At 47.0% G+C, this 133,512-nt stretch overlaps 1 protein-coding gene across 1 annotated transcript; it reads left to right on the top strand.

The window, feature by feature from the left end:
- Positions 1-30,158: 30,158 nt before the first annotated feature.
- Positions 30,159-81,797, top strand: LOC125945764 (uncharacterized). The gene is given in 5 exon segments (XM_049668052.1): positions 30,159-30,255; positions 30,258-30,964; positions 75,986-76,096; positions 77,532-77,814; positions 81,409-81,797. Coding segments are annotated over 5 exon segments (1,587 nt in total).
- Positions 81,798-133,512: the final 51,715 nt, after the last annotated feature.

Below are 133,512 nucleotides of genomic sequence, written 5' to 3'. Positions count from 1 at the left end.
TTCGTGTGTTATTGTGCGCGCGTGACAACGTGCAGGTTAATTTAGTTAGTAAGCGAATGTTTATAGCAGTTTATGCAGCTGATAAAACGACTAACCTTAGTTTGCACAGCTGTCTAATAAATTTCTGTCACAATCAGTGATTCGCCTGTCGGGCGAAATTGACCTTATTGTTAATATTATTGTAGTTAATATTATTATTACTTATTACGTTCAAGCCAGGCGCAATACACATACAAGTTTCAAATACAGGCGCAGTTCTGTCTCATTGCGACTGAGTGCCGATAATTTTTTTTTGAGCAAATGGGGCACAGCGTGTCGTTTACAAAAAGCAGCTTGGTGTCGGTCACTGTGGATACGGTGGCATAGACATGTTGTAAATCCGGTTTTCTACTGGATGGCGCAGATCAGCACGCGGAAAGAGAATTTCGGGTGGTGGGTCGATTCCTTGTTCGAAAATGGATATATTCTCTGGCGCAAGCCGTTGCTTTAAAAGTGAATCCAAAGTACAAGTGCCCAAAAATGGTGGTATTAGGCAGTTTGCACTGCTTCCCGTCTCTTGTTGTTTTCTTCCTGTTTGTTTTGGGCAGCGTCTCAATACATTACCATAAGGTCACTGTCTCGTTCGACGGAAACACCTAAACATTTTTGCAGTAGGTAGAGTCATCTGCGTTTGGCGTTCTTGGAAGTAGTCCCCATCCGAGGTGATCAAAAAGCACAGTGCTACTTCATCTTTCTTTTTCTTTTATTAAACGTGCGACATTTATTGGTAGTACGCGAAGGCAAGTATTACTAGCTTTTGCGCTGTAGTCGTTTTTGTTGAAAGTTGCACACGTGGCTCCACTCTCGTGCGACCGAGACATGGACTGTCAGGGTATGGTCATTTATCGGACAATGCCAGGGCTACTACTTTGTTTTCTCGCCAAAAAACCGTCCCACCCCCCAACGGTCAAATAACAGTCACAACCTTACCACAAACAAGACAAATTGGCTTTGTGCTCTTGAAAGCGGATAGTGACAGTATATCAACTCTCTGTCTTTGGATCTTAGCACTTGCTTTCTTTCTAGCGCATGCTGCGCTAGGAAAAAGTCGGCAGAAAATTTTTTTTCTGGTTAGAATAAGCATTGTCAATGTGAAGTTAACATTTTCGACAGTATTCGTCTTCTCCCGCAATGCGACGTGTGTGGCGGCGTTGAGTAGAGCTTCGGGAAAAAAAAACGGTCAAATACGATATTCAGCAGCTGATTGATGCACTCTCGTTAAATGCTAAAAGCTTTTTCAGTGGCATGACACCATTTTACACACCCTTACGTTGTCATTTTCTTGGCACATGAAAAATTTGTGCTCTCCAAATCAATGTTCAATGGTGTAAGTGCTGCATTGATTTGCTTCTTTTATTTAATGTACTAAGCTTGAAAATGCCGCTAGTCAGATATTATAGAGCACAGAGAAAAGGCACAACTGCACGCGGCATGGTCTTATCCTTACAATAAATTCGCTAACGAGACAGATCATGAATCCAACTACAAAATGATTTCTCGCACCAAAGGAATGAGGGAAAAACCACTAGGACACACTAAGTTCGACAATCTTATTGTTAACAGGTGATTCAAGGGTGACGCAAGGCGACAACTGTTGCACATGACGGCGTGCATATGACTAGTCAATCAATAGAATAACATGACTTTAGTGAACCAAGAACCAATATGCAGGCCATGCTGTAAAACTTCATTATAGGAACACATTTTCAGCATTGTTCGTACAACTCAACGCTTGAAGCCTGTATATATTAGTGGCGGTACGTATATGTTTTATTGCTGCTTGGCCCACTTTGGTTATTAGCCTGCGTAACGCTGTGACTAAATTTCGCCTCATCGCACGCACATTTAAGCCTTCTTGAAAACAGAACCAGGACGATTCAGTCACTGGAACAGCCTTTCATTTATTTATCATACAGTCCCATATTTGCTCGAGGAGGATTATAGCGGGGAGGATGTATACACGCATTAAAACTTTTTTCAAGGTAACATTATAAGAAGTGATACCCAAACCAAAACCAGATCTAAAACAGAGAAACAAAGCACCAGGGGCCGAATTCACAAAGCTTTTGATCGTAAGTGCTGCACCACGATTGGCTGACACCTGCTTCTGCGAACAGTTTTAGCGTGAGAACGTTTTTGTGAATCCGGCCCCAGTATGTAGCATACAGTAGTTACAATGAGCCTAAAAGAAACAGATTTTGAAATTAAAGGCGTGTAAAATTGTTTTTTGGCCAATAAAAAGCAATTTGCGATGAACCTATTCCATCGACTGACGTATTCCTGGGGATTTATCAACTTCAATGAATCAGCTTTCAGCTAGTTGAAGCAGCAGCTCTTGAAATGGCAAAGAAGTCGTTCCAAAATCGCAGTTTTCATAACAAGGTCACGGAATTTATTGTGGTACATACATAAACCTAGTTTTCGCCAACAGCAGCGCTTCGAAACGGTAGCCGAGCGTATTGAGCGACCACAGATCAAGATCACTGATACCACGATCGTGAGTTCGCAGGTTCGATGCCAGCTGCGCCACGCTTCTTATCACTTTTTCGCTGCTTAGTTTGGCGGTTTTTCGCCAGAATGGCATATTCCGAAACGCAGGTCATTTGCTTACGGTTCTTGTTAGGTTACTTTCTACTGCACCAACGTCTTCCTAAAAAAATAGCTGGCTGGATTCGAGAACATTGCGAACGTGCTTCCAACCACCTTTTGCACTTTAGGTATGTTGTATTTTGGAGAATAAACCCAGGTAACGGTGTTTTGAAAGTTCATTTCTTTCTTAAGGTGAATATTTATGAAGGCATTACTAAGAAATGTTTTGCCTTTTCAGCTATGTCTTGGGAAAGGCGTGTTTGTGCGACTCTTGTGCGGCTTGAAACGTACCACACAAATAACTAGCGTCCAGTTTGTGCAATTAAAAGACACAGAAGTAGAAAAGTTGGCTGCAGCCCCAGACGTAGTATTTTTACAAAGGAATACAGTTGAAGCTATTTGACTGAGTATATTTGCATTATATCAAAGCAGAATTTTTGTGTATACCTGATCTTCGGTACAAATGAAGGCTGTCCGAATTATTGCACAAGCTTGTTTGCTTAGTACAAACCGATACCTCGAAACATAAACATTCTACCCTCAATATGCAGCGCACGTGTCTTATCATTTGAACCATTCCCATATACCTTCACAAAATTCCAGAAATACTAAAGTTCTTCATATCCTTTTACCCTTTTACCACAACTTGCGCAGAGGAGTACTGGAAATTATGCGAAAAGACTCTGGGGACGTGTTAATGTAGCCTGTCGTGTAAAAATAGAGAACGACTCCAATCACCCTTTTTGAGTTATGCCCACAAAGTCGTGCAAGAAGTCACTGCAATTACCGAAGTTGCCATATAGCATTCTGCTGTTCTGTTCTTGACTAACTCTATTGCTGAATCAGGTCACAGCACCATGATATAATTACTGGTGCAATTCTTTAGTAATTCTGCGAGAATATTCTTCTACCCTAAATTTAACATGTTTGAACAATTGAAGAAACATGAGAAAGGACCGTGAGGGTTTGCAGAAATGTTCCTTTATTAGAATCGTTTATGACCCATATCGGTACGGTCGTTTTGTCATGATCACGCCAGCGTGCACTGAGCATCATTTATCATTTTGTCTGTTGCCTATACATAAAATGCCAAAGTGTCGTTCCTCGTGTGTGAGTAGCACAATGGCAGCTGAACCTTTCATATGTCCCACTAAGCCAAACCTTCCCTTTTCTGCCATGGTGCCACAGGACATGTCAATTTCACACTTGATTTTCGCCCGTTCAGTTTCCTAGAAAGCATAGGGTGGTAGGTACACAAGACGAACAGGCGAAGTTTTGAAGTAGTCCTGAGATTTGAGTAAAATTTCATAGGCAATGTTATTATCCTTATTTGTTTACAAATTTATTACACCTCATTGGTGATAATAATGACGTACTACACAGTAGTTGAGTTCTTATACTTAATACATCATGTCTGAGATGGCTGTCCTGAAAATTAACCAGGTGTAAGCATTGCATGACGTTGGCTGGAAGGCCATTCATTAAAAAATGTGTGCAGAATAAAGAAAATACAGGTGTTCAATGGCACAGTCACCGTCAAAAGTTTACGCGGCCGAGATTCCGCGAATAAGTTCATTTTCAACACAGCTACGCCCGCAGCCAGTAAAAGTATGCAAAACCTTTGTTTACTCTAGACCAGCATACGCTGTAAATCCGAATACCACGATGCGTGCCTCAGGCGTAGAAATATAATATTTTTTCAGCTTCAGGCGTGCGAAAGCTTTGGACGCTGACTATACGGTCTGAAGGCCAGGCTGCTTTTTAGCTTATACGTGATGACAAGCACCGAGCTCTTGATGATGGAATATTAGAGAGTAGAATTGTAGAACTTCTGCAAGGTCAGGTGACTTCACGACGCAAACCTAGCGATAGAAGCTCAGCATGCTTTTTGTTTATTAACACTGATGATAAATGAATAGTCAGAGTAAATTAATGTTACTGTCCATATCTGGACAGACTCGAGTGTAATACATACGTTCTATATCACTAAAGGTTCCATGCTAATTCCATACAGGGCATTTATATTCGAATTTTGGCCTGTCTTACGCCTACCAAATCTTTAGCAATGAGAAGAGGTAGGCAATTACTTCTTCGGATGTAGCCGAGGCCATGGTAGATATGATTAGTAATGCGGTATATGTGAGTAGGCTGACTGGGATTATTGCATGAAGTACGCCAACGTACCTAGGTTAAGTCACGGTGGAAACTACAGAGCCCTTTATTGTATATATGTTGAAGCCATGTGAGAGTGTATCTGCTAAAAAGTTATAAGTTTAATAATATAACGACTGAATAGCCTTCTGTTAAGCTGTTGGTAAAAATACTGTGTACGAAGTTCTATTGTGCTTTAAACTGCAACGTTATTCCAAAAGAAAGTGACTACAAGTCCATCTTTCTCGGGCGTTCATTTCACCTAGGTACCACCGCCTGACTCGTGACCTTTATATTTTTAAATCTGCCCCGATGACGTAAGTTACGTTGCGGAAAAAAAATACCCTTTCTAAAGAATGAACCATCACAGCTTCCCGACAAAGCGCGGTACGTTGGCGCAATCGTCATCTGTGATCACGATAAGAACGACAGCGCGTCGTTAAAAATGACTTGTCACTCCCCGGTTTTTCTTTTTTTGTCGAGGACGCGACTAACCCGTGGAAGGGTAATCCCGACCTTGGCGTGATGCTTGCGACTTTTCTGGTTCCGGACGAGCGCGTTCTTTGTGTATAATTCAGGCGCCTGGCATCGAAGGGCTTACACCTTTACACAGCGAAAGGCTTTCACAGTCACTTCGGCAGCTCCACGGAAAGCGCGGACAATCAGTCCACTTTCAGCCCAAGCTCTCTAAACCAAGACACATATTTGCGAGAAAGGAGCTCCTATATTACCCATACCGAGAAATGTATCCACAAATTACACCTCATTATACCGATGTGTTTATGCGCCGCACTCTGGTGCCTGTATTCCGTATTATGACAAAAAAATATATTTTGTGCAGTGTCAGTAGCCTAAACGTAATACAGGAAATTGAAGTCATCACAAAGACTGTCATATATCATAAATTGCAAGAAAAAAACTGAAACTGTCCTTCATAATACTCGCAGTGCAAACTTTGATGCATGTGATTCATTTCAATTTTCTATCTGCTCCGACCCGCCGTGGTTTCTGAGTGGCTATGGTGTTGGGTTGCTGAGCACGAGGTCGCGGGATCGAATACCGGCCAGGGCGGCCGCATTTCGATGGTGGCGAAATGTGAAAACACCCGTTTACTTAGATTTAGGTGCACGGTAAAGAACCCCAGGCAGTCCAAATTATTCCGGAGTCCCTAACTACGGCGTGCCTCATAATCAGATCGTGGTTTTGGCACGTAAAAGCCTATAATTTAATTAAACGTTTAAAACCTAGATGTTGCTAATCTTAGTGGTTAAGGGGAAATAAACATGCACTCTTAGCGTGCGCAGAAACTACGCCGGTTTGTAGCGAGGGGAGCTTCACGCCGTGACGCAGCAGACCCCTTCAAGCAATGACAGTGCAGCACGCTGCCGGCCGAAGTATACGGGCGGTGGGGTGCATGCAACTCGGATGTGGCGGGGGCTGCCGTTGCAACGCGAGGATAATTGGATGGGACGGTCGTTCGCGCCGAAGATTAAAAAGATTGTTGATATTAAACCGATAGCTGTGCACTATGACGCAGCCAAACATGGCGGGTTTTAATGGTGGATCATTAACGCTATCACAGCGAAGGTTTATTGCAAAGAGGTATATGGCGGGTAGAGGCGCGGTGGGGTTTAAAGCGATAGCCCTGTGGTGGCCCATGCGCAAAAAAATTGTACCTTACGTGATTTGAATGCGAAATCATTATGACTTGTCTTAGTCATTACCAATAAAGACTTCTTAATTATTACAACCTTTTTGCAATCCTTCCTTCGCTTTCTTTTCTCTGCGTTCATTAATCAACAGACCACAACCATTCAGAACTCATCGCCGAGTAGCTACGAATTAATATGGTGATCCACTTTAATCCACCTTAACCAAATTTAATTCATTGTAATTTAATTTACTTCCCATTAATTCAATTGACTCCACCTTAAGTCACCCAAATATAACTTGTTGTAACTTTAATTAACTTCACTGTAATTCACATTACTTCACAATAACTACCCATAATTACTACTAATTAACGTTGTCATACCATTTACTATCTTCTCTATTACTACTGATTTCATTGAAGACACTGACGACGTCACATTGACTTTTGATACCACTGGTTGTGGACGACGCCGGCTTTTATACCTCAAGGCTCATGTAATGCTTTCGCATTAATGACTACTGTAGACGACAACGGTCCGTCTGCACGGCACAGAGTAAACAGCTTTCCCATTTTCATTGCGATTTGCGCAGCCCCGATGCGCGGCATCCCGTCATGCTCAGAGTTGCTGCAGATAGTTGTTGCGCGGCGACGAGGGCAAGCGTGTATACTGGGCCGGTATTTTGTAGCGATGCCTTTCCGGTAATAATGCCTTTTCGCGCTTATCGCGCTTTGTCAGTGGTCGGAGCGACGGTCCGGTCGCGTTATCACCGGGATCAGCCGGCCTTGAGCGGTGGATGATAAGACTAGAGTAGAATAAGTCATAATGCCTCGCTACAAAATCGCGGCCCTACTCGAGTGCACGCGATAGGAGTGAGACCGCTGCTCCGGCCTAAGCGGCCAGATGTGCTTCCTGACGCCGTGGTGGGAACGCGCCTTTGCCGATACGGATGGCACAAGAGCTGAAGCAAGTGGTATACCGGCGTTGTTTTCGCCATGTTCTCTGCTCTGTGCCGAGTAGAACGACTTATATCACTTGTCACGGCGTGACGACGCTCGGCCAACGGCGGTGCCGATGGCGCGAGGAAAAGAGAGGCCCTTCGTGTACAGCGGATCAGCCGGCCTTACCCCCGTATCAACTATCCCTCACCAGTACACGGGAGCCCAAGCCCAGAGTCCACTAAAGTTTGCTTAAGAGATTTGGTACTGGAGATGTGGTTTATCGTAAATGAAAAAAAAAAATAATCACGATAAGTAAGCCAGAGTATGTTGATTCCACTGTCAATCTGCATCAAATCGACAGATTTAACGCATGAAAACTTTTCTATAATCGCAATGGAACATTCGCATCACTTATGCTAAAACACTGCGTTGGATCTCATGTAAAGCTTTCATTATAGTTGTACTTCCTCTATAATAATTATTTAATAATAATGTATTATAGTAGTAGCAGTAGGGGTAGTAGTAGCAGTAGTAGCACTGATGGGGCTTCAGACCCTCCCTCCCCCCTCGAAATTTTTTCGTGCCGGCATGCACCGCCGACCAAAACTGCCACCGACGCCGGGAATCATTCTGGATTCTGTCTACAATGTCTTGTTCACGCTCGAAAAGACAATTCGGCACGAACATTGCGAACTCGGGCTGGATTTCGCGACAACGCCCTTGCACCTGGAGTCACGTAACGCAAGGAGCCCCATCCGAGCACAAACTTTCAAGGGCTTTTGGATAGCGAGCGGGCGCGTTGCGGCATCTCGCAGCGGCGGCGGAATCTACGGAGCGCATGGAATTCAATTCCGAAACTTTATGGGTATAAACTTATCATAAACTTATGACGCGAAAGGTGCACTGACATTTCCAAAGGCGTGCTTTAGATTTTCAATTCTGGAACTTTATGGGTTTAATATTCTTATAAACTTGAGCTAACATGCGCGCACTGGAGCCCTCGTGTCCAAGCAGTTTCAGAAATGGAAGCCCGCGCTCGCAATCTTCCACACACACGAAAATACTGAATATGACCGTGACTGCCAGCTGGCAGCTGATAATTTTCTCCAAACATTTCCAGGAAGGGCGCCCGATGTGATCAATCAGCTGGACCAGGGCAGGCAAAGTAAAATAAGCGAAAACAGAAGAAAGTTAACGGCCTATTATTGAGGCGGTTCTTTTTTGCGGACGACAAGGTCTGGCTCTCCGTGACCATAGGGACAGTGGTCCTATGGATTTAAGCAAATACCCTCTGAAAATATTGGTATTTTCAGAGCGCTTCTTCATTTGCGAGCTGATTGTGGAGATACATATCTGAAGAACCATTTGTATGTTGCCCCAGTAATACCTCGCATTTAAGCCCAGATGTAAAAAACCCAATTATAGAAATTTATGGTGAAATTATCAAAGAAATCCTAGATGCAAAAGTAAATGGTGCTGGCTGCTTCTCCATATTTGCTGACGAAACGACGGATATTGCCGGTATCCAACAGTTTACTGTTTGTGCAAGGTACCTAAACAAGGATGCCAACGACATCGAAGGAGTACTTTTAGGTTTTAGCGCCGGAATAGATGCCCTCTCTCACTGCGACTGCAGGTTCTATGTAAATGTGTAGAAACGGCTTCAGATTCTAGTCACCCTTCCAGTAACCACTTCCAGCGCAGATAGTATAATTTAGGGGCGAAGCTCCTTAGGGTGGGGGTCTGTCCCTCCTCTGTAGTATGTAGTAGTAGTAGTAGCAGTAGTCGTCGTAGTAGTAGGTAGCCACGTCTACTTTTATGAAAAAAAAATTCCGAAACTTGTTTCCGCAGCGCGGAATCGAACCAGGGACCCCTCGCTTCCGAACGCGCGGCGCTAACCACTACGCCACGAAGCGCACATGGACACACGCACCACGATGACAATAAATACCCAACATTAACGAAAGACTGCGCGTTTCTAACGCATTGGTGCTAGCGCGTTACGGCCCGTGTAAGAAGCTGGTGTAAGACGCTGTGGCCTCTCCGCCTTACCCCCGTATTCATAAACGCTCCTCGACTTGAACTTGACTTGCCACCGCCTTGGGCAGCGCGTTCGAAACGCGTTGAAGGCGGTGGCAAGTCAAGTTCAAATCGAGGAGCGTTAATGAATACGGGGGTTATACTCTCTCAGCAGTCATGTGATGGCGTCGGCAAACGCGGTGCACGTTCCGGCATGTGTAAACGGCTGCGTAAGACGCTGTGGCCTCTCCCCCTTACTAGAGAGTACTGCACGTTTCTAACGCGTTTGTGCTAGCGTCCCCTTAAGCGGGAGATGGTGCAATTATAATGAAGGGCGCTGTTATAAAATAGGAATGACGTCACATATGGCGCGTGTCATTGGTGGAAGTCAATCGTTCGATTTAGTGTGGCGAGACTGGGCGAATTACACGGAAGATTCACGGTTTACCGATGGTTCCCTCCGGAGCTTCGCCCACTCATCATTCACCCCGTGGATATGCGGTGTTTTTTTTACATGAGATTACTAAAAAACTACTTGCGCTCTACAATGTCAGAGGAACACATTGTTAGGCAGGTGCTTATATACGTCCACAGAGACGTCGGCATCAACGTGTCCGAAGTCATTGACCGCTTCACTAAACTTCCCCGCCGAGTGAAGTTTGTCTTTTAGATAGCGAAGCGGCAAAAATCAATGCAAGTAAATGTTCTGTTCCTTCAGGTCCATAAACTCGTAATTATGAAAACGTATGACTGTTCATAAGTTTCTAAAACCGCAGAAATTTTCGCCGTTTATTCAAACAGTTAGCATCATGATCAAAATTATTGTGTGAAAACGAAAATTGCCAGGACATCAATAACCAATTTTTACCGATCTTGTTTATTGAAAGCCCGGCCCTCGCGGCGTTTCCCAACAAACACACTCGGATATTGGGTAGTTTAACTTGCCGCATCATCTGTGGCTTTCGTTTGGTCTTTTCTTTCCTTTTTAGCTAGCCGCTTTTACTTCTTTTTTGAGCGGAAGCAATACCCTTCCTTAATTTTGGGTGCAGAAAATTTGTCGCCGCTCTGCAGGCAGTTAAATTATACATTTTCGTACTGATTTCTGCATTATTCCTCTATTATCTACCCATATGGTGCTGTCGCAACGGCCGCATGGCCCAAGTACATATCACGAGTTACTTTCAGACATAGCGCAAAAAAGTACGCTCAACACACACGAAGACACGACAGATGCGGACGAGCGCTACTACCAACCGTTTATTTCAGTCAACAAACCCTCCGATTTATAAGGTGAACCACGTACACCAGTGTCACGTCCCTTTCCCATGCGAGGTGATAAAAAGAAATCTAAAAAAGTTAACAGTACTTTCTGCCTCGGGCAACAGAGTTCAAATAGTTCAGTTCGGCACTGGGCAAAAGAATTGGCGCTACGCTTATACAAATATCTGAGTTCTTGTGGATGTAGAATGCTTCTAGAGCCACTCGAGCCGTGTAGTGTGTTGATTTGCCTAAGATAGTGGTCTCATAAAATCGTGCCTTGCAACCACACGTAATGATGTGGGCAACCAAATGAGCATACTTGTCCTCTTCTTTCTTAACTTTTAGCGCATGCTCCCTGAGCCGGTTGTTTATGCACCGTTCGGTTTGGCCGATGTACACCTTCCCGCACAACAAGGGGATGGAGTATACCACTCCTGTCGCACACCCCACGAAGCGGCTATCGTGGCTGGTTTGGCAACCTCCTTTCCTGTCACCGCAAATTCGAGGGCAGAGCCTGGATAGCTTATTAGGAGCCGTGAAGACCACAGGAATACGATGCCTGTTCGCGACCTTCTTCAGGTTGTGCGAGACCTGATGCATATAAAGCATGGCTACGGGTCTCGCCATCCATCGCTGGGTCTCAGCCCTTTCCGCTCCAGCTCTCTTCTTTACCCTCTGCAGGATAGACTCGGCCACCGCAACAACAAGCAACTCAGGGAATCCCGCTGCTAAAAGGCGACCAATCTGATTGTCAAAGCTATGCTGCATTGAATGCTGGCATGACTTACGGAGCGCAGCATCCAGACATTGTAATGCGATGCCCCTTTTTACAATTTTTGGGCGGGCAGAGTCAAAAGGCAGGGGACACTTCTTAACCAGTGGGAGGTACTCTCAGCGAACATGGCCTACACTAAATTTCAGCCTGAGATCCAGGAATTGTAACCCCTCAGTTCCAAGCAATTCATGAGTGAAACTCAAACCCTGCCCAGCTTGAATAAAACATCTAAAATTCTCCCAGGGGCAGGGAAACCGTCCTCTTTCTTTAAAAGAATTAAAAAGTCATCGACGTACCGAAACACTTTGAATACCTTCCCCCAAATAAAAGCCAAATTAAGCGCACTGTCAATATCAGCTAAAAATGTGTCGCATGGAATCGGAGCCACGCAAGACCCAATGCACACTCCTCTACGTTGCAGGAAAGGCTGCTCGTTAAAAACACTAAATGTTACACTAAGATAACATTCTAAAAGCGTTAAACAATGAACCGACAAGCAAGCGGAGTTTTGGAAATCGCATTCGCCACTCTGTTCAATGCGCTTCCTAACAGCAACTAAAAGCTTATCTTGAGGTACTGAATAAAACAAGTACTCAACGTCGACAGACAAACCATAATCGATACTCTCGTTGTGTTTCACATATTCAGAGACTTCTTGAGATTTCCTCACGCGGAAAGGATCAACAACCGTGAGTCACTTAAGGCTCTTCAGTAAAAACTGACTAACATTCTTTTGCCAAGCCCCCCCCCCTTCGCTCACAATGGTTCTGAAAGGGACCTTATGTTTTTTACAGAAAAGAAAACCTTCAGACTGTTCCCCTTACTATTTCTAATAGCACTAGCAAGAGCGTTCACTTCCAAGTCCTTACAAAATTTGATGAACTTAGTCTAAACCCTCACTGCACTTTTTTAAACAGCCACAAAGTTCTTGTCCACTGCCACTTGGGCTTTTTCATTGAACATGCCTTTCGGCATCACAACAAATCCACCTTCCTTGTCAGCTTCTAGGAGAACCAAACTGTTCTGCCAAACTGAAAGTAACTATGTTAGACCAACTAGCCCAACAGGCGGTCCTTCCGGAACATATCACGATTTCTGCGATCATAGTTTTGTTCTTGCCTGGATCGTCTGTCTTTCTATACGTAAAGCTACTACTATGTATGGCTGCGCAACATGTCTATTTGTCTTGTTTGACGCATTACATACAGTGACGCTTGCTTAAATACGTGGATTTATTGGATACTTATGCATATATTTAAACATCTTGTTGCGAGGCTTTGTGTATACAAACAGTGCATTTTGTTACCAGTGACATTTTTGTGCCCTTTATCAACTTGTATCTTCGCACTTATATATTCCATTCTATTTTCGCATTTCTAATGTACATCTTGCAGAACTCCTGCTTCTTACATGTACTCACTGTTGCGACTATATTATCGGTGTAATTACAATACACGACCGGTAACAACTGCTCATGCGCAATCTATTGCAACGAAGGACAGCGTTATTGAGGTTTTTCTCTGGCGGTTGCATATGTACAGTCACGAGCAAAAGTTTGTGGACTAAAGGTATGGTATGATCGTATGATAAAACTTTATTACGGTCTCTCGGAACGCGCGTCAGCACGTAGCGGGCCACTGCCACGTCGGTACAGAAAGGCCGAGCCTCTCTGCTGCCACAATTTTATTTTTTTTCCTTCGCAGCCTGGGCATTCGGGCTGAAATCAAGAGCGCAAGTCTACGTGCGCGTGATGGACCAATACAACGTATTAAGCCAATTCGGGGCCGTGCAGCTGCGCTTGAATATATTTAAATTTTTTGCTGATGCCATGGTCTCCAAACTTCTGCTCGCGACTGTACAAAAAAGTAAACAAGGTTCTTTAATGACAAGGATTTATCAAAATATTTGTGTTTAACTTGTTATTTTCATGGCCTTTACTTTTTTCACACCAGCTGTATGCACTGCTTTGCTGCTTCGTGTGATATTTTCTTTACTAATTGAATAGACAAAAAAACGCGGAAGCATTGATATCAGTTATTTCTGCCACAATTTTTGGGACATGCTAATATATTCTTTTATGAAAAAATACATATTTTACTTGACAGTGGGTAGCATTCAGTAGTTTGTTTGCAGTCTCTAATATACTATGACATTGGCAATGGCAATGTAGTTATCATTGATGTATTTGATCCCTCGATAAATTCTCTAAGGAGGAGGCCGCGCTGTAACGTGAGCCCCCCACTCTTCGAACAAAATTTCTGGCTATGCCACAGTGCAGTGAAGCAGGTCTTTGAACACTGACCAGTTACAGATGATTTTCTGCATTTACACCCGTCGCTTACCAAGAGCTTAGAAAAGGTGTTCGGCTGAAATGTAGCAAATTTTCTTTACGAAGCCACTAATTTACTTTGTTCACAGGAACCTCCCTCAGAAAACTGACGTCAATCCGAGCATTTGTTGACGTGATTTTACTCTTTGCGGCGTCGGCCATTTTCTTTACGGCGCGGTTTCGCCGAGGTCACCGCCAATGGCACCGAAAATATAGCAATGCACCTAAGGCTTTCGCCTTCGAAAAACAAAAATTCCGTGGCAGTGAACATAACTCGACCAGGCACCTGCACGCAAATGCGCAAATGGACTCGTAAGCTGAGGCCAACCGAGATTAAGGGTGTCAATCGTGCGACTGCATATCCTGAAACATGCGCCCATCGCGACCATTTAGCAAGCTTACATTATTATTTTAGAATCAGCTTTCGAGAAATGAAGCGACAAAAGGGCATTTTCGCTTTTTCGATTCGATCGGACAAAAAGTTGGACGAGGAAAAGATGGCCGGAAGGCGGGGGGGGGGGGGGGGGGCGTAGGCCGCTCTTTCAAGATTCTGCACCCGCTTTCTCGAAGCGGGGCTGAGCCTCTAAACGCCCATCAATAGCAGCAAAACTGCTGATTCACAGTAGACTAGCTGGCCGCTCGTCTTATATGCGCGGCGGTTCTCAGATCAGCCGTTCCTGATTCGCGCTGGTCCATGCTCGACGGTGAAAGCTGTTGGCGTGGTCCTTTTTTTTTTCTTTTCTTGTTAAAACGTGTATTTTGTTATCGTCCAGTACACTTCGTGCGTCATCGCGCGAATTTTGAATCTTAAAGGTCCGTACGCCACGTGGTGTAAAAGCTGTGAACTAAAGGCGATGTCCGGAATTGCTGGGGTTGGGATCTAAGCTCAATGGCCCATACCCCTGCCATGTGGAGCGATCCTGCGGATAGTGCAGAAAGGGTACAAGCTCAATGGCACAAACCTCTGGGGGCTCCGGGACCTTTAACATGCCCTTAAACTACCCTTGTCACATGCGGGACCCAAAGAGACAAAATCACCAGCCCTTCGTTGGCCGAGAAAATGGGGGTAAGCGAAGCTTGTCGTCCGATTCTAGCGTGAGGGCTTCCGAAGCCCAGCCGAAACGTTAGCGCAGAGCCGAGGAACACGAGTTTCGGAAGCGCTATGCTGAGGCCAAACGTCGGAAGAGCTGCCGACCCTGAGTTTATGACAAACAAAGCGGAATGCATGTGACAGTGTCGTCACATGCTTCGCTTACCCCTTTTTCTCGAAGGGAAAGTGCTCTGAGTATTTTTTTCTTCTTGCCGCATCGAGTGGTCCGCTGCATATGTGCGGCCTTAGGTCCCCTGTGTCTGCCTTTCGAAAGTCGCTGTTTATAATGACAAATAAAACTTCAGCGTACTAGAAGCTACACCTTGAGTAATATTTTGAAGAAACATAGCAATATTTTTTGTGACTTGTTTCGAGTAACTAGTTCATGTAATGCGGTCCTGTGAAAAAGGGTTGGATGCCAGAGACTGCATTTTGTGAAACTGGCTGGTTGCCCGGATGATCACGTTTTGTTCTCGGAACTTGCTGAATTGTTCTCGTTTTGAGTGCCCGGATAACGACCCTTGCTTTCCGCTCAACGTCACTTGCAGGTCGCCGACAACGGGAACTAAAAGCATTTCATGCTTAATACCGCTGCGACGTCGACTTATGAGGACCATTCCCGCCAGCCAATCCCATGTGACAACGTAAGTCGCGTCGTTCGCAAAGAGCTGGAGGCTGCTTATTTGCCTATTACCACCGCGACGCTCACCTGTCCACCACCAGTAACGATCGCTATGATCCAGGCCGTTGTCCGACAAGAGTTTGAAAACATGGGTCTGAACTCTGTCTGCTCGTCGACTCACCTACGCAGCGTGCGGCACTTTTCTCGCAGCCCTTCTCGTCCCGACAATCTTTTCCTGCCACATCCCGCAACGCGTCTGAATGGTGTACCTCTGACGACAAGCCTATCTGCTTCCTCTGTTGCCGCATTGGCCACAACGCTCGTCACTGCCGCAATCGATAGCCAACTGCGTCTCGGACATACAGTGCCGTTTTATCTAACTCTGCCCCTATTGCTCCCTATGCTTTTCGCCAGGATCCTTTTGCCGCTCTCTACGGTCGATCGAATCTTCTCTACGGCCGATCGCCGTAACCCCAACGTCATCACTCCCCTTCGCCCCAGCCCCATCACTTGTTGCCATCCATTCTGCCCCACACCCGGCTAGAAAACTAGGAACTCCAGCTTCTGGAGGTGAAACTGCGTTGTCGACCTTGGCCTCAAATCCTCTGCTTACTTTGACCACGGAGGAGAACCTTTTTGAAGGTGACTTTGAAGGCACTGCTGTCACTGCGCTGATCGACACGGTGCCCACCTCTCCATTATGAGTGCGGCCTTTCGAGGAAGAATTAGAAAGCCCCTTACTCCTGCAACCACATGCATCATCCGCGTTGCGGACGGCGGTAGTGTTCCTGTCGTCCGTATGTGCACAGCCCGCGTAAGCACTGCTGTCCTTTTTACCGTGGTTTGCCACTGCTCGCACGACCTCATTCTCGGCCTCGATTTTCTATCAGCACATTTAGTTCTTACTGACTGCTCCGCCAGCACCCTGCGTCTAGAACTGCCTCTTCTTTCTGATACTTGTGATGCAACCAACAGCTGCCTAAGGTCAACCAGCTTCGTTCGTCTGCCGCTCAAATCATCATCATATATCGAGCTGTCGTCTTTGCCGCGGTTCTTGATGGACAGTATCTCAACACTCTGCTGCCCGACATTACACTGCAGTATGATGACATCGCGCCTCACAGAGTTCTGACTACCACGGTCAATCGGACTTGCATTTTTTTAGTCCAAACCCGTTGACCTTTTTGCCAATTCTGTCTACTGTTCTCCTGGCGCTCTGCGTTTCTTGTTTGCTGGTTCGGCGTGATGCAGTCTGTCCTCGTTCTTGCTTGGTATCCCAGCAGTAACTCGGCCGGAGACTTGCCTTCTTTGAGAGGGGTTCGATGGTAGCTGCATAAGAATGTGGAGAGTCTGGTCTGTAATTTGCCCTGTCTCATCTTCTTTAACCCTTCATTGACTGTGCGCACTGCCCTTTCTGCCAAACGGTTGGACTGTGGATGGTATGGAGCCGTGGTGAGGTGCTGTATTTGATTCCTATCCATGAAGTCTCGGAAAAAATGCACTGGTAAATTGTGTCCCATTGTCGGTACTATGGTTCTGGGTAGACCGAACCTTGCAAAGATGACTCGTAGGGCGTCCACAGTGGTTTCTGACGTGTCTGACTTCATAGGCAGCGCTGCAATCCATTTAGTTGTTGCGTCTACTGCGACTAATATCATGTGCCTGTCCACTGGTCCTGCGAAATCTAGATGTAGGCGGCTCCATCTTTTGTTCGAGACTGGCCATGGTACTAGCGTACGTCGTGAAGGCATCGGTGCGGCTTCTATACAGACGCTACAGGCTCGTACTAGGCGTTCAATTTCTGCATCCACGTTTGGGAACCAGAACAAGGATCTTGCTTTTTTTTTCATAGCTGCCATGCCCGAGTGATTCTCGTGTAACACATTTAAGACAGGTTTATTTGCAGCAGTAGGTATGACGATTCGATGTCCCCAGAAGATCAAATCCTGCATGATCGTCAGGTATGTCTCTGGTTGAAATAGGGACGGTATCACTGTTGGTACTCCCCTAAAAAAATTACACCATCTTCCCGAGGGGAACCATGGGCTGATGCGCAGCATCGCGGTCGTTATAACGCCGTTAATTACACTGTTATTACGGTGTTCTCGAAGTGTGGAATCCGCTGCTCGACGCTGATGTTTCGAAGCGGCTTCGCGTTGGCGAACTGAATCTGGATCCGCTGCGCGTCGCCGACGTTTACGTTCTGCGTCGCGAGCTCTTCTCTGCGCAGCCTTGTCATCAGAGGTGCTCGCGGTTCTGATAATGAACTGGCTGCTGCTGTTTGAAGATGTGCCAGACAGTTCTCGTTGGCTTCCATTGAGCGCATTGGACGGCGCAGCGTGACTAAACCGAAGCAGCAACTGAGGCAGTGGCGGAGGAGAGAGAGAGGCGCGCATGCGCGCGCTATCGCACAGGTGGCGGATGAAGACACGGAGGGAGAAGCGCGTTGTCGAACAGATGGCGTGGTGAGAATGAGGAGAGGTGCGGACGGACGCCGACGCCAACGACGCCGCGGGAAAGGCCGCCGCTATAAGATGCACCGCATCTAAAATTTGGCTAACCTTGCACAATCCACTGTTTCACTCGTTGCAAAGTAGGATCCAAGTCCGTCAGCTGTACTAGGTCCCGTGCTGTGATTGCTTTTCTTATTAGAAAGTCTGTGTACAGCACATACGGTGGGTTTCTTGCAGGCCCTGAGATTCTTTACTGATCTGGAGTGGCAGTCGGCTCAGTGCATCAGCATTGACGTTGTCTGTACCCTTGCGGTACTCTAAGACGTACTGATAATTGTCCATCAAGAGGGCCCATCTTTGTATCCTGGCTGCCGCCATGGGAGGAATGGCTTTGTTCGGATTAAGATACTCGTGAGCGGTTTATGATCCGTCACGAAGACAGATTTGTTTCCGTACAAATCATCTTTAAACCGGGTCACACCAAAAACAAGTGCCAACGCTTCCTTTTCCAGTTGCCAATAGTTTCGTTCTGCTTGATTTAACGTTCTGGAACGGAATCCTATGGGGTAGTCAATTTCATTTACACGGTTAGAGGGAACCGCGCCAACTCCTACTGCTGATGCGTCACATTCCAACCTCAATGGTTTTTAGGGGCGAAGCTCCTTAGGGTGTGGGTCGTTCCCTCCTCTGTAGTAGTAGCAGTAGTAGTATGTAGCCACCTCTAGTTTATGAATTGCTCAATAGATGGCGTTGTGTGTCCGTACGTGAAAGAGACGCCCCATGTAGTTTTATGAAGTGTTCACTAGAAGTACGTAGCTCTGGTTGGCATGGAGACCGCTATGTATGTATGTATACGCATATATGCATATATATGTATAGTATAACCGGAAGCCGACTTCCGCTTCCGTTTCCACTTCCGGTTCCGGCTTCCGGAGAACGCTTCCGGCGTTTTTCTCTCTCCTCCCTAGCTAGGTGCGCTGCGGTGCACAAGAGCGTTCGTTCCCGACGCGCGTTCTCTTTTAGTCGTTCCCGACGCGCGCTCTCTTTCTTTCTCGTCCGTAGCTAGGGGCGCTGCGGTGCACAAGGGCGTTCGTTCCTGACGCGCGCTCTCTTTCTCGTCCGTAGCTAGGGGCGCTGCATTGCACAAGGGAGTTCGTTCCCGACACGCGCTCTCTTTATCTCTCGTCCGTAGCTGTGGTTTACCCGAATGATCCCCCGGTTCTTCGCCCACTCATCATCATTCACTTCGTGGATATGCTGTGATTTTTTTCGGGTCGAAGTGGGCTAGAAATTTCGAAGTCTGGATTGCTTCTTTGACGTGCTTGAAGGCTGTATCTTGGTTGTCGCGCCACTCCCATGTGGCACCCGTATTCAGCAGGTCGTACAGTGAAGCCAGGTGGGTAGAAAAATTAGGTAAAAACTTGGCATAGTAATTAATCAATCCTAGAAATGCCTTGAGTTCCGTCACCGAAGTCGGCGTCGGGGCCCTTATGATAGCTGCTATGTTGTCATCCTTGGGTTTGAGGCCAGAAGCATCCACGCGGTGACCCAGAAAGATTACTTCTTTTTGGCGAAATCTGTATTTTTTGCGGTTCAGTCTAAATCCATTCTCTCGTAACCGCTGAAGCACTTTTCAGAGTAGTGTGAGGTCATTTTATTGCGATAGCAATTATATGGACACTCCAAAGCAGATTTCTGCCGTCGACGTCGCCGTCGCCGTGAGGTTTCGTATGACGTCAACGGCGATGAAATCGTCGCCGCGCTCCGGACGCTGTATGTGCGAGTGAAAGGGCACGAGGGACGCGCGCTTTCACGGGGAGCGAACGCACGTCGGAGATCAAACGCGCGTTCTGCGCCATGCTCCATGAAGGACTGCAGAATTAAGCGTCTCTTTCCTCCTTTCCATATATAGAAAGCAAACGCAACTATTTCCGTTCCGCGAAAGGCTGTTGGGGGACGGGATGGAGGGAGGGAGGGGAGGCGACGTTTAGGTGCGGCACCAAATACGTATTTATATAAAAACGCCGCGCGCGTTCGGTGCGAACGCGGGCAAAACGCCGACGGCGTCAACAACAGTTATGCGCGTTGCTGATACTGCTGCATGTCCAAGTTTATACAGCTGATAAAACTACTATCCTTACTCCGTATAGCTCTCTACTAATTTGCTATCGCAATTGGTGCTTCGCCTGTCGGGTGAAACTGCGACATTTTTTTTCTTCTCCGCTATGATGATGTCGTCAAGGTAAACTTGGACACCTGGCAGATCCCTGAAGAGCAAGTCCATTCGTCTTTGAAAGATGGCTGGCGCTGAACTTACTCCAAATGGAAGTCTGTTGAAGCAGAATAGGCCCTTGTGGGTGTTGAGCACAGTCAATTCTTTAGCTTTGTCGTCCAAGGGTAGTTGATAGTAAGCTTGTGTCAAGTCGAGAGTGGTGAACACTTCGCCGCCGTTTAGCCGTGCGACAATATCTTCTACCCGTGGAAGGGGATATTGTTCAGTAACCGTAGCTGTGTTCACAGTGAGACGAAAATCTCCACAAACGCGGATGGATCCATCCGGTTTCACAACAGGCACGACCGGTGTGGCCCAGTCGTTACTGGTGATAAGATGCCATCTGCTACCATTCCATCCAACGCCTCCGAAACTTTGTCCACCAAGGCATACGGTAGGTAACGAGCCTTACAGAAACGAGGAGTTGCTTGCTCTTTGGGTTGAACTTTCACGGGTGGGCCGGTGAATTTCCAAAGTCCAGGGGCAAATACAGCGCTGAATTCACCCAGTAAAGAATACAGAGCTTTATCTGGTTGTGCTTGAATCATAGATACCAGGTTGGGTTTCAGCATCGCTATCCCAGATTGATTCAAGGCTTTTATAATGTCTCTTCCACAAAGTGCCGGACCGGGGATGTCGACGGCGACTAAAGATCCGACTACCGTCTGTCCATCACATGATGCAGTCATGCGTACTTGACCCGCTACGGGGTGCTCTCCCAAAAACGTGATAATCGAACAGTCGTATTCGTTAACGGCGGCCAATGATGTCGATGCTGCCGAAACACCGATGTGGAGACGACGTTAACTGGCGATCCGGTATCCAAGATCATGCAAATTGGTACCCCATTCCAAACAATTTCCTTAACAGGACTCACCATGTCTCTGTTGCTGTCTTGATGTGCCACGAGAGTATAAAGTGTTTCGTGGTCGTTTGATCGGTCATCGGCATCCGCCAACATTGCGTAGGTACCGCGAGGCTTACCTCGCGTTCCAGAACGGCACACCCGGGCGATATGTCCGCGCCGACCACACTGCCAACATATGGTTTGTTGATGAAAACACGCTTCTTCGGAATGTGTGTCACTTCCGCATCTCTGGCACTTTCGAAGACGCTGCTGAAATCTTCCTTCTCTAGACGGCGTTCTCGTATAATGGACCACCCCCTGTTCCGAGGCGTGCATGTTTCTTGCGTTCTCGCTCGCGTTCTGTGCCGAAATGACGAAGTCTTCTGCCTCCGACAAAATCAAATTACGTCTGGTGAGTAAATGCCGCCGGACATCTTCATCTGCAACTCCGCAAACGATTGGATCCCGGAGCATACGCTGCAGGGAGATTCCAAAATTGCACTGTTCGGCCAGAGGCCGAATCTATGCGATGAAGTCTTGTACTGTTTCGCCAGGTTGCTGCGTTCGCATAAAAATGCGTAACTTGCGGCTATCTCATTGACTTCCGGCGCATAATAATCCTGCAAATATCCATTGGCTTCTTGGTAGGTAAGGGCATTGACTTGCCTTGGGTGACATCGTCCTTGAATGACTCTTACCGCCGCGTCGGGCAACGAAGATATCAAGATGGCGCGTCGCTTCGTCTCGTCTGCTATCTCTTGCACTTCCAGGTACGCCTCGACTCGAATCTTGAAGGTCGTCCATGTAGTCTCGATTCCGTCGAACACGGGTGGTTTTCAGAGGCTCATCCTTGATTTCCTTGCGTTGTGAACCCGCTGCGTTCGCCTCTTCCTCGTCGCCACTGATACGTCGCGTCCAGACAATAAATAACTACATGGTGACTGTAGAAAATGGAACGTTTATTGAGTGCTCCGCAGTCCTATATATAGGGGTTGTTGACGTACACGTCACGTGCTCCAGGTTGCCAGCCAGAGACACCTCACATTTCTGTCGTAAACTTCTGTCAAACCAAGAAAATTGTGCCTCAAGGACTTTTCCTCGCCCAACTTGAGCCTGTAGATGACCATTACGTGGCGGCTTTCGCGCCCGACGCTTTGTCTGAGACTGGAAAGTCTCCAAAGTCTGCCTCTTGTGCTGATCCCAAGATTCAGAAAATGATCGCGACGGACCTTTTACCTACACAAGCCGAGAACCTCTACCCTGTTTTCTCGTGACTTTGACAATAGCCCTTAGGCCAGATGCTTGCTGTCAAGGATCGTATTACTACTGGCGATGCTGCTCCTGTTCACCTTAGACCACATCTAGTGCAGGGCAGCCTACCGGGCTCAGCCTGATTAAACGCCCTGCCTTTCCGTTATGACTTCTCTCTCTCTCTATCAGAACGCCAGGTAATTCAAACAAAAGTTAACAAGGTGCTCGATAAAAACATCACTGAGCCGTCTTCGAGTCCATAGGCGTAACGGGTAGCGTTGGTTAAGACGAAGTACGGGACATGGCGTTCCTCTTTGAATTACCACCATCTTCACAATGTGACAGAAATACATGTATCCGCTAGCGCGAATAGACGACGCTCTTGAGTGCCTATAAGGTGCGTCCTCTACTGACCTTCCATCGGGATACTGGCAGATCGCCATCAACAATATGGACAGAGAAAAGACCGCATTTATAACACCCGATGACTTTTTTCAGTTTAAAGTCATGCCCTATTATGTAACGCACCACCTACTTTTGAGCGTATGGTACACTCCTTGCTTCAGTGTTTCAAGTGGTACACATGCCTGTGCTACCTTGCCGAGGATGTTGTATTTTCACCAACATTTCACACTCACGTTGAAAGTCTCTGAGCCATACTTGACGCTTTCGTAAAGCCAGGATTCAACTCAACTCACCGAAATGCCAGTTCGGCCACCGCCAAATTACTGTTTTGGGCCATCTTATCGACCCATCCAGAGTACAATCTCGCCCAGGCAGAATTCGCGCCGTCCGAGACTTCCCGGTTCTGAAGTAAGCCACAGACGTTCGCAGTTTTGTTGGACTGTGTTCTTACTTCCACCACTTTGTCCAAAATTTTGCCGCTATTGCTCGACCTCACTTACATTTTGAAGCAGGTGTACACTTCTCATGGGGACCTCCACAATCAACAACCTTCTATCCGCTCCTCACGTACTTGACCTCACCACCAATCCTCGATCACTTTGACCCTAATGCACCAAAAGAATTGCGTACGGATGCCAGTGGTCGCGGTGTCTGCGCTGTCTTATCCCAGCGTCAGCGTTGACAAGATTGCAATATCGCTTATGCCATCCGCCTCCGCTCACAAACAGAGTGCAAATAATCTATTACGGAACCGCAATGCCTCTCTGTTGTCTGGTCGGTTGCCAAGCCCCGTCCTTACGTTTAATGGCGTCCCTTTTACGTGGTAACCAACCACCATGCTCTCTGTTGCCTTTCCTCTATCAAAGATACCACGGGCCGGCTTGGTTGTTGGGCTTTGAGTATCCAATAGTATTCCTGCTCGGTAATTTACGAGAGCGGACGCTTGCACCAAGATGCGAATAGTTTGTCGCATTACCCCGTCAACAGTTTTGACCTACTTGACATCGAGTATGCCGCTTCGGTTTTCTCGGCGTCACAGCTCCCTCGTGTCACCGACAAGCAACGTCGTGATGCCTCCCTCAAAGTAGTAATTGATCGTTTAATCCGCGCCCGACGACGCATTTTTGGGCCTCTTTGTTCTCCGGGATGGCACTTCGTGCTGTCATAATGTTTAACACGAAGGTCTCGATCTCCTGCTTGCCATCCCAAAGCACTTCCGTGCGAGCGTTCCAAGGGGAACATAACGACACGGCCACTACTGGACATATCGGAGTGTCTCGAAATGATGACAGAGTGCGCCGCCGCGTCTTTTGGCCTGGTCTTGGATGTTGTCTGCGACGTTACGCCGCAGCTCGTGAGCCATGTCAACGGCGCCAGAAGCCATCCCTGCTTCCGGCTGAGTACCTGCAGCCACTTGAAATCCTGGGTGAGCTGCTTGGTCTTGTCGGCTTGGTCGTCCTGGGCCCTTTTCCGACATCTGCGTCAGGGAACAAGTGGGTTGCTGTCGCTGTTGACTACGCTACGCGATACACCATTACGCACGCTCTTGCAACCAGCTGCGCTACGGATGTGACAGATATCCTGCTACACGACGTCATCTTGATGCATAGAGCTCCACGTCAAATGCTCACAGACCGAGGCTGTACCTCCTTGTCCAAGGTCATTGATGACATCATGCGCGTCTGTTCGATTAAGCATTAGCTTACGACCTCCTACCATTAGAAAACCAACGGCCTGATCGAGCGATTGAACCGGTCCCTTACAGACATGCTGGCGAAATACGCTTCAGCCTATCACCGCAATTGGGACCGCCATCTACCACACATTACCCTCGCCAGAATTCCTCTTGCCTTGACATCTCCGGCTATTCTCTGTTCTATCTCTTGTATGACCGTCAACAAGCGCTTCCGGTCGACACCTTGCTGCCGTCATAACGAAATCGATATTTGAATGTCCTCGTGATGCGATCGCTCGCGCTGACATCACTCGGGCGCCCTAGTGGTCCTTTGGACGCCTTACCGTCGAGTAGGCCTTTGCTAGAAACTCCTGTATTCCCAAAACCCATATCGCGTGGTGCGCCAAGTGACTGATGCCATCTACGAAATCACACCAGCCAGCCTCACAACGCCCTGCGCTCCGACCACCTGTAATATTGTCCACGTCGCCAAATTCAAGCCCTAAAACTCTCTGATTGCCACAAGTATTTAAGGGCACCGGTAGACTCCTTTAGCGGCGGGGGTTTTGTTGCGATACAACACGACCTCCTGAGACATGATGCAAAGGAAGACGAAGTCGGTCATCTGGGCTTGGCACGAGCTGGTTACCATCTTGGTCTCTTGCAGCACTGCCCTTTTAAATACTGTTGTAGGAAAATGTGGAAGGGCTACAGCATAGCCCGTGCGCCGATGATATCACCCTTTTGGGTAACAGGTGTAAGTGATGTGCAGACAGAGGAAACTCTTTAAACAGCCATACAAACGGTCGGAAATATGTCATGGATAAAGGACTGAGATGCTCGCCACAAAAAATCAGAATTACTTCTATGCCGTAAGATACCGACAGACAAACCAACATTCCTCTTTCCGAAAATGGCAACCAAATACCCATTGTCGACAGCATTAGAGCCCTGGGACTCCACGTCGGTGAAAATAATCGACAAAAATAGCTAATCGACATTATTAGATGAAAGAGAACAACCTGGTACGACTAGCTCAGGCTTTTGTCGTTAGCTGTATTATATATGTACCCCTGCCTAAAGCTCCAAGGAGCAGAAAAGACAAAAATCGAATCATGAGAAGGTCATTCAAACAAGCCATAGGATTGCCGATAAACACATCGAATGACAGGCTTAGGTGAATGACACGCTCGAACAATTTATAGAAGCCCATACGATTCCGCAATACGAAAGATTCACACAAAGCCATACTGGCACACACATACCTAACAAGCTTGGAATAACATACACATCTCAGTATAGCACTGAATTAGACATTCCCAACACCTTATGATCCCACCGTTACCCGAAAACTTGCACCCCGAACACTACAGGGAAAGTCGGGAGCAAAGGACAAGGGCTTTCAGAACGTTGTGTACGTCGATGCGGCAGAGTAAACAAATTGAGAATATATCTATCCTTGCAGTGAACTTGGAGGACAATCCTAAGGTCAGCGGATCAATTAAACCAAGGAAGAGAGAATAAACATCTTTATTAGGTAAATGCAGGTTTGGAGAGGTGTCCTCATTCCAGAATGCCTTGAGCTGGGGCCGCGTCCTGGGCCCTCGCAATGAGCCGTTGCTGATCCTCGAGGTCGGAGCTGGCGAAGGCTATCTCCCAAATGCAGCCGAGGTTGCTGAAGAATCAGTCATTGCTCTCGTAATGGCTTCCACACTGGCCACTATAATAGTCAGGGATTGTAAAACCGCAATTCTAAATTACTCGAAGGGGCGCCTATCGCCGTAAGCACAACGAATCCTCGCAAAATTTCGCGTCAACGGGTTGTCCATATCATGTGGGCGCCTGCGCACTTCTCCCTCCCCATAAAGGAGGCGGCCGACACCGTGGCTCGAGGACTCACAAGACGAGCTACCGGGACGTCATGGGTGGGGCTGAGAGGAGACCCGTTGGTTAGCTACAGGGAGATAACTAACCATCGCAGATTGGGGAGGGTCCATTTTGTCGCCGCATACCGATCACTTAATGAGCAGCAGGCGGTGGCATGGCGCCTCCTTCAAACAAATACCTACCCGAACCCGGTGACCTATAATCACTATCATCCAGAACGATATTCGGTCAGATGAAAATTTCGTCATAGAAGGGCGGACCTGGATCGCATAATCTGGGCCTGCCCTCAGGTGCGCCGACATGACCGAAAAATTAAGGATGGGAACCAGTGGCAGACCCTGCGTTTCAGCTCGGCCACCGAAGCCCACCTTTTGGCTGTCCAGCAAGCAGAGGATGACGCCAGAGCCCATAGACTTCTGGCCGCCATATAGGTGGGGTTGCCCATCCTCCTACCACCACCAATCTGCCAGCTACCTAAATAAAAGTTATTTCTCTATATATATTTCGTAATTGTACTGCCACTTGAAATAATCAGCGGTACTCCCCTCCCTATTCGTCACTAACACAATAAAACGCCCTCGTTTTTGAACATTTGGAATTTTGTGAAGCTGCGTGTTACTTCTGCGTGTTTCCAACGAGCATCCATGGCAGTTGTCTCGAAGACAAGCACCATTGTTGAAAGGCTGGCTCGAGAGGCGGCCCTTCTTCAAGTATATAACATAACGTGGGATAACATCGTAGTCTCACGCAGTATGCTGTAGGTGCGAGCAAACTCTTGCAGGGGTGAGCCCAGAAGGATGGCGGCTTGATGCGGCGGTGTCTTCTCAAACTCGCAAGTGAGGATGCCAAGGAAAGTGCACGCCGTGTTTTCAAACGCAAGGGGAGGGAGGAGCGGTGAAATTTGCGCGTGCTAAGAAGTGGTTACGTTAGTGCGCATCTCCTGCAACCAGCTTCTGGCACTGCTCAACGCCGTCGCATTACTCGACTCGACGGGCTCTCAGCGAGTATGTAGTGTCCCTTCAGCAATTGGTTCACCGCGCCATTCCCTGGTCTACCAAACCATGCGGCCCTCCCTTGGCTGCCCATGACTGAACTGTTACCGGCTGACAAGGCCTCCCACCCCGCTGGCCCCACTGGGATGCTGCCCTGGGGTTTGCTTTGCCCCCGCCATGGCGACATCTTCACCCTCTCCTCTCCTATCTTCTTTCCCTCCATTCTCATCCTCCCCGTTGGCGCAGACCCATGCTCCCTCAAGGGCTGCAGAAAATAGCGCCAACCTTTCCCTTCTTTATAAAGAACCATGTTTTCTACTCCAGCTATGGTGCCTGAACGCAGCAGCGCGCGTCCTCTCTCGAAGGCAATCGGCGGTGCATTCGAAGGCTAGCGGACCGAAGATAACTAATGGGTTCCTGTGTGCTGTGTTCGCGCGCGCCTAATTCGCGTTGAAACGACAGGCAGCACGAAGGGGAATTCACTCGCCGCTGCTGCCGCGCTCTTATTACGCTAGCGTGCTGAGAGCGAGGGAGCGCGGTCATCGAGCGAGATGCGTTCGTGGTTGTCTGTGTGCGTGTGACAACGTGCTTCGTAATTTAGTTACTAAGCGAATATTTACAAAAGTTTATGCGGCTCAATAAACGATTAACCTTACTTCACATGTTTGTGTACTAGTTTATTATCGCAATTGAATCTCCGTCTTGCGGGCGAAACAGTGACTGTTTTAATTTTATTCTTAGTTGCTCACTATTGCTACATGTTCTCGGCATGACAAAGTATCATTTAATACCCCTGTCGTGTTGACACGACATCTACAAGTTACCTTGTCTTCAGAAGAGTTACCTTGTCTACAAGACCTTGTCGTCAAAAAAAAAAAAAAGGAGCATGGCTGTTTACGTTTTGGTCTTGAGCACTAGTTCGAAAGTAAATTATTTATTTGCTTCACTGTAACACATCCATAGCACAAACTAATGCTAATGCTTCTCTTATGCCCTGTGCCTGTATTTGTTCACGTCCTGCAAACGTCAATTCACCTTTCTTGCAGAACGAAAATGAGCATCGGTCTTTGCAGTGCGCTCACGCAGCACGCCGCGCGAGTAGGCTCATTTAAGTATCGACAGCAGCGCCGCCGCTGCTGGCATGATTTGTTGCTACGCTCCGCGGCCGCCGATGTTCCCATCTTCCCTTCTAGGCACCATGCTACGTCCGTACATTTGAGGTTTTCTGTTCCTTTAGACCATCATAAACTATCCAAAATAACGAGAACACTCACCAAGTCCGTCGTCGTAAAAACGTCCATCAAATCCATCATATATGCTGGATGGCCATGTTAAACAGGGCATGAACCCCGTAACGGGGCAAAGCGGCTCCGAGCCGTTTTGCAGAGGTGCATATAGGTATAACCTGAAGGTCAAGTCCTCGTAAGTTCTGATGATTGGGGCGAAATCTAATGATACATAAGGGGTACCATTGCAAATGACGGAAGGGCCGTGCAACGACATGGCGTATGCTGCAAGGTGTGGCGTGGTTGAAGTACGGCTGGAGTGAGCGACGAACCAACGCTTCTCTGCAGGCGAATGATTTGCAGAGGGTATCCATTCCTGCACAAAAAGTCAAGGCAACCATTACCTTAACACTCTAAAATTAGAGTAAGGAAAGACAAGTGGGTAGCATGACGTCAGGCAGCTAGCCACAGCAAGGCAGCCTCGTGTGACCCTGCCCATCAATTTTTGGTGTCCATCTGTGCGTCAAGTCTCTTGCGAAGCAGGTCCTATATGCTTACCGTATTCTTTATTGCATTGTCTTGTTCGTAAATGAATTAATGCATGGTGCTTACTGGCGCAAGGGCCAGGTATGGCCAAAGAGCGCCCTGCCAGTGCTAGTGAGTTCGTAGTGGAGTGATGAATTCTGAGAGGTACGTGATACGTGGCTATAAAGGGGCGTAAAATTAGTTGCTGTAAAATGCGTAAGATCTACATGTAATAAGATTACGGCAATATGTAATGAAGTGTACTATGACCATGAAACATTTATTGCGAATTAATGCTACGATACACAAATAAAAATTGGGAAGAAGTACACCTGGCTAGACAGAGCCCTAGAACCACAAGGGCCTGGAGGCATGTGCTATAAAAAGCTATCACAACGGCATACTCTGGAGAGAGAATTCACTACGAACTGATTGGGCTAATAATATGTAACACAACATCATTGTAACACAAAGCCGAAGACTGCTTTGGCGTTAAAAAGCGGTTCTTCACTAATAAAAATCATGGGATGAACAGGAATATGATAGCGATATGCTACAGGAAAATGTTTTTTTTCTCTCTGTTTCGGCTTCCCGACACTCCAGCAGGACGGGGAAGATGGTCAGCCTCTCACCACATCTACCACAGGTTGGTGGTTCATCACCAGTAAGCAAAACTTTGTGGATGCTGTACATGTGTCCACTTATGAGACGGCAGAATAGGACATCAATTCGTCGTGTTTCGTAGCTGAGGTTCAGAAACCTAACTGTGGCTTAATCAAATGGAGCTTATTATTCGTTTCAGCATCCCACAAGCGTTGCCAGTGGCTTCGCAGTTTCTTTCGCAAGGAAGGTTTCAAATCTTTTGCAGGAACAGCAGCTGTAGGGTTTGTGGTGTCATGCGAAGCCTGTGTGACGTCACGCTGCTAGCGCGGTGCTTATCGCCTTATAAGCGCTATGAGCTGGGCGCTCCGTGTTCTTCTGGCTCAGCACTCACGCGCTAATAAACTGTTTATATTGTTCGCCACTCATGGCCACTCTGGCTCCGCCTCGTCCCTCGCGGCAACAACAGACTGGCGACGAGGATGGGATAAGAATTCCACTAGGCTCCAAGACACCATTAACGACGGTCCCGGAGCTTGCTGCGAGGAGCCTGGCAGGATGGCCACGGTGGGAAGATTCGATCAGTTCATCGAAGACGGTGATGAAGATTTCCAGTCCTACGTGGAGCGGTTCGACCACTTCCTGAAGGCTTCCCAGGGAGCGACGACCTGAAGGTGTCAGTGTTCATAACGGTAATATGGAAGAAAGCCTACAAAACCCTGAAAACATTGCTGGAACCAGAAAAGCCGGAAAAGAAGACGTACGAACAGTTGGTGCAGACCCTGCAAGAGCAGTACGTGCCCAAAGCCGCTGTAATTGCCGAGCGGTTCAAATTTAATTTGCGTTTTCAGCAAGACGGCGAAACAGTGGCAGCTTTCGCGGTAGAACTGAAGCGGTTGGCGACGTCCTGCGACTTCGGGGCATTTTCGGACGAAGCTCTTCGCGACAGATTTGTGGCAGGACTTGGCGACAAAGAAACGCAAGCAGAGCTGCTAAAGAACAGCACGTTGACGTTTAGAAATGCCTGCGATATCCCAAGGAGTATCGAGTTGGCCCGGAAGGAAAGTCGAGATATTCAGCCGGGTGCAGCGCAAGGAACCGTCAGCGCTATTCACGACGAACCAGATAGCGGAAAACGCCCACCGCGCTGGAGAGAAGAAACTTCGGCGATGCCGGCTGATACAAGGGCGACGAAATCATTGCCCTGTTTCCGATGTGGCTCAAAGCATGAAGCATCTATCTGCAAATTTCGAAAGTATCGTTGTCGGTTGTGTAAACGTGTCGGGCACTTAGCGAAGATGTGCCAGGACAGAAGTAGAGACTTTGCAAACACGATAGATGAAGACAGTGACGCGGCTGAACTTGTGCTCCACAATATTTATTCCTCTGAAGGGCGCACCGGGCTTTACGAAATTTGTCTGAAGCTAGAACAGAAAAGTGTCCGTATGCAGATTGACACAGGGGCGTCGGAATCATGCAATTGTACCAGAGTCACGTTTGTTGCGTCTGCTAATTAGCTTATAATTCTTGCCGGCGGTGCACTTTCGCTGTGTAGTGGGCCTCATAAGCGTCGCCTTGGATGGACGTTTCGGACTGCTTTGAACTGTCATCTCCGAGTTGTTCCTTGCTTTGATGCTGCAACGCTCGCTGATGAACTAGCTCGTTCTCCGGAATATTGTTGTGTCCAGGAATCCAATAGATTCTTACTCGGATGGATCGATTTTGTAGTCGGGAGGCTTGGCTGAGGATGTACCTGGCGTATACCGGTAACTTCCGTCGTGTTTGGAGTGTTTGTATTACTTGCTGGGGAGTCTGTGAAGACGTGGATAGCTTTTGGCGATGAGTGTTTAAGTGTAGTAAGCTAATGCTTCCGCAATAGCGTACCCTTCGGCTGCTTCGGGTGGCAAGCAAGGTTATGGGATAAAGAATGAGGATTAGCACACAACGAACGCGAAAGTACAATCTGTCTTTATTTCGCATGTCTTGCGCAACGCGGTGGTGGTGCTGCAATTGGGAGCGCGCTTAGGGCGCGCGGCTACGCCTTGGGTGCTGCGAAGGAACACTGAAAAGCTTGTGGTCCCACTGCTCCTCTCCAATGTTTGAGTTTCCTAAGAGGAATTGTATGTGGCATTAGGGAACTGCTGCTGTCACAATTATAACACTTGGAAGCTTCTGAAGTGTTGATTTTGACATGTACATACATTACTCACAAATTTAGGAATGTCTAAGATCTTGTAAGTATAGTTATTATAGAAAGTGTTCAGTGGAACCACTGACGTACCATTTTTGTATCTCGGCATTTTATTCGTAAGGTCTTATGCAGCAAATGCATATTAATTTCATGACCCGAATTTGTTGTTAGCTTTTACAGTTATTCCTATCACAAAGATTGCCCATTGCTTCTGTTTATATGAAAGCACATCCCAGAAGCGTTAGTACTCAAAAATATGCCCTCAATTTTACGAACCGTGGTTCAGAATTAGAGTAGTGAGCAAGGAACTAAAATCAGCATCGTTGTAATTGGCTCCATACATTTAGATACCACATAAATTATAACGCTGTACAAACACTTTTAAAAAAGGTATGCGAATGCAAATGCAAAGGCAGGAGTATATATGAAGCAAAGCTCTAATGATGTTGTTAAGAATGTACAACGGACGTCATTGTGTACCATTGTGTTTACTTTCATCCAACGCAATGTGTAATCTCCTGCAACAATTATGTTATGCACCTGAAACATCACAACTTTTGTACGTATTATGCCATGCTGCCACTTGCAAACACACTAAAGGCTTTCATATCCTTTTTGTCACCGTGGTATATACTCATTCTGGAGGTTTAGCCAAGACTGGGCACACACCCCACGGCACAGACTGAATGGCTACATCATAAAAAATAACGCAAATTATTGAAGCCGCTTAAAATAATATGCTATTCAATTGAACAAAATAGCTGTGCTGTTAAAATGCGTATGAGCCAACATTATGTGTTTATTTGTTATGTACGAGGAGGAATGAACGTTTATTGTGATGAAGCAGCCAGAAAGCGCTCTGTCTTCGCGCTAGGTGGGCGGCTCTGTTAGTCCAGAAAGCCGTTGGCTAATGCCGCAGCCCGGGCCCGGTCCACCAGTCCACCAGACTTCGCTGATCCTCCAGGCTGTGTGCCGTTAACATTGCCTCCCACGTTTCTTCGATGGGTTGTAGTGGTTCTGAGGCATCATCTTGACAGTTTTTCTCGCGGTCTGGGCACACCACCACCATGTGTTGGAGGGTGTCTGGTACATCACAATATTGGCGTAAGTATGATAATTTAGTGGGGTGGATGAGGTGCATGATAATTCTATGGACATATGTATTCGTTTGTAGTCTGCAGAGGGTGGTGGCTTCTTCCTTGCTTAATTTTGGATGTGGTAGAGTATATTGTCTTCTTTCCAGTCGGTAATGTTGCAATATTACCGCGTAGTTGATGGGAATGTCCTCCACCCTCGTCGATTTCCGGAGCCCGTGCGGCAGGAAATCCCGGCTGGTATGCTCTCGGGAAACAGCATGTGCTGCTTCGTTTCCTGCCAGGTGTTCGTGGCCTGGGGTCCATGCGACTTAGGTTACGGGTAGTTCTTGGCGTCTTGTTATCTCTTTTAGAATTTTCACTGCTGCGGCAGAGATTCGGCCTTTTTGTAGGTTTCTCGTGCTGTTTGCGAGTCGCTCAATATCATTGCGAATAACTTTTTTTATAACACAGAACAGGCACGGACTACCTCGTACTCTATTTTAGCTTGGCATACAGAGTGCATATAAGCCTGTTGGCTGACACTTAACATTCAAAGCGCGCATTAGCTTGGTATATACACCCACGAATTTACGCGGCAATAAATCGAAGACTCATACCAAGTCGCGGGAAGAGGTTGATGATGAAATGTAGCCAAGGCTGTTTGCTAATAAACATTCTAAATGAAAGCTCACCACTAATCTAGCTGCTACGCGGGCCTCAGCGGCAGCAGACAATAGGGTCCAGCCACCCACGCTGCCGCATCAGTAGAATCATTAACCAGCTCGGCTGGTACAGAGATGGCACTGCTGCAGGTGTCTTCGGCACCACATTCTACCACTTAATCTGCACAAGGCGCTCCAGCGGCTGCTGCGTAAGCGCGGCCGCGCGGGCGACGTATCATGAAAGCGATCCGCGATGTGAACAGTGCGCCGAGTGCTGGCAGCTTCGTGTGCGCTGTGCTTCCGACGCGTAGTTAGCGTTGAAGATGTGAGACAGCACGAAGGTCAATTCCCTCGCGGCTTCCGCCGCGCTTCCTCACTCCAACGTTTGGACAGTGAGTTTCCGCGCCCCTCGAGTAAGATGCGTTCACCTTCACAAGCGCGCACATGACACCATGCTTGTTAATTTAGTTAGTAAGCGAATGTCCGAAAGTCCATACGGCCGACAAAACTAATATCCTTAATTCGTATAGCTGTGTACTAATTGCTTGAAGTACCAGTTTGTGCGAAGTGCCACACCAATCCAAGTCACGGAACTACTCAACAACGGTCGTGTATAGATTTAACGTTGGCCAAGATTCTACCCAAGGTTGTAACCAAACCAATCAGTCTATATCACAGTAATCGCAAAGATATCGTCACTACCACTACCAAATGATGAAAATAATATATGTGACCTTGTCTAACCCTGTGAGATGTACTACAGCTTCGCTGGTCACCCACCTTCTCAGAGAGGAATGGTTCCCAATTTTTTTCGTACAACATTTCGTGCACTCTACCTATGGCGTAGCAGGCATGCGCTGCGTCATGATGGATGTTGTCGCTTATGATAGCAAAACTGTGTGTTGCTTTCATTGTCGTGGCAACACATGTGAAAATGACGGAGATTTATTTTCTTCTAGTGGTAAGATTGTGTTTCATTTACAAGACGGAAAGTACAGTTTTCAACACAATCATAATGTAGAATGCTTTAGCGTGTGCTCAAATGTCTTTGTCTCATGAACAGCCGCGGCTTGAATGCGGCGTGTGTATCCGCGAGGGATACATTTGGTCACAAATTTGCCGAGTACTTTCAAGAAGAAAGGGTTGGAAACGACGTCTTCTTGACTAAGTCACCGCATTCCCAAACAGTAAACGTGACATCTTCCTTGTCAACCATACTCAGACTTGCCAAGGTGAGGCCTTCATTCCATGGACAGCGCTCGCATTCACTCAACATAAAATTTGTTCTTGGGGAGCCGCAAGGGCACAATGCTTTGATGGCTTGCAACGAGCTTTCCATGGCTACGTTCTCCAGCGCAGATACGCAAAGGTTGGCATTAGCGCAAGAAACGTAAACGCAAACTTCTTGGTGGGGTGCGAGCAGCACCCATTTTGGGTGCAGGCTGTAAAATTTGGCGCGATGACAGTTGTGAGCCGATTTGAACGTCTGGAACGTCTCGTGGATAGTACGTGTCATAAACCCTTTTGGGACGTTCAGTCTAGCTGTTCGTGATGACTGGTACAACGTCCTTATTCGGGATCTGTTGAGAGTACTCGTGTTCGACTTTGGGGCAAGAGTCGAGTGCAGCTTGTAATCGGATGTGCTTAACCTTAACTTCGTGTAAAGATCAAAATCGTACCTTATGTCATGCCTCTCGCGTCAATTTTGAGCCGTTCTGAGCTGTACGTTGGGGCGCCTGAGATTGCCTCTAGAGCGCGTTTGCTTGCAACTTCTGGTGGCGCGATGGTTAAGAGACGGCCACGCTCTCGATAGGACCTTGAAGACTCGTGCGCTTGCTTCAAGCTATTTAACCAGCCAGCGCATGCACGACGTTCTGTCACAGATGGCTCAATTGTACTGACGCTTCCATATGTAGGTTTTAAAGCGTCACCACGATGGTTTTGATCTCAGCCCGTTTTCGCTTTCCGTAAGATCGTCTGCTGCAATTGCGAATGCGTTTTAATGCGCTTCAATGGTGAAACATCGGAAGAAATGTACGCGTGCCTGTTCAATTCATCAATCGCTTCTTCTTCCTGCGGAAATCTCACATCTGATTCATCATGGGTCTCACTAGATGAGGAGACGATTTCTTTTAGGCAGGTTAAGCAGCGCTCGGCGACCTCATCAGTGTCACGAATATCCTCAGCTTTTAGTAGTAGCTTCCGCAGGGAGGCAACATCGGAAACGTTCACGGAACGAAAGTTTTAAAATAATAATTAAAGAACTTTCGTTGCGTCAACATTTCCGATGGTGCCTTCCTGCGGAAACTTTTATCTTTAGCAATATTCTTCTTGTGCATGCGCAAATAATCGTTACAGAACACTCCGACCGAGCTATGAGCCACATGCATCGCGTGTTGTGAACAGCTAGCCCAAGTCAAAAGATTTATATTGAACAGCAACGCGCTCAAATTTCTGTCGCGTTTGTTTGCGCCGCTGTCATATGTGAGGCTCCAGAATGCCTCATTGTTTCGTGCCACGTGGGGCGGTACAGAAAGGAGTGGGGCTCTATACAATAGGTGAAAATCGCGGTTTTGAAGGATGGAGCGGGGTTGCTGACAATAGAGGCAGAGAGGCGGTTCTAGCTCGTCACTGTCCTGGGAATGACGGAATAAGCGTGCAGGTCTGTACACAAACTTGGGACGTGGACCTTGAAGTTGTGATCGGTGCGTGCTGAAATGCAACCATGGGAGTAGTGAGTATTGCATTCTTGAGGTGATGATTGGTGTGGTATATTTTGTGGTATACCCCAAGGCGTGCCATTTTTCTTCGTGTCATAAAGTCAAGGAGGTCCAGGAGTATTTTCATGGCACTCACACTTACGGCGCGAGAGTAATTAAAAAGGATGAAATGGGCGGCTCGGTTTTGGATAGCTTCAAGAAAACAGGTAAGCAAGGCAGAGTGAGGATCCCAGACACAGGCGGCATATTCGAGTTTCGACCTTACAAATGTTTTATAAAATAAGAGTTTTAAAGAGACAGGAGCCAATGAAAAGTTTCGGCGAAGGAAACCTAACATGCGATTGGCATTGTTTGCCACGAAGGCTATGTGAGTTTGCCATCACAAGGTATTAGATAAATGAACGCCGAGGTATTTATATGAACTAAGAGCCTCTGAGATAGCATTATAATAAAGTAAAAATAAGGGGCAGGAACGTTACTGTTACGACATACTCTCATTACTTTGCATTTATTTACGCTCAGATTATGAAAAGGCGTTTTATTCAGTAAACATACCAGCAGTCATAGAGGCATTGAGTTATCAAGGAGTTCAGGAGGCATACGTGAATATCTTCGGAAATATATACAAAGATTCCATAGCTACATTGGTTCTCCACAAAAAAAGTAGAAAGTAACCTATCAAGAAAGAAGTCTAGCAAGGAGAGACAATCTCTACAATGCTATTTACTGCATACTTAGAAAAAATATTCAAGCTCTGTGACTGGGAATAGTTAGGATTGAGGATCAGCGGCGAATATCTCAAAAAAAATTATGGGGTTTTACGTGCCAAAACCACGATATGTCTGCAACCTTCAGTTTACAGATGGCATTGTCCTATTCAGCAACAATGGGGCCGAATTACAACACGTGATTGAGGACCTTAACCGAGAAAGTTTCAAGAGTGTGGTTGAAGACTAATATGCAAGAAACAAAGGTAATGTTCAATAGCGTGGCAAGGGAACAAGAATTTGGGATCGCCAGTCAGCCTCTAGAGTCTGTAAAGGAGTATGGTTATCTGGGTCAATCACAAACAGGGGACCCTGATCCTGATATGGAAATATACAGAAGAAAAAAAATGGGTTGGAGTGCATACGGCAGGCATTGCCAAGTCCTGACTGGGAGCTTACCACTGTTTTTGAAAAGAAAAGTGTACAATCGTTGCATTCTACCTGCGCTAACATATCGGGCTGAAACCTAGAGGTTAACAAAGAAGCTCGAGAACAAGTCAAGGACCGCACAAAGAGCGATGGAACGAAAAATCTTAGGACTAACGTTAAGACACAGGAAGAGAGCGGTGTGGATCAGACAGCAAACGGGGATAGCCGATATTCTAGCTGGCATTGAGAGAAAGAAATGAAGCTGGGCAAGCCATGTAATGCGTAGGGTAGATAACCGGTGGACCATTAGAGTTACAGAATGGGTACCAAGAGAAGGGAAGCGCAGTCGACGACGGCAGAAAACTAGGGGGGGGGGGTGATGAAGTTAGGAAATTTCCAGGCCAAGTTGGAATCAGCTTATGCACGACAGGGTAATTGGATATCGCAGGAAGATGCCTTGGTCCTGTAGTTGGCATTAGTATAGGCTGATGATGATGAGGGGCTATATGGCTCTGATCGCGGTTGATAATGTTTTCACGCGGATGGATAAGGTGCTCAACAGTGATAAGGGCTTATAATGGTCTGGGCAATTCTGATATGGTTGATGAGGACAAAGGGTTGACACGAGTCGGATCATGTCTGATAATGTTGATAACGACCGGTAAGGGTTGATAAAAATTGGATAATGTTCGATAAGGTTGATTAGGATAGATAAACCCTGATGAGAGTCGTATTGAGTCCGGTAAGGTTGATAAAGTTCGGATAATGTCCTATAAGCTTGATAGAAAATAAGGGTGGATGAGGGTTGAATCGAGGACGATAACGTTGATAACGACCGATAAGGATTGATAAGCGCTTATGCTGGTCAGATCAAGAGCCAAAACAGAAAACGAGGCCAAAAACTTAGAGGAGGCTTAAGCTGCGCCTTCTAGAGTGGAACGCGATAGTCTTGCGCTAGCTGATTCCAACTTGAAATTGCGAATTGCCTCATGTCATCACCGCACCCCACCTAACTAGCTGCCGTCCTCGACTGTGCTTCCCGTGCCATGATGTCTAATCTGTAACTCTAATGGTCCCGGTACCGGCTCGCATAACATGGCCTGCCCAGCTCCATTTCTTTTAACAGTGCCGCTGTATATGGTTACGATCCCGAATTTCTTCCTGGCGTAACGTCGGCAGAAAGCAATGGTGGGCTGATTCCGGCGGTTGTGCAGGGCAGAGCAGTGGCTCATATCCGCATAAGGCAGGCGCTACAAGCATTGACTCATCGCAAGCAAATAAGGGTTAGTGTGTGAGTTTCCGTGTAACAGATTTAAGTTTTCTCGTATGCTCAAATTACAATCCCACGATGTCATGTCTGTACGTTGTAAGTTGTACTGTAGGAGTTTACTGACGCGAATTACTTTGAAAAAAAATGATTATGTCAGTTACGCCTGTGCACGATGCCTGCGTGGTCATGGTTTGGGTTGATTTTTTCGGACGGACAAGGCCACCGACGCAAACACCGGATTTTCTGCGACACGGCGCCCATAACGCTCTCGCGTTAATAAAGCATAAATGAATTGTCTCCTGCTTCGTCAATCGCGGTAAACAACATACCTCACGCCATATGCGAGGAGATGAGCGAGTGTCCCATTGTTTACGCATACTTAGATCACTGCAGTGGAGTTTCTGGATACAAATTTTCACTTAAATAAAGCGACCGCACATTTAACCTCAAGTGGCTCTCCCGCTTCGAGAAAAAATAAAGTGCGAACATAACCGCAAGTGATGTCGAAAAGAAACAGGAAATGACACCTAAAATCAGTCGGTCGCACTGCTTTATTTATCAGTAATGCTAACTGCCATCTCAAAATAAAATGAAAGGAGAAGCGCACGCACAATTACGTGTGACTGCTGACGTTTTAAGTCCAAAGCACTTTAGGGGTCCGGGCTGTCGGCGTACGTCGTGATCAGGGTCTGCACATGTGCTCAAAACACGGTCACGACAAGTGCAGAACTCATCAAAACCAGTTCAAAATAAACTATCGTGATTTGGAATAATTTAAAACACAGGAATAATAAAACAACAAATGCATCAATTACCAGAAACTTGTTAAAGTTGGTTCCGAAACGCCAGAGTGGTACCAGCGCAGCGCAAGAACGGCCGCCACCACCCCACAAGCACTCAATTGCTGCTCCCTACAACGCTACTCCGGCACCGTCGCATCACTGCTTCGGCCTTCCCCAGGTTTCACGTTAGTGGAGCTGCATTAGCGCTGGACTTGAGCTACACAAGCACAGGATTTGAGCAGACTTTCAGCTACATTAGCACAGGATTTGAGCAGAGTTTGAGCTACATTAGCGCAGGATTTGAGCAGAATTTAAGCTACATTAGCGCTGGATTTGAGCAGGATTTGAGCTGGATTGGAACTGCATTTGAGCTACCTTGTGCAACTGCACGCAGTTACCACAAATCGTCCGACCGCAGCCGAAACCAACAGTTGTGCGCTGCAAGCGTTTCGTGCGAGTTTCACGCAACGCGCCGTGTCGCTTCTCTCCAGTCCGTCTACTGAGGACTTCGAGCCCAATTTTATTTTTAACAGCGGAGCTGTTTAAGCCGGCCGTAAGTCCATGACGCGTTAACAGAAAATCTGGGCCGATCCTGGCAGTTGTGCAGAAAGGGTCCAAGTGCAATGGCACATACCCCTGTGAACTAGCGAAGCTGAGCCTGGCAAAGTCTAGCTAAGCATGCTTGGGATTACTTAAGCTTAGTCAGTCATCGGCAGCCAATCAATAGGTAATAGATAATCGATCAATAATCATTAAGTGCCGGAAAATGCTGGGGATTACTTGGTAGTGATTAGCCTAGCCCAAATACCTGGCCAATACCTTGCGATAGCCAATCAGTAGCTAATCGACAACCGATGAGTACACCAATAAATTCCGGAAACAGGTGGGGCTGACTTGGTAGTGCTCAGTATAGCCCAAAAGCCAGGACTAGCTAGGTGCCCATCAGTTCCGCTGTCTCTTTAGCATTGCGCCTCCAGTGCAAGCTACATTAGTTTTTGGGACTGTAGGCGACAACGAGCGTCAGCCTTCATTGCCACAAAATTATTGGACGCTTGACGTCATAGATCACTTGTTTGACGCTCTTGCAAAACAGCGTCGATCATCAAAGTTGCGAATAATATGCCATATATGCAATAATGCGACACTGAAGGTGTTAGAATGAAAGCATGAAAGCATTTTGACACTGAAGGTGTTAAAATGAAGCCATGAAATGTAGAGTGGCAAAGCCGACATGCACTTGCGTGAGCGACGAAGCGCTCACGCAAGTGGAAAAAAAGATATGGTATGATCGTGTCACGAACCCGAATATAATGGCAGGCGCGTTCTGAAGGCAGAAATTGATGGGGGGGGAGAGAGACTCGCGTAAGATTCATGCACACGTGGTCTGCAGGTTGCAAGCTGCAAACTAGTAGACGTGTTTGCAAATTAGAGGGCGTCCGTGCACATACACGCCACAAATAAAATCTGAAAATAAGTTTCAATGCGATAGATATTATAGTGATCCTCCACAAGCATTTATGCTGTCGTCATCGCCGCCGCCGTGATGTCCCGTATAAAGCGCAAGCACGATAACATAGTCGCCGCGCGCCGTGTGCTCTATGTACCAGTGAAATTTTACGAAGGTTAGCCGACCATCACGGCCCAGTCTCGCTCGGGCAAAGTAGGAAAGCGGGGAGGAAGCGCGCCCGTCATCCGTCGCGCGAAGCCGCGGTGGAAGGAATGGAGGGGGGGGGGGGTTACTCGAGCCCCCTTAATAGGGGGCTACTTAATAGAGCCCCCGACCGCGCGGGGGCTCTATTTTGAAAGCGACCTGCGATGTTGGCTAAGTGCGCGGACGAACGGGCCTCATCGTCAAAGCGATCCGTGATGTGGACAAAGTGCGCCGAGTGCTGGTAGCTTCGTATGCGCTGTGCTTTCGACGCTTAATTCGCGTTGAAGCGAGAGGTAGCACGAAGGTGAAATCAATCGCTGCTATTGCCGGGCTTCCTCACTCCTGCGTTCTGACAGCGAGTTTCCGTGGCTATCGAGTGAGATGTGTTCACGTTTATTTGTGCGCGCGTTTCACCGTGCTTGTAAATTAATTCTGTAAGCGAATGGTCACCAGTTTAGGCAGCCGATAAAGCTACTATCCTTACTTCGTACAGCTGTCTACTAATTTGCTATCGCAATTGATGCTTCGCCTTTCGTTCGAAACTGCGACGTTTTGTACAAAGAACGAGGCACCACAGCGCAGTTCGATCATTTTGCAGCAAAGAAATGAGAACTGTCTATTTATGTACAGTGCAAAGACAACCAGAAAATGCACCGAATCCAACACGCTCAATATCAGCCACATTAGCCCGTTATATTTTGTGAATAAGCGAACTTCAACACAAATTTAAATAATTCGGACTGAAGTTTTTTTATGGAATTTTTTAACATTATCTTTTTTTGGAAAAGCTTGTTTATTGAAATTTTTAACGTGCATTTTTAGGAACCAAATATTTTGAAGGAATGACGCAAATGGAACGCTCTGTATTTTGGACTCTTCTCAAGTTTCCGTGTGAAATAGAAAACGCGCAAAGGCGCTTCAAACTTACAATACATTCCTTATTTGGGCCGTGTTCGGAATTTTTCTACAATTTTTTTTTGTGGACACCATAAAAAACGCAAATTACTTAAGCTTAGGCCTATCTAAACCAGCAAAAACGTTTTCCACACAACTTCTTTAGTTCAATCACAATCAATTTGTCCACATGTCGAACAATATTGCAGTAAGCAGTAGAGGGACGAGGCTGCCGCACAACCTTCAAATATTTTTTTCTTTGTTTTACGAGTGCTGCGTGCTGGAAATAAAACGTTTGGTTCCGTGTATTTTCAATATACGTACCTACATAACTTATAAAAAATCATACAAAATAACGATATCAAGGGGACATGCGTGTTCGATCTCTCGTGGAATCACCCTTAACGAGGAACTTCCTGTGACCGAAATACACACAGAGGGCTGAACAGACTGCATGGTTCCGAAAAAAAAAGAACCGCAAGTGGTAGAAAATCCGAAAAGAGCGCTTGCCACCCATGTGAACCGTATCACTGTGTCTTAAATATCTAATTTTTGTAGATGCGAATCTGCTTATGAAATTAGCGGACAAATCGCGCGGACAATTCGCGGATAATTGGGCCCGGAAGATTATTGGGGTTGTATTACTCGTTCTCTCGCCATTTTCGTGCCCTTTATACGCAGCTCGTAATAGCGTTCTTCTTTTCCTAAGTAAATAAATAATGCACTTCGTTTATATTTGGTGAAGGTAAGCGGCAGGTTTTGGGTGACGTGGCGAAGTTCGAAGTTTGTGGCTTCGTTGCGGCTTTTGCAGTACATTACACATGCAAAAGCTCTAGAGAGTTATACCTGTGTTTTTCAAATTATCCAGAACTCATACGAATGTCCTGAGAGAATTACAACAGCCATAAAGACCAAATGTAGTTAAAATGTGGACACTTTATGGCCAATGCGCATGCGAAATTAGGTGTATGTGCTGTACAGCAGTACTGTACAAATTCCCTTTAGCGAGTGCTGGAACGGTTTGTACGTCCTAGGATTGTTGCAAATGACACCCTGGTCCCATTCGGTGTAATTAGGGGCCACGTTAGTGGTGGCGTGCGAGAGAATCTTAACGTTTGTGAAGTAATTATGATCAATGGATACATTGCACTGATGTTAAAAGTAAAAAAATGTAGCTGGGCAGAACATGTAGTGCATAGGGTAGATAACTTGAGATCCATGATAGTTACAGGATTAGTGCGAAGTGAATGGAAGTGCTGTCAAAGACGGAAGAGAATTGCGTGAAGTGATTGAAATGAAAAAATTGCAAACATAAATTAAGAGTAGCTATCGCAACATGGGGGTAAGTTCAGATCGCTGGGAGAGGCCGTCGTCCTGCAATAGACAAATATTGTGACGAAGAAGAAGCCCAATACACAGACGTATATACAACTATTCACACGGTGAAAAGATAGCGGTAAACGCGCAGGCGGGTACAAAGGTCACAGCTCCAGGAGAGAGTCTACCACTTCTTCGTTTCTCTGTTGCGCGCACGGTCCTCTCCGAATGTTCCGTAACATACCCCACGGAGGCTAGAGCGACGTCCTGGCGCGGATTAGAGTGATTGCGAACTTGATGAACAGTACGATTTTAATAGGGACCCGTGGACGGCGTCAGTTCGTAGCTGGGATGACAATGGCGCATGTTCTACAGGGGCGATTTCGTAATTTATGTCACTTAGGCGTCGCAATACTCGGTACGGCCCAGTATAGCGCGACAGCAGTTTTTCGGACAGGCCGACGTGGCGAATTGGCGTCCACAGAATAAGGGGATCACCGGGAGAGAAGTCAAGGTTCCATGGGCAACTGTCATTGCGAGCCTTTTGTTACGGCTGAGCCGCTGTAAGTCGATCATAGGCAATCAGGCGAGCCGTACGAGCCCGACCAACGGTGTCATGGGCGTATTCCGTGGTGTGTGGCGACAACGAAGGTAGCGGGGTGTCAAAAGGCAGATTGGGGTGGTGACCGAATAAGAGGTAGAAAGGCGAGAAACCGGTGGTATCCTGACGTGAAGAATTGTACGCAAATGTCATGTAGGGCAAAGTGTCCCAATCGCGATAGTCTACTGAAACGCACATAGACAACATCTCTGTAAGGGTGCGATTTAGTCGTTCAGTCAGTCCGTTCGTTTGTGGGTGATATGCGGATACGAGCTTCTGTTCGGTGCTGCAGGAACGAAGTATGTCTTCCACAAGTTGGGATAGGAAGTAGCGGCCATGCTGCAATGGCGCCCCGTCCTGAATCACGTCCTGAAGTGAATGGTCTGCTGCATCTGCTGATGTAGTCTCTGCTGAAGTAAATGGTCTGCACGGCTGGTGGGCAGGGCACGACTAAAAGCATAGCACGTCGTATAGTCGGTTGCAACGGCTATCCATTTGTTCCCTTTTATGGATGTGAGAAAAGATCCAAGAAGGTCCATGCCGACACAAAAGAAAGGCTCCTTGGGAACATCGATTGGATGGAGGTGGCCAGCAGGTTGCGCACATGTCTTCTTACGCCACTGGCACACGTCACAAGCCGCAACGTAACGTCGCACAGAGCGGTAAAGGCCTGGCCAGAAGAAGCGACGTCGCACTATGTCGTAAGTGCGGGAGGTACCAAGGTGTCCGGCAGTGGGTGCATCATGGAGCTCAGCTAGAACATCACAACGGAGATGACGAAGGACAACTAGCAGTAAATCTGATCCATCAGAGCTCATGTTGCATCGATAAAGAATGTCGTCATGGAGAACAAACATTCTGATTGAGCGATCTGATTGGCCAGAAGTCAAGCGCTCGATGATCGACCGTAGAGAATCGTCCTTTCGCTGCTCAGTAACTGTGTCGCGAAAGTCAGAAATGGCCAGAAGGGAAGTGTCGGCATCTTGATCGTCGTTCTCAGGAGGGTCGACGGGGTGACGAGATAAGCAGTCAGCGTCCAGATGCAAGTGGGTGGTCTTATACATCACAACGAAAGGATACTCCTTGGGAGGTATTCTGTAAGAGTCTACCTAGTGGATTGTCCATTTCGGCTGTCGCCGATTGGCTGCTACTTGACGTGCAGGAAGGCGACCGACTGGCACCTTCCTGCACGTCAAGCAGCAGCCAATCAGCGACAGCCGAAATGGACGGTCCACTAGATAGGCTCTTACAGAATACCTCCCCAGGAGTATCCTTTCGTTGTGATGTATAAGACCGCCCACTTGCATCTGGACGCCGACTGCTTATCTCGTCGCCCCGTCGACCCTCCTGAGAACGACAATCAAGATGCCGACACTTCCCTTCTGGCCATTTCTACCACCCCTTGAGTCTGAGTGCCCAGCGATCGAGGCGGCCAGTCGGGTCTTTCAGTGACGATAGGCAGCACAGGGAATGGTGGTCCGTGATGGCAGAAAATCAGCGGCCGAACAAGTAAGGGCGAAATGTAGCCACCGCCCGCACCAGAACGAGACACTCGAGCTCGGCGATAGAAAAATTGCGCTCTGAAGGGGACAAGAGGCGACTGGCGTACGCAATGAAGCGCTCGTCTCGGTTTTGCTGTTGGACGATGACAGCACCTATGCCATGGCCACTGGCGTCTGTGCGAACTTGAGTTGGTGCATATGGATCAAAGTGCCCTAATATTGGAGGCATTGTCAGCAAACGGATGAGAGTGTAGAAGATGTCGGCGCGTTCACGGCCCCAAAAGAATGCGTGTTATCCTGGAGAAGGTCCGTCAATGGCAGGGCGATATCCGCAAAATTTTCAACAGACCGACGAAAATAGGAGCATATGCTGACGAATTAGCTGCGTATATTTTCAAATGCGAAGCATTTCTTTGCGAAGATTTGCTACTTTGACATTATCTATCTATCTATCTATCTATCTATCTATCTATCTATCTATCTATCTATCTATCTATCTATCTATCTGTCTGTCTGTCTATGTGTCTATATAACTATCTATCCAGCTGCCTACGACTTTGTGCTCTCATGGTCGTTTCGTTAACTTGATATGAAGGAAAATTGGCATACTATGACAAGAGTATATGACGAACATAAATTATATGTCATGACATGAATGTCATGACACGCGTGTCATGTAGGTGATGAAACAGTCGCCTACGTCTTGGTGCTCTCATGGTCGTTTTGTTAACTTGTGAAGTACCAAAATTGGTATAGTATGACAGGTTGGTATAGCATGACTTCGCACCGGTCATTCATTAAGTGTCGCTCGCCCCAAAGTGCGCACTGTCATTTTTTCGTCTTCTTTTTTCCCTCGCGTCATTGTAGACTGGAACGGCCTTCCCTACCACACCACTGCCATTACCAGTTCATCTGCATTCACGGAAGAAGTGTCAACGATTATCACATCTTAACTAATATTGTTTTAACTATTGTTTTAAACCCACTTCTTATGTAATACCCCCGTGTGGGGTCTTTAAGGAAATAAAGAAAGAAGAAAGAAAGAGTGTATGACGAACATAAGTGATAGGTCATGAGATAAATGTCATGACTTGCGTGTGATGTAGGTTATGACAATGACCCAGAGAAAAAGATTAACACTCAAAAACACTGAAACGGTTTCACACGTGGGTACTAAGTCAAGGAAACACTATAGCAGGATGCTGCTAGAAGTGATAGTCATGAGCATGACTCAGCAAAAATGACAACGATTCAGCGAAAAAAGATTACCACTCAAAAACCACTGGAATGGGTTCGGACATGGACACTAAGTGAAGGAAACACTCAACGATAACGGTAGAATTCACAGTCATAAGCATGACTCAGGAAAAATTGACAATGACTCAGCAAAAAAGATTAACACTCAAAGGCCACTGAAATGGGTTCTGACGTGGTTGTATTTCATTACCTCTTAGGAAACACTAAAGCATGATGGTAGAAGTCATAGCCATGAGCATGACTCAGCAAAAATGACAATGACTCAGCGAAAAATATTAAAACTCAAAACCACTGGAATGGGTTCGGATGGGGTACTAAGTGAAGGATGAGGCTAAGGAGTTTGGTCGAAGTGATAGCCATGACCGTGACTGAGCAAAAATGAGAATGACTCATCGAAAAAAGATTAACACTCCAAAAACACTGAATTGGATTCGGACGTCGGTACTGAGTGAAGGAAACACTAAAGGATGGTGGTAGAAGTCACAGTCACGAGTAGGACTGAGGCTTTCGCCCTAATGTATCTTAGGTGTAGATAAAGGGACTCTTGAGGACTCATGACATGAATTTCATGATATGCGTGTCATGTAGGTCATGAAAGAGCCGCCTACGACTTGGTGCTATAATGGTCGTTTCGTAAACTTGGTAGGCGGGGGCCGCACACTGCTTTGCATAACATCGATTCCCACAGGGTGTGGGATCTGCCGGCTTTTTTGCTCAGCAGGATACAGGAAAGTTCATGACTGCATTTATCTTAGCAGGATCAGGTGTATACTGGCAGCACTGATGAGGTCGCCAAGAACTTTGACTTCGCTGTGTCCAAAATGGCACTTCGAAGAGTCAAATTGAAGGCCAGCCTCCCTGAAGACTTAAAGAATAGTGGCCAAGCGACTCAGGTGGCTGTGAAACGCAGAGGAAAATACGTTGACAGCGTCCATCATTCTTTCGAAAGTTGCTGGGGCATTACATCGTCCGAAAGGCATAACCTTAAAATGGTTAAGGCCGTCCGGTTTAACGAAAGTGGCCTTCTCACGGTTCAGTTCATCAACCGAAATCTACCAATAACGGGATCGGAGGTCGATTGAAGAGAAATATTTGGATCCATGAAGGCCGTCGAGAGCGTCTTCAATCCGCGGGAGAGGGTACACATCCTTTTTAGTGATCTTGTTTAGTTGATGGTAGTCGACACAAATGTGCCAGTTGCCATCCTTCTTTTTGACCAAGATAACCGGCGATGCCCAGGACTCGAAGAGGCCTCAATTACACTTTTGGATACAACATCTTGTCTAATTCAGCCTGGTTAACGTGGCGTTCTGCGCGAGACACGCTATAAGGACGTCGGCTCATAGGACTAGCATCACCCGTGTCACTCTTATGGGTCACAACGGAAGTCTGTCCCAGCGGGCGATCCTCAAACACGTCGCGATAAGACACCAGGACGCGACAGAGATCCGCAGCCTGTTCGGGAAGCAGGTCCTGAACGATCATCTTTATAAACATGTCGGGATCGGACGTTGCGGAACTGATCGGACAGCAGGCGGCTGCAGATAAGGACGGAACATCCAATACAGAGATGGCGGTATCGTGAATCGCAGAAGCGGTGCCTAGCTACATGCCTTCCGGGATAACTTGCGTACACGAACCAAATTTTAAAACACGATGGAATACGCGGTTTATGGCAACTGCTTGTCAGCTGCAACTGCTCGTCATCTTCGTCAGCTGCTCTGAAGGCTGCAGCCGCGAAGCAGTGTCGTGGCGGTCTTCACAAGACGATGTTGCCGCCGTATTGGGAAGCCGTGCAAATTACTGATAGATACGAAGCTCTCCCAGGAAACAAAGGACCTAATAAAGAAACGACAAAACATGAAAATGTCCAACTCAAGAGATCAAGATGTCAAGACTGATCAACAAGAAGAAAGTAAGGGATATTCGAAATTAAAACGTGGGAAAGATTGAGGAAGCCGTAAAATATGGACGAAGCATTAAATCAGTAAGAAGAAAGCTTGGCATAGGACAAGGCAAGCTGTATGCACTGAAAGATAAGCGTGGTAATATAATCAACAATTTCGATGACATAGTACAAGCAGCGGAAGAATTCTATACTGACCTGTACAATGCCGAAAACAGCCAGGCTACTTTCATTCGAAATTGTGATGAAACGGATACAGATGCTCCTTCAATAACTAGCGATGAAGTCAGAAGCGCCTTGAAAGACTTGACCAGGGGAAACGCTGCTGGAGAAGATGGAATAACAGTAGATTTAATCAATGATGGAGGAGATATCATGCTTGAAAAGCTTGCGGCCCTTTATACGCCATGCCTCACAACTTCAAGTGTACCAGAGAGCTGGAAGAACGCCAACATTATACTAATCCATAAGAAGGGAGACGTTAAAGAATTGAAGAATTATAGACCCATTAGCTTGCTTTCAATAGTGTATAAACTATTCACCAAGGTAATTTCCAATAGAATCAGGGCGACGCTTGACTTCAGCCAACCAAGAGAGCAGGCTGGCTTCAGGAAGGGATATTCTACGATGGATCATATTCATGTCATCAATGAGGTAATAGAGAAATATGCGGAGTAAAATCAACCTCTCTGTATGACTTTAATGGATTATGAATAGGTTTTTGATTCAGTAGAGATACCAGCAGTCATAAAGGCATTGCGTAATGAAGGAGTACAGGAGGCATACGCGAATATCTTAGCAAACATCTAAAAGGATTCCACAGCTACGTTGGTTCTCCACAAGAAAAGTAAAAAGTTACCTATCAAGAAAGAGGTCAGGCAAGGAGACAAAATCTCTCCAATGCTATTCACTGCATGCTTATACGAAGTATTCAAGCTCTTAGACTGGGAAGGCTTAGAGTGAGGATCAACGGCGAATATCTCAGCAACCTTCGGTTTGCAGATGACATTGTCCTATTCAGCAACAATGGAGACGAATTAGAGCAATTGATTGGGGACCTTAATCGAGAAAGTGTAAGAATTGGGTTGAAGATGAATATGCAGAAGACAAAGATAATGCTCAATAGCCTGGCAAGGGAACAAGAATTCAGGAGCGCCAGTCAGCGTCTAGAGTCTGTAAAGGAGTACGTTTATCTAGGTCAATTACTCACAGGGGACCCTGACCACGAGAAAGAAATTTACAGAAGAATAAAATTGGTTTTCAGTGCTTACGGCAGGCATTGCCAAATCCTGACTGAGAGCTTACCACTGTTGTTGAAAAAAAAAGTGCACAATCATTGCATTCTACCGGTGCTAACATATGGGGCAGAAACTTGGAGGTTAACAAAGAAGCTCGAGAACAAGTTAAGGACCGCACAAAGAGCGATGGAACGAAAAATCTTAGGACTAGCGTTAAAGGCGCAACCGCATGCACGCGAGTTTCGAGCGACAGCGACAAGCGACGGCGACGAGCGACAGGTTTTGCCGTCGCGGAGGGCTATCCGTCGCTGTCGCTGGTCGTGTCGCCGGTTTCTGGCCAGCCAGAAAATATCGCTTGTCGCCCGGAAGTCAGCGTGACGACATCCGCTGGGGACAGCGATTGCACAACAACATGGCAGCAATCAGTCTGCCCGCTTCGATCTGAATTCGCTCTTCCAACTTGCTCTCTGCTGTGACAGCAAAAAATAAATAGTACAATCATTCATCGCTTCACCTCATCGCTAGCTGAAGACTAAGTATCGGCGCTCTCTTGTCGTTATTATTGAGGTCGGTTGTTTTGTTTTGACGCTGTTAGGCCTGAGACGCCACCGAGAGCCAAGAAAGTGTTTTAAGGTTTACTCAACAGATGGCGCCACGGCACCTTACGCTGGCGGCATGAGACGGAGTTCCACTAGGGATGCATGGGACGGATTTTCACTGGGGATGATAGCATATTTTAGCGAGGTCTAGATAAAACATTCACCTTTTGATAAAATTGAGATTTATTTACGCGCGCCAGATAACATTTATTCTCACAACAATGTAAATCCGTCGCTACTCTTTTTCGCGATGTCGCGTTCATGTGGTTGCTCCACGCCGCGACACGACAGCGCGACAGGGTATGCCTGTCGCTTCGCTTGTCGCTGTCGATTGAATATCGCGTGCATGCGGTTGGGCCTTAAGAGACAGGAAGAGAGCGGTGTGGATCAGAGAACAAACGGGGATAGCCGATATTCTTGTTGACATTAAGCGGAAGAAATGGACCTGGGCAAGCCATGTAATGCGTAGGGTGGATAACCGATGGACCATTAGGGTTACAGAATGGATCCTAAGAGAAGGGAAGCGCAGTTGAGGTCGGCAGAAAACCAGATGGGGTGATAAAGTTAGGAAATTTGCAGGCGCAAGTAGGAATACGCTAGCGCAAGACAGGGGTAACTGGAGATCGCAGGGAGAGGCCTTCTTCCTGCAGTGGACATAAAATATAGGCTGATGATGATGATGACGACGGCTTTTCGGTTACTCGAAACGCTTGCACTCAGTGATAATGTCGTTAACCGAAGTACAGTTCTTACAAATCAGTAGATTGAAGGCGTCATCGGCGATAACCTTTAGGACATGCTCGACTTTCTCAGATTCTACCATTTCAGAGTTTCCGCATAGAGAAACATATAGGTAAAGAGCGCACACTCCCTAGTTTCAGTTTATTCTGGTTTACCTTTGGCTCTTAAAATACTCAAGTACGTCCTCTATCAGTGTTGCGGAATGAGCGCCTCCATTCCATTCCAATTCCATTCCGGGGAATTAGAACTTGCCTCAATTCAATTCCTTTCAATTCTTCGGAATGAAAAAACTTAGCCCATTCCTACTGCGGGAATGGCCGGGCAGTTCAATTCCATTCCTGTAGTTACTCAACGTAGGAAAGGCATCTTGATAGTTTTATCGAGTTACCGATGAACGCACGACTAAGCTGATGTCATCGGACGCGTTAAGAACTGCAAAAATAGGCAAAACATGTTACCAAGGTCGAGGGATAGTAGCTTGGTGACACATGTGTCGCTGTATAACCACCCTACTAATTTCCATTGGGCCAGTTCTCCCAGTACCTATAGTGGTCAGCATGTTTTAGCAGCTTGTGTTGTTTTTAATACTGTTTAAGCTTCAATGTGTTGAGGCTAAAGTGACGGCATAGCATATATTTATGCTTTGTAATGCGTTTGGAGCGGTCGGGAATATGAAGGAAACTAAGATTTGGCTAATGGGCAACAGAACCCTCCAGATCTTCTGGTATTAGTTGGAACGGTGTACCGCTCGAGTACCTTGTCGTGCCTTTGCATCAAATTCGAAACACTGGGCCGCACTGCTCGTCAGCACTCACGCATGTCAAGCGCATCTCGCAAGCATGGATCGGGTGAGAACATTGTGTTCGACTGTGGGCAGGTATGCAATGTCTTCATCGTCGCAAAGCTTATTTACGTGCGTCCGGCACTAAACTGCGCGCGAGATAAAGTTCAGGCTGTGCATAGAGTATTCGCAACTTTCGTGTAAGGTTCTCAATGGGAACCAATGGGCCGGGATAATTTGTTTCTCCCTTCAGTATCTGCTGGGATAATGCATTTGCTTATTACACTAACTTATGTCTCGGGTTTTATTTTACAAATTGCCATATCGTTCACACTTTCACACCACGCCGACCCTTGGCTCTAGCTAACTAAAGCTGGACCTAGAGAATGCGTTATGGATTTCGACTTCGAAAAAACATGTACTCAGGCCTACATGACTAATTTGAGCATGATATTACACAAGTAGCAATTGAGAGAGTAGCAAGGTACGTTCTCCCCAAATGCCCTCTTTGTTTGGCGATGCAAACACGGGTTATGTGCCTACTCATAGCAACCGAGCGAAGAAAAGATGCAAAGAAAAAGGATAACGATAATAATGAAATGACCCCACACCGGAGCAGTGGGAGAGCGGGCGGACCAGCTCTCAGCTCGAGACACAGGAACGCCTGACCTCCCAGACTAGAGCATCAGTGGTCGCTCCCAGCTTTCTCAACTAAGAGCAGGCCACCCACGTTTATTTTATTTCAATTTTATCAGCTCAAATAAATGTTTCTACAACAACAACAACAACACGTCCGGCAATTGGCGACTATTGCTTTGGCAATCACTACGTCATAAAAAGTGCTTAGGTATGATGCCTCGTGATTTTTAAATGCTGCAATAAAGGTCGCAAGCAGTGCAGGGTGCCAAAAGAAGCTTTATTTTGGCTTCCTGAACCAATGCTTTCAAAAGTTCATTCCCTCTTTCTTTCTGTATCGAGGGATAGAGCGTACAGTTCATCGTGTAAGACTGTGCGCTGCGCTTACCTGCAGACCTTCGTCGACAGAGTTTCGCGCAAAGGCGTCCGTTTGTCTAGAGAGGGGAGACAGTATTGCAAAAGGGGGGGGGGGGGGGGGGAGTACGAGGTGAGACAGCGCGCAAGCAGGTATGTGAAAGCTTGCAGAGAACACAAGCATCGCGGCAGCGCCAATATGCGTGACAACGTAAAGACGTGCCTTTTCGAACATTTGTCCGAGTCGCCGACGGCGACAGAAGCAAAAACAAACAAATGAAGGGTGGGAAGACAGCAGGCGGCCGAGGCGAAGGCACCGCCGAGGTAAAACAAAACATAACAAGGCATAAAGGGGGGCGGGGGAGTATGCTGCCGCCGTAGTTTCGTACGCGCCATACCAACGGCATAGTGCAGCGGTTAGGCGAGCAATCGAGACAAACTTCGGAACAACTCAGTCTGTAAGGACATACTGTAGTAGGCGCGTTGTGTATAAATGTACCATGCTTGCAATCAGCCAAGCCATTTTAAAAACACTGCGTTATTGTTAAATTCGAGGCTCTGACTACCTTTATGCTTGAACGTGAGCTCGTTGGTTCTTCGGCATATTATGACAAAAAATAGCGCGTAGATGAAGAAGCGCTCTATTTTCGCAAAAAGACGTAATTCCATTCCCATTCAATTCCGGGAAAAACGCACTTAATTCTATTCCCATTCCATTATGGGCAAAATACGCTTAATTCTATTCCCATTCCATTCCGGGGTTGCGAAAATGTGGAATGATTCCGTAGTCATTCTAATTCCGGAGTGGTAACACCACTACAATGTCCTCAAAAGAGGAGCGCAAGAGCTTGAAATACTTTATTTTTAAGCACACCGCACATACATACGTAATAAGCTCACGGAACGCAACCTTCTTGCTGGAAAAACCGCGAAGCTTCTCGAAGAACCTAAGCAAGGTTGCATTAGATCATGCATATTGGAAAAATAATTTATCAGAGCTGTTCTGGTTGCAATTGTTTGCCGTTCTTGAGCCGCTTTTCTCAATTGCACACAACAGGAAGCCGTGGTCCCATACAGAAAAGGTTATTTGTTCTTGGTTACATTGTGAATTGCACCGAAGAAAAACGTGGGCAGCTTGCACTAGTGGTGCAAGGCTGTACTAAACAGCGGAGCTTGTGATCGACCTAGCATCTTCCAGGTTTTATTAGGTTTGGCTAAGTTTTCCTAAGAAATACTAAGTGCTGTGCTGCTTAGTACAGTATTCCGAATCGGCTCGTTGGCGACGCGCAGATTCTCGCTTGGCCGCTCGACGCGCTTCAAGATGACCGGCTTCTTCTTCGAGGGTCCGGATCTTCTTTGGGTCGTCTCATGTCAAGGCTACATGTACTCGCCACAGAATCAACAAGAGTTATGGCGCCGTTGCGGCGGCTCCGAGCTTTATCTCAGCGATGACGTAACGGCCAAGCTGCACTTCCACACTTGCCGGGGCGTGGCTGGTCGAAACCTGCCGAGCCGCCGCCAGAGGCGCCTGCTGCAGTCACGGACACCGCGCGCGTTCGGCGCGAGCGCGGGGAAATTGGGAAACGCGGGCGGCGTCGGCAGCAGCTCTGCGCGTTACCTCGTTGGTGCTGTTACAATTTCTTTCGCTCTCGCTCTCATTTTCTCTTTCCCTCTCCCCAGCATTGCGCGCGCCACGCGCATGCTCTCCTTCCCCCTCCTTAACGTCCCATGTCAAGGCAACATGTGCAGGGCACGGAGAGGAGGCGAAGCATACACCGCTCCCCGAGGTGGTTGCTAGGAAACGCAGTGACGTCATATCTCGGCGAGGTTTTGCGTCTCGCGGCACAACTTACGGCGGGCTTAAACAGTTCCGCTGTTAAAAAATACTGCAGATCCCACGCCCTGTGGGAATCGATGTTATGCGAAGCCGTGTGCGGGGAACCTACCAAGTTAACGAAACGACCATAAGAACACCAAGACGTAGACGGCTGTTTCATGACTTACGTGACACGCATGTCATGACATGTGTGTTCAGTCTCATTCATGTCATCACCTATCATTTATGCCCGAACTCGTTTCAGTGATTTTTGACTGTTGATCATTTTCGCTGTCATTGTCATTTTTGCTTAATCATGCTCATGACTATGACTTCTACCACCATCCTTTAGTATTTCCTTCACTTACTGCTCACGTCCGAACGTTTGCGTGATGATACGGGTGAGCCACAGATAACCCATTCTGTACTTTACACCGAACGTATTGCGAGTGACTTTTGGAAAATTATGCATTGGAAGTAATACACATGCTATTCCACAAAAGAAGGGTGCAAAAACAAACGGATGGCTGATCGGTAAACAGACGCCATGGCTCATATTCTATGCTACCCTTGCGAATTATGCTCACCCAGCATAACAAACGTCTCGCTAACAATGTTGTTAACGCAAGAAACCGTAAAATTATTTCCGCATACAAAAGCTTAATTCCCAGTGAACCACGAACCTCTCTTCAACGTCTTTAATTGATCCAAACGTCAACGTCTTGAGGTGACGGACATATTACGTCTTGAGTACGTACCTTTTTTGTAAGGAAATGCATGGATGTCTATAAGATAAACGATCTACATGACTGTTAGATTACCAGATAACGTACTATGGATGTACACAGGATATCATTCAGGCACCATAAAATAATTGGTACACATAGCACTTGAACCATACCTCCTACGTTTCGAAGGCGTGCAGGATATATGTATGAATGTATGTATGTATGCACTTTCGTGGTGTGTACTGTTATTGTTATTATTGGGTTTTAATTATTAATATTATTATTATTGTTATTATTATTAAACTCGCCCGAAGTTAGGGATATGAAAATACCGATAGATTTACCCCGACACTAGGAAGTGCTATAATATACTTTAATGCCTGAGATGTTTGAGTAAAACTAAGAACTATATTGAAATCTCGGGCAGCAAAAAAAAAAATGGATGATGCTTAAGCTTCGCCGTTAAGAGTGGAACGCGATAGAGTTATCGGGCCCCTTTCGCATCGTATTTTTCTTTATGACTAGGCTTCACTGCAGCACAGAATGTGGGAAATCCAGCTTAAAAGACCAAACTTACACCAATCCCCTTAAAGTGGGCGCACTTTTAAACAGAAATGGATTGCTGGGAAGACGTTTTTACAGGGGCAATATAAGTCGTCTTATATGAAAATGTAAAGGCCCTGGGACGTTTTTAATTATTTTATTAATTGTTTGCTATTGCCCCGACGCGCGCGCGTGTCCAAAACGCATTAGGCAGGCTAAGTCCCAATTTGACCTTGTCGAGGATGCGAGCGACATCTGGATAGGATTTCGCAAGTAAACTACCCGAGCGCACCACTGTTGGTATGGTAGAATGCTGGAAAAGGTGTTTGTGTTTGCATTTCCTCGTAACAGAATTGTTTTCTCGTACATTCAAGTTACAATCCGATGCCACCATGGCTGTAGGTTGTGGTTTTTCTGACGGATTTTACTGTGAGAAATTCAATTTTTGTTTACTAACACCTTGTGCCACACGGAGGGCCTGCGCAGTCGGGGTGGTTCGGGATGGCTTTCTCTGTCACGGACGCCGGCGCTTGCGCCGACGCCAACGCCGCATTTTCTAGGACACGGGGCCCTTAACGCTGTCGTGTTAATTTATATGATTGACCTTCAAGGCTTATCTGCAATCTATTCCACAATGTAAGCATATTCCCCGCGCAGCCTAGTAATAATGCACACGACATTGTGTCTAAATCTGTATTATATAATTGCTGTGGTACCTTATTTTATTATTTTAGTATCTCATGCACTATTTCAATATGATTGTGTTGTTTATTTTGTTGCTTTTGTATAGTTTAAGTAATCTCAAGAAGTGACAGTTTCCTGAAATATAAACAATATTATATAATTGCTATCTTTTTGTTTCGACGCGCTATAAATCATTGCCTTTATCTCTTGCCTACCCAATTCGATAATTTTTGGTTGGTGCACGTGTAGGTATAGCAATCGGTATTAGTAGAGTGCAAATTGATTGTTTCTAAGAAATAACTTTTTCTAGCAAATGAAAGTAAAATTTCAAATTTCGCGCCTAAATCCTGAAAATTGTCCTTAACAAAATGGCGCCTACAGTAATCAACAGCCTTTCGTTTATATTTTAAAGACAAAAACCTTGTGAACGTTGTCTTTTTGTATAATTATTATTACATATTACATTTATTATAATAAAATAATCACGTAAATATAGTAGCAATTTTAAAGAATAATTGGCAAGAAGCAGTCTGGCGCAACGTCTCGCGTTGTCCTACTGCCTGCTTTCGCGGCGTATTTGCGTTGCGATTGCATCATGATCATTCTTCTCGGAGCCAGAGTGAACTTGAAGTCGCGTGTTTGCATTAGTTTTTTGAAGTGCTGTTGGGGCTGGGGCTGCGTGATCGGTCACTGGCGTCCTCCAGAGTGCCCAGCGATCAGAAAGTCGTACGAACCGCACGCTTTGAACGTCTGTTTATCGCACCATCGAAAGCGGCGGCACAGAAGGCGCGATGTGAGCTCCGGTGGGAACAGCAGCCCTTTGTCTCGTAACGGCAAGTAAACTTTTGTTAGCGTAGCCAGCATGCTTATGTGTATTGATTACGAACACTATGTTGAGAGATGTCAAGAGCAGAGCAGGCCGCGAGCTTGCCGACTTTTTTGAAGTGCTTGGCCAGCCTGTCGATGCAGGCGACAGCCTTGCGCACCGGCAGCTCAGTAAGCGTTCGCGACGGGCTAGCAGTAGCGTGCCTAAAAGTGAACCGCAAGCGAGCTTCTCCGAAAGCGAGTATCCTAGCTTCAGTGCAGTAAGCGCAACGCCTGTTAGCAGTAGCACGGCTACAGGCTTTTGTTCATAGCTGGTATTTGTAGCGATGCCTTTCCGATGCTAATGCCTCTTCCCGCTTTTCGCGCATGGTCAGTGGTCAGAGCGACGGTCCGCTCACGTTATCAATGGTATCAGCCGGCCGCGAGTGGTGGATGATAAGACCAGTAAATAAAGCATAAGGCATCACTGCAAAATACGGGCCCTGATTGCACAGAAAGCAGCTCAGATTGTTCATATCGTAATGCGGAGGTTTTCGGCGACTGGTATCTATCCGAAGCCGGTGAGGATTCAGAAGAACGGTTTTCCGATGTATTTAACGCTGACGTGCAGGAAACCGCAGAACGGGAAGGAAGCCAAAGCACTAGCAGCTGAAATTTCGCAGCTTCGCTTGTAAAGTGGGCTCTACAATGTAACATTACCCACAGGTCCCTGACACCGCTTCTCCGACTTCTAAGAGCACACGGGTGTTTCCGGAATCTTCCAAAAGATGCTAGAACTTTTCTGAAGACCCCCCGTGGGGCTGTCGAAGTATGTGTAGCCTTAAACTAGCTTAAATTTCGTTGATAAATTTAAAGAAAATTAGAGCATGCTTCCACTTGAAATGCACCTGCTACGTGTTTTGCATCTGCTGTTTGATAATGACTAGAGCATATGTAGGTGGAACGTGGTTGGAGTGGCAGCATGCGTATTTTGCACATTGTATACATCAGAGCATTTAGAGCACCGCCAAATTTTTTGTGATCTTTTTTATTGGCTGAGTTGTTGAGGTGCTAAAATTATTTTGCAGTGAGGAAGTTCGAGATGTAATAATTTGCTTACTGTGTCAATAAATTAATATGTTTGATTTTGATTGCTTTTTTTCATATAATGACAAAATCTTTATTTAACATAGGTGCCGTCCAGACTGGCCATGAGACCAGCGAATTTGCTGTAGAAACAGCCATCTGGGAGTGGCTGCGTCACGCTCCTGCCAGGCACAGAACGACCATTGCCATGGTAATGTCTCTTCATATGTGTCGCAATGGTTTAAACATATTTCAAATTTGAAACCAGCTATGAAAGGCACTTCTAGGATACGAAAGCAGATATAAAAAAAAACCTTTGTGCATGTTCACTGCAGCAGCAATGGGGGTAATTTTTTAACCGAGCAACATAGCATGAGTGAGGCTCGCACTCACGCTCTCCGGTATTGAAGAGGAAGCAACTGTCATACAATTAGGTAGGCAGGTAGGTAGTAAACTTCATTGGTACAATTTGATAACAGTAATTTTTTCTACAGTAATAACAAACTGTGTAAGCTTCTTAGCAAAACATACACTTATTATCATTTACACTAGGTACAGTCGAGTGTAGCCGTGCATTTGAAGCACCTATTTACTATATTCTTTCACCCTAAACTTGAAGCGTAAGAAAAAAAAATTTTAATGGGGGCTGGGCAATGGACGAGTTTAGTGTGATGACATAGAAAGATCGCTTCACTGTATATGCCAAGGTACGTTATATTTCAGTTTGGCAAGATGACTGCAGAAGATTACATGAAGTGATAAGTTGAAATATTCGCAAGCTGTATGGTGTGGATTCATTTAGAGCAACAATGATGCTAAAGATCATTAGGATAAATATTTGTCTAGCAGTGAACTTAGAGGTACGAGGTTTCTGGCTTGATATTTTCCGCTTTAGATGGAGGTTGTGGACATTTGAACCCTAAAAGAAGAACTTGTAAGCATCATGGTGTCCTAACTAATATACTGCATAGCTTTTGTGTCAACCAGCCTCCCAAAAACCAAGACTGGTTCTAGAAAACCTGTATAGTGCATTATTCAGGGTGGTCTGTGGTCCAAGTCACCAAGTGCTCCAGTACTGTGTTACGTGCTCCGCCGCTGTGCCGAGGGCTCTCCGTTTCTGCAGTATACCAAGTGCCCCATTGCGTCTCCATTTTACCAAGTGCTCCAATATTGTCAAATGCTTGACCACGTCTGCAATGTGCCATATTAATTTTCAAGGTGTCCTACGAAATGCGCATTCCAGTTGACTTTGCTTCAATGCACAAAAAAGCATTTTCCTTTAAAAGTTCACTGGAACGCCCATGCATTTCGTAGGACACTTTGAAAATTAATATCTCGAGACTGGTTCAGGTCCTCAGAATTCGTTCCATGTGCGAACTCAGCGGCTGTAATTCGTAGATCGAAAGATTTGCCGTAAAACAATTAAAATGTTTATTATAATAATTATGTTAATTATTCAATTAGGCGTTTTGATTTCTTGCAGAAGTAATGGCCGGCCTCATCGAGTAGTTTAGATCAAGGATTATAATTGTGCTATGTGCCGCAGGCAATTTTTAAAAATATTGTGCAGCTAAATTGAAACACTCGGTATATGTAAGTACTGACACGATACCACTGAATTGATACCGGATTTTGAAAAAAAAAAACTGCTCTGGCAAGCCACAGCCCTGAATAAAGAATGCACTATACAGGTTTTCTAGAACCAGTTTTGGTTTTTGGGAGGCTGGTTGATACAAAAGCTATGCAGTATATTATTAAGACACTATGATACGAGTTCTCCTTTTAAGGTTATGTCCACAACCTCCATTTAAAGCAAAAAAATATAAAGCCAGAAATCTCGTACCTCTAAGTTCACTGCTAGACAAATATTTATCCTAATGATCTTTAGCGTCATTGTTGCTCTAAATGAATCCACACCATACACCTTGCTAATATATAAACTTATCACTTCACGTAATCTTCTGCTGTCATCTTGGCAAACTGAAATATAACGCACCTTGGCGTATACACTGAAGCGATCTTTTTATGCCATCACACTAAACTCCTCTATTCCACAGCTGACTGCACGATCCTTAGCCCCCTTTAAATTTTTTCCTACGGTTCAAGTTTACGTGGAAAGAATATAGTAGAAAATTTATTTAGTGCAAATCTTAGCCTAAAGTATCGATATTTTTAACACATACGTAATATCTAAAAATGGTATGTAATTTTTTTTCTCACCAAAGTCTGTGTTAAAAGTTATTAGCTCTCGACATTTTATGTTAAACTCTTTGACCTTGCTTTCTGCAGGATTGTGCCACTGAAGAGCCCGGATATGTGTGACATGGTTCCCTCGGCCTGTTGCACCTTTACCTATCACCCGCGGCATCTAGCTGCCAGTGTGCCCTTGCTTTCTTCAGCGCTGTGCCACTGAACAGCTCGGACATGTGTGACATGGTCTCCTAGGCCTGCTGTAGTTTCACCCATCACCCGTGGCATCTAGCTCCAGTGTGCCGAGTTGTCCAGTACTGCCAAGTGCTTTATGATGTCACCAATGTGCCAAATGCTCTAGTACTGTTATGTGCTCTGCCACTCTGCCATGCGCTTTCCACATCTGCAGTATATAAAGTGTCCCATCGCGTCTCCATTTGCGAAGTGCCATTACCAATTCACCAAGTGCTCCAGTACTGTTATGTGCTCCGCTGCTGTGCCGAGTGCTCTCCGTTTCTGCAGTATAACAAGTGCCCAATTGCGCCCCCATTTTACCAAGTGCTCCAATATTGTCAAATGCACCACGTCTGGAATGTGCCATGTGCTCCACTGCTGTGCCAAGTGTATACTTTGTAAATAATATACATGTCTTAAGTTCTACCAATAGCTCTACTGCATAACTTATCCATACAGTTGGTCTTCACATGGACTTCTATGTCAGTATGTACACATATTGTAGAGTTGTGTTACTGTTCCTGTAGATGTGGGTCAACATGTTTTTTTTTCTTCGTAGAAGGTTACAGCGCAGAACCAACAAAGGAACACAGACACAGTGCTGACTTTCAACAAGAATCCGCTTTCTGAAAGTCAGTGCTGTGCCTGTTCTTTGTGTGCCTCTCCTGTCTTCGTCGGTTCGGCGCCATGGCCTTCTACGATGTTCAACCAGCAAGCCTGACTGGTTACTCTGCTCAAATGTTTTCTCTACCATTCTCATCACCTTTGTGCTGTTTCTTACATCAAGTGCCTAGCTTGCTGTGCAACTGCCGTGACTTGTCACGCCAGCGTGCTGCTGCCATTGCCAATACAGCCTTCACAAACAACAGCATAAATTTGGACAGCATAATATTTAAAAATTTTCATTTCATTCTAATATATAAAGATGATTGTAGTTATTTGTTTCTTTCTACCCACATTCTGCAGATATCACAAGGACCATGCATTGCGTTTTTTTTACTCACAGATGTGTGCATCACTCCTGGAAGTTTGTAGTTTGTGTATTTCTAGTCAGGTTTTGTGGATTTTGCTTCGACTAACTTTCTAGTCACATTTCGCAGATTTTACTTGCACATCCATTGATTTTATTGTTTTACTTGCACATTAATTGTCTGCATTTTGACAAGGTCGCAAATATATCTGAGAAAAAATTGAGCTTTATGGTGCCAGATGTAGGAGTTGCGTGTTCAAAAGAAGTCTTGTTAAAGTTCATGCTATTCATCGCTTCTACATTTGAGGTCATGCTGTGCATCTTAGTATTTTTTTATGTAATATTGTCTTAGCTGCATTTTGCGTATGGTATAACAAGGATTCCGCAGCTAGAGATTGAGGTATACATTGCAAGGGCATGATTTAGGGATTTATTGCTGTGGTTTAGTTCTATATTTTCTAAGCAACGATATCCTAAGATTCTGTATGATATAGGTCGCATTTTTGGTGTTCAACATTGCTTTCATTTTGTTAAACATATTGTTAAACATATAAACGCGGTAGGGCTTCTGGCGAATGGGGTGTGCTGAGCCGGTATCTATTCTGTGGCGAGCTCGTGATGATGGTAAATCAAGTGGCTTATCTCCGTGGGTAAAATCAAATGCAGCAACATGTCGAGATAGGACTTGTACCAGTGCTTGACGCTCAGGTGTGCAGAGAGCCTTGCTGATCATACCGAGAATCAGCTCTTCAGAAGGGCGATAATCGCATGGAGAGTAAGCAGGAGCGGGCTCTGCTGTGAGTACTGCTATTGAGCAGCATGAAGCTTCATCGAAAAGGGCAATTTTCATGCCTCGAGGCAGAACTACTGGCGTGGCGGAACAATTCAGCGCCCACAACGTTGCGACTCCTCTCGTCAAGCACACGACAGAGCAAGGCACGAGTGTACATTTTTTAGCACAGTTAATGCTGATGGGCCTAATCACGAGGTCAACGCAAGGAGCGTCAACAGTAGTTGCACAAACACGAACGGGCGTTAGGCACCATGAGGGGGCAAGCACTGCATCAAGCACACTGAGTGTATTCCTTTCTTCGTCACACGAGCTTTGTTCAGAAAGCGCGGGTAAAAGCACCTCGTTCACATGGATTTCACCATTTCCACAGTCCACAGAAGCGCCGCAGTGTTGAAGGAAATCTATGCCGAGAATTACATCGTGCGAACAGCGGGCAAGGACTAAAAACTCCGACACAAACACTTTCCCAGCCAACGTAACACTTACAGCGCAAACACCGAGGGGGTGGAGCCACTCTCCGCCCACTCCACGAAAGGTAACGGCATCGTCCCATGAAAACATAACTTTGTGGCCTAGGCGGTTCTTGAAAGCGAGGCTCATGACAGACACATTCGCACCAGTATCAACTAAAGCAGAGGTCGGCAATCCGTTAACTAGCACATTCACTTTGTTTTTGATCATCACAGCAGGCAGAGGTATTTCATCCAAAGACCGTCCGGCGACCTCACCTCCATCGGCCGCGGATGCTAGTTTCCCGGCGGGGGCGAAGATGCACGGCGCCGAGGGGACGGAGAACGACGAGGACGGTTAATTGGTGGTGTCAGGCTGCGGTCAGACGCTGGCGAATCGCTGCGTCTGATCTCGCGCGAAAAACGGTCCGTGGGAAGTGAACTGGTCCATGGGTCGTGCGAAGTACGGGTTCCAGGTGGCGAAAACATCGGCGGTGTCCTTCGTGGCTGACGGTGTTGGCGACAGTAACGAGCTATGTGTCCCGTGGAACCGCAGCTGTAGCACACGGGAGGGTCACGGTTCACTGTATACTCTTCAAAACCAATGCTTGCTCTCTGTGGGCGGCAAGCGAGTTCGTTCTCTCTTGGGTAACTCGCCTCCGGTGTTCGCTGGGATCGGTTGTATCGGTCGTAATTGGGGTCCTGGTATTAGGGTCGACGTTGCTCTGGTCGCGTCCCGGCATCATAAGTCACGGGGCCTTGGCGATAATACCGTGGCTCTGCCCATCTTGATCGAGCGTCAGAGAGAGCGCCGCTTTCGTAAACAAGTGGTGGCTGTCGAGGCGGGAGTCTATATTCCGCTGGATACTCGGAGAAGGATGAAACGGTTGTCTCAACAGCTGGGGACGAGCATGGGTGATAAGTATCGCGGTGAGTCACTTGTGAGTGCAGGCTGAGCTCTTCTCGAACGATTTGACGGATCGTTGAAGCAAGATCGAGCGACTGGTCGTTATCTATGCTTGCAACGGTCGTAACGTTGGCTAATCTGCCAAACTTCGGCGTAACGCGCCTCGTCTTAAGCTGCTCGAACGTGCGGCAGTGCCGGATGACGTCGGCGACAGAGGCCAGGTTGTCTTTAGCAATCAGAAAGCTATAAACGTCCTCGGCGATTCCTTTTAGGATGTGCCCGACTTTGTCGTCCTCGGACATGCCAGAGTCCACCATCCTGCAGAGTTTTAGCACTTCCTCAATGTAGGTCATGCATGTTTCGCCTCGTACTTGCGCGCGTTGTGAAAGCGTCTGCTCTGCCGTTTTCTTTTTCGTCACGGAGTCACCGAAGCGCTCTTTGATTTGCGAAACAAATCTTTCCCATGTTGTGAATGTCTCCTCGTTGTTGTCAAACCACACCAACGCGGTATCCGTAAGAAAGAACACAACGTTGGAAAGCTGGGAAGTGCTATTCCACTTGTTGTAGGCGCTCACCCGTTTGTAATGGATGAGCCATTCATCGACGTCTTCGCCCGGTTTTCCGGCGAAGGGACGTGCATCTCGTAGTTGCTGGGCAGAACTGGCAGAGGCTGGGACAGGCCGTTGCTCTTCCGCGTCGCGGGACATCTCCAACTCCGCTGGGTTCGGTGGAAGTCCTGCAAGGCGGCGGCTTCGACGAAGAACTTGCGGTATAACCTCCGTCTTCGGGTGTCGATTACCCAGCACCTCCACCACAACTGTTACGGAGAGTTGGGCAGAAATGACTTTATTTACAGGAGATGGATGATGGTGAGCGCGCAACCAGGCCTAGAAGCACTTCGTCCTCCTCTTCTTTCCAACTGCTTCTTGTATGCTCGTTACAATATCCTGAATAAAAGCTTGAGATACTTTTTGAGGATATACACGTGAGTTTATTTTAGTTCTATTTTTACTATGAAAGGTTACTTTATTATGTGTAATGTTTGTTCTGAAATAAAGTTTTGCTGTGGAAACAAAGTTTCAAGGCTGGTATCATTTTTCTATCAGGTGAAAAAGACAATACACGATTGCCGCACATGCTGGGGAATTTATAAAATTACATCTTGGGCGCGTATTTATAACGTATTTTAGCTCAAAACTAATATCCAAACAATGTAACAAATGTCCTGCAATTACATCCAAATAACATCTTTTAAACGTAAAAAAAGAGGACTTTTGACAGTACCACCTAAGTAGATTTTACGTAAGCTATATCTATTTGAACCTCTAATAGACGTATTGAATGTCCCACTGAAATATCTAATGGACATCGAGGCAATGTTTATGGTTTATCTGGGAAACTCATTACCGCAAAAGCGAGGCGACGCGTTCAAAGGCGCGGTGGGGTGGGCGTAACGAGCGGCACATGACCGGCGCAGCATCAACGTCTCTATGGAAAGCGGACGCGTGGACGTAGCCCGGCCGATGTATGATAAGCTATCTACCTTTGAAGTGAAGTAGAAACGTAGGCAGTCTACATGCAAAGCTTTTGCATGTAGGCTCTCTACAGAAGCGGACATCGCTACGCCGTTTGGCGCGTGGTCAGACCCTTACTTGCTTGCCCGCTCAACGGTTCGAGCGTCTGCTCTTTACGTAAATATGTTTCTCTATGATTTCAGTGTGCGATTAACGGTTTTCGGAGATTGTATCTTGAAACTTGTGCTGATCTTTCTTGTATTTAACATGAATATTCCTCACAGTGTAGTTGACGGCAAATTCTTGTATTCGTAATCTGATATTCGATTTTGACGCCCGTTCTGTTACACTACTGTGAATTGTATTTAATGCCAACTCCTGCGTAATGATTGAACGATAGGCCGGCAGTACATAAATGAATAAATGAAATAAAATGCAGAAATAAAATAAATTCAGTAGCGGCCGGTGGGGCTGGTCGTGCAGCTCGCTCGCTAGTATTCGACGATTTGTTACCGCTGTCGGAGCGGTATTGGTGTGTACGGTACGGTACTCCGAAATACCTTAACTAACACAAAACATTTCAAGCACGTAAGCTTCAATTGTTTATTGTCAATGGTGAATGAAGCAGTACATGCGCACAATTTGCGTACAGGTCAAGTGCACTTAATGCTGCAAGTCACTGAGTTGCAATATACAGAAACACAGATATCCATCTATTATGGAAAGCTGAAATTTAGCGAATTTTTCTGATCGTGTTCGGCGTGCCGCTTCAAACAGGGAGGACGAAACTTCAGACAATGATATTTATGCTCGGCTACCGACGTATTGCAGTTGCGTACAGCGTAGCTTGCCGTGTTTCGCAATACGTGCACGAATATTGTATGCATTCGACGATATCAGCTAGATTTAAAGAAAAAGATAAACTGTGCTCGGCAACGCTGCAATGTGCGCAAGATAAGCTCCGGCTGCAATGTTCGTTTCTTTTCATAACACATTCGCGAGAGGCACATAGTGTAGAAAAAAAAAACTAAACAAAAGAAGTTCACAGGCCTGCGCGGCACACGCAGCACAGTCACAGCGTAAGGTGGTGGAGCGGCTCAAGAGGAGCTCCAATTTGGGAACCACGCACAACAAAGTGGGCTTCTTCGATTTTCGGAGTTCTGGCAGCCCGCTGGCAGCCAGACGGCAGCCAGCTAGTTCCGGTTCTGATAGGAAGTCACGTGAGCTGGGATCCGAAGACAACCCGGAGCTGCCCGAAGTTTGCAAAATCGAACGCCAGGACAGCGCTGGCCGTGGGATAAATGTAAACATGCTACCAACATGGCAGCGACCGGCGTGGGTGGCATAGTCGGCCCATTTCTGCGTTGCCACCGTGAAAATATACAGCTGTGTTCGGGAAAACCATCACTTTTGCGAGATTTCGCGCGACTGGGCATCTCACTTCGCACAGCGTAACAAACGGCCTGCGACGAGTCGGATGCCAAGACGCAAAATTGCACGTAAACAAAGCGATCGCTCGAGCATGCCTCGAGGAGGTCGGCCACCGGCGACATTTGACAAGACACCAAAAAGCAGGTACGTCATTACGCGTAAAATTTCGTGCAGATCGACATGCTTGCATTCGATTTGAGAATGTTTGTTTCGGTTGATAGTGCTCCTTTCAATTCTGCTCCTGTCCTGAAGGAGCTGGGGCTGCGGCTGGCGCGTGAAAATGCACGCCACCTGTGACCATCGAAAAGCTTTATCATGAGAGCAATAATTAACCTAATATACGTGTGGCCACTACTCATCTCAACCAGTGCTTTCCTTTAACATCAACGGTGGTTTCGATATGCCAACTAAGCATACGACGGAGCGAACATGGGCTAGCTGCGACGCCTTCGCTATATAAGTGCAGAAAAAAGATATTGCCGCATATACGCGAGCGATGTGAAAAGGGATACCACTAAAGAAATAATGAACCGAAAAAGCACCGTGATGTGTCGGAATTGAGTGCCTACAGCTTCGCGAACAACTTACGCGGAACACGATGAAAATACCATGCAAGCATAATCGACCAGCGCCCACGGTGACAGCGCCGGCGCGCTGTTTACCGCGGGGAAGAAGCATTCACGGCGTACACGCACACACACAAAAGAAAGCATCAAATGGTTCGCCGCCGCTCGTATGGCACCGCCTCGCAAGGCGGAACGGTGCGTGAGAACCGTAGTGAGATAACGCTAGAAGCAACGCAATCAGCGATCCACGCACTGCGCCGACGAGTACGCGAGACGAAGTCCAAAACCACAACAGCCGGGCCGGCGGGGCGGCGCGCGCTAGCGTTCGACGCAAGCCAGTTGGCTGAGCGAGGTAAAAGTCCTCAAGCGCCCGCGCTGCGATCCGTCAAGTCCCCACAAAGATGGCGGCGAGCGCTCATCGCCTCTTTTTGTCGTCTGCTAGCCAGAAAACTTCCAGAGAGCAGCCAGAACAAAATCGTCCTGGCAGGTTCTGGCAGCCCGCGGGTAGCCAGAACCGTCCAGCCCGAGTAAAACGAACGCGCGGCGGAAGTGCGTCACGCGGTGGGCGGAGCAACCCGAGAAAAACGAAGGCGCTCTGGCTGGCTATGGCACCCCGCGGGTAGCCAGAAGTGGAAAATCGAAGAAGCCCAGTGTCTTCGCGGCAGTCTGTTCGCCTCGTTTTGACGCGGACGATCTGAACTGTCCGCCCGGCGTCGACGGCGAGCTGCGGCTTCTAATGCTCTCTGCACAGCAGTCTGCTGAGCCCGATCAAACCTTACAGCTGCAACTTACATGTCGGGCGCGCCGCGTTTGCAGGCACCTTAACTAGATGGCGCCACTATACTGGCGGGGCTCGGCAGCTCGGGAGCGCGTTGATTTCGCGCCTCGTCTGAATCGTATATCGTCGTCTGCGCCTGCGGACGCTGCGTTTGCAGGCATCTTACCTAGATGGCTCCACCATACTGGCGGAGGCTCGAGTCGTCTCCCCCTGCCTTTGGCTTATAGGGCATTTTCCGCGGCCCGATAGCAAGCGCTTGCGGGGCTCAGTGGTAGAGTGTCCGGCTCCCAGGCAGCGGGCTTGATCCCGGGGGGAATCGGGTACTTTTTTCGCGTTTCCGGCGATAGCGGTTACGCGGCGGACGCCGGCGGCGGCATCATCGCGACCCGAAACGGCTATTGGAATGAGCCTATAACTTACACTGTAAAAAGTATCGTCGGCCCTTCCACTCCGTGAAGATGGTTAACAAGCGAAGCTGAAACGTGTGGCTTCGGTGTTTATCACTGGGTTAATCCCGAGAGTTCGTTAAAGCTTTTGTCCATTATAAGGTGAAACACACGTTCGGCTGCGACAGCGAAAACGACGTCACTGACAGTATGTCTCGAGATTGGTCGACGGCGCGGTTAGCAGCTTTCGCCCGGCACTGCCCCTTGCGATTCTTAGAAATTAAAATGCTTCAAAATTCAATTTCTCCGTTACGTAACAGAATGAATGGCTCACACCTCCTTAAGAAATGGCTCGTAACCCCGTAAACGCGGCCTCCCCATTACGACGACAGAAGTGAAATTCTACGCTGGAATGATGAGCAGCAACGCAGCCAGCTGTCGAAAAGGACGATAAGGCGGGAGCAGTAGCACGAGCGCGTGCCGAGCCCGAGCGCAACCCGAGGGGCTCCAACGAGCGAGCTGTGGAAGAAGACGACGACACTCGAGCCAATGCTGATGATTACAGTTTTTTGTACATAGGGAATTTCGCCTGGCCATGTATAATTTCGCCTAGACACACAGTTCCGCTTAAAAAAAGAATCCCCGCCCCTTCCACTGCGTGAAGATGGTCGAACAGCGAAGCTGTGTTAGCCGGCCTGCCGCGTCAGGCCGGCTGCAATGGGAGCGAGCGTCCGAGCCGCAGTTGCATTCGCGGCCGCTTGGCTTGCCCGAACAGCGCTACTTGCGCGGTATGGGACGCGTTGGCATCCACGGGCGAAGGTGTTCCTAGCGTGTTCCTCGCTTTTTTTAACGACGTTCCCAGACAAGAGTCCTTGGTAAAAACTGCGTATATACAACCAAAGCTAGCGCGAATTCCTCTGGCACCCCACTTCTCCGTTGACCTACTGCTTTTTATGCAACACCATTGGTTGGCGCGCTTCACGCTCTTCCCCTCCAACGTGAGTATTCGAGGGCGCAAATAACGACAACCACCTCCCCCGTTCTCCTTTTCATCTGCACCCTCTCACAGCATTCTCACAGGGGAAAAGAGACCACTCAAACCTCTTTCCCCCTGTTGAGCTCTTTTCCTCTCCGGTCCCTCTAGGTCACGTGGCCCCTCTTTAGCGAAGTCGGACAACGACGGCACAGCGTCCGCATAAACAGCTTTGCTGTAAAACCTTGGTGCCCTTTAATTTGGTGAAGAAAAATAACCAGCAAAGCTGCTCACGTTGAGGTTGATCACGTACGCCGCCGATGTGGCCAAGGCCCCCTGCAAACCACAGCCGATCATACACCACACACGCGGCGCGAAACGGGTTGCCAAAAAACTCCCGCTCGAACATCGCCGTCGCTCCGAGGAAACGTTCCGATGAATTGTAGCCATGCCGACGCCTTGCACTTTCCAACCCACAGTACTCGTGGTCCTGACGGGCACAACGCTTGCTCTTGGCATCCGCTGCCCGCTCCTCGTCGGTCGCATTCGCCCGCCGTTACCGCACATATTCTCGCTTCTGCTGACGCCGACGCTACAGACGGATTCTCTGTACTTCGTCGGTAAGAGAGCTACTCGATGGTCCCGACCCGGTGGCCGCTGCGCGTGCCGCGGCAGCGGCTTCCCGTCGCTTTCGCGCCCATTCGCAATGTTGTTCCTGTCGGCGCTCTTTGAGGACATGTTCTTCTTATTCAGAACGAAATACGCGCGTCCTGCCCATAGCAAGTCCCAAGTGCAACTGCTGATAACGCCGCTGGCGCGATGACTACGTCATAAAGAAAGAACGAGGCACAGCGATTTGTGGGTATGCTATAACGTTTTATTTTCTTTTTCAGCCCCCACTCGCCCCCACGTAATCGCGAGCGTAGGAGCGCCGCCGGCGCACAAGTAGTTTGGGGTACGGGGAAAATATCGCTGTCGAAGTGACTCGATAGATGGACGCAAAGATTTTCGGAACCTAGTCATATACAGCTTCGCTGTAAAAGACGTTCTGCAAAATTTACCAGCACATTATGTCCGCTCCTGATATTTCTGCTGCACATTTAGTGTTCAGGTGTGGCAGTAAAGGCTTTGATACAAGTGCAGTGCTCATAGGAAAGCAGTGAAGTTATGGAGACAACAGTGCTAACAAGCACATCTGCGAAGATTGTGTCAATAAACAAGGCCACTAAATCAGCATATCTGCAAACATTGCAAGGTCAAGCAATGCTTGCAGATGCTTGGAAAACACAATTTACGATTTCGATTTCAAAAAAAATCTTGGATTATTTATTCAAACAAGACAATCCTTCCAGACGACGCACGCTACTCTGGCGCCACCTCATAGCCATCATCAGCGCACTACAATTTTCTTCTCAACCTTTCGCCATACCCTCCTCCTCCACTTACCGTCTCATAGTCAGACTGCACCCTCCTCCTCCGCTTTATTCCTCGCGTCTTTCATCCCCCGCTCTGCTCCACATTCGCCCTTTCATCGTTCACTGTGATCGTTCGCTCGGTTAAGCCGACGCCGACATTCGTTGCAGGAACGGGCGCCTAAAGGCCTAACCACAACGGATAAATTTTCGACGGATTTCCGGCGTCGATGGCATTGAGAACAATGCACCGCCGGTTCACGCTCACTCGGCGCCCCATGACCGAGCATGCCAGACCGCAGCGTCGACGGCGGAAGTGGCGGTAGAAGCCAGACGCAAACAAACTATGCCTCCGAGACGGCGCAACGAGCCATGTGACCACACTCGGAGGTCATTCACAAAGCGAGCTTCCGGCGTTGCCGTTCGCGAGTGCCTCGTCCGCGTCCTAAGCAGCGGATCGCTCGCACGTGCTCCGGCCATTGCAGATGGTGCAGCTTTGTGCGGTATCATAGATAATGATGTACTCTTTGGAGACAGTGGCATGCAAGGAATGCCGAAGTGCACACTTATAGTGAGCACAGCCACGACAGCTGCTGGTGCCGTCACTGGTTCTACGTGTTTCAGTAGAGACAACCAGCAACCTACTGTATATTTCTGCGTCAGAGCTACGGGCTAATTTTATGAAATTTTAAAACTTTATGACGTCTTTATGATGTCTTTATGAGTCTTTATGACGCCACAACAATTGTTCTGTTACGCAACATTTTGTAAAACTGGCCGGGTAAATTCACGGCCATTAAGAAGGGAGGATCTGGCCACATTGTGCCACGCTTGAAATACGTCGAAGCCGAGAGTCTCTTGTGGTTGAGAGCCGTCAATAAACCTCGTTGGGCGTCGACGCCGCGTGCCGCCGGCCGGCGCCTAAAATCCATCGAAAATCGGTTCCTTGTGGTTGGACCTTATTAGCCGCACTATAGAACGTAATCCAACTGTACCGAAACTCCTCTTACTGATTCCTCTTGTGCTTGCTCTGCGAAGGATAGCTTGGATACCTGAACACAGCCTAGCGATTTTTTTTTTGCAGCGAGTCTGGCACCAATCAAATAGTTTCCAATCTTTTTAGCGCGATTCCACTGCAAATATCCTAACTCTTCTTCATTTTGATTCGATTCTGCGATGTAAAGCAACTCTTGAAGTTTGTTTTGCCTTTCGCCACCACTCCCAACCACCCCAGTGCGCTTCCACTCTTGATAGGCAAGGCCGCTGTCAAACTCACAATGCTACATCCATCGAACATCGGGTCGCCTGTCTCACGCCCGATCACCTCTAGGATTTCGAGGTCTTAATAACCTGGGAACAACGTTGACCAGGGTTTTTTTAGTGTCGCTAAGACAAAAGATTTCCGGTAGCACCTATCTTAAGATGAGAATCGAAGTCAATACAGTTAGCATTTGTGCAATATAGCGACCACGTAGTGGCACACCGTATTGAATAAAACACCTGTATTTAGAATCTTCAGTGAACCACGTGAGATTTCAAGTGCTTCGAGCCTTCGGCTATATGCGACATACACTGTCTCTGTGATTAGCCTGCTTTGTTATGACCATCGCTCGTCAAGGTTATCTCCCGACGGTAGTATGAGGACCGTACGCCGAAGGCACCTGCATTGACAAGTGAATTGCGAAGAAGGAATGACGTTCGATAGAACGACGAAGAAATTATAAGGAAGACGGAATAATGAGATGACTCTGAAGTGATGGCTATAAATAACCACGATGCAACTACAATGCCATGATGACGATGACATAAATCACGATTGACTGACGAAAAAAGAAATATAACGCAATGAATGAGAATTTACGTTGATGGAACGACAAAGGCGGTATGACGACGACGGCATGGAAACAATTGTATGTCATTGCTGAAATGATGGTAACAGTGCGCGAACAGCGTGACGACGGTGGCTTGGTGGGAAGTAATGACGACAAGTGTACGTCGATGATGACGTGATGACAGCCTGACGACGACTGTACGCGGAAAATGGTGGGACGACAACAGGATGACGAGAATCAGATGACGATGATGGAACGACTACGACGGTATCACGACCACGGCATGGCGGTGACTGGATGTCGACCACGAAATGACGATGATGACATGAAAAAAAAAACACGCAGTTTCGCCCGAAAGGACAAGCATCAATTGCGATAGCAAATTAGTAGCGAGCTATACCGAGTAAGGATAGCAGTTCTATTGTCTGTATAAAGTTGGACACATTCGCTTACTAACTGAATTAACAAGCATGGTGTCAGTGCGCGCTAGCAAACATGAATAGATCACACTCAATCCACACACAGTCGCTGTCAAAACGCTGGCGTGAGCAAGAGCGCCAGCAGCAGGGAACGAAATTTCGCGCTGTCTATCACTTCAACGGAAATTGAGCGGCGAAAGCACAGCGCATACAAAGTTGTAAGGCATCGTTTGACACCAACGACGACGCAGTGAGTAGAACTTTACTCGAATAATCGAACGCTGAACATTCTGTTACCGTGCGCTCGAGGATAACCCCAACGCCGAGGCACCCGTGGCATGAGCGGGAGAGCAGCGGCTCGCGCCTGCAGGCTCGCCGTGCACGCGCACGGCGCCCGTGCATCACGCAGAACCAGCATCCAAGGCGAAACACCCACGCTTTTCTGGAAACGCAGATGGCGAACCCGCTACAAGAGCTGACAGCGAAGCGAACGGAGGTGACCGAGGTTAACTGCGATACCATACCACAGTGTACATACGACGCGAATAGCGGCAAAACGACTGGTAAAGCCCACATCGAGTGGCTACAAGTTGGTCGTAAAGGCAGATCAGCAAAAGAAGACAATAAATCCACCGAGGAAAGAGCGATAAAAGTCCTGAAACCAGACCCCAAACCTCAAGCACAACAACCACTGCCGCAGCGTCAACGCATTCTGAGGATGCGACCCTTCCCTACTGACTAATTCAAAATCGTCTTCCGCCCTCAAGCAGGACTTGGTCTTTCAGAGCACACTCATCGCATTGACACATTCCATCAAAAGATCCTGTGGTTTGCTTTAGCAGGACTTACACAATAATGTGGGAGTACAAACGCAGAAACTATAGAATGTCATCATCGCGAGCACGGCAAGTACGGTGCGAGCATCCGAACTGCAGGATATCAGCACCATACAACTCGGCGGAACCATCTACCAAGTACATCCCCACATTCGACACCCAGACGATGTGTGCCGCTGAGTGACATACGGCCGGGAACTGGGTGCAAGTCCCGCGGAGATTGTTGCCGGCCTTCAAGTGGACTCAAGATACACGGTTCTCGGCGCGCCCATGCTCGGATCTTGAACAGTCGCGGTTATCACCGTCGAAGGAATGAACGTCCCTTATTACGTAAGGTACCAGAACCATGACTACAGATGCAAGCCCTACCGAAAATCCGTCCAATACTGCAGAATCTGCGACGCCATCGGACACCAACAGGACAGCTGTCCTCTGCCGAGAGACAACTTCTGCTACACATGCGGGCGCGATGGGGTCACGGAAGCACACGACTGTCACCCAATGTGCAAGATTTGCGGCCGAGACCACGAAACGGCAGCAAAGAATGTAAGAGGAAACTCCGCAACAACCCTCCCCCCTACCAAGTAAGAAGACAGCAGCATGACAACGATGACGCCCGAGAGCATCGCTATAGCTTGAGCATCGAAGACTTCACCGCCTTAGTTACCACCTCGGACCGCTCACAGGGGCCCTCGCCTCGCCGAAGACCTGGCAGGAGACGCTCTATCCTAAGACCACGCTCTACATCCCGCACTCGGTCATGGTCTCGCTCCGTTAGGCGAATCACTTACGTCGCCGCGGCGAACGGAAGCAGTGCCTCGAGTTCCTCACGCAACACGAGCAGTTTCGAGCGGACTCTCGAACATAAAATGCAGGATCTACAGAGGACGATATAACAACCGGCAGCCGAGTGCAACCCACCAGAACTCGAGGACAGAATATCGAAGAGAGTAGAAGAAAGCACACTAAAACAGGTAGAAGGCAGAATAACTACAGTCCCCTTAAGAGCGTAACACAGATCAAACCTGATATCTCTCTTAGCCAATTATATATTCGTCGTTCAATCGCTATTTTATGCTTATTTAATAAATATCCTCACTGCAGCAGGCAATCTGCGTTACCTCTAGAAGCGCCCTCACGCATTTTGCGCCGTTTACGTAATCAGTACAGCATCAAGCGCATACACGGAAGAACACAAACCTTCAATTCCTCAGTCCTTCCACGTGCCATCGTTCTTTGGAATGATCTTCCCGATAATATTGCATCCATATGCAACCATCAACCATTCCATGATCAGCTGTGCGAATACTTTCAAGTGACATCGTGATCTTAAACCTTGTCTTATATATAATAATGCGCTTTTTGGCTATTGTGTTTTTCTAAAACCCTCCTTTTTTCCTTAGTCATGTGTCTGACATTTGTGCTGTATTTATATACTTCAATTACAATTTTGTGTACTTTCCTCTTATGTTTGTTGCGGCTTTTTAGTCCTAGGCCTGAGCAATACTTTCCCTTTTTGCGCTGTGTATTTTGCATTTCCTATAATATCCTCGTTCGTTCCCCTTACTCAGTGGCCTCTGGGCCCTGTAAGGTATTGTAAATAAATAAATAAATAAATAAATAAATAAATAAATAAATACTGAAGCGGGTAGACGAACGGCTGCAAGCGCATGAAGCGAAGATTCTCGACCTTGTTGAACCCTCGACACATCCTCGAAAGCTCACGACACTCCATGACAAGAAGAGCGCCCGCCCTAAACAGCCTGGCTCCAAGCGCCCGGCCAACACTGAAGAATTTCCGGCGCTCGATGCCTCAACGGCGCCACCACAGGTGAGTAGTTGGGCAGAGGTTGCTACTCCCAGGTGTCTCTCTTCCCCCTGAGCTGCCCCTCCCTCCCCTGAACTCGCAGCTCTCCGCAACAAGTAAAACGCGGCCCTTCAGCGGCAAATTTCATAACTTACCAATCAAGTTGCATCCCTGCAAGAGCGTATTCCGCAGGCTCCCGGCCCCGCCGTCCCTGACCAGACGGACCAACAAACCCCCCCCCCCCCCCCATCAGCTTAGCCCTCGGCTGCGCCTACACCGCGTATCCCCCCGGCTCCCGTAGCTGAGGTCCCTCAGTCCGTTGATGCAACTTTGCCCTTCCCGGAGCGCGTCTCCCGTCTTGACAATCTGCTCCTCCACTTTTTCCGTTCAATGCATTGTAGTTGAGGTAGTGCAGGCTATCCAGGCCTGGGCTGTCACTCAGTTTAAACCCAAAACATCACCGTCCCGCTCCACATCGCCAAGTAGTGTCGGTTCCGCTCCCCGGCGCCGCAATGTGGCCACCGCCACCTCGACACAGGTAAACCCGGTTTCAATCCTCCTTCGTGTCTCTCAAGGCTCCGAAAAGGACATGGAGGATGACATCTAAAATCTAGGACATTCATGATGGCTACTAATCGTACACCCCTTTCAAATTTGCCGTTACACTTCGAAATCATACAGTGGAACTCCACAGGTTTCGGAAACAGGGGAGCGCTCACACTTTTCCCTATTCCTCCAATCTCTTGGCTCTCAACCAGCCGTCTTGGCACTCCAGGAATGCGGCCCAACGCCGACCCTTTCCCACTACTGCCCTTACGTAGGCGCCACCACCACTTGCCTCCTCGTGCATAAGGTGTACACGGCGGTTCAGATCGATCTCGATCTCAACCTCCCGTACGACTACTATATGGTCTCAGTGCTCCCTCCACGGAGAGGTGAACCCTCGATTCATATTTTGAACGTGTATTGCCCCTCTCGTCTCTCACGGGTCTTCTTCACGCAACTCTTCAATCAGGCCTTGAGTACGGTGGCCCCTCAACCCCTGGTGATAGCTAGAGACTTTAACGCCCCAGCCCTCACTGGGGCTACCACTACGAGAAGACCCAGGGCCGACAGCTTAAAGAGCTCATCTCCTCGCTCAGTCTCACGTTGCTCACTGATCGGGTACATCCCACACGTTCCGGTAATTCAGTCTCACATGACACTTGCACGGACCTCTCCCTCTCTCGTAACATCCGTGATGCTACGTGAGAGAATCTCGATGGAACACTCGGTAGCGATCATTTCCTACTTCGCATTGCCTTCAAACCACGTCAGAAAATGCGCCATCACTGAGGCCACGCCCGTGTTTACCGACAGGAACAAACTCAGATCTCAATCTTTCCCCCCGATCTCTGACTCCGGCGAATACACGGCGTGGGCATCCTATGCCCTTCATACGCAACGAGCGCACACTCAGGCCCTTGCCACCTATAACCTGACTTCTGACCCACACCTCCTGCATCTCTGGGATGCTCGCCGCGGCCTCATACGCCATTGGCGGCGAAACAAGCTGAACCGTAAACTCCGCTTCCGCATCGAGGCGCTCACCGCAGAAGTGGCTGCATATTCTGTGCAGCTTGCCGACTCAAATTGGACCGACACGTGCATGAAGGCAGCTGGCCAGATGAGCTCCAAGAGCACGTGGCGCCTCTTCAGGAGCCTCCTGGACTCCTCCACCACCCGTGGAAAGAAACACAGCGGCAACTCCGTCGCGCCTTGCACGCCTATTACGGCACGACGGATCAACTCGCACGGGATGTCTGCGACCGATACATTTGTCGCATGTTCGACCCCGTGGGCGCGGAATATACATATTCTGGTTCTCCCAACTCCGACCTCGACGCTCCTTGCACGCTGCCCGACATGCGAGCTGCGCTGGCGAAACTGCTACGGGGCATGGCCCCAGGCCGGGATCGCATCACTGTGTCACTCCTAGCCAATCGCTTCGACCGGCTCTTCTGTCGCTGCAGCCCCTCATTAACTCGATATCGCTCCCGTCAGAATGGATCACTTCGCTGTTCACATTAATCCCCAAGCCGGGCAAACCGGATAGCATTGAGGCCCTCAGACCCAATTTTCCTACCTCTTGCGCCGGCAAACTAATGAAAACTATGGTCTGCGATTGCCTTTCCGCATACTTGGAGGCCAGGTGGACCTTTGCCGATACGATATTTCGCTTTCGTCCGCATCTGTCGGCACAGGGCATCTTGCTCCAGCTCCACCACGATGTCACAGAGCCGACTACTATATGCCGCAATGGCAAAACCGTTCTCACTCTCGATCTTCGGGGCGCGTTCGACAATGTGAAACTTAGTAGCATTCTCAGTAACTTTTCCAACACAGACTGCGGATAAAAGATTTTCAACTACATCCGCACCTTTCTTTCTCATCACGCCGTCTTTCTTCGCCTCGATTCCACCGAACACGGTCTGTCGTACCCACTAGGCACATGGGGTACGCCTCAAGGAGCGGTCTTGTCACCCCTTCTCTTTAACTTTGCCATGCTGAACCTCCCCTCCCTACTACACGAGGTCGAGGGGATACACCATGCCATTTATGCGGACGATATTACAATTTGAACCAACACCGGCTCTTCAGCTCCAGTCGAGGAACGCCAACAACAGGCGGCCCTTCTGGTGGACACTTACGCTGCTTCTTGTTGCCTGGAGTGTTCTCCAGCCAAATGGGCCCTTCTATCGGTTTCCCGCCTACCGCCATCCCAGATTTGGCTCCTGTTTGGCCGCGTCCCGTTGGTCCAGGACTTTCAAATTCTCGGACTTCACCTCTGGTTCTCCCTGGATCCTAAGGGTACTATAGCTGCTCTCCGACGCACCAGTGAAAAAGTGAGTAGTGTGATTCGGTGAGTCTTTACCAAGCGTGTTGGCCTCCAAGGGACCCAGTCCCTCCAGTTGGCCCAAGCGTTTGTGACCAGTCGGGTCCTCTATGCATCACGCTACCTTCGCCTGCGTCGTTACCACGAACATCAGCTAGATATTCTTCTCCGGTCCGTGTACAGCGTGCACTGGACCTTCCCATCGCCCCTTCCCATCGCCCATTTGCGACCCTGGGGGTGCACAAATCCTTTGCAGAGCTGCGCGACTCCCATCGCGTCAACGAACTTAATTGTCTGTCGCAGATGCTATCTGGGCGCCGCCAGCTGCACAGACATGGCCTCAATACAATTTTCGACCCGGTTCCTCCCTCCCAGGTACCGGAACTATGGCGCCAGAAGCTATGGTTAGAGCCACTACCCCACAACATGAACATGAACACAACAGTCGCGGGCAAGCGTGCACTGCTGCCCTTCAGGCGCGTAACTCCGATCGCCCCGGCGTATTCTGCGTAGAAGACTCGGGCCCTTCTATCTCAGGTCACTTCACGGCTGCGGTGATCACAGAGGGTCACCAAGTCGATGGCCTCTCGGTTAGAGCCGACACTGTAACTCAGGCGGAGGAGGTTGCCATTGCTTTGGCCGCCTCCCACCAACCCACTCACACTATCTTGACCGATTCGCGCTTAGCCTGTTCTCGATACATCCAGGGTTCCATCGCCCTGCTGGCAGTCCGTCTCCTTTGGGTCGCCTCCTGGCGTTTGAACCCTCAGTCCATCAGAATAGTCTGGACCCCCGGCCGCACTGGTCTTCCCGGCAACGAGGCGGCAAATTCCGCTGCCCGCGCTTCTCTCTTCCGGGCCGCTGCCCCTCCATGTCCTGAGTCAGATTCTGGCAACGCGAGCCTCACACGCTACCGCGATATTCTGTATCATTATCCTACTTCGCGCAGACTATACCCTGACCCCGCACGCGGTCTGGCGAAAGCGAACGAACGACTACTACGCGGCCTTCAGACCAAGACTTTCCTTAGCCTGCTGGTCACCCGGCAGTTCATGCCGGAAATCTCTGGCACGTGCCCGACTTGGCAGGTCCTCGCCGACACCTTTCACGCCGTGGCTTCGTACCCCACTACTCCACTCTCTTTTTCATCTCCGTGCACCGTCCCTACTAGAGAGACTTGGGAGGAGTACCTGCTCGGCTGCTCCAGATTGGAAGCTCAACGCTCTTTCGTGGCGTGCGCCCATGCAGCGGCCATCTCCAATGACGTCCCGGACTAGGGGCTCCGACTCAAGCGAACAGCAAGCAACTCTCTTAACTTGTTTAATGAATGTCTTCTACCACATCAGCTACCAACCAGAAGGAAGCCTCAGTACAAACAAGACTTGGCATATACTTCGAGTCCTGGAAGTCATCCATTGTAGCACTAGACGTCTTCTAGCACGTCTGCTAGACGCCTTCGATAACGTGAGCCATGAAGCGATTCTCCGTAACATATCGGCTGCGGCGCCCAAACGTACGTCTGCATACTCGCTTTCCTCAGGATACCGTACGACCACGGTGGGTATTGACAACCTCCGGAGCAAGACATTTCACCTACCTAACAGGGGTACGCCGCGACGTTAGGTAGACTCGCCCCTCCTCTTCAAAGTGGCCCTCCTCAAACTTCCCCGCCTCCTAGACACCATCCCAGGGATATGCCACGCTCTATATGCAGACGATATCACACTGTGGCCAAGAGGCGCGAGCACGGGTGAACAGGAGGAGCGTCTTCAGGAGGCGGCCAACATAATCGAACGGTACCTCAACACTTGCGGCCTCTGCTGTGCCCTAAATAAATTCGAGCTCTTAGTACACAGTAAGCGCACACGGGGCAAGCCCCCAAGCCACGATGCACCGGACCCACAAGTCCTTCTTCGAGGAGTCCCGATACCCAAGGTCGACTCGTTTCGAATTCTCGGACTCCATACACACAAAGACGGGTCCGGCTCCGCCACACTCTCCAGGCTACAGAACACCATGACACAGCTTATTCATCTCTAACGACGGGTGGCCAATCGCCGCACTGGCCTCAAAGAGCACGACACCTTGAATATTCTACAAGCCTCCCTTTACAGCCGTATTACATAAGGAACTCCTTACTTCAACCTAAAGACAGCGGAGAAACAAATACTAAACCTCCTAATGCGAAAGGCCACGAAGCTCGCCCTAGGACGGCCGACAAGCGCTTGCACTCACCGATTTCTTCGCATGGGAGTTCAAAACTTCTGGGAAGGACTAGCACAAACACACCTCATCAACCAGATCGAGAGACTCAAGATCACTACCACAGGCCAAGCAGTCCTCAGACACACATGATACGTAACCAACCACCCAGAACGTGATGGCGAATGTAAGGGCAAGATCACGTCGAAGCTCCGATAATGTCTACAAGTTCACCGGATCCCTCGGAACATGCATTCAGAATACTACCGAGGCAGGCGGCTCGCCAGGGTAAACGTCATCAGATACAAGCGCCAAAATGACCCGCAGGCGCGCTTCGTTGACGCAGTCAAGTATCCGGGCCAAAACGCCTTCGCCATCAGCGTCACAGACTACAGGGCGATGACACTGGCGTTAGTGACAATTCTCGCCAAACAGGCGGACACAGCTGAGGAAGCCGCTACAGCACTCGCCACTCATACAAGCGAGGATGTCATAGTGGTCTTCACCGACTCTCAAACAGCGGCACGCAACTACATGATGTGCAGGATCACCATCAAAGCGATCAGAATACTGAAACTTGGCGACACTCTGCCCCCCTACATCTGCATCATGCGGGTTCCGGGACGCGAGGGACCCGAGGGGAATTAAGTGGCACACGCCGCGGCCCGCGCAAGCGTCAACCGGGCCAACCCGCACGATATTTTAGACATGTACCACTCACCAACATCAGCAGAGGAAACCGAAACAATACCACTAACTTATCAAAGACTACTGCAACACTGTCATCTTGGAAGCAGGGTTTATCCGCCACCACATCCAAAACTCGCTAGAAACGAAGGCACCGACTACCAGTGTGTCGGAACGTAACGAAAACAAATAGAAAAAAACGAAGAAGAACGATATTTTTGACCGTAACAAAAACGTATCGAAACGCTATTTATTATTTTGTTCCGGAGTAAAATCGAAATATTTTTATAGGTTTTCGGTTCAAGGGCAAAGTCAGCAATCCGCAACAACTGACGTCAGGCAACGTTAGAATTAGCGCGTATCTCAGGCAGGAGTAGTGCTACCGATAGCCAGTCGAGCGCTCCACTAATACACTAATACATAATACTAATACACTAATACATATTCAGCCGATCTGGTAGTGCACCTTCCACTCGGTGCACTATAACAGATCGGCATAGTAGCAGAAAACCCAGGGCTTGCGCGCTGAAGAGCTCATCATTTCGTTTTCTATGGGTACAACGCTTTGCTACCGAAGCTCTATCGTTCGTTTAATGGTTCTTTAAGTTCCTTTTATTGGAACAGTAGCCTCGCGTTTTGGTGAGTACACTCGAAGAGTGCTGTTTCTGAGATCATGCTCACTGCCTTGACTGAGGCACTGAGCATGATCTGAGAATTCATAATCACCCGAATAGCGTGAAGCAAGCACGGCCTCGCTGAGGACGAGACTAGTGCAAGCCCTCGTCGTCAGCTGCATCACATTCACCCTACCGTATTAAACAACGCGCAAAACAATTGCAGCGCCGTCTAGGTATACACAGTTGCACGTCTAGGTATACAACACCATATTCCTCCAACTTAACTAGAGGATGACCTTAAATAAATGGCCATTGAAATATCATGTGCGTTACCAACGCCATGAACTGCCTGTTCGTACTCTACATCCGTTATTAACTCACGTTATAGTGCCACTGAGCGCCTCGTTGACTTCATGGATGTACTATCAGTTTCGCTCTCTTTCGGTCAAAACTCTTGCGTGCCGACTCACACATTAAAAAAATTAATCGACAGAGCACTACAGGTTTACCTGTGCATCAACACCAAATTCCTCCAACGTGAGTGCAGAGTGACCCTAAATAATTGATAATAGAAATGTCCTATGTTCGTACTCTACATCCTTTATTAACGTATGTAATAGAGCCACTGAGAGCCTCGTTGACTTCACGGATGTACTATCGGACTCGCTCTCACTTGGCGGTCAAAACTCTTGCGTGCAACTGACGCAGCAAAGAAACAAAAAAAAAAAGATACTTGTGCGAATTACGCGTTCAAGACTACAAGAAGAGTCGCAATTATGTATAAGTACTTCCACGCACTAAATGAAACTTAAATGCTGCCGTCTTCTAAATACACGTGCGAGACACGGCCAGCCTTAGACATACCCTTACATAATACGTCGAAGAGAAATGAAATCTGTAAAGTATACCATTGCTAAAAGAGATCCGCGCAGCCCATTTCGAAGGCCCGGTACTCTACGTGCGTGCGGGAACAACCATCCGGCGGTTTCTAAAATCAGCTGAAGCAGACTGCAGAATAACCAGTATCTAACCTGATACAGCGGTATTTTTTTCATCACTCGCGAAATCTGAAAATTAAGTTTAACGGAAACTCACGCGAACTATCGAGATATCTCTGCGAAGAAAAACAACTGACGCTATCCATTCTCGAGCGTTCAGCTGTCACGTTTTCCTGAAAGCCAACATTAAATTAACTCGAAAGTTTATATGCCTCTAACACGAGCAGAAGAGACCAACACTGCCCTCTGCCTAACAGAGCGTTCCTAAAACTCATAGTTGTTCCAAAGTATCCTCAGAGAAATGAATGATAACAAATGCAACTTACCAAACGTACCTCAAAAGAAATGCACTACTGTCAAACAAAACACGACCTGTCACGAACTTGCGCAGAAGCGCCGCTCAGCAACTGGCGCCTAAAATGACTCCTAAAATTTACCCATTGCCCACAGTCCCCAGCAGCTGCGGAGCACCTGACGAAGGCGGTGGTCAGACCTGCTACGCGGCAGAGGGTGCTAAGAATCTATGGGTCCGGACAGGCTGCCAATGGAAAGTGAACCTGTCAACGATCAACACGGGCACCATATCGAGTGAGCCTAGCTTAGCAGGGCTATTTGAAGAATTATCACGTATTTCCTGGGATAGTATTGGCCTTGTGAGGTTAGAAGAACTGGTGAGGCTTACACAGTGCTGACTAACGGGCACGTCCTCTGCTACAGAGGTTTTCCAGATAAGAGAGAACTTGGAGTTGAATTTATAGTCCATAAGGTCTTAGAGCGCAACATTGATGAATTCTACAGCAATAATGAGAGGGTAGCAGTCATCGTAATAAAGCTGAATAGGGGGTATAGAATGAAGGTTGTACAAGCCTAGTCCCCAACCTCCAGTCACAATGATAAAGAAATACAACAGTCTTATGAAGATGTTGAATGAGCAATGAGAAAGGTGCAAACTCAGTACACTGTAGTCATGGGTGACTTCAACGCAAAAGGGGGGAGAAAGCAGCCTAGTGAGCAAGCAATTGGCAACTACGGCATCGATTCTCGGAATACTAGAGGAGAGACGTTGGTAGAATTCGCGGAAAGGAATAGGCTCCGAATAATAAGTACCTTCTTCAGGATGTGCTGGTGTGGTGAAAAACGTTTTATCGTATGGCAAAAAACGTACAAGGAGGTATGCTCGGAACGACCCTGAGGAGGCCGCCCCTTACAAACACTAGGTGGAGTCCCTAGTACGGGACCCCAGTGGCGATAGCCGCCGCCTGCATGGGCGCGCCTTTTGGGCCTGTAGGTCTGAGCAGCCAAGAAGGGCAGCCTCCGAGTCCTCCCGGGTATGGTTGGGTAAGGGGGGAACGCAGTATTGGATGAGCAAGCCCACACCATATGGTAGAGTTCCGAGGACTTCTCCGCACAGTGCGGGAGAGCTCCAGTAAAGGCCGGATCGAAATGTTTAAGCGCCGCTGGGCACAGCATAGTGTTCATAAAGAGGCGCAGCAGGAGGTGTTCTCCTCCTTTTTGAGGACTCTACACGGGCGGGGGTAGAGTTCGTGGCCGGATTGATAGTACGCTGTAATTTCTGTATACGAGTAGATTGGGTTGGGGTGGAGGCCTGATCGGCAGGGTCAGAGAAAAAAGGAGCACGGTGAGAAAACGCGCGGGCGGCTGCATCCGCTGCCTCATTTCCCTCTAATCCCATGTGAGCAGGAGCCCAAACGACGTATCGGGGGTCGGGGTCCCCGGTTCGGCAGCTAGATTGAAGGACGCGATAGGCCAGGAATGGAATCTGACCTTGTTCGCAGTTCCGACAGGCCCCTCACAAGTCGGTAATGATGGTTTGAGAACGAGAATCGGATGCATCCAACGCGATGGCGACTTCCTCCGCACATGTTATATATCTAGCGCGAAAGCTAAGGCCGTTAACTGTTTTGCCTTCGTGGACCACCGCGGCCGTGAAACATCCCCTTTGGTGTGGGCCGGTGGCATCCACGTAGAAAACGCCGGGTTTGGAATTAAAATGGCGCGCCAGGGCCGCCGCCCGAGCCAGGCGTCTGCTATCATGGTGTTTGCGTGCCATGTTCCGGGGTAGAGGGCGCACGTGCAGGGCATAGCGCCATTCTTGTGGCGTATGTACGCGGCGTACGTACGCGCTCTTCCATCTGTCTGAGAGGTCGGGGGTGTAGTCGGGCAAGAAGGCGGCGACCCGACAGTGTCTGAGAAAGACGTGTGATTTGGTTAGTAAGATGAGCTTCCCTGGGCTCCCGATACTTATTCACAATCCCCAGGCCCACAAGGTGCTAGTTAGAAGTGCTGACCGGGAGATCAAGGGCTCGCGTAACCATCTTTCGGAGGATGACCTCAAGGGCGTCCTCCTCATGCTTGCGGAGATGGAGGTAGGGAGTCGAATACAAGATTCGACTAGTCACAAATGCATTGGCCAGCCGGAAGCCATCTTTGCATCTGAGACCCCCGCGCTTGTTGGAAACCCGGCGGACCATGCGGCCCACCTGGTCTCCCACCTGCCGCAGCTTCCCTAGTGTTGTGTCGGACCGGCGGTGTTGGTTGATGAAAAGTCCGAGGACTCTAATCTCAGGTTGTTAAGGGATTCGATCATACTCTAGAGAGAGAGAGAGAGAGCAATTTTGGATGTGCATTTTGGCGAGGGGCGGAGATGCACGAATTCAGACTTTTGGGGGGAGCATTGGAGGCCACAAGCGCGAGCATATCGGTCCACTTTGGTCGCCGCTTGCTGCAGGTTGGCCTGCATATCTCCCAAAGAGCCTTACGTGGCCCAGATGGTGATGTCGTCCGCGTGGAGTGAGTGTTGCACCCCCGGGATGGCCTCCAGTTGGGCAGGCAAGTTCTTCATGGGCAGATTGAACAATAGAAGGGAGAGGACAGTGCCCTGTGGTGTACCTCTGGAGCCTAGGGAGTATGGGCCGTGTTCGGTGTCCTGTATGTGCAAGTATGTGTGTCTCCGTGTTTGAAATTGTAAGACGTACTGAAAAGAGTCTTCAGGAAGCGCAGCAGCAGGAAGTGGACCTGGAAAGGCCCTAATGGAGAACCAAGAAATGAAATACATTTCATACTCTCTGCCGATCCCAGCATAGTGCAGGATGTAGAAGTGTTAGATAGGGTAAAGTGCAGTGACCATAGGTTAGTGAGGTCTAGAATTTCTCTCAATTTTATGAAAGGAAGAATAAAGTTAGTCATGAAGAAACAGGCCACCCTAGACGCAGTAAGGGTAAAAGCAGACCAATTTGGTTGCAGACTCGCAACCAAATATGCAGCTTTAGGACAGGAAGATGAAGACAACATAAAGCTAATGAATGAAACCGTAACTAGGTTGATCTCAGAAGCAGCAATTCAAGTGGGAGGTAAGGCACCAAGGTAACCAGTAGGTAAGCTCTCCAAGGGAACAAAGGACCTAATAAAGAAACGGCAAAACATGAAAGTGTCAAACTCGAGAGTTCAGATAAAATTCGCTGAACTGTCCAAACTGATCAACAAGAAGAATGTAAGGGATGTCCGAAATTATAAGATGGAAAAGATTGAGGAAGCAGTAAAATATGCACGCAGCATGAAATCCGTGACAAGAACACTAGGCATAGGACAAGGCAAAATGTATGCACTGAAAGATAAGGAGGGTAATATCATCAGCAATTTCGATGACATAGCAGCGGAAGAATTCTATACTGACCTGTACAGTCACGAGCGCAGCCAAGCTACTTTCATTCAAAGTAGTGATGAACAGGATACAGAAACCTCTTATATAAATAGCGATGAAGTTAGAACGGCCTTGAAAGACATGACCAGAGGAAAAGCTGCTGCAGAAGATGGAATAACCCAAGTAACACAGAACGTAGCGTAAACGTTGCCTGATTGTAACAAATGTCAGGCAACGTTAAACAGCCAACCTCAACGTTGAATATACGTTGCCAGCTGTACATTCAAGTGATGTCATAAATAAATGTCGAAGCAACGTCCTGACACCCACGTTTTGTCAACGTTGCATGTTAACATCAATTTAACGTGTAAATGGTATCAATGTAGCAACGTTACAAAACAGCACGTTCCCAAAACGTTGCCGGATGTCACCAATATTGACATTAATGTGATGCCAGGCTGCTGTAGCATTTCGCATGTATACGTTCATGCAACTATAAGATATTTTCATTTTCAACTGAACATTCATCTTTATCATACAGTGAGGTATGGAGATGTGTAGTGGTTATGCAGTAATTAATATCTTCTAAGGAACACCATGTTAAATTATGTTTATTATGCTTCTCCACAGATAAGATCTGCTACAAATTATATCAAATGGCAGAAGCATTCACGTGGAAAAAATGCTAATTGTTGCAACGGTTCACCTATAGTAGACAAAGTTACGCATAAAAGTATTCCCTTCTTCCACACCAAATGCACAAGACTTTGTGACTGCTTGCACGCCACATGCCCCTAAAAGGGGAAACATTAAGCAAGGGCCATCATGAATTAGTCCAAGCCCTATGATACGAGCTGCATAAAAATGACGAACACATGTACACTGCACAGTGGATACACACAGATCATATCTACTTGTCCATATGAAAAACAGTGCATTTTTTTCAGTTCACGTATGGTTTACATCATAGAAACGGCACTAGAGCAAAGGACTATAAGCCACGAATAGGGCTGCCAACACATCGTACACCAGCGCACATTTGTTTCACACACCACACAGGACACATGCACGCTGAAGACATGTTTTTTTAGGAGGAATCTTCGCGAGCCGCACGATAAACACAGAAGGTACGGACGACAGGAGCAAAACCCGCGCACATTCAACACACCGACACGAAAGGAAATGCGGACGATGCGGGTGTAACCTGCGCCACACGAGCTATCAACCCTCGTGGATTTGATCCTTTCCGCCTGAAACAGTCACAACGCGCACGGAAACATCGAACACTGCACATCTGTACCTCCGATATCGTGTCAACAATTCCTGAGGCTACAATTCATGTTGACATCAGAAAGTTATTTAAAACTAAGTGACGGCGTAGGAAAAGTAGGCAGCATCGCTAAACGTCATGGATTGGCTTCGAGACAGCTTCGAGACAGCCCAAACCGTTCAAATCAGGCCACAGCGACGGCTTGATAAGGATAACGTATGCTGATCTCGAAGACCATGCTTATGCTGGCTGCAGACGGCGGAAGCAATTCAAAGGTAAAATACGTTTTAAAATTTCTTTCTACGCTAAACTGTAGTGTAAAATATAGATTGTTCTACGGTTATTTTGTCTCGCAACATCTATACGTAGTTGTGTGTAACCCGGCACAAAATTTTAGTATGCGAGTGTACTGGTTAATATTTTTGTCATCACAGAGGCCACAACATTCTCACAAGTATGCAGGTGGCGCTATTGTTTTTCCTCCGTGTTCTGTGATGGCGGTCGTATGTGCGGGGTGCTACGAGCGTCGCGTTTGCTTGATCGTGTGTTTTTGTGTTTGCTGTTATGAAGTAGGTCGCAGTTAGCGTGCACAGAAGTGCCTGAAGATACCTTGTGTCATGCTGCAAACTCGCCGTATGCGTGGCTCGCCAGGCAAATGTGGCCCAACGATTTTATGCCGTGGAGTGCGGCCTCTTTGTTCTCGTTCTTGAAAGTTGGGTGGACGTCGCAAAGAAATAATGTGTGTTAGCGCGCCTCAGCTCGTCCACTACGCAGCGGCATGTATGCGGGGAGTAACATCGTCGACGCAGCACCGGCAACTTGGAGAGCGCTTCGCGACCGCGTCGTACCATTCAAAAGGTAAGTAATCATGCTGGCTAACTACACGCGTGTTATGTGAGCTTCTCGTGTGTGCATAGCGTGCGCGAGCGTATGAAATAGAAGTCCCGCAACAACAGTAATACCTGTGCTGATGCTTGCTGAACGCTGGTTGTCAGCACTTAGTTACGCAAGTTTATTGCTTCGATGCGAAATTGAAAATCTTGATAAGCGTTTTCTTCCGATGAGAAATATAACTTTCGAAAATAATCGTGTTCATCATGTGCGTGCGGCGCGTGAGCTCCCGCTTTTCTGCTGAAGTTGCATAATAACGACTGATTTGCCTCTTCACCGATTCTTATTGCAATGATGTTTCCTTGCTTACATGGCAAGGAAACTTGTTTCATATCTACTTGTCCAAGGAAACTTGTTTCCTTGCCATGTTTCCTTGCCTCGACGTTGTAAATAATATCTGCTTAAGAAGTTTTCGGTTCACGACAGTTTTAGAGAAAAAAAATTAAGCAATCACAGCTTGCTACTAGTCCAACATACTTTTTAAGACAAGATGTTTTGACATACCTTATACGTAACTAAACATGACAGGGGAAAGTTTAACTGAGTCATGAAAAAAAATGAATTGTTTTGTAAACAAACATTTCTTTGCTATGTGCTGCTGCGTGTCCTTAATTTTACTGTGATCAAAGGATCCCCATTATCAAGACATTCATCAGTGACTTCTACTTTGTGCTCTGTTGCCACCCTGCAATAATGCAAACATAGTTTTTGTGACTATATTTAGATGCTCCATGCATGTCTAGACAATTTGACAGCTTTATAAAGCTGTGTGCCACTGCTATAAGTTAACACAGAACTTATTTTATAGTGGCGAGGCTGTGACCCATAACAGTGCCCACATAACGGAGGAGCCACCAGACCCCTTGGCCATGCCTGCCGTAGTGCAACGTGTAATCTGGATGGTCGGGTCCGGTATGTATGTATGTAGTGTACGTGTTCCAAAAAATGGCATCTTGGTATCATTTGTGGATAAGTTAATCGACATTAGTCAACACAGCTTACTAAATAGGCCAAATATTTATGCAACTTGCTGTTTATTTGTGTTCATAGCTGTTATGCACACCTTATTGTGTTCTATATAAAAGTAGACCTAACATGTCCTGATGTTAAGTATTTTTTCTTGCATCAATCGCTTGGCTGCAAGTTACATTTTAATTTTGCTTAGTACACACTATTTATCGCTTTTCATTTTGGTTTTCTTGTTTTGAAACTGTTTCCTATGCTGTAGGATTTTATTTCCGAATTTTTAGTGTTTACACTACACTCTTGTGCAGCTTCTGCCCATATAAGAATTCAAAGTGTAATGGGCCAAATATGTCACAGGTGTAAGCACACAGTGTGCTTACGATTGTTTAACATTCAAATTCACGATTATTTCTGTCTTGTTCCAAAAATAACTGCCACTGGAAAATACACATTTGATGAGCTCAAACTTCTTGAAATGATACATTAAGGCCAGTATTCACTGTGCTGCAGTTACTACAGTTCTGAAGTGTTTTCTAGTAAGCTTGCTTTTTTTCTCTCCCATTTTTTTATATTTTTGGCAAGCTATCCCCATTCATGCAAGTAGGCATTGTAGTAGTTGCAAGTCTATGTCCAGTTACATTATTTTTCTCTTTTTTTCAAGTCAATACAGCATAGAACACATAGCTAACTGGTAGGTAGTTCATTGTATTGATGCTCTATTATTATAAAAGCACACTATTTCACACATGTCTGCTTGCTCTTGCCATGTTTGCTGGTTATTGCAATGTTGCTCGTCAAATGAATTTGATTTCAACTACACCATACAGAACAGTCTTATTGGCTTTAGTGTAATTTTAATAGTGACAATCAACCAACAAGCCCTAATTCTACAGCTGTCAAGAAGTATTTCTAATACTTTGGGGTCCCTTTCCATATTTTCTGTTTCATCCTGTGTATTTGGTCAGCACAGTGGGCATTCGGTCTATTCATTCTGCTTGGCGCTGCTCAGGTCAGAATATGTTCAACCTGCAAGTCCAAATTATAATGATATGTGTACGACTTCATTTACTGGCTGGATGAATTGAAAAAGCATTATATCTAATTCTAAGAGTATTTTTGTCAAAAATACCAGTGTCTAGAACAAGCATCATAACGCACTGTAAACTCTTATAGTTTTAAGTTAGGTAGGCAAATATCTATAGGTATGTATACTTGTGCATATACTTTCTACATATTGGGTAGTGTTTTAGCTACACGAAACAGCCTATGTTGTCACTACCCTCAAGTCAAATTTATGGTTGATGCGCCGCTTGTTTTTGATGTGCACTTACACTTCTGTGGTGTCTTAAGCACTGTAGATGCCTGACAGCTGAAGTATTGCAGCAGTAAACAGTTTTAGTTTAGCGTACGCTATGTCATTGCGTATGATATAAAATAGCGGGTCATCAGTGCGCATGTGCAGAACGCTATCCGACCGATAGCGTATGCATGCTATTTCTCAGATTTAGCATTACCGTCTGTGCGTGGTTTACGTTAAACATGGCGGTGGTCCCCGCTGCCCGCTTCGAATTGAATTTGGCTTGGCTTTTGCAGAATTCGCTTCGTTCGTAGCAAATGACTGTGTAAATAGCTTTCGCTTACCGTCAGGCCGCTTTGACAACAGTGTAATATGGTTAACCTTGTGGAGTTTTCGAGATCGCTTCTCGTTTCGAACGACACGAAGCCTAACGAGGGAAACCGTCTTATATCAGCGCCACCTGTCAGTGAAGTTGAGAGATAGGTGCGACGATGGCATATGACCTCTGAGATCGGAAGATCTCGCAGGCTAACTAAAACTGTAATAAATGTGTGCTGTTTAGTGTACGCGGTACTATAGCGTATAGGCGTACGCCATTAGTTGCATATGCTATACTCAAACTGTCTAGTGTCGAAGCTAACTGGCACTTACTATTGCTACAGTATGCCAACAGATACCTATCACCGTATTTGTGCATCTTCTAAGAACCAGCCGTGTTTGCTAGGTGAAATTTGTAGTGTACGTATGAGTTTGCCGGTCAGTTCATGTAACTTTTCAGGATAGAATTTACATGGGGAGGAAAAGGGTACCATACAACATGACTGCGGCTAACTGACCATTTATTTTGATGGAAGGATTAAAAATAGCAACACTGGATGTGTGCTTATGTTGTGCACAATTTCCTTCAGAGTGAAGGCGTAAGTTGTAATATAAAGGCATAAAATCACAATAAATGGTATTTGTGTAAAAAGGAGAGTAAATATGCGCAGACTAACTTCAATCACTTGTCATCTAGAAAGGACGCCTTTTATTTCATGAATTGATCATGGGGTCTGGCTCGCATGTCTTGTTTATGTGGTATGCCTCACTGATCTGTCGTGCCAATTTTTCACCGTAGGTGAAAACAGATGATCTTAATCCAGCCTGAAGTCCTATCGCGGCAATGCACGGCCTAACTGGACGAGCAAGCTGGTCTCTTGAGTGAAATATGGGAATTTATTTGGCACATTTAGTTACTGGCCAGTCTGCTCTGTATACATTTGACCAGGTGTGAAAGAAATACAGTGAGCTGCCTCTCATACACACTAGACAAATTTGGTGGTATCTTTAACCAAGCAAACCTCCCTTGCCTGCTCGCCTTTCTGAATTCACTTGTGAACTGTCGTGCATATCCTGCCTACTTTATTTTTCGCTGGAAATGTGCGTGCATAGCAGTCCACATGAGAATTGAGGCTTGCTGAGTTAAAGATGCAACCCAATTTGTCTTGTGTTCGTCAGGGGTAGCATAGTCTGTTCCTTTGATCATGTATATATTCAGTCAAATGTACATGGGGCAGACTGGCTGGTGCCTCAACGTGTGCCCAGGAGAGCACGATAGTTCACTCAAGGGAGAAATATGTTTGTGCCACTTGACGATGCACTGACACGACTGGTGCTGCACGCCAAATTTCGATTGTTCATCTATGGCAACCAATTGACCATCAAAATCAGTGACGAATACCACATTAAGAAAATGGGACATGTGTCAGTTGTAGAGATACAAGCTCTACTTTGGCTATCGCTAATTGCTGAGAGGGTGATTAGAGACAGTTACTAGGACAGGTCTTCATCTGGTTGGCTGGCACAGACTGTACCTGTTTCTGCACTGCAAAAAGCTGACTCTACTGGGGCTCACTGAAACTGCTCTTTAAAATAAATTTGAAACAGGGTAAGCTATATAATTTTGTTTGCAGCCCCCACACTAATGCCACTAGACATACCTGCCATTTCTGGTTACATTTATCGCACGGTTAGACATATTTATTTTTGCTACCAGCACTTATTGACATAAAACCGATGGCCTATTGCACAAGCAATAAAAGCACATCAAAACGCTTGGAGTAATGTCAAATTTAGGTAGGTTCAAGTAAACAAAGCAAATTAATTGCTTTAATAAGAAAGTTGTGCAGACTGGGTAGGAATAGAACCTGGAGTGTGAAAGGAGCACTCTTCCCTTACGCCACGGCAGCTCTTTGGTTCTGGCTGACTTAAGGTGTGCCTAGTGCGTGTCACACTGTGCACGTCACATTGCAGCCATTTGTTTGACTAAAGGTGCTTTCACGTTCCCACACGTAAGCAGTCTTAATGTGTCTCTGCCATCTTTTATTGCAGGTACACCTAGAAAATGTTGTATACATTGGCAACGATAACTGGGGCCTGCTCCAGTGCCATCGCCGGGATTCCCTGTTCTCCAAAGAACTGGCATAACTGATGTGGGGAGCCCTGGCGCTCGGCGTAGGAGCGTCACAGGGGCTCCTTGTCGGTGCTTGAAGGACGGCAGTGCTGTTGAGAAGCCGACATTGAGCCCCGATAAATTGGAAGCTGTGGGTGGTATCATTCACATTTTTTCATGTTTTTGTAATGTTTGTAACAATGCATGTATTGCACCAAAATGATTAACTTTTCAGATGCATTTGATGCATATCTTTCGAAATGTGGTGCCCCTGAGGAGAAAAAATCATCTTCTCATGCTTGGTTTTGGCCGAGCGGTTGAATCGAGTGACAAAGTTTTTCGCGTTTAGGTAGCCCAAGAAGAAACAAAAGCAGAATTAACAAACCAGCTTATTTGTGGCTACTCATGAGTTGCATTTCTTTGTTTAAAAGTGCCTGCGAAGTGGCGCTAACCTACTTATCAGGTCCAGAATTTTTTATTAACACCGCTTCCAAAAGCTCACGTTCTAATTTGGTTTTTCCACGCCCAGAACTTCCGTATTCGTCATCCGCGGATAGCAACGACAACTTTTGCGGTGTAGAGCAATATTCAACCCTTCTCCCGATATGCAACACCTGTAACATAGTTGTAGCCGGTCGTTCAGGCACTGAATTGCAGTGCAGATGTAGGCAACGACAGAAGAGTCAAGACGAGAGGCATGCGGCAACTCTTTAACAAAAAGCTTTATTTTTGCTGGCCCATGTTTATAGCCGTCAGTCACTGCATTGCACACGTGCAATTCGCACCCTTAGGAAGAAAGTAAATTCTGTCTGACAAGTGTACAGAAGGTGTGCTGATACACACAGAGCCAAGTCGCGAAATCTTTTCAGCCTCAATTATTTTACGTGTTAGTTGATCACTGCTTCTGCTGGAAACAGTACACTGAGCAAACGACGGTTCACAGTCACACGAACTGCAATGACATTCAAGCCTACTGTCACGCACATTTTTCTTGACATTGCATAAGTGTTCTCTCAGCCGGTGATTGATACAGTGTGCCATTTGACCTATATTCTGTTTACCACAAGGGGGATACAATAAACCACGTTGCTAACACAGGTGACAAACGGAATTTGGTGTTTTGTTGCATATGTGTGGCATGCTGTGACATTGCCTTTGATTACACAACTTTAGAATGATATGCAGTTTTCTTGATATTGTGAGAGCTTATGAATGTAGGGTATGACGGCCAGTTTTATGTCTGTCAGATGCAGTGACCACTTGACCTCTACTCTGAAAAGCGCATGCACCGAGTGGTTGCCATGTGATCACTCCATCTGACAGACTTAAAGTGGCTGTCATACCATACATTCATAAGCTCTTTCACAATATCGTGAAAACTGCAGATCGTTCCAAAGTTAAAGTTGTCTTCTTTCCACCTCAGAAGCTTATAAATTTGTGTAATCAAAGGAAATGTTTCAGCGCAGCACACAAATGTAACAAAAAGCACAAAAATCTGTTCGTCACCTATGTTATCAACATGAATTACTGTACCCCTCTTTCTTGTGGTAAACAGTACATAGGCCAAACAGGACGCTGTATCAATGACCAGCTGAGAGAACAGTCTACAATGTCAAGAAAAACGTGCATGACAGTTGGCTTGCATGTTGTTGCAGTTCATGTGCCTGTGAACCATTGTTTGCTCGGTGTACTGTTGTCAACAGTAGCGGTGATCAACTAACACGTGAAATTATTGAAGCTGAAAAGATTGCGCGACTTGGCTCTGTGTGTGTCAGCATCTGTACACTTATCAGACAGAGTTGACCTTCCTAAGGGTGTGAATTGCGCGTGTGCAATGTGATGAGTGACGGCTATAAACATGGGTCGCTGAAAATAAAGCTTTTTGTTGGAAGTCAGCACACGTCTATTGTCTCGTCTTTTCTGTCGTCAATATCTGTGCTGCAATTGACCAATATGTTGTAGCAACAAGTCAATTTTATCACTCACTCATTGGAACTTTCTTTCATCACGAATGAAATGTGTTTTGGTAGAGCATTCACATCATTTGTTAATTTTTGTTTTCTTCAAAGACTGAACTGTATGTGACAAGCAGAGGTGGCATTGCAAGGAAGCTTTATGTGAAAGGAATATATTGATACTAATGTCTTAACTGCTTAGCGCAATAAAGGAAGTTGTGGGCATTGTTTTTGTGCTTTCCTTGCTCTTGTGTCCAAACTTATAGCTATAATGGTTAGGTTTTACTGAAATTTGCTTTTTGATGTTTTGCATTATTCTCCTGTGTAAAGTCACTATTGTTTGTTTCACAGTTATGCGAAGCTTAAGTTGTTTGTAAGCATTTTTATAGCCTGTTTTCACAGTAAACATGGCTTACTTCAGTGTTTCAGATGGCACTTTATAGTTTGATGTAATTGATGTCTCTGCAGGTTACCGCATTATTGGCTTGGAAACTAGTGAGGTCTGGATGCAAGTGAAGCTACCGAGGGAGGCATGTGTGCATCACTTGTGCTGCTGGCCATCCTCTGCAAAAGTGATGGCTGGCTGTCAGTGCTTGGATGACTTTCTGTTACTCTACGCCTTGGGCTGTGTTGACTACTTCACACTTGCTGCCATGTCTGCAAGTTACTGTGTTGTGTTACTTTGTTGTGTTGTTGGTATGTTACTGTGTTGTGTTGTACATTACAAAGTGAAGGAGGACAGTATTTGTGCTTTTATTAAGAAGTATAAATTGTGTTCTGCCATTGAAATAAGGGAACTCGACAAAAAGCAAAAACATTTCGAAGTCTGACTTACATGGGAAAGCAAAATATATTGTGTTGTAGTTGTAGCTGTTAGTAGAGTCTTAATATGCGATAGAAGACCTTGATGTTTAATAGAAAATATATTTAAGTGTGTTATCAGTGTTATCAGTTTTTAAGTTACTGTTATATAAGTGTCATTTGATTGCCAGGATGATGTAAGCAGATGGTAAATAAATGCATGGTTTGACATTATAACCAGGTTTGTCTATGGCATTCACTATTATTTAAGGTGGACCAATGCATATTCATGGGTGCATATTCAACCACCACATATTCCTCCTGCACAAACAATTCCTACATACTAGCGTTTGTTCTTAGCAGCTGATGTTGGCTATTATGCAATTTCTTGAAAGCACATGCAGCTACCGACACATGATTTTTAGAGCAGTAAGTCGGAAGCAAAGACTGATTTATTCTGTGGTCTAAGCTTAAATGATATGTTTAAAGAAAATGAACATTTGTGGAATATATTTACTTTCCTGCTGTGAGAACCTTTATACGAGAACCTCTGCACATTGGACGTGCATGCTGCTTCTCTTGCTGTTATAGCCAAAACGAAAAATTGTTCTGATGAACCACTTCGCAGCTTTGCATTGTGCACTTTTACTTGCAGTTAGCATTTATATGCTGTGCTATGGACAACAGCAAGACAAGTCAGGCAAACCACCATGTGAAACACTTTAAAGATTCTGGCTTAGGGCGCGTTGGTACTATATATAGTGCAAGACAGATGAGCTGCCCGTACAGCAGCGCTGTCAGCATTACACGGCTGACAGCACCGCAAACCCTTAAATTTATATTTGTTTGACAGATAATGCATTCTAGTAGTTTTCATGTCGTAAACAAGAACTGGTGAAAACAGCATTATTTTATGTATATAGTGTATCTTACCACAAGGTAAGGTACACAGATATCTTGGTAAGCTACACAAGATATATACGTAATAAACGCTGTTTTTCACTAATTCTTGTTTCACATTTTCATGCATATGCAACATGAAAACTACTAGAGTAAATTATCTGTCAAGCAAATATAAATTTAAGGGTTTGCGGTGCTGTCAGCCATGTCATGCTGACAGCACTGCTGTTATGCATGTCTACAAATATTCTACAATGTCAGTTGAGTGTTGCTTCAACGTCACATACGAACGTTGCCAGGAAGTTCTGTTAACGTTATGTTAACGTCGTGAATGTGCTGCTCAACGCTGCCACAACGTTACGACCCAACGTTGTCTGGCGATCAAAAAAGAGGACATTAGCAGCATGTAGGCAACGTTATACTCCGACATTTGTGCACATTCAGAGAACGTTATGGCAACATTTTGCGTTACTTGGGAACAGTCTATTTAATCAAGAATGGAGGAGATATACTTGAAAAGCTTGCGGCCCTTTATACGCAATGCCTCACGACTTCAAGTGTACCAGAAAGCTGGAAGAACGCCAACATTATACTCATCCATAAGAAGGGAGGCCTTAAAGACTTGAATTATAGAAGCATTAGTTTGCTATCAGTATTGTATAAAATAGTTACCAAGGTAATCTCAAATAGAATCAGGGCAACACTTCACTTCAGCCAACCAAGATAACAGGCTGGCTTCAGGAAAGGATATTCTACGATAGATCATATCCTTGTCATTAACCAGGTAAGAGAAAAATCTGCGGAGTACAATGAACGTCTGTATATGGCTTTCATAGATTATGAAAAATCATTTGATTCAGTAGAGATACAAGCACTTATAGAGGCAATGCGTAACCAAGGAGTAAAGGATGCATACGTGAATATATAGGCAAATAACAGAATGATTGCACAGCAACCTTGGTTCCAGAACAAGTTAAGGACCCCACAAAGAGCGATGGAACGAAAAATGTTAGGCCTAACAGTAAGAGACAGGAAGAGAGTGGTGTGGATAAGAGAACAAGCGGGGATTGCCGATATTCTAGTTGACATTAAGCGGAAGGAATGGAGCTGGGCAGGCCATGTAATGAGGAGGATGGATAACGGGTGGACCATTAGAGTTACAGAATGGATACCAAGGGAAGGGAAGCGCAGTCGAGGACGGCAGAAAACTAGGTGGAGTGATGAAGTTAGGAACTTCGCATGCGCAAGTTGGAATCAGCTAGCGCAAGACAGGGGTAATTGGAGATCGCAGGGAGAGGCCTTCGTTCTGCAGTGGATATGCATATAGGCTCCTGCTGCTGCTGATGATGATGGACACATATTTTATGCAGTCGACACATTACTAAACTTTCACAAGCGATACAAGTATAATCATGTTGAATGATGAATATATCTATAGTAAGATTCAAACAAGCTATACCGTGTGTCCCACCTAACGTTAGTCCAACTGTTCAACAAAAAGGAGCAGCCGATCCACGAAGTGAAGGCTGATGATGGAGCGAAGCTCCTAGGACGATTATGAAATGTTGATGAAACTTCGGTGTCTTGCTGCCATTGTCGGCGTGCTGCTGCTTGTCGCGCTCGTAGGTCGGGGTTAGCTTTGCGGCGTTGCCGTTGGGCTGCCGCGTCTCGTTCTCGAAGCGTAGGATCAGAGTCACGATGTTCGCGCTTACGTTGGCCCTCCTCCATACTGCAGTGCTAAGTGTAGCGACAGCGGCGTGGCGCCGGCGCGCAACACCTGCGCGTGGTCGGTATGCGCGCTGCGTGCGCGACGGGGAGCTACGGCGACGACGGTGACAACGGACATTGTGAGAGCCTAAGGAGCTTCGCTCTTAAAAAATTAAAAGAAGGTCTAAGATACAATTAGAAACATGCGGCGTGCCGTCGTAAGAAGTTTGGCGACCGAACACCGCAGGTCGTACGATGGTATCTTGCACAGTGTGTTCTTCTATTTTCGTTGAGCAGCTTGGCTAACGTTACCTGGGACACCATATATATACAGTTATCATTGACCAATATTTAAAACTATGCAATGTAGCTGGACAGAACCAAGGTAATGTTGTTTGCTGTCGCTTGGAAATACTCAGATTATTTTGTGCAAATATAAAATAACCTCCAGAACTGTAACACTCTATGCCTGTTATGTGATGATGTCGCATTCCACTCAGTGCAATTATTAGGTTAAAATCGCATCTATTAAGGCACCAAGATGAGTAATCGCTCATTCAAACAATGGTATTGTGTTTGTTTTCCCCAGAAAACGTTGACAACCATTTTTTCTGTTTAGGAGACTTAGTACAGTAAGCTATCGGGATATCTGAACCGTTCAGGCTCGGAAAGTTTTAATTTCCAGAATGCTTTACGAGCGCGATAACCAATAAGAAGAAATCAGTGGGATATCTGCTAACAAAAATTAACTGTATTTATATTGTGGTAGGCTTGTGGTAATAGTAACTCTGTAAAAGAGACGACCGCGTCCCTGGTCTGACTTCGACCAACCGCCCCCTCCCCGCCCCCCTAATGTGAACGGCTCGATCCACCACTGAACAAGGTTGACATTTTCCAGTTCGCAAACTCTACTTAAGATTCGCAGGAATACTCTACTGCACTTCCCTCGGCATTCTCTCAAACGTTTCCTTGAGGTCACGTTCAGTGCAAACGCGGCGAGGAATTTACTGGCACCATGTGTCGCCAACGGCGAAACTGCGCATGCGCTCTTATAGTTGGTGGGGTTGAATCAACATGACTCGCAGTAGACGCAGTTTGGCTGCATTCAGGACAGCGGGCTAGGCCCACCTGACACCACTGAGCGCGTCTACTGGTTGGGCAGGCTGCAAGAACATCCGTAGAAAACAGCAGCAGCCGGCGATAAGACATACCTTTGTGGCACCGACGGCCGCGCCCGGCAGCTCGAGTTCGTCGCTTCCGCCGACACCAACATCAACGTTTTTGATGTCAGAGCGCGTAGTTGGCGCAATGCCGTTCCGAGGCTCTGCGGTTTCGTCCTGCGCACACACGACACGGCTTTCAGCACCTCTAACTTGAGCTACAACCGATGTCTTTCGTCTGAGCAGCAGCACAGATGATGCTTACACTTGTGAGACTGCCATTTTTACTTCCGCTTTCAACACTGTACAGCGTCAGGGTGGGGCTCGTAATCGTCGCAGATGTGTTGCTAGCCGTTTCTAGTCCATCCTGCGCATACACACCAACGACTTTCTCCAATGCTGTTCCTATATAGTGCTACACCACGGCTGCTCGATGAAAACGAACAGCTTGTGCGTTTTGATCGAGCAGCCGTGGTTGCACAGATGTATCGAGATGGCCGTCGTGGACGCTTACGTTCGACGCAGTGGCGTCCATGCTTCCCCACGCGGTGTGATTGTGCGTTGAGGCAGGGCACGTAGTCGCCGTGGAAGAGTCGCGGGCCCCTGGTACGTGCCGTGCTTGCTGGGAGAAGTTTTCATCACTTTTAGAGGGACCTACGCTGATGTCTGCATCAACCTGTGGCAGCCCCGTGAGCCAAGGCTTTACGGCATGGCTGACCACGCCTGGCAGCTCTATGGAGTCGTTTTCTCCGACACCAGCATCGCAGCAAGCACCAAGCACAGTAGTTGCAGGCAATAGGCCGACTTGCAGTGCAAATCCGAGGACGATCCTGGGAACAAAAATAACATAGTGCTTAGGCCAACTCTTATACACGCCTGTCCTCGCACGCTCCATGCTGAGTTCGTCACCGAGCACATCCCGCACAGGCACGAAATGATGCTAAGCTGGCGCACTAACAACTGTTTATGGTAAAAGCGACAAACACAAAAAACATGTGTTGCAGTGGCCGATTACGGTTAGGTTGCAATTACTATGATTAGCATACCTGATTTTGCAATTACGATAATGCTATGAGTATCCCATTTGAAACGGGCGGGTGGTACATGCCACCTAAATCGTTCTAAAGCCTGTTCCACATGGTGCGAATTTGACTACGTTTTCACACTTTCGAATTCGCAGTTGCTGCAAATGGGCCGTCTGACCCTTCGTACGTGCGATTTTTTCATGTTCGGAGTGCTGAACTTCTCTGCGAAAACGCACATGCGGCAAGTACGGGGAACCAATCACAACGTGGGTCGTAGACAAGCCATTGTGGCCTGCCTGCTTAATTTTTGGTTTGGTAAAGTAACGCAGTCGAACCCAAACAACTGTCACGAAAACAGTTTCCAAGTTGTTTTACATTGTTTTCACCGAAGCGAACTAGCGCCAAGAATAATCCAGTCCTCCCCTAGGTGCTCGCAAATGCGAAATTCGCAGCTGCCGCACTGAGTGCATGTAAAGAAGCAATGCGAAGTTCGCATCTGCGGAAATCGTAGCTGCGAAAAACGCAATGCAACATCGCACCATGTGGACCGGGCTTTAGACACTTTCTGGTGCATTTAAAACATGAAACATCTTTGTACCTAAAGCTACGCACAATATTCGCTTCATTTTGCTATCACTTTCTTTGCGCCATAAATCTTCCAGTTGCCTTATAATAATCTCTAAAGGAGAGCAGCTATTTTGTACACGTTCGAAAAGCCGACGTTAGGTTTCGTCTCATGCGATTGGGTGCAAGCCGCGCCGATATGGCGGCCTAGGCCAGTCGCCAGAGGCGAAACTGAATGTCGGCTTTTCGAAATCGTACAAGATATATAGCAACCCAGGTTCGTTTGTTTTTCCTATACTGTGCGTAAAACTTAACGCCTTGGTTAAGCCTATAGCTTCATTACTCATCGCTTCATGATACATTGACATTCTAGCTGATTAAGTAAAATGGTATCTGCGTGCAGCGCCTCTATTTTTTTCAGTGCCAGCCAGATGCGGCCGATCCAACGGTTCACCACCCTCTCTGATTGCCCTTTCCTGCTCTCCCCCGTCGGCGAGCGTTCACGTCTGCTTTATGGTCGTGGGGGAGAGTACCCTCTGGGTGGCGACTCATCACGGAAGTCGGAGGAAGTAATCCTGACACACGCGTGAAGCGTCTACTGCATCCTCCCCCGAACGGCAGCGGAGCAAACGCACGCGCGACGCAAGCCGTAGTACCCTCTGGGTAGCGTCACACCGCGGCAACTCACTGAACTAAGGCGCACCAACGGCTCCCATTGCGGAACGTGTGATTGCACTGGCATTGAAGAAAATAGAGGCGCTGCTGCGTTACTTTTAAACGCTGCACGTGGACCAGCGGTTCCTTATAAGTGCCTTCCACACGATAAAATCTTGGTCCTTATCTATCTCCCGGTTTTTCGTGCTCTCCTCGACTCTCCGCTGCGAGCACCCGTTGCTATCAGCGCTTGTAATCTGAACCACATATTTAGACTAACAGCACGAACGTATAACTTGCATACCACTGAAGAAATTGAACAAACACGGCGCTCCAACCAACTAGCCCAAAGCTGCACCACGCGCAGACCAAATACTATTGCCTCCGAGATTACCATCACATCTGCTATGGTCATGATCGCGACGACCACCTGATGCCGGTGGTAATTGGCACTTTGAAGAGCGTAGAAATGATGCTATATATTCGCATATTCGAATAAAAATTTTCAAAATTATTGTAAGACAGAGTTACTGCTTGTAAGGAACTACACTGTACCAACCACAGCGGAAGTAGTCTCGCCTGCGAGCGCCATGTTTTCGCGACCCCCATGAACTAGACATGCAGACAACGCCTTCAAAACAACGTTTGTGGCGGCGGCGTGTGGGTGCATTTCCTTTAGCGACAAGGAAATGCAGTAACCGGTACTAATGGGGCACTGTTACTAGTCTAATAACCCCACTTATACCGCTATTTCATTATCATTATTAGCAGTACAGTGGTGTCTAGTTTATAGGCAACACACCGATAGCAAAAACAAACCAATTTGCTCGCCTTTGCTATAATAGAATAACAACGTATGGAAAGAAGCCAGGCAATCGCATCGCGTTTGTGATAGTAAACCTGCCGCGGAGGCGTAGTGGCTATGGCGTTGGGCTACTAAGCGCGAAGGGCCGCATGCGGCTTAAATGGCAAAAACGGCCGTGTACCGTGCGTTGGGTGCGCGTTCAAGAACCCCAGGTGGTCCCAAATTATCCCGAGTCCCTCACTACGGCGTGCCTCATAATCCAATCGCGATTTTGGCACGTAAAGCCCCAGAATTTAATTTTGAATGGTATGCGATCCTCATAATAAATTTCTGCGCAAAAACTGCAAAAGAAAGCTAACTGAAGCATACTTAACGTGATCGTAAAGCATCGTGTAACAGCGCTGGATCGAAACTAACGAAATGCAAATGGAAGCAGTGCATCGCACAATACAACGGCCGGGCACGTTTTCGATTGCCTAATTTACGAAGCATACATGTGTGCGTATATAGCTTCTTTGCTCGCAGCGAAGATTGTACTGTGGAGTACCAATGCTATCTTGATAAATCTACAAAGATGTGAAACTGTTTGGTATAATGTGCATTTTGCGCATGCGTGTGCTAAGCAGGAGTCAAGAGCTGTGTTCGCAGCAGCGTGAAATAAATTACATTTCGCTTACATGGCGCGTGAGGACGTCCGTTGCACAGCGTTATAGAGCGCTGAATTATTTCGCTGCCTCACATCCCACCGATCCAACCTCTCGACAATTGCTCGTTCTTGCGGGCTGCTTCACGTACCTCATCTTAGCGGCATACAGTGACGTCACCTCTTAAAGAAAAAAGATCTCCATACCTTTCACATTGCTGACATTTTTCGCCAATATCACATTTTCTGACCCATGTCACAAAATCTTTGCTCTGCTTCTTGACTGGTTTTTCAAAAAAAAAATGTGGAGGTCGAACACACATGTTGGAACCCACCCGACGAGAAGCTTTTCTGAACCGGGTAATTAAATGCTTCACAACTAACACTGATCCGTACTATTTTCTATCGTGACCAGGAGTTCGGATGTATAGATGGATGCTATGAATTGATACTTTGAAACGGGCTGGTGGGTTGCGCCACCAAGCTGTTATTACTTTGCCCTAATGTCCTACCTATCTTTAAAGAAATACACACACACACATACAAAGAAAAGGATTCCCAGCATCAAACTTTTTGAACCCGCATTGGGAACATTGTTTTTGCACGTCTCCGTTGTTTGTGATCTCCATACTTTTCGGCCACCAAACTTCCAATCGCCTCTTCCTAATCTGTAGTGCGGACATGTTTACTGCTATCGCTGAACCTAGCGACTTCAAGGAGGCCAGAGGAGCCTTAACAGACAGCTGCGCAGATATATTCACATCGTCATAAAACATGTCCCATTGTTTTCCTGGCTTTATCCCAGCAAGCACATGCTTATTATTCCGTGGTATATGTCGCTTTATATGTATTTCGTTTCGAAAAGTACAGAGCTTCCCTTTGAGTTCCCTTTTACTTAGGCCCATAGGAGATTTCCATTGCCGCCACCCATGAGATTCTCTCGGCCTCTCTGACTTTACGTTTGAGGTTCTTCGTTGCCATGTTGCTTACTATACCGACGCGAGCATCCGCCCGCGCGTCTGTATCTTGAAAGCCATGTGCGGAGGAGCAGAGTCCGCCCTCCCTGTGTTTTCGCGGCTATAAGATCGCCTTGACGCGAGCGCCGGCACGAAGCTCAATTCGCTCGCTGCCGCTGCTGCCTCACTCGAGCATTTTGACAGCCAGTTTTCGCGGTCATTGAGTGAAATGGGTTCATGTTTGCTTGTGCGTGCGTGACTCCATGCTTGTTAATTTAGGTAGTATGCCTAGGTTTACAAGTTTATTCGGCTGTTAAAACTACTAATCTTCTTATTTCTTATTCCTGGGGTTTTACGTGCCAAAAGCAGTTCTGATTATGAGGCATGCCGTAGTGGAGGGCTGCGGATTAAATTTGACCAGCTGGGGTTCTTTCTTTGTATAGATATCCACCAATTTGTTATTGCAATCGATGCTCCGCCTTTCGGACGAAACAGCGACTTTTTTGACTAGCATTTCATTATTCTTGTTTTGCTTCTTTCTCAATTGGATGGCGCGAAAGCATACTTTATACCACTACCTATGACTGTAAGAGATCAAATCAGGTTGTATCAATCTCCGCGCTGCTTTATTTCCAGCAAAACTCTAAACGTACCTTGCTTATATCCACAGCTGACCGGTTGATGTTTCCATCCACTTTAAACCCAAGCGCTTCTGGAAGGTGTAATTTACTAAGGGGTCTCACTGGGTGAATCCATTCGCATTCCATTAGGATGTGCTGAATGGTCTCCAAATTTTTGCCGCAGCATATACGTGCCTCATCTAGTTGCGAATATTTGCTCCGGTACGTTTTGGTCCTCAAACAACCGGCTCGAGCATGAAATAGCAGGGCACTGCCTGTTGTGGTATCGTACATATTTTCTTTCTAATTTCTTTCTTCTCATTCTTGTAAATATCCATGGTCCTTTTTGTTTCCATTCTTTGCATCCAATTCACTGTCTCTATTTCTTTCACTTTCTTTCTGATGACTCCTGGTTGTACATTTACAGTTTTAATTATCTTGTACTCGGTTTCCAACTTTCTTCACCTCTTCCTTCATTCTGTGTCCACGCTCAGATACTGGTGCACTTTAGCTGCCCACTTATATTCATTAATGTTCCTGTGTCGTCAAAAATACTTTTTATCTGTAATTCTGACTTCAAAAGAGGCCCAACCCATGTCACCTTGCACTGCCTCATTTGTTGTTTTACAGTGGGCTCCGAAAGTCAACCGGCCTACTGATCTTTGGGTAACTTCCAACAAGATATCCGATTTGAAACATAGAATGGCATTAGCGAACGTTAGCGCTGGCACCATTACTCCTTTCCAGATTCCACGCACCACCACATTCTTACTGTGGCCCCACAGTGTTCTGTGTTTAATTATTGCGGAATTACGCTTCCCCTTTATTTTCAGATAATCTCGGTGGGTGCTTCGATTCCATCGTTTTTACATTATCTTGGTGGGTGTTTGAGTAAGTATTTCCTTCGTTTGTGTATACGCCGAGGTACGCATAATGCTTGACTATGGGTATGACTTGTTGAATTGACACCACGTAATTACTGGTCTCTTCATTAAAGATCCTAACTCTTGATTTCTCTGTGCTAAACTTAAGGCCTAGATTTGTCGCTGCGTTGCCACATATATTCGCAATTCTGTCTGCAAATCTCTCGTATTGTCCGCTAGAAGCATTATGTCGTCCGCATGCATCAGTCCAGAGACCTTCTGTTGCACCATTTGTCTATTACGCATGTAGGATAAATCAAACCATAATTAGTTGTTTTCCAGTCATCTTTCTATGCCCCTAACATAAAGCGTGAACAACGATGGATACAGAGGATATCATTGATTCAGTCCTTGGTGAATTCTCACCTCTTCATTACCTTTACGACCTTCCCGTACAACTCGTACTCGGTTGTCTCTACACATCTCCCTCAGCAACTCTATAAAAAATTCATCTATGATTTCATGCTTCAGGATATCCCAAACAATTCTCTGTCTAGGTTGTCATAGGCTCCCTTAATATCTAGAGATGCTATCGATAAAGGTCTATTCTGAGCTACTGAAATCTCTATGCACCGAGTTAGTAGCAACATATCCTTTCAGCGTCTGCCTGCTTCAACCCATTCTGCAGCTCCCCCAGTACATAATTTTTCTCCACCCACTTCGGTAGTTCCAATTCCATGCCTTGCATTGTCATTCTATATATCACCGACGTTACTGTAACTGACCTGAACGAGCTCGTCTTATCCCTATCTCCTTTGCCTTTGTAGATGAGGTTCATCTTGCTTTCGCGCCATCCAATGGGAATTTTCTTTAGTCTAATCAATTGCTCTATGGTATCAGTCAGCAGTGTCTTGCTCTTTGGACCGAGGTTTTTGATTAGCTGCATTGGGATTTCATCGGGTCCTGCTGCCGTCTTATTAGGAAAATTTTCTGCTTATTTTTTTCAATAAAAGCTTTCTATGCTAAATTTTGATTTCTCAGGCTTCTCTGTTTCTGGATATCTTGTCTGAACTACTGCTTCGTGCCGAAGTCATGCCTAATAACGTTTGTGATGCACCGCAGCGCGTCGTCTCATCCGTAAATGTTATCGTCTTCATTCCTTATAGCCGTTTGCGTGTTTTTAGTTGGAGCTCCGAGTGCTTTTATATGGTTTCAAAGTCTTTTTGGGGCGCCTTTCTCTCTTTTCCGAATGTTATGCACCCAACGTTCACTTCCGCATTTAATTTTGTCTTTGCACGAGCTCACTTGTCACGCTCTTCTTTTCTCCGTATTTGTTCCATCTAAGGAGCGCGTCTTCTTCCTGTAATCCCAACTTTTTGGCTTCTCTATGATCCTTAGACGCCTGCTATGCTCTTCTATAGCTTGCTTTATTTACTTGTTCCATCACTTACGTGATTGCCTCTTTCCAATGCAATTTTTTTTTTCGTGTCTGACTTATTTCTTGCTGCATACCGTCTACCAGTTCGTTGAATTTCCAGACTGCTGTAGGAAAAGTCTTAATTTTCTTCTATGTGTTGTTTTGCGATCTGTTAGCTGCTCTATATTCATGTTTAACCCTTTAAGGCCCAGTGATTCCAAGTAGAATCATCAATTTTGTAGCACAGTGGGCAACCCCGGGCTAAAAAAAAAAGTTGTTCTTACGCTACAACTCACATTTAGCCCTTGCTTTACATATGCTGGCAAGCTGGTAGATTCAAGGAAGTGGAGTCACCTCTGAATGAAAAAATAAAAGAATCGCTTGCACTGTTCCCGCCATTCGCTGAGATCCCCTCTTCTTTTCACCGTGCAGAGGTACGACAATTATTTTATTTTTGTCGCGAACATTTCGATTTACACTATTAGGTGCTATGCTATCCCTTCGCAGTAAACTTATTCGGCGAAAAGTATTGTATTTGAGGGTACCGGAGAAGTTTGCGGATCTTGGTGATTCCAAATAGAATCATTGGGACGTAGCGGCCCCGACTACATAGGCGATACATTTTTGATTGACGTTACCTCACTTACTAAATCGCGTGTTTGTTCGCGCTCAAACGGCGTTTTCACGGCGTACTTCGCCATGTTTTGGGCACGTGTTGCCTGGTGGATCATTATCGCGTCAGGAGCCTGTATTATTGGTGTACCTTGCTCTGCTTTTTGTGATTTTACGCTGTTGTTACGCGAACAGCGGCGCCGAGAAGCGCACGACGCCGACACAGCCCCCGCCGAGTGACGGACTTGACGGCAACGACCAGCGACGCCGCGGCAAAACAAAACCGCTCGCTCCTCGGGCTGTGCCACGGCATGCCCGCCGAACTACGCCGCCGCTCTGCTGCGAGACTCCCGAGGTAGGCGAGGAATCCATCTTTGCCCTCTTCGCGGTGTGCTGCCGCCGAACTCACACGGCACAAGGGAAGGAAGCGATTCGGCGACGCGCTCGGCCAGCTCTCTCGCTTGCCGCCGGTGCCGATCCCTGGGTGACATTTGCGAATTGGCGTTCGGCGGCGACGCGTGACGTATGCGCCCCATCAATCAAATACCACACGCGTGTAGCAATATGAACTTAGGCCGTGTAGATAAACTTTTTTTTTTTGGAAAATCCCTCCGTAATCCGGAAACAATTTCTTTCGGTAGAGATGGCGACAATCAACGCATGCGAGTTTTATTGAAAAAGAAAGAAGTCGCGAAGCTTGTGCTGATCCCTCGAGGTGACATTGATTCGTCCGATAAAAAAGACGTCAGTGCGCGAACTGGAAAAAATAGAGAAGAATGTGCTCTTACTCCCGCATTCGGTGCGAGAAATGTGGCACACACCTCTGCCTCAACAAGGAAAAGAATTGCTTGAAAGAGTTTCATCTAATATAGACTTTTCACGTATTGCTTGAAACGACACATTTCATGTCCACCAAGTCCCACTGATTGCCATTTGGAATCATTTAATAAGTTTTGATTGAAAAGTGTGAGCACCGATTTTAAATTTTTTTAAACTACCACGATCATGCACATCACAAATTGTAAGGACCAATTTTTTACAATGAACAAAATTATTTTGGGCCTGAAAGGGTTAAAAATTCTGATGCTATTGGTTCGTGTTTTGCGTTAGTATCTCTCCCAAACTTTAATTTTAAATGTCTGTGATCGCTACCTAGGCTATTTCAACAGCGGAGCTGTTTAATCCCGCCGTAATGTGTGCCGCCTGCCACTGCGTTGCCTAGCAACCACCTCGCGGAGCATCGCGCGCTAAGCTCGGGAGAGAGAAAGAGAAAATGAGAGCGAGAGAGAGAGAGAGAAACAAATTGTAGCAGCACCAACGAGGCAACGCGCACAGGTGCCACGGACGCCATCCGCACTTCTCCGTTTCCCCGCATTAGCGCCGAACGCTCGCGGTGTCTGTGACTGCAGCAGGTGCCTCTGGCGGTTGCTCGGCCGAGCTTCCACCAGCTGCGCGCGACTGCGCATGCGCCGTGACGTCATCCCGGCGTGTCGTCTGCTACGCGCCGCCCGTACACTGAGCATAGCCTTCGCCCCACTTCCCCTACGTGTGATCGGAAAGCAAGTGCTTCACGAGGCGTTCCCTGATGCAACGGACCACGAGGAAATGCTTATACGCTTCGTATCACTTACCATCACTTGGTATTACTTCGTATAACTTAGCATCACTTCGTGTAGCCAGGACCAGCTAGGAACCGATAAGCTCCGCTGTGTCTTTGGCCTTGCGCCACTAGTGCAAGCTACCCCGAGTTTTTTTTTTTCATTTTCGTCTGTTCTCATTTGGTGTAGTTGTTCGTAGACCATTTCCGAGTATAAGGCGTAAGTGATACATGACTGCCGGTTTCCACATTGCCACGTTACCTGTCCATGACACTTATTCTTCCTGTTAACTACTATAATGTTCTGTTCATCCCACAGATCCAGCACCAGATAACCGTTGTAATTAGTATATCCGTCTAAATTGTCCATGTGCGCGTTCATATGCCCCACTAATATCACCTGACCCGATTCCCTGAACTCATTAATAGCGCTTGTAATGGAATCAACCAATTCCTTACTTTTTTGTCTGCTCTAACTACCGGTCTATAGGTAAGCTGCTCCCACCCACCTTGCCATGTGCCGCTAATCCATAAATGCTCCTTACAAGCCTCTTTTACCATTTGCCCATTCAAACCTCGCCTAATTATTATGCTTACGCCTCCGCCTTTCCTTGACCCAGTCATTCTGTTGCACCCTTTCAATACAAAATTGTCAATAACAAGCGTCTGCTCCAAATCTCGGAGATGCGTTTCGGTCAAGGCGTACACGCTAATCGCTTCGTCATTCAGCTGCTTTCGAATTTCCAGCCATTTTAATTTCTTGCGACCACCCCGCATGTTTATGTAACGCTGTTCCAGAATCGCCGAACAGTGCCTCTCACCGTCGCCGCTGCAAACATGCGCGTTTTCTATGGGGGTGCATCGTTTTTCGCGAATAACTAATCATATAGAAGCCCTCTTCCAAAAACATTCCATAAAAGTAGGCTGTGCGTGCCTAGCCCGACATATAATGCAAGCCGTACTATTACGTACGGCCGAAAACATCTATCAAATTGCGGGCGAAGTTTGAAGTATGTGAACGTACGGCCGGTTTAGGCCGACCCATTAGCTCTCGAGACTATACGAAACTAGGTCGAGCTTTTTGCCCTGCGTCCCCTCTTACTGGCTATTTTACCTCTTCGAGAAACAGAAATTTCATTTCATTTCTAGCCGCACACGCACAAAGTTATTATGTGAATATTTGTATGAAAAGAAGGGACAATGTACAGTTATGAAAATAGGAAGGGATCAGGCTGGCAACACCCACCGAGAGTGGCATAACGTTTCCTAACATTAGGGGAAGGAGATATAGAAAAGTACACCCGTTGATCATCATGCTCATGCTTTAATGTGTGATATGAACCGCCGTATTACATTTTCTAAATAGTTGTGCGGCAATATATTGTGGTGAAGGCGTAGGTGAAAACTCCCGTACACGCCGCTAGCCATTTCATCTCACTTCGGAATCTCTTATAATCATACGGATGTACTTTGGTGGAAATCGAGCCAATAAATTTGGCGCGAGTGCCTTCGCGAAATCTTGGGTTTATTTTTGTGGGATGGGGGAGATTCTGAGTTTTTCTCGCATCTCCCTCGGAATGTCTACCAGCTTGGCACGGCAGTATTTTGGGTTTATCGGCTACCCCAGCTCCTCTAGGGCGCTCCTGCCCGCCTGTGACCTAATTAGGTGTTCTCGTTGTGTGACCATTATCATAGCTTTGTGTTCTTCAGAGGTATTGTACACCCAGAGAGCATCGAGTCTCTGCGCGGGCGTCTCCAGCAGTAGATCTAGGGCGGTGTTAGACGCCATGCGTGTTAGGATGTCAGCAGGCTCTGCCTCTTTACGGTTAAGTTCTTGATCTAGCTTGAACTAGTCTTACTGCTGGAGCGAAGAAGACAGACACTAGTGGGTTCAGTGCTACTGGATCTAAATACTAGTGGGTCGAGCGCTCTCGCTCAGCAACGGCTCTCGTGCTTTGAAGCTGTAACTGCCCTGCCCGTCGACTTTGCGCTGCTCCGAGCTCTTTCAATAAACACCTTTAGAATTGGTGGAGTGTGCTGGGTACCATCAGACAATCATCCTGGAACTCCGGTCCCGCACCCTACCATCTACCATGCCCCAAGACGCCTCCCAGCAAACGCCTCCTCCCGCACCCACTGCGTGTCTCGGATGCCTCGTCATCGCGACCCTCCTATCTACACTGGAGCGGACGACACTGACGTGGACGAATGGCTCACCGCGTACGACAGGGTAAGCGCCTATAACAAGTGGGACGACGCGGCCAAACTGAGCTATGTTCTGTTCTACCTCGCTGGAGTTGCCAGCCTGTGGTATAACAACCATGAAGGAGAGTTCCAGACATGGTCCGAATTTAAGACTTCCCTCGCCGATGTGTTTGGTCGCCCTGCTGTTCGCAAGCTGCGTGCCGAGTAGCGTTTGCGAGAACGAGCTCAACAGCCAGGAGAAACATTCACCTGTTATATTGAAGATGTCGTGGACCTATGCAGAAAAGTCGATTCGACCATGGCGGAGTCTGATCGAATTCGCAACATTCTGAAGGGCATAGAAGACGACGCCTTTAACATGTTGCTGGTCAAAAGTCCTCTCGCTGTGGCCGAAATTATCACACTGTGCCAGAGCTATGAAGAAATCCGCAGGCAGCGATCACTGACCCGTCGATTTCTACCGCGTGACGAACACCTGGCTGGTTTGGCTGCCATGTCCGACCAGACAGCTTTGCTCGCAGAAATGAAGGCATTCGTCCGCGAGGAAGTTCCCCGGCAACTATAATTGATGGATTCTGCACAGCCGCAGCCGGTACACACGCCAACGCCGAGTTTTGCGCCTCCGCTTCACCGCGTCATAGCGCAAGAACTGCACGAGGTTTTGCCTGAGCACCACCAGCGCGTTCCTGCGGCTGCGCCTGACAGCTACGCCGAAGTCATGGCCAGGCCCCAACATATCCCGACGACTGTGCCACTGAGCTACGCGGAAGTCATCACCCAGCCTCAACAACTCCCTCAACGGGGACCTCTCACGTAGGCCGAAGTCCTTGCTATGCCCCGAGAACAGCCTGCCGTGCAAGCACTTCACCAGCCGCCACGTCCAGCGTGTCCTCCCACATGGATGGGACCTGCCGCAGCGACTCGGTGGCGTACGGCGGAGAATCGGCCGATATGTTTTGCGAGCGGCTACGCAGGCCGCGTCCCACGCCACTGTAGTCACGTGCAGTCGCCTAGCGCTACACCCTATGCGCCAAGTGCTATGGTGGGTTCTCCGCGCCCATATTACGACGACGAACCTCGGGCTGCGTCACCACCATTCCGCCGGTTTGCCAACATCCGCCGCTCCCCTTCTCCACGCCGACGCTCCCCATCACCGATGCGGCCTCGTCCCGTAGCTCGGGATGAGGAAAACTAATCGTCGCAGTCCATGAGGCAAAGGCTGCGACGCCGTCGAAACGCGAAAGTCCTCAACCTAGCCCGACCAATGTGATAGACGTGTTAGTTGACGGTGTGCGCACATATGCCCTCGTGGATACCGGAGCCGCTGTGTCAGTTATGGATGCAAAGCTTTGTCGCTTCCTTCGAAAGGTCACGACGCCCCTTGCCGGATTCTCCCTCCGCACAGCAGGCGCACAGCTTATTTATCCGCTAGCAGCGTGCACAGCTCGTGTCTCATCGAGGACGTTGTATACGCCATCGAATTTATTGTAATTTATTCGTGCTCCCGCGAAGTTATCCTGGGGCGGGACTTTCTCGCCTGCCACAATGTTGTTATTGATTGCGCACGGGCCGAACTAGAACTGTCGCCGATCTCATGATATTACGCCTGCCGATAATGCTTCTTTTGCGAACTTCTCGTCAGGCACGACATCAGCGTTCCTCCCAACTCGTCAATGATTGTCTCAATGCATTGCAGTAGCCTCTCTGACGCCGTCGCACTACTTTCTCCGTCTGGCCCTTTTATACTCGAAAAGGTCTGCTGCTACTTTTTGCGACTGTGAACGTCAAACAGGGCTCCACAGCTATTTTCGTCTGTAACCCCTTCTCATACCCAGTGATTGCTGCTTCAAGGCGAATGTCTTGACCATGTGGAGGTGATCGACGACGTACAAATAACGAATGTTCCCGAAGCCACGTCCTGCGACAGTTACAACACGCTCGGTTCTCTCTCTACATCCGACCCTTTGCCCACAGGTGTGTTCGATTCATCAATTGCCGATGGTCTCACCCCAGCTCAGCGTTATCAGCTTCTGCGCATCTTAGAAGAACGTCGTTCTTCTTTTGATGTCGGGCAACCGTCCCTGGGCCGGACGTCTGCTTTCACGCACCATATTGACACCGGCTCCTAACCACCATTGAGGCAACGCCCATATCTCGTCTCTACCACAGAACGTCGTGTGATTAATAAGCAAGTGGACGATATGCTTCGCCGCGAAGTGATCCGACCCTCGAACAGTCCATGGGCATCTCCTGTTGTCCTTGTTACGAGAAAAGACGGCTCGGTACGGTTTTGTGCAGACTATCGGCGCCTGAACAAGATCACTCGCAAAGATGTATAGCCGCTGCCGCGAATCGATGACGCTATCGATAGCCTAAAGGAGCAGAATTTTTTTCATCGCTAGATTTACCCTCCGGATATTGGCAAGTACCCATTGCTGACGTCGATAGGCCGAAGACAGCCTTTGTCACACCCGACGGCTTATACGAATTTAACGTCATGCCGTTTCAACTTTGTAATGCGCCAGCAACCTTTGAACGCATGATGGACCCAGTTCTGCGCGGTTTGAAATGGCACACGTGTTATCTCGACGACGTTGTTGTTTTTACCTCTGACTTCACCACGCACCTTCAACGCATACGGCGTGTTTTGAATTGCTTAGTAAACGCTGGCCTCCAAGAGAACCTAAAGAAGTGCCGATTTGCAGCGCGGCAGCTCACGATACTAGGTTACGTCGTCTCGAAGGATGGAATCCTCCCCCATCCAGCCAAACTTCGTGCCGTCGCCGAATTCCCTAAACCGACGTCCGTCAAGGAACTACGCAGTTTCGTAGGCTTGTGTTCCTACTTCAGGCGCTTTATTCGCAATTTCGCCGCCGTTATGACTATACTATACTATCCTTACTCCGTATAGCATTCTACTAATTTGCTATCGCAGTGGATGCTTCGCGTTTTGGGTGAAACTGCGACATTTTTTCAGTGTACCTACGCTCAGTATATCGGCAAATACCAATGCACCCGGCAGGCAAGGACAAAACAGCAGGAATGGCCGCTGCAGAGTAGTCGTCCTCCTTAAGGTGGGGGTCCCACTCCGGCGGCACGAGCCCCCCGTTTTCAGTACTTTTGGAGCGATCGTGGCGGCTCTTCTACTTGGGATATAAAGTTGTCGTATATGCCATAACAAAGCTTAATTCTTGTAGATTACAACTATATATAATATAAGAAAATTGATTAATGTGATATAGAAATAAATGTTCAAGAACCAGCATGAGATACATGGTTTTTGCGAACTGTGTCTCAGTTGTGACCATATTTAGAAGAAACTACCGCACTTACTGCATTGCGGCTTGCTCTGTAGCTTTAGGACATATTTATCTAGTTCCTAGACGTAGCAAATTAATTTAAAATTTTAACTTTTTGGATAATTTGCTTTTGAAAATTGCCAAATATTGCAATCTTCTGTTGTAAACAGCCCGGCAACTACATGCTCAAGGAAGCTAAATTTTGGGTAAAATAGAGATCAAGGTATTTCCATTTAGGAGGCAAAATTGCATTCGTGTAACTTTATTAGTTTTCCTAATAATGCGGCCGAAAGTAAGCAATATTTAGAATTCTGGTTTTATTTTTGCCCAGTTTTGCGGGAAGGTAATAAAGCTGCGAAGCTGCGCTTTAAAACTAATAAAGTTACATGAATGAAATTTTGTGTCCTAAATGGAAATTCCTTGAACTCTACCCAAAATTTAGCTTCCTTGAGCATGTAGTTGCCGGGCTGTTTACAACAGAAGATTGCAATATTTGGCAATTTTCAAAAGCAAATTATCCAAAAAGTGAAAATTTTAAATTAATTTGCTACGTCTAGGAACTAGATAAATATGTCCTAAAGCTACAGAGCAAGCCGCAATGCAGTAAGTGCGGTAGTTTCTTCTAAATATGGTCACAACTGAGACACAGTTCGCAAAAACCATGTATCTCATGCTTGTTCTTGAACATTTATTTCTAAATCACACCAATCAATTTCTTTATATTATATATAGTTGGAATCTACAAGAACTAAGCTTTTTATGGTTTATACGACAACTTCATATCTTAAGTATAAGAGCCGCCACGGTTGCTCCAAAAGTACTGAAAACGGGGGGCTCGTGCCGCCGGAGTGGGACCGCCGCCTTAAAGTCCGAAGATATTTGTGTTGGCTTTCTTTAAGTAGCGACAAGGTTTGAAGCACCGCCGACGAATCTCATTGGTCGGCGCTCATTTCGGCGGCCATGTTCTTCCTGACGCGGTCCCCCGCAGTCACTTGCATGCTGCCGCGAAAAAAATTGAGGGCAGACTGAAGACGCATTATGTTTCTGTGCCTGTTTATCTTTTTGTCTTTTCCTTGTGCGAATAATTTTCTGCGGTCGGCGCGAGCGCAGCTAGAAACGCGGCAGGCGTCGCCGTGAAGACAGCTTTCTTGTTCGGCCTCGACCGCGCAGTACTAAGTCGCTTTTGGGATCGTATTTGACTGTCTGGCCCCTTGTCCAAAGCATATATTTCACTTGTGTGGTGCAGCTGCGGCTGTTGGCGGTCGGAAGCTATCTACGCAGATACGCCGCTTCAGGAGGTTAGGAAGAATATGGCGGCCGACAGAGGTAGATGTCGCTACCTAAAAAAGAGCAGAAAATCTAGGGACTTCAAATCTAGGGACTTTAATCCTCCTCTTCCTTTCTTTCCGATCTCCACGTCCCTTTTACACACTTGCAGGCAACACTATCATTCTGGTGATTTGTTTGACCGAAGTCTTCAGAGTATTTAGGGTGCGGTCTGCTGTTGTATTTTTTTATATTCACAACCCTAAAATCTTCAATTTTGGAGGTTTCTCCCCAAATCCTACTTTCTCCAGCTTTTTGAGAGTTGTAATATTTTCCGTGCACCCTAATCCAGTCTGGTTTTTCAGGTGCACATTTCATTCTGTTCTCAGTGTAGAAATCATGATCTATGTTATTCCTTCTTTAAGTATTCGTTCTTATTATCCGGTTGAGCATTTTGTCATCCAAAGAGTAATGTCATCGGCATAAAGGGCGAAATGCAGATTCGAACATTTTTCCAGCCTATGGACTAGGTTATTCAGCTCCAAGTTGAATAGTATGGGTGAGAGAATGTCATCTTGTGGTGTGCCCATATTTGGCATTTTGAGGGAGCCGGATCAGGTTTCTCCTACGCGATAGTGGCAGTTCTATGCCTCAAGAAGAATTTCATATACATGGTTTCCTCAAGTTCTTGCAATATGAATTTGTGCGCGAATGTAGTGAATGCGCTTTCGAGGTCTGGGGCCGCTAGTAGATGTTCACTTCCTGGTGGAATAAGGCTTAGTGCCTTTTCCTTCAATCTTAGGAAGACATCTTGTGTCGACAAGTGTGGCCTGAAGCCATACATAAAGGTTGACAGCTGATTTTCGTCTTCTGTATAGTTCGTAGGTCTTGCGTGAATGGCTCGCTCAAAAATATTTTCCAGGCAAGACGTGAGTGATATCTGCCTGAAGTTATGCATGTTACGAGCCTCGCTGGGCTTTGGTGCCAAAATGGTTCCTGCCTCTTTCCACTGTTCGGGAACTTTCCCAGTTGACCATACCTCTTTGTGGAAGTATTCAGTTAGTTTCTGAATTTGTTCATAATATAAATCCCGTTGCATTGCATTCGTTAATTGATCCGTCCCAGGCACTGTATTTTTCTTAGCTACCTGGGATGCTGAGAAAAGCCCTGCTTCTGTTATAGGGGTGTCCACAATTTCGTTCGAAGGCCCATCGTATGCTTTCGATTATGACTGATTATTTGGTTCAGCTATGTATCTTTCTTTGAGTTTTGCTAATAGTTCGCCGTCTGTGCCCTTGAAGTCGCCCACTATGGTCTCAAGGGCGCGTGACGATTCCGATTTTCTTGCTCCTGAGTCTATTATACTTCTAAGTCCGTTCCAGGTCTTTTTTGGGGCGAGGGTTCCACTTAGGGAATCACTGAGCTGCATCCAATTTTCTGTTTCTAGTTTCTGCGCATAATCATTTTCTTGCTATAGAATTACCACTATTCTTGCTCTTAGTTTTCTATTGAGCCTATGACGCTTCCAGCGTGTTGTGGGGCCTCTGCGGTAGTCCCAAAGCGTAATAAATGTGGGTCTACTGCGGGGTGTCTCACCGCCAATGTGACGCTCCTGGAATTGGTCGAGGGTGCAGTTTGCATGTCTGCCGACGAGTGATTGATATCTTCTATCTGCTCATCTGCAAGGAGATGCTTTCAATTTTTTCAAATCTGTTATGTGGACTTTGCCAAGCTGGCTGCGGATTTGGGGTGAAGAGGTCGATAGACTGACAATGTAATGGTCACTGCCTAGCGTTTTTTCTAGATTCTTGCAGGATGTTGACTCTACGTTTTTGGTAAACGTCAGATCGGGGTACGTGTTCATAAAAGAACATTGCTTTTATTTAGCAACATTTACTTGCAAGTGCAAAATCCAAAACCAAGTTGTACACATTTTCGCCGGGAGGCTCCCCACTAACGCTGAACTTGTAGCACTCCAACGTGCGGATTCCACGCTTGACGATGATTACAATTACAATGGTATGATGACGACAACGGTGCTTGAATAATTACAGCGATGACTTGATCATTGTTTAACGATAGTGCAATATTGACGAGAGCTCGACGGCGAGGGCATGATTACGCAGGTCAGAACTCGCGTCTGCGATTGCATAGGTCACCTGCCTCCTGGGCCACTTCAATTTGCACTACATCCGCGGTTTTCTTCACCCTACCTAACACTTCTACATACTGCACTATGCTGGGATCGGCCGCGAGTGTGAAATTCATTTCATTCATTGTTTCTCCATTAGGGCTTTTCCAGGTCCTCTTCCTGTTACTCCCCTTCCTGAAGAAGGTATTCATTATTCGGAGCCCATTCCTTTCCGCGTATTCTACCAACATTTCTCCCCAAGTGTTCCCAGAATCGATGCCGTAGTTGCAAATTGCTTGTCACCAGCCTGCTTTTTCCCCACTTTTGCATTGAAGTCGCCCATGACTACTGTATATTAAGGTTGCACCTTTCTCATTGCTAAATCAACATCTTCATAAAACTGTTCTATTTTTTCATCGTCGTGACTGGATGTGTGGGCGTAGGCTTGTACTACCGTCATTCTATACATCCTATTGAGCTTTATTACAACGACTGCTACCCTGTCATTATTACTGTATAATTTATCAATGTTGTACGCTATGTCCTTATGGACTAGAAATCCTACTACGAATTCTCTCTTATCTGGAAGACCTCTGTAACAGAGGACGTGACCGTTAGTAAGCACTGTATAAGCCTCACTAGTTCTTGTAACCTAAGGCCAATAATATTCCAGGCAATACCTGATAATTCTTCAAATAGCCGTGCTAAGATAGCCTCAATCGATAGGGTACGCGTGTTGAAAGTTGTCAGGTTCAGTTTCCAGTGGCGGCCTGTATATGCTATGTATTATGTTATGCGAAAATTTTCACGAAGTTTTGCTATGTAATGCAATGTTATGCCAAGAGTTTTGCAAACCTTCATCTCTCCGTGGTCGTTTTCAGCGGGAAACACTTCGTGCGACACTTGCACGGCGATATTGCGCTTCAAAGTCTCGAACCGAGATCAGAGTAGAAAGGTTGACATCAAACTACAGCCGATCGCAGACGCTGGAGCCGTGATCAAACTCTACGTTTAAGAACTCTGGCTGAAATCGGCCGTTCGCGCCATCCATGGCCGTCAAGCATCTTCTTCCTCGGGTGTTGCGTACTTCTTCGGCCGACCCATGGGCTCGGCGCAGGCACTAGGCAATGTGCCGTGGCGTCACGGAGCTTTACACGAAGGCCGCTAACGAAGCGGCGCGCAGTGATGTCGTGAGTTTTTTAGTTCACTACAGGGCTGTGGAAGCTTGGCGATGTATGGGAAGCGGTGGTGCAGCGAGGTGCGGCCGGGCGCAGACATGCCAGGTGGATGATAGGCGACGCAGAGTGACGTCAGAGCTAGGCACAGCGCGAGCCAGGCGGAGCTGTGCCAACTGGTTGCTAGTTAACGTAGCGATGTAATAACTCGGTGGAGTTTCTGTGAACGATTTGTATCCGAACGTCGAGCTTAAACAGCTACGCTTAAAAAAATTATTCGAATATAAGTCGACCGATTTCTTTTGAAAAACGGAAAAATTGGAACTTGACACATCGATTAGAGAGTGGCCGAGCCGTAAGCTCGGCTAGGCCACTCGCTAGTTTCTGTCACCAGCAACATCCTCGTCAGAGCTGTCAGGAAAGTGTCTTCTACACGAAGACTCAAATCTTTCTAGCGAATTTCATGCCTTCCGGTTGCGGCGCCGCGGAAAGCACGACGCCACCCATGGCTCGCAAAAAGTTCGTCCCTCTGCTTGCTGCAACCCCCAATCAGCTTTTCAATCGCGACTAACTCGCGCTGAGCGGCGCAGTTGTTGGAGTTTTCAGAAAAAAGAAACCACTTGATACTTTAAGTCAGCGGTGTAGCCTTGCCGACGTGACATCGTCGCACAACCGCGCAACATGCAATGCGAACCATGACGTAGAAATGATGGCAAAATGGCGACGCAGAGGGAAAAGCAATCGAACAACCAATTAACCAATGTGTTTCTTTAACAAGGAACATGGTTGTGACTTATTAATTGCGCTAACGCTTTCGCTGGATTTTTAAATCCCGCAAATTTTCCATTTTCATTATTTCTGTATTGCGCAACTGCGACTTCGATCTATGGTATCGACATGCATGCCAAGGCGTTTTGGTTTGCGGCCTTGACCCTCACGGCTCCGGCGTTAGCTCTCTTCCACAGTGGAAATCCATTAGCTCGGTACTTTTGCTAGCTTTGATCGCGAATATAGGTCGATAGCTAAATATGGGTAACATTCCCGAAATTAAAAGGTCGACCTATGTTCGAATGAATACGGTAAGGACGCTGGTCGCTGTATGTGTCTTCAGTATGGCAAAAGATTACCTTTGATTGATTTAAATTACTCGCTGCCGAGTGCGGTATGGATACCACGAGAGCTACATATAATGACAAAATCACAGTTTCCATTGTTTTGCGAACCAGAAAAGAGAATGAACCGCTTCAAGCAAACATAGGGACTGAGAAGAGGTTTATTGTCACAGGAAATGTGACATTGAAGTAAATGTCAGCAATAATGAAGCAGCAGTACGCACAGAATATCTGTGAAGCATATTTAATGAAAAAAAACGCATATCCACGGGGTGAATGATGATGAGTGGGCGAAGCTCCGGAGGGAATCATCGGTAAACCGTGAATCTTCCGTGTAATTAGCCCAGTCTCGCCGCACTAAATCGAACGATTGACTTCCACCAATGACACGCGCCATATGTGACGTCATTCCTATTATATAACAGCGCCCTTCATTATAATTGCACCATCTCCCGCTTAAGGGGACGCTAGCACAAACGCGTTAGAAACGTCCAGTACTCTCTAGTAAGGGGGAGAGGCCACAGCGTCTTACGCAGCCGTTTACACATGCCGGAACGTGCGCCGCGCTTGCCGACGCCATCACATGACTGCTGAGAGAGTATAATCCCCGTATTCATAAACGCTACTCGACTTGAACTTGACTTGCCACCGCCTTCAACGCGTTTCGAACGTGCTGCCCAAGGCGGTGGCAAGTCAAGTTCAAGTCGAGGAGCGTTTATGAATACGGGGGTAAGGCGGAGAGGCCACAGCGTCTTGCACCAGCTTCTTACACGGGCCGTAACGCGCTAGCACAAACGCGTTAGAAACGCGCCGTCTTTCGTTAATGTTGGGTATTTATTGTCATCGTGGTGCGTGTCCATGTGCGCTTCGTGGCGTAGTGGTTAGCGCCGCGCTTTCGGAAGCGAGGGGTCCCTTGTTCGATTCCGCGCTACAGACACAACTTTCGGAATTTTTTTTCTTCATAAAAGTAGACGTGGCTACCTACTGCTACGACGACGACTACTACATACTACAAAGGAGGCACAGACCCACACCCTAAGGAGCTTCGCCCCTAAAAAAAAAATCACAGCATATCCACGGGGTGAATGATGATGAGTGGGCGAAGCTCCGGAGGGAATCATCGGATCTCCCGCTTAAGGGGACGCTAGCACAAACGCGTTAGAAACGTGCAGTACTCTCTAGTAAGGGGGAGCGGCCACAGCGTCTTACGCAGCCATTTACACATGCCGGAACGTGCACCGCGTTTGCCGACGCCATCACATGACTGCTGAGAGAGTATACCCCCCGTATTCATAAACGCTCTTCGACTTGAACTTGACTTGCCACCGCCTTGGGCAGCGCGTTCGAAACGCGTTGAAGGTAAGGCGGAGAGGCCACAGCGTCTTACACCAACTTCTTACACGGGCCGTGACGCGCTAGCACAAACGCGTTAGAAACGCGCTGGAAACGCGGCCTTTCGTTAATGTTGGGTATTTATTGCCATCGTAGTGCGTGCGTCTATGTGCGCTTCGTGGCGTAGTGGTTAGCGCCGCGCGTTCGGAAGCGAGGGGTCCATGGTTTGATTCCGCGCTACGGACACAGCTTTCGGAATTTTTTTTCATAAAACGCCGGAAGCGTTCTCCGGAAGCCGGAAGCTGGCTTCCGGAACCGGAAGCGGAAGTCGGCTTCCGGTTATACTATACGCATACATATATATGTATATATGGGTATACATTCATATACGGACACACAACGCCATCTATTGAGCAATTCATAAAACTAGACGTGGCTACCTACTACGACGGGGACGAACGGGTGCCGCTATAAGGAGCTTCGCCCCTAAAACACTACTGGTGCGCTTAAAGGTTCAGCCCGCTCTCCTCGTTCGCAGCTACTGTTGGCAGTAACGTAGAACACATAGCAAGCGAACCACTCTACAGGCGGCTCGGCGGCTTTGATAATACATGGATTTAGTTTGATGCCCCCAACAGCTCTGCGTACGCAGGAAACCTGCGGAGGCGACAGTGCGCATGCGCAGTACGCAGGAGCACGCAGGGTCTCTTTCATGCGCCCGCTGCTTTTCAAAAGCTGCGTAGCATCCGCTGCGGGCTCTGCGGGACGCTTTCGCGTGGGTTTCCGCTTTCATGAGAGCGCAGTTTTCGATATGGCTCCGGCTTTGATTGGTTTGTAATTCGCAAAACGCATGATTCTGTGAGATTTTCATGGAAGATAAGCAATTGTGGATTGACTTGCCTGTGGTTTTACTTCGTAGTGGCTGATATATTGGCTACGCAGTTACAGATGCTGCCGTATGGCGACGCTGAGTAGCCCACCACAGTGCAAGTCAGCAACCCACTTATCAACTAATGCGTCCGGCCAACTATTGCCGTTTCGAGTGCGCTCAAGCTTCGCTACGTACGCACGACCCCGCGCCCTGCGCACGTTGTGGGGCGCGGACGCCCAACTGAGCCTGTTTATTGCAGACCACAGTCATTCGGTGGCGGAAAAGCCCATCATGGCATACGCACACCAAGAAATGGGGGGGTTTAACGGTCCGAAACTGCGCAGATAGGTAGAAAAGACGCTGCCGTGGATGGCTCCGGCCTAATATTTTACCTGCAGCGCTAGTTTGATGTGCTCCTAAATCTAAGCACAGAAGCGTCTTTCGCGTTTGGTTCCCATGGAAATACATCTACCGGGACCTGGAACCGAACCGGCGACCTCGTTCTCAATGGCAGAACGCCGTGGCCACTGAGCCGCAGCGGCTGGCCTTAATGACATAGGGAGTCCGACAGAGATAATTTAAATAATAAGAAAGAACTCTCGGATACGCGCCCATCCATATGACTGAGCCCGCGTCGTATATGAACGCCAGGTGTTCGGCAAGAACACACTTTGAACGCTTTCCCTGAAATAATCAAGCGCCCAACGCCACTCAAGAATCTAAGAGCATTCAAAAGTGCTTACCTAATAGTCAGCATCGCAGTATGTCCGACCGCAAAAATCATTGCTGACCCTAATCGGCCGAATCCCGAAAATAATACTGCTGATGACGATAGTAATGAGAATGAGTCTAAACGGTGAGGCACGTACCAGCAACTAGTCATGGGCCAAGAATGTGGTGGTGAGCAAAGTTTTTATAAGAAGCAATATGAAAGGGCTTTCATCGCGCCAAGCTTATGCTATAATTAGCAATAATAAAAAAAATACCATTATGCAGATCGAACGCACATTTTCGAATATATGTATAGAGAAGCTTTCATAGAGCGGTTGACGCTCTACAGTTGCCCACTTCACTCCTGCGTCCTCGGCATGATGGAAACTGGCGTGTGCATTCGTGCTACGCAATTTCACAACTGTTACATGGGCTTTTGTTTCCTGTTATTCATGTTAGATGTACATGGCCAATCCCCCGTTGTGGGTATGCGCCATAACATGGAGATGATCATCATCATCAACACGTGGCGATCATATCATAGAGCTCGCTGACGTTGACACGATATACAATAAGTGTACGATTTTCTGTTTTGTTTTGGATATATTAAAGAAGTGCGATTATGGCCTATGGCCTTATGTCGTTTCAATGACATTATCGGTCTCATCACATTATAATTTTTTCCTGGCAAAGTAAAGCACGCTTAATAACGCGGTAGTCATAATAATGTACAAGCCTAACAATTTTGCATTTTAACGGCTGAGCTGTTTAAGGTCGAGGTTGGTCCCTACAAAGCGATGGTGTTCGCAGTTTCGACCGAAGTAGAGAGAAGTTGAAATTACGAGAGGAGGTGCACAGAGAGAAAGAGAGACAAAGAGCGAGAGAAACGAAGAGAGAGATAGAAGAACTTTATTGATTTCCAGCAGATTGCTGGGCTGGGTTCCTACCTAGGAGCCAGCGGAGAGACCGTGTCTCCCGGCAGCTTCCTCGGCCTGCTGGATAGCCCACAGTTGCTGATCCAGGCCTGAACTGAGCAGCGCAGTCCCCCAACGCGCCCGAAGGTCCTCATTGGAGGCCGCGACCCCAGTATTGTTGATTATTGCTGGACATGCCCAGATGTGATCTAGTGTGGCTCTGGTGTTACAATACTGGCATAGATTGGTTGTATATAATTAGGGGTATATATGGTTCATGATATACACCCGCACCCTCTCGAGTGAGGCCAGCTTAGCAGGACTATTTGAGGAATTATCAGGCATTGCCTTGGATATTATTGGCTTTAGGGAGGTTAGTAGAACTGGTGAGGCTTACATAGTGCTAACTAACGGCCACATCCTCTGCTACAGAGGTCTTCCATATAAGAGAGAATCCGGGGTAGGATTTCTAGTCCATAATAACATATCGGGCACCATTGATGAATTCTACAGCATTAATGAGAGGGTAGCAGTCATCGTAATAAAGCTTAATTAAGTATAGGATGAAGGTAGTACAAGCCTACGCCCCGACCTCCAGTCACGATGATGAAGAAATAGAACGGTTTCATGAAGATGTTGAATTAGCAATGAGAAAGGTGCAAACTCAGTATTCTGTAGACATGGGTGATTTCAGTGCTATAGTGGGGAAAAAGCAAGTTGGTGAGCAAGCAGTTGGCAATTACGGTGTCGATTCTAGGAATGCAAGAGGAGAGATGTTTGTACAATTCGCGGAAAGGAATAGGCTCCGAATAATGAATACCTTCTTCAGGAAGTGCAGCAACACGAAGTGGACCTGGAAAAGCCCTAATGGACAAACAAGGAATGAAATAGATTTCATACTCTTTCAGCATAGTGCAGGATGTAGAAGTATTAGGTAAAGTGACCATAGGTTAGTGAGGTCTAGGATTTCTCTCAATTTGAAGAGAGAAAGAGTTAAATTAGTCAAGAGGAAACAGGCCGACCTAGACGCAGTAAGGGTAAAAGCAGACCAATTCAGGCTGGTGCTTGCAAACAAATATGCAGCTTCAGAACAAGAACATGAAGATAACATAGAGGTAATGAATGAAACTATAACTAGGCTGATCTCAGAAGCAGCAATTAATGTGGGAGGTAAGGCACCAAGGCAGCCAGTAGGTAAGCTCTCCCAAGAAAGAAAGGCCTAATAAAGAAACGACAAAACATGAAAGTGCCAACTCAAGAGATCAGATATAATTCGCTGAACTGTCAAAACTGATCAACAAGAAGAAAATAAGGAATATTCGTAATTACAACGTGGGAAAAAGATTGAGGAAGCCGTAAAATATGGACGCAGCATGAAATCAGTAAGAAAGCTTGGCATAGGACAAGGCACATGTGTCCACTGAAAGATAAGCATGGTAATATCATCAGCAATTTTGATGGCGTAGTAAAAGCAGCGGAAGAATTCTATACTGACCTGTACAGTACCCAAAATAGCCAAGCTACTTTCATTCCAAATAGTGATAAACCGGATACAGAGGCTCCTTCTATAACTAGTAATGAAGTTAGAAAGGCCTGGAAAGACATGACCAGGGTAAAAGCTGCGGGAGAAGATGGAATAACGATATATTTAATCAAAGATGGAGGATATATCATGCTTGAAAAGCTTGCGGCCCTTTATACGCAATGCCTCACATCTCCAAGTGTACCAGTGAGCTGGAAGAACGCCAACATTATACTTATCCATAAGAAGGGAGATGCTAAAAAATTGAAGAATTACAGACCCATTTAGCTTGCTTTCAGTATTGTATAAAATATTCACCAAGATAATTTCCAACAGAATCAGGGCAACACTTGACTTCAGCCAACCAAGAGAACACGCTGGCTTCAGGAAGGGATATTCTACGATGGATCATATCCATGTCATCAATCAGGTAATAGAGAAATCTGCGGAGTACAATCAACCTCTCTACATGGCTTTCATAGATTATGAAAAGGTATTTGATTCAGTAGAGATACCAGCAGTCATAGAGGCATTGCGTAATCCAGGAGTACAGGAGGCATACGTGAATATCTTAGCAAATATCTACAAGGATTCCACAGCTACCTTGGTTCTCCACAAGAAAAGTAGAAAGTTACCTATCAAGAAAGGGGTCAGGCAAGGAGACACAATCTCTCCAATGCTATTCACTGCATGCTTAGAAGAAGTATTCAAGCTATTTGACTGGAAAGGCTTAGGAGTGAGGATCAACGGCGAATATCTCAGCAACCTTCGGTTTGCAGATGACATTGTCCTATTCAGCAACAATGGAGACGAATTACAACAAATGATTCAGGACCTTAATCGAGAAAGTTAAAGAATGGGGTTGAAGATGAATATGCAGAATACAAAGATAATCTTCAATAGCCTGGCAAGAGAACAAGAATTCAGGATCGCCAGTCAGCCTCTAGAGTCTGTGAAGGAGTACGTTTATCTCGGTCAATTACTCACAGGTGACCCTTATCATGACAAAGAAATTTACAGAAGAATATAATTAGGTTGGAGTGCATACGGCAGGCATTGCCAAATCTTGATTGGGAGCTTACCACTGTCGCTGAAAATAAAAGTACAATCATTGCATTCTTCAGGTGCTAACATATGGGGCGGAAACTTGTAGGTTAACAAAGAAGCTCGAGAACAAGTTAAGGACCGCACAAAGAGCGATTTACCGAAAAATCTTAGGACTAACGTTAAATGACAGGAAGAGAGCGGTGTGGATAGCCGATATTCGGGGATAGCCGATATTCTAGTCGACATTAAGCGGAAGAAATGGAGCTGGGCAGGCCATGTAATGCGTAGGATGGATAAGCGGTGGACCATTAGGGTTACAGAATGGATACCAAGAGAAGGGAAGCGCAGTCGAGGATGGCAGAAAACCAGGTGGGATGATGAAGTTAGGAAATTTGAAGGCGCAAGTTGGAATAGGCTAGCGCAAGACAGAGGTCGCAGGGAGAGGCCTTTGTCCTGCAGTGGACATAAATATAGGCTGATGATGATGATGATGGTTAATGATGACAGGGTTCTTGTATGTTCGTGTTTGTAGCTGCCGCCATTGAATGGACTGGGCGCGACTGAGCTTGGGGTGAGGCGCTGGATACTCCCGCCTTTGCATTCGATAATGTTGAGTAATGTACAGAATTTAGTGAGCCGATCGTCCCATTCCCACACCACCGCGGAGGAGTCCGTTCGGGTGGCTGCTTTTTCGAACGCGGCTCGGAACGTGATTCCTCGAACCACCTTGTGCGTCGCCTCGTTTGAACTGAACTCCAGTTGATCTAGAGGTGTGTGTGCTGGGATCCAGAGGATTTGTACGCATTTGTCTGCCTTGTAGGTTTTGCCTGTATTAAGGATGCGCAATGTCTCGGGGGAGATTCTGCCGTTGGCGTAGTTTCGCACGGCCACTTGAGAATCGCTGATGATATACGAGGCATTGGTGTGAGCTATCGCCAGCGCGATAGCCACTTCCTCCGCCGTTTCTACGTGTCTTGTGGCGATTTATGCGCTTGCTTTGCATTGGTGTGTGTGGTCTACGACCGCAGCTACGAAGCGGTGACGGTCTCGGTAGCGTGCTGCATTGACAAAGACCGCTTCCTCGTTGTGACCAAAAATCTTAGTCATGGCTTTGGCTCTACTGACGCGTCTGCCCTCGTTGTGTTCGGGGTGCATGTTCTTGGGTATCGGTGGAACTGTGGGTTTAGATCGGATATCGCGTGGTATGTCAAGTTTGTCACCGTGTTGGGTGTGGTAAGAGATGCCGAAATTCTCGAGTATCTGGCGGCCTGGCTTTGTCTCGGCTAATCGCTCGTATTGTGATATTTGTTGTGCCTGGATAAGCTCCTCGATGGTATTGTGCAATCCCAGCTTAAGGAGGAGGTCGGTGCTGGCGTGTTGCGGCAATCCTAGTGCTTGTTTATGTATTCGCCTAATGAGGCTTTTGAGTTTTGCCCTTTCTGCGAGGAACCATCGGTGATAGGCTGCCGCATACGTGATCTGGCTGAGTACGAATGAGTCGTGGCGGAGGATGCTATCCTCTTTCATGCCTTTGTGTTTATTGGAGATGCGTTTAATGAGGCACATCGTGTTCGATACTTTCGCGTCAATGTTGCGAACTGTCTCGCCGTTTGTGCCCTTACTCCCGATCATCAGTCCTAACACTTTAATTTTATCCACAGTTGGTATGATGCGACCGTCGGTTTTCGTGAGTGTTATATCGGCGTGTGTCTGTGCTTGGCGATAATGTTTGGGTGGTCTGCCCTTAAGTGTAGGGTGATATAGCAGTAGCTCGGATTTCTCCGCCGAACAGGATAGTCCTGTCCCTTGCAGATACCGTTTTACTGTGTCAATCGCCTCCTGTAATATTTGTTCTATGGATCCAACACTGCCCTCGCATACCCAGAGGGTGATATCGTCGCCATAAACAGTGTGATGGAATCCGGGGATTGCCTGTAGTTGTGACGGAAGGCCTAGGAGGGCGAGGGTAAACAGCATGGGAGAGATCACAGAACCCTGTGGCGTGCCCACGCTTCCCATGGTTTTCTCGGACGATGTGAGCGCTCCAACGGTGTTGGTGGCGGTCCTGTCCGTTAGAAAGGCTCTGATATAATTGTACCTGCGAAGGCCCAAGTTTAGGGTGTTGGTCTGATTTAGGATGGTGCTGTGTGTGACGTTATCAAAAACCTTCTTAAGAAAAGGCCTTCTTCGAAGAAAACAAAATAAACTTTCTTGGCGAGCGTCACAACCCACGGTCCGAAGGCGAGCGTCATAACCACTACGCTATACACACATGCTTGCAGAACATGCATTTATGGGATTCATATGATTGCGTTGTACCGACGATTGTAACACAACTTGCTATGTGCGAGAGAAAGAGAAAATGAGAGTGAGAGAGACACAGAGAGAGAAAGCAGGAGAGAGAGTCAGAGAGGAGGGATATGAACCCAGGTACTCATGGTCCGAACACGAGCGTCATACCTAATACGCTACGCACCCACGCTTGCAGAGCTCCGCTGTTTCATCAGATTTCACAAGCGTAGAACTGACTTAATTTTCTGAAAACGTCGCTTCGTTCACGAGCCTTGGTCGACGTCGGCTATGTGGAGAAGAATAGCCTTTTGTAATGTGGTAAATGATTTCATGTTGGATTGTTTCGAGTACTTCAGATTAAGCAATATTTATTACTTTTGGCGGTAAAAAGAGCATGATACACTTGAAGTTTGAGATTTGTGGGTATATGTTTTCTGACGTGGCACATTGCGTCTGCTCCAGGAATATGTCTTTTACGAAGGGGCTCCGAAATACTGTCCCAACTTAAGTAAGAAGAAAACATCTCAGGCATACATTTATGTTCAGCTGCAACATTATCTTTTTTACCAGAGTAATCGCTGCTGAGCACGAGATCGCGGGATCGAATTTCGGTGGAGGCGAAATGCGAAAACGCCCGTGTGCTTGCGTAGTAGTGCACGTTAAAGAACCCCAGGTGGTCAAAATTATTCCGGAGCCCTCCACTACGGCGTGCCTCACAATCATAACTGGTTATGGCACATAAAACCCCAGAAAGAAGAAGAGTAAACAATGTCATGGGCTACCACTAAGTTCTAGTTTCTCGCTCTTGTTAGCTTTTGTTTTGTCGGCGTTAGCATGGATGGCATTCACTTGAGTCAATGCATATAGCTAGTTTCTACAACACTGGAAGAGAGACCGGTCATTACGTCTTTCATTCGGAAGTATATCTTGGAGAAAAGAGGAAAACCATAGTTCAATGATTACACATATCCGCACGACACACAGGGGATATCCACGCGCGGTGCGCCAAACCGAGCTTTCTTCGTAATTGAGCAGTATGGGCTGTCGCGTAATGAAGGAGATCTTGCCACAAATTCTAAAGCGATAGTGATAAAAACAGCTTGCAAATTACTTTGACAGTGAATAGCCTTTAAAAAAATACGTATGTCCGAATAGGAATATTTCTTAATCAAATACCGATATTCGACAGAATCTACATTCAATACGAAATACTTTTTTCTCCTACACAAAGTGAAATATCCCGTTTGCGAATAAAAAAAAGACTTATTTATATTTTTACTAAGTTCTTGTAATGCCGTGCATAGCTGGACGTCCGGTAAATAGACTAACTTATACGTAATTCTATCTGCTATCGGTACACCGTGGCACCGATAGTAACAAAACAAGAAAACAGTACCTCGGCATATTCCCGTATAGAGTGTTGTGCTTGTTTTAGAAGCCAACTGAAAAAGCACAACAATACATATCGGTTTAAGAGACGCAACCGGGAGGAGATTGGCGAAATAATAAGGTTCCTCAATCGAGACAACCAATTACAATAAAAAGAGAGGGATATTCTTACCAATTACTGAAAGTTATTTTACAACGAAAGTTGGCTACTCCACGCGATTAACTGCGACGCTGGTGCCTCCCCGCAGCATCCTCAGCTGTCCTGTAACAGATTCTTTCGAAACAACCTCCCACTTGCGTCCGGTTTACCGCACTCCATCAAGTGTTGTTATCCCTTACATTCGAACAGAAATAACTGTTTGATCATTTCGAAGAAAATTCTCAAATTAGAACTAAGAAAAAAAAGGCGCAAAAAATGTTTGATTTGTAATCAACATACAAATACTGCGGAGAATGAGTTGCCGGTGTTGTCGGTGCTACTGGTTCACGGTGGGGTCTGTGAAGCCATATGTCATTCAGTCATCGTTCGAAAAGCCCTAACTTTGTGCGGGTGGTACGACCGCTACCGTGGCGTTCGGGACAGCATGACAGACGTGCAGGCCTGCGAAGCTGAACAGACGGTAAGGCTGTGAACACTGAACTCAACCTCATCCCACAGGCTGCCTTCGCCCAAAGTATGCGAGGCCTCTACACGTGGACTCAAAAGTGCATAACAATGGGAGGCGATTAGTTTGAAATACAATTAGCTTTATTCCGGTATACACGTATACTTGCCTTCCTGCAAATCATTCTTGAAATAATACCTCACCGTATTTATTGATCACAGGTTATACATCGAATAGTCCAGGAACTCTACTTTGTACACTTCATTGGTGGGGCCAACACTAGAATGCCTTGCGAAATGCGCTGCTTCAACACCAAATGCACAGAGGAAAGAAAACCATGAACAGAGAACACATTCTTAACAATCTCCAAGTGGTTTATGAACATCAGCATAGTCGCAGCTGTGGCGGCGCAACTGTTGCTATGCGCCGCTGTGCCGTCACGTGATTGCTGAGAGAGTGTGAGGGGGAGAGGCCACAGCTGGCACCGTTCCAGGTCACGGACGGTAGGACGCCATGAGTATGAGCCATTAAAGGCTTTCGCCTTAAATGTGAAAGGCGGCGCGCGTGCCTGGCTAACATTGTATGGCGCTATTAGCCAGGGGCTCCGACGCACTGGCTGATCACGCGTGACCTCAGCGTGCGCATTGCCTCTCTTCTCACGTGCTGAAGGTTTTATAGGACATATCCCAGAAATTTTATTGTGATAGAAATTACATATACACTCCAAGCGAATTTCTGCCGTAGGTGTCGCCGTCGTCGTCGCCGTTGCCGTGAGGTTCGGTATAACGTTGAAGGGCGACAAAATTGTCGCCGCGTGCCGTATGCTGTATGTGCGAGTGAATATATATATATATATATATATATATATATATAAAAGCGTTTAATAAAAATAACAGCTGTAGGGACCGGGTGAGTGGAGCCCCTAGTCCAGGACTGCACTAGCTTGAGCGGTCCGCCGTGCCTGGTCGAGGAGCGCTAGTTGCATCTCCCGATCCTCGCTGGTGAGCCAAATCTCCCACTGCTCCTTTCCGGACAGTTTGCCGGCTATTTGCGGTGTATTAATTTTGGGTGGCCTGTTCTGGCAATCCCACGTAATGTGAGCTAGAGTTGGTCGGCCTACGCACCACCGACAGTGAGTGCTGTACAGTGTGGGGTGAATGGCATGTTTCAAATAAAGGATGTGATGTGTGTGTGTCTGTATTCGGCGCCAGTCGTAACAGTCTCGCCCGGATAGATCAGGGTGTGGCGGACTGTACTTTCGTCGTTCGCGCCATTGTGAAAGCCCGCTAGAGACACGCTCATTCACGGAGAGCGAACACACGGCGGAGAGCAAAGGCGATGTTTTCCGTCGCGCGAAAGGCCGTAGGGGGATGGGAGGGAGGGAGGTAGGGGAGG

Source organism: Dermacentor silvarum, chromosome 5, assembly GCF_013339745.2.
Source record: "Dermacentor silvarum isolate Dsil-2018 chromosome 5, BIME_Dsil_1.4, whole genome shotgun sequence".
NCBI lineage: Eukaryota > Metazoa > Arthropoda > Arachnida > Ixodida > Ixodidae > Dermacentor > Dermacentor silvarum.
Note: the sequence above shows the minus strand (reverse complement) of the source record. Positions and strands in the feature narration are given on the sequence as shown.